The sequence below is a fragment of the Acinonyx jubatus genome, chromosome A1, assembly GCF_027475565.1.
Source record: "Acinonyx jubatus isolate Ajub_Pintada_27869175 chromosome A1, VMU_Ajub_asm_v1.0, whole genome shotgun sequence".
NCBI classification, from domain to species: Eukaryota; Metazoa; Chordata; class Mammalia; order Carnivora; family Felidae; genus Acinonyx; species Acinonyx jubatus.
In genome coordinates, this window is record NC_069380.1 from 13,278,033 (window position 1) to 13,422,211 (window position 144,179).

Below are 144,179 nucleotides of genomic sequence, written 5' to 3' on the forward strand. Positions count from 1 at the left end.
TGTGGCTGGTACTCTGCCACATGGAAATGCCATCAAACTTTAAGTCAGAGAACCTGTTTCAAAGCCAGGATCTTCTGAAGCTTGTACTTGAGCCTATCAGAGACGTTTGTCAAAATGTCTGAGAATTTTACAAAAATATTTGTTTTTACATAGCTAATACATATTTTAGTCCTTGGTTAGGGAAGTGTCCTTGGGGCCCTTTCTGGGTACATGGTAAAGCAGAAGGTGAAAGTCAAACTCATTTAAACTCAATTAAAAATTAAGCAAAACTCAATTAAAAATCCTTATCTGCCTAAGCCTTTGGATTCTTCCTTTTCATTATCTGAGGAATTTCTGGTAACTCAAACTCATTTTGTATAAGCATCATTGAAACTAGCTGGAAACAAAAAAAGGTAGAGTTTTGGCCCAACACTGTCTCACAGTGAGCTGCAGTGTCCAATACCCCCAAGATTATTTCTCAAGTGTATTGAATTGTACTGCAAAACCCAATATGCAAAGAATTACATTCTCCATATTACTTTGAGGTTAAGGTTTGGAATACTAGTCAAATACATTTGTGCTGACTGGAAGCACTGAGGGGAGATTTGAAGGAAGAGAGAATAAAAGTAGATCATTAACTATATATAGTATAAAAGCCATTAAAGGCAAGTATCAAAATAAATTGAGCTGAGATCCAGACCTTTGAAACATTTTAACATAAAGTATAAAACTGAGATTTTTCTAAATTTTCAGATCACCCAGAGCAAAAAGTGAGAATTTTATGGAGTGTCAATAAAATGAAATAAATTTTGTTAAGTTTTTATTTTTCTGTATAGTTGATAATATACACACTACTGTAGTAGTGTAATTGACAAAATAAATGTGAAGAGAAAGGATATTTGCTTTAAAAAGTTTACCAACGAAATGCATTTCCAAAACATTTGAACGCTACTGATCTAGAAGACAGAGCACTATGCCAGAAATTACCATGTACAATACTTCAGTTTAAAAAGCAAACAAAATTCATATACATATTTATGAATGCATATTTGTATTCACATGCATATTTCTGTAAGTGCTGTTATTATTAGACAATTCAGTGCCAATGGCCTAACTTTAAAACCTTCATCCGATATGAACATATAACTGCTTACTTGTATACTTGGAAAGTGACTTATGTCCATTCACTGAATCTACGATTTTGACAACCAGTGCCATGATAATGATGTAAGTTAAGAAAAAAACTAATCAATGTTCTCCTTCAAAAGAGATTTGAATAATGTATGTAACAGATATGATAAACAGTGGGCCAGAAAAACCAGGTAAGCCCTATCAGACACACTTCAAATCCTGCATTGGGTTTTCAGCCAGATTTCTAGACATGCAAAACCCTTCTTATTAAACAAAAAGACTTAATCTCAAAGATGAGTCTTCCAACTCTCATTGCTCATCATACGGGCTTGTGATGGGCATAAGAACAGCAGTCCTGAAGATTATTTCTATAAAAATAATTCTGGAAAGAACACAAGGAAAGAATGCAGATCTTTTATATTAAATCAATTACACCAATGAATATTAGGCAAAACCAGATAGTCTTCCTAAGAAATCTAAATCACCTAATGGTAACGCATTAAGACAGTGAGCATAATACAAAAAAAATATAATGTCATGTACAGTACTTTTCAATAACCTTTCTTCTTTTCTCAAAAATGAAATTGGAATTGCTGAATAGCAAGAGCAGATCTATTTTTTCCTGAGCCATATTTTTTAAAGTCACCATTTAATAGAGACCCTTTATCTTAAATCCCCCTATTCCTCAAAAGTTATATATTTTTCCTTGAACTTTTCATCACCTTACCAGAGTAGAGATGATGAAACTTAGGACATAAAATCATTAGCCAAAATGACCTCATATAGAGATACTCAAATCATGATAGGATATGGATATTGAATGATTAGGGTTTATGAATATCTAAAATATTTTTAACAGACTCTCTCCAGGTTTTTCCCCATTATACTGATTCTTAAAAATGCAATAAAAAGCTAAAATAAAGTGAAGCACTGTATCTGCTAATCTAAAATAAATCAGATACACTGAAAATTTAGACTAGAGGAAGACCACCTCAAGGGTAAAGGTGTCTTCTTAGAAATAATTCACTCTATAGAAACCTACAGAAACAAGTTTCTTAACACAAGCCAAAAACCACCTCCATGCATCTGAATATTGCTCACTCTGACATGTGCTACTTTGAACTGATGTGGAAAATTTGAAAACTGTATGCTTCAGGCAGGTTGACTCCCCTCTAGACTTTTCATTGTTCCAATACTGTGTCTTATACTATGTAATATGAATTACATAAGTAGCATATATTTGAGTAGCAAGGGACTGTGATTCATAACAAATGGTGAAATGCCCTTCTCTGCCAGTGATCAAAGTTTTCTAGTCCTGGCATATTTTCCTATGGTTTCTCCTGTATTTTTCCATGGATGATAATGGTAACAAAGCAACAGCAACCCAACACTCTTACTCAGTTCTTATGATATGGTGCCAGAAGTTTTAGCATTTAGTGTATTATTCACTCTCAGAACAACTCTAGAAGGTAGGTATTATTACAGGGCACTAGTACAGGTGAGGAAATGAAGGCTAAAGGGAAGTTAAGCAGATCCCCCCAGAGTCAAACACCTGTAAGTGTCAGATGCACACCTTGAGCTATCTGATCCCAAAGTTCATGCTCTTAACCACTACATTGTATAGAGCCTCCTGGAAATGAAATGTCATAACTAATACCAAGGGGAGAATAGCTTTTATAGAGTCTGATGTTCACCTCTAATTTTTTTTCTATACAATTCTAATAAAGACACAAATGGTCCTGAGGTGAGTTCTTTCCAGACCTCTCATGTTGCTCTTGATGAGTGCTTGCAGAGATCATGGCTTCCTTTTTCTCTGCCATTCTGCAAATGGGTTGTGTGTGATAAGGAAATACCCAGAATCCAGACCCTCTCTCCAAGGCTCATGCAAGCCCAGAACTGAAGAAATTCTGGGGATAGTTAGGAGAGTAAGATTGAAGAAAATACAAATTTATACAGTACGTTTTCCTCAGGTCAAAGCGGACAGAATTATAGTCTTTAATACATTGTTTATAAAATGTACATTCGTTATGAAATTGTTCTATAAAAATAATGAATTATAAACATAAAGGGGTATTTATAAAGAAACTTCATTAAAATTTCCCTTTGAACATCGACAATGGTATTTACCTACGAATATTATCCAATGAACAGATATTTTTAGTATTTTTTAAGAGATAGCATATTATTTGACCAATGTCAGGAACACATTTATTTCATAAATATTTCATATTTACTAAATCAACTCAAGTAGATTTTTTTTATTACCAGCTTAAGATACTTGTATATTTAACCATTAAAACACGAGAGAATGTTTTAAATTGCATTTTTCTCAGTGATTTGCAGGGAATTCAGGTAGGGGCGGCTATGAAAAATGAGCCCATCTTCCTAGTTTGCAGTGCACTATATATAAATAAAATTAAACTTGTCAAGAGATAAGACTAGTCACTAAATAATGGTCATTGAATGAAAAAAAATTAAATCTGTTTGCATCAAAGTAATGCCATTTGGCAGACGATGTTAATGAAAAATAAATGTTTTGTTCTATACATTTTTTGAGTTTATCAAACACATGTACCATATCTAAAGATATCTTTTTACACAAGTCTTTTCTGCTACATTCTCTTCCTTATCAAACTTCACATAAGCAGCAAATTAATGTGTCTGATGTGACAGCCTAACAACTTGATCTTTTCTGAATCCAAAATAAGATGAAGATTTTGGACTTTTCCCTGAATGAAGTCCTCAGTGTGATATAGACAAAAACTCCCACCTATTTCATCATCTTCCTTTTTGGTACAATATAATCCTGGAATGGCAATCCTGGCCAAGATCTCATTACATAGGTATATGACTGGCAATGTGCTCTAACAGCAAAGGCTCAGTTAACACTTTCACAGTTCCAAATATATATATGTTCTTCAGGAACAGTGACAGTGGGCCTTAGCAAATTCAATCTCATTGAAAATTATTCTATAAGGCACATAATAAAAATGCATTGACATGAAAAATTATGCAGAATGGACACAAATACAAAATAATCCAGTGAGCGGACATATTCTGGGCTATAGTATGCAAGGTTGGTGAGATCCACAGAAAGTAAAATATTGCCAGATCCCCTCCCTCTGGTTCATCTATCATGCACATTCTCATTACATCAGTTCATGTGATATTGATGCTGTTTTTGTCATTTTCCTCATTACCGGTCTGAACATGACTAAAAACGATGATAATAGCAAGGTTTTAGGTGCGAATTTTAGCATAAGAAAATTATTTGGAACAGAACATCTAAAAAAATTGGAAGTATGAAAGTATTTTTAATCTATATAAAATTCAAATGGAAAGCCATTTTTTAACTGAATTTTCCTAGGATATAGCAAAGTATTTCAGAACCATGCCATAATCTTAAGAAGTCCAAACAGTTGGGCTCCAATGTGTAGCTGGTGTTTTCAATGGGATGGGAGTGTGGGCATTTATCTCAATGGAGAACATTTTTCAAAATAAGTGCTGGGGCACCTGGTTGGCTCAGTCAGTTAAGCATCCAACTGCAGCTCAGGTCATGATCTTATGGTTTGTGGGTTCAAGCCCTGCGTCGGACTGTGTGCTGACAGCTCAGAGCCTGGAACCTGCTTCAGATTCTGTGTCTCCCTCTCTCTCTGCCCCTCCCCCCACTTATGCTCTGTCTCTCTCTCTCTCAAAAATAAACACTAATAAAAAAATAAGGGCTGAACCCACATTTCTACCCACTGCTCTTTCTTATCTCTTGAATTTCTTTAAAGTTACATAAGCAGCTCATCTAAATTATCAAGAATGTCACTAAAGTAAGACATCTTTTAAATCTCTCTCATCCATCACTGCCAAAGAGATTGTCCCACCAAAGAAATTTGAACATATTACTTTCCATCTTCTGCAAAACATTCCCTGCCTCATGACCCACTCCGAGTTTCCTCAGCCCACTGACAGTGTAGTCTCCTCTCTCCATAATACAAAACAAAAAGGATAGGCTTTGAGCCTGAAAGACAAAATATTCTCTGCATTAACCAGGGCATGTGGCACATACCTGAAATGTGGCAAAAGGCTGAAGACGACATTCTCAGTATCTCACAGTTCTTAAAATGTTGTTGAAAGACTCTACTGGAGAGGGCCTCGAAGCTGGGTTCTGTGACTGGTTAAATATCTAAATCTTGCCGAGTCTTGGTTTCCACACATAGATAGGGGTAAGTAATAATAGCATATGATAAATAGCCCATGATTATTTCAGAGAGCAAGTGATATGTGTGAAAAATCGTGGCAAATCATGAAATCACTCAAGTTATTATGAAGTGCTATTACAGCTGATGGTTGTGCAACTATCTCCATAGTGCAGCAAAAAGAAACATGGATCCAATCTGGTTTGTGGATGGTGAAGGGGCTATGCGGTAAGCCTTATGAAGAACACAAATCCTTATTGCAGAATGAAGTTTGAAAGTGGAAAACCATTCTCAGGTCCTTACAAAAGACACTCATCTAGTTTTACACTCTCATGAATATAAAGACTCCCTACTGACTTCATTTAAAAAAATTTTTTTCAAATGTTTATTTTTGTGAGAGAGAGTGTAGGGGAGAGGGGCAGGGAGAGGGGGTAACAGAATCTGAAGCAGGCTCCAGGCTCTGAGCTCTCAGCATAGAGCTGATGTGGGGCTCGAACTCAACAAACGGTGAAATCATGACCTGAGCCCGAGTCGGATGCTTAACCTCCTGAGCCACCCAGGCGTCCTCCTACTGACTTTAAATTCAATTCAAACAATGGCTTTTTACCACCTGTACAGGAGAGCTGGATGCTAAGGGTATCCACAGGAATCCACACTCAGGGAGGTTCCTCCCACTGCCCGTGTTTTGCCCAAAAAACTCACTAGTTTCTTTCTACTTCTTCCTTTAGATACAGTGTCAGCAAAGTTATGAAAGTCAGAGGACACTTAAAAACAAAACCAAAATAAGCACTAATCTGGGAGAAATTTGGGGTGTAAGGGAATTTTAATGTAAACCAAAGTCTGTATTTTGGTCAGATTTAAGCAGGTTGTCAAGTTCCTCTCCATAGAGAAATGAACAGTCTGGGGGAGTAATGTTATCTGAAACGCTGCTGAGATTCACGAACTGTGTTTGGCTTGGAAGGGCTTCAAACTATTAAAAATATCTTCCAGAGCAGCCTGGCTGGCCCAGTCTGTCAGGCATGCAACACTTAATCTTGGGGTTGTGAGTTCGAGCCCCACGTTGGGTGTAGAGATGACTTAAAAATAAAATCTTGGAAACACCTTCCATAGTGTAATCAGTTCTCTAAGGCTGCCATAACAAATTACAACAAAATGGGTGGCTTAAAACAACAAACATTTGTTCTCTCAAGCTCTGGAGCTAGAAGTAGGATTGGTAGGCGTTGGTAGGATTGTATTCCCACGGAAGGGTTTAGGGAAGAATCTTGCCTCCTTCCTAGTTTCTGGTGGTTTATGGCAATCCCTGGCTTGTAGGTGTCTCATTCCATGTCTGCCTCCATGTCCCCATGGCCTCATTCCTTTGCATCTCTGCATCCAAATCTCCCTTCCTCTTCTCTTATGAAGATATCAGTCCTCAGTTTTAGGCACTATGCTAATCCGGGATGAGCTTAACTTGATCACATATTGTTGGTTCAAAACCTCCTCAGAAGCTTTTCAGGTATAATCTGAAATCAGGCCCCATATCCTGAGGTCAGAGAGAGACCAAAGAAAGAGGCAGGCCACTCCAGACTGCTAGGGCTGGGTTTAATAAGCAAGAGAATTTGTATATGAAGCTTGCCTTGGGCAGCTGCGAGATGAGATCTCTATACCCACCCAACCAAATCTTAAAAGTTTATACAGAGGCCTTAACATAAACTGTCCAGATGATCTCAACACCACATTGCTGTGTCAAGGCTGTGTCCTTGAAACGGCTTCTGGCAGCAGGGAAGCCCAGCAAAATGCACATTTCACAGCCTCTGATCTCCAGGTTCCAGCTCACAGGTCAACTGGAGGTCATGTTCTCTGGATGGCCTCCCCTAACACATCGGAAAAGACCTTATTTCCAAATAAGGCCTCAATCCCAGGTACGAGGGACTAACACTTGAATGTATCTTTTGGGGGGACATAATTCAAACCCCTGCACCTAGTAAAAGAAGGATTTCATTCAAGCCTGAAATACTGGAGGAGTAATAGATAAAGTGAATTAAGAATTAGGGATTAAAGTACTAAATCAGACCTCTGCGTGTTTCTTGAAAACTGGCTTTAATCTAAGCATATAATCTTTTAGAAAAGTAGTATATGCTGTTCACCTTTAATTCTTTTTAGTGTTTATTTATTTTGGAGAGACAGAGAGACACAGAGCACGAGTGGGGAAGGAGCAGAGAGAGAGGGAGACACAGAATCCCAAGCAGGCTCCAGGCTCTGAGCTGTCAGCACAGAGCCCGGCACGGGGCTAGAACTCACAAACGGGGAGATAATGACTTGAGCCGAAGTCGGCGTTTAGCCGCTGGAGCCACCCAGGCGCCCCTCTACTATTCACCTTTATATGCACAGCAAATATTTAAAAGTTGAGAGAAAACATTAGACATGAACAAAATAACAGTTGAAATAAGTGATACAATAAATGAGTTTGATAGTCACATAAATTCCATGAAAAAAAAAAAAGAACATTGAATCAGAACGTATAGCACTATCCCCAAAATCACAAGGAAATGATAAAGAGCTAAAACAAAAGGGGAAGCTAGGAGATATAGAATATAGAAACAAAAGTGTCAATATCCACAAGATAGATTCCTTAAAGGAAAGAAAAATAAAAAGATTGCAGGAAATATCTGACAAATAATGAAAGTAAATTTCCTAGAATCAAAGGAAGATGAAAAACATCAGGTTGAAAGGGTTTATCGAGTGCCAAACAGGAGAAAAACAACTTGTGGAAACATTATGGCGAAGGTTAAGCGTATCAAAGACAAAGACGGGCGCCTGGGTGGTGCAGTGGGTTAAGCCCCACTCCCACCCCCAATTTTTGATCTCGACTCAGGTCATGATCTCACAGTTCGTGACCTTAAGCCCCACATCTGGCTCTGCCCACTTGGGATTCTGTCTCTCTTTCTCCCTGTCCCTCCCCGGCTCTGTGGGCTCTCTCTCTCTCTGTTTCAAAATAAATAAATAAACCTAAAAAAAAAAAAAAAGAATATCAAAGACAAAGAGGAAATTCAAAAATATTTCAGAGAGAAATAGAGGACCAACAAGGAAATGAGAATAACCGATGGACATCAAACTTCCACTCCTAATTTAGATTTCTTCTATTTTAAATGTTAGAATTTAACGGAGAAAATAAGAGACCCACAAATGTTGAGGTATCTGGAAAGCTCAGAGCAAATTCTGCTGATAAAAGACACTCTCAATTCTATTTTTTTATCTTGAAACATGTAAATATTTTAGCCAAAGTACTTTCACACATTCTGTCTTTTTGTTCCATCCAAAAGGCCTTTCTCTGATATTTTTATAAAACAGAATTTTATTCTTTTCAATGTTTTGCCAGGCATACGGCTACAAAACCATAGTCATCTTCAATTCTATTGCATTGTGGCCTAGAATATAAATTTATCCAATTAAAGACAGGAATGCTAACAAAAAAATCTTCGTGTAAGTCAAGAAATTCAAAATAACCGTGTTTAACTTGAAATTGTTTACTTTGAAAATTGAAACATTTTTCATCTTCCATTGTTTGATACATGCAGTTCTTCCTCTGCTTCTGTGGTAATAATTTTAACCATCCTCTTGTTTCTGATCCATGTTTTCAACAATTGCAATTAGCCAAAAGTCTCAAAAGATTAATTTTTTTCAGTATGTGGTAGGTTAAACGCTTTGATCAAAGGTTTCCGAGTTATTAGGAAAAAAAAAATTAATGTTGATTTTTGAGAGAGAGAGAGAGCACAAATGGGGGAGGGGCAGAGAGCGAGGGAAACAGAAAATCCGAAGCAGGCTCCACACTGTCAGAGCAAAGCCCGGCATGGGGCACGAACCGGTGAACCAAGAATTGGATGCTCAACCGCCTGAGCCACCCAGGCACCCCCGAAGTAATTTTGAACAAAATAGAAGTTTTTTTTGTTTTGTTTTGTTTTTCTTTTTGTTTTCGATTCTGGGGGCACACTGAGGTTGTAATAAGTTTATAAAGTAGTTCTTCAAAGTCAACATTTCTGCAATTGAACTGATGATGGGCACTAGGGAGAGAAAGCATGCGCCATCACGTTAAAGTGCCTCTCCTAAATTCAACATTAGCTTCTTCACAAATATGTTGTAGTTCATTTATTCTACCCATGTAATATATACAAATTATTGTAAATTTTGACAAGTCTTGATTTCAACTTCGATCGGTAGGGTATCAAAGATTATACTGGTTTCTGTGAGTTATGTATGCATTACAATCAATCAATTCCAAATGCGATTCATCTCGATCAGTCTCTTAATTTAGTCAGTTTTTTTCTTTATATCATGATATAGCACTACACCAACATTTATATTCAAATAATTTTATCTTCAATGTTGAAAATTTTAACCAAACTTAGTATAAATTTTTAAAATTTATGATAAAATTTGCAATAATTGCAACTATTTCAACTTCTTTTTAATGAATATTTGAAGCTTTATTTTGATTACATAAATTGAAAATATTGACCTATGATTGGAATTAATTTGACTGATTTTTCCATTTGAGACATGTAATGACACTGATGTAAAAGTCGTATCCTTCGATTGTTTGCCAGATTCTTCTAATAACAGGCCCAACTTAACTAACAGCTATCTTTCACTTTTCATGCCTGCACAGGAAACCACTGGGTCTAAACTGTGTAAAATAAATTTAGAAGAGCAACCATTTGATCTAAATGAATAATCATGTAATAAAAATAAAGCACACGTCCTGCTACTACTCATGTTAAGTTGTCATCCTTGGGCATTTCTTTTTAATAACTACCAATTTTTGAAGTGTACATCGTTGTTCTGTAGCAGATTTGTGTCTTCCCGTTCTCTTGCAGTTAGTGATAATCATGACAACACTCATAATGGATGATAAATGTTTACAAATATTTTGTGCAAATCACACAGTTATTATCACTTTCTTGGGAAACAGAAAATCAGTACTTAATTTTAACTAAACATGGACTTTCATTTCTCATTTAGCTTGTTGCTGTCAAAAAGGTTTACTGGGGGAAAATATATTATGAAATAAGAAGAAACAGTTATAGAAGTATGCCTTAAAATTATTGACAAAACCAGTGAAGCAAGGGTGTTCAGACTGTTATTGATATACCCTACTGCACAACTTCAGCCTTTATTTCCCTGACATATTTCATGAACACTTAAATTATAATTTCCCATGTTTCCAATGGACTCCAACTGACTCTACCAACTGGCTGCTGACTTGTGTCTTCATGCATCTCACAGGCCACAGCATACCTTGCTTCTCCCACCACCATCCACGCCATTACCAATGTCCAGAACACTTCATTTTCTCAGTAAGAGCCCCACTTGCGGTTTGCAAAAGGGAGGGGTTAATTGAGTACATCTGGAAAGGATTGAGAAAGAACATGGATCATGTTCCCAATTTAACAGTGTGTTAAAGTGAGAATTCTGTTCACTGCATATACATCCCACACGCTACAAGAAGACACCAGCTGGAAAGACACAGTGAAGGTTTATCAAACCCATCCAGCTTTATTCTAATACAACTATAACTAGTAATACCATATTTGAAAATGATAAATTCATAGTGAATGCTAGACAGAAGGCAGGGCACCAGATTCCAACGTGTGATTATAGGATGTCTAGTCACCCTGTTTAAGGTTTATATAATGATTTAGTACTAAAGACGCCAAAAAGGCGTCCAGATTTTACATATAATTGAACAATAAAGCTATTAATACCATGGCCTATTCCTGATGGAAAATGAGAGGAGTTCCAGTTGCCCCCTGATTGCATCTTATTTTATTGCAGGAAAAGTTTGAAAAAAGAAGTCGCAGTTACTTAAAAACTACAAACTCAGAAATGGCAAATCTCAGAATGCCAAGAACTAATTTTAAAATAATCTTTTGAAATAAAAGAACCCTTATTTTAGGATAGCAGGTTGAGAACAGAAGTATTAACCATCTAGTAGTTTTAGTTATCCAAAATTAGACATGTTTCAGATTGGCTATAGGTTTTGTTAAAAATGGGGCTGGAGATTTTCTGCATAACTCAAGGTTCATACGGGGAGATAGATCTGGCGTACAAAGATCCTTTTTGCCAGTTCCTCTCCAAGATGTTACAATTGCAGTTACCCAGCAGCTTTTATGATCCAAAACATCATAATTCTTCACTTAAAATTTTTTAAGTCAGTATCGTGAGCATGCAGGACACAACACGTACCATTATTACAACACTAGATCTATTCACTAGCTTAAGGTAAAAGAGAACAAAAGTGAGTTTACTGAAATTAAGAATTGATGTGTTTTTAAACGGAGCCCATTTTGAGGTCATCAGATTTGTTGCTATGTCTCTTGTTACATGGGTTTCAGGGAACAGCACATATCCATGAATGCCCGAGGTCATGTAAAGCTCAGACAACAGTAGTTTCTCCTGGATCCTTAAAATTTTTATTTCTTTTTAAGCAATCCTTTATTTCTTGCTTGATTTCATTATTCAAAGGGCCCTCTTTAGGTTAAAGTGATCTATTTCCCAAGAGCTGTGTAGTAGCAACTAAAAAACATAAATAAACTTGAGTCAAGGAATAATGGGTTTTCTACTGTTGAGGTTCAGCATGACTCCAATGATCCTGTTTTCTTACTCAGAAGCCATTCTTCACCAAATTATCACATGTCTTTGCTACATGTTTTAGATGCAATAAATTTTACAAAGTGCTATGTGGTACTATAGGGATTCCATCCTGTGACCCAAAGCATCAGTCTGTGAGCTCATCGTCAAAACTATGGAGAGAAGCAGTGGGGTTGAATGTATGACCTCATCCTCCCAGTTTCCAAACTTGACGCCAGCCAGATACATGCAAAATGATGTCAGAAATAAAGTTTGCACTTGGGGCCTAAGTGGCCTATTTCCTTTTCTTTCCTTTCCCCACTCAGCCATTTTAATGTTTTTCCAGAAATGTTTGTGAAGTCTTCTGCAGTGAGAGCTTGCTTCTGCCCTGAGTGGAAATATATCAAACTCTGCTGATACCTCTGGAAGTGACATATTTGAAAGACACTCCTTTACTCTTTATTCATGCTCCTTACTAATACCCTTTAATGGCTTAGAAGAGGAAGAATAGGCACTCACTGGCTTCTCCTCTGTTATGTGTAATGAATCTCTCTATGGCTGTGGTGAGCCATTAGAAGGACCTCACACAAAGTTTTAGGCCTTTTCCAGAGCAGCCAGATCTCCTGTGCAAACAACCAGAGAAACAATAGCCCTCAATGCGTGACCAGCAAAAGATGCTGAAAAATAGAGGGAGTGTTCTGACTAAGGCATGCCAAGTTCTGTAATACCACTCACTTGACTGGTAGACTTTACCCTTTCTCTAAGTACCTAGACAAGTGGTGGGCAGATGAATGCGGCCCCCCTTCCCCTCCGTCCAGACATAAACATATCACAGGAGGTGCCTTGGAAGAATGGAGGGGGTCTCTAGGAGCATGTGCAGCCCCCATCCTGCTGAGCCAGAGAAAGGAAAATTACACTCCTCAGAAATAGGAAGCACGCTCGCCCACCTCACATTGGCTTTCTTTTGTTGTACTGACACGGGAAGTGCCTCTGAAAGCAAAATGATTTACAAACGAAGTACAGTACTTCTCCCCAATATAATCTTTGACACCTAACTCATGAGTGGACCCTACTTGACTTTTTGGAAACTGTACTGTCAAACATGATAGAACATCAAAGGCAGTTATAAATATCCCACAGGCCTTGAACAAAATCACGTGGAACTCCAAATGCCATTAATCTTTAAAGAGCAACCTGCCCAGCAATTTGCTTTAGAAGCCTGATGTTAGCACTCCAACGGTTCAGCCTGGACAGAAAGTTGTGAATTGCCGGAGTCACGGATATCAGTTTTGAACAAGATGGTCCTGGGCCATGGGGAAAAAAGACGACCCAAAACTATGAGAGACACTGATGTGCTTACAGCAATGGAGGAGGAGGCAGAAAGGAATTGAAATTTTAAAAAAGTTGTTTTTTTTTTTAATGTTTTATTTTTGAGACAGCGAGAGAGAGCATGGCCGGGAGGGCCAGAGAGAGGGAGACACAGAATCTGAAGCAGGCTCCAGGCTCTGAGCTGTCAGCACAGAGCCCAACGTGGGGCTCAAACTCACAAACCATGAGATCATGACCTGAGCCAAAGTCGGATGCTTAACTGACTGAGCCTCTCAGGCGCCCAGGCACTGAAATTTCAAACCACGGTCTTGAGTATCTAATTACTGAGTTGACTTCCCAGCATAGGTATTGTCATTCTGCAAGGCACTGTGCTCTGGGGGCCTCTGAAGGAAAGGAAGGAAATCAACTTCTACGGAGCATAAGCCATTGGACAAGCCTTCCACATCAACTTGCTCTTTCATCCCCGCAATAATTTTATGAGGTTCATTAGATGCACTCACAACATCTTCACTCACCGGACATTGAAATGACTGATTTTCTTCAGCCTCTCCATGTGCCAAGGGATGTCTGCAGCCAGCGGGGAGGCTGTTCTGTGCACTCACTGGCTTCTGCTCTCACCATTTGAGTTGTTTGCCTGCCAAACACCAGTTGCATCACCTTTCAAACCACTTGCAATTATAATTAGGTAATCTAATGCGATAGTTACCATATCAATGAAAAAGTGCAAATGAAAGAAAGCTGTGGTTTCTATGAAAACTGAGTTGAGTGACCTAAAAGGACTTGTTTTAAAGGCAAGTCAGCTAAAACAAACAAACGAAAAGCTGTAATCAAATTTGTCACGGGCCACACGCTTGTAAAAAAGTAAAAAAATAAACAAAGGGTGGAGATAATGTGAGTGGGAATAAAGATCTGGAATGATTGTTTACTTAAACTGAAGTGTAAGTCTTCAATCCCTTTAATAACAAAAATACAAGAGAGGTGACAATTCATCACGGGCGTCGCTTTTGCAAGAAAGGAAGGACTCCAGCTTTATTCAGAAAAATGCTTCAACCCTGCACCAAAATGTTGGGTAATAAATGCATTCTCCTGTATTTTAAAAAAATATTGCCAGTATAATGCCTATCATTGCTCAAAACTGCATACCTGAGCTGTTTTGTATGTTTGCTTGATTTTTATTAACTGACCAAGTACTGGCCCTGATTGTGTCACGTATGAGGACTGTCACTAAATTCTGACCCCATATTATAGACGACGAAACTAAGGATCAGAAAGAATAAGTTGATTTCTCAAAAAGCCACAGCTGATGAACGGCTAGAGCACTAGACTTGTCTTTCTGCTATATCTAACATGGAATTAGTTGATTCTGTGGCTACACCTTTCAAATCCCTATTTATTCTTTCCTCATCATTTCACCCTGTGTTTCTGTCCTTCTGTGAACCAGCTCAAAGTCTTGCAGGCTTCCTACAGCCTACGAGGTCAGATGGCCTCCCATCAAGCACTGAGGAAGCGTCAGCACAGAGTGCCTCAGCTGAGGCTCCCCCTGGGATTCCTCCTGAGCCCTGGGTCCTGGAATCTGCCCTCCTTCCCAGCCTCTCGGGCTGACCTCTTGGGGCAGACTTACTGAGCTCTAGTTGGATCTCTCTGACCTCATGCTCTGTAGCTGGTAATACTCCTCCCAGACCTCGAATGTGACCTGGCATCCTGGAACCTCTGCCTGGGTCTGGTGCCTCCAACTTCCACTTGTCTCAGAGGGCATATTAGGCACCCATCATTTCTTCTCGTCCAGATGACTCCTTGTGACCATTTGCTCTAATTTCAAGGAGGTCATGTTTTCCTACATCCTGGTAAGAAACCAAAGTAGAAAAATTTCAGTTTAATTCCAGAGTCACACTGGTAATCTGAATCTTCAGAATCTTAGCCCCATCTCTAAATATTTTCATAGCCTCCTTCTTAATCTTGTCTGTCGCTAGGCCCCGGAGAAAGCTTTCCATCCCCTGTGAAGATGCAAAGTGATCAGCCACAAGTCTTTTCTTCACCCTCGTCTTGACTCCCTGTTCTTACTGCCTCTGGAATTAAGGCATTCTCAGTCAAGACCTAAAGAGAGGACTTGTACTTCAGGCAATTTGATTAATGTGAATTCACAGCAAAGATGAGTGTTCTCTAGAGCTCTACACATCCCTCATTGAACTCTTTTCCACCAATCCACCACTCTGAGGGAAGAAATAATTGTAGTTAAGCAGAACTGAGCAGCTTTTTTACTTTCTTCAAAGAAGAATTTTGAGTATGATGTCAAACAATGGAATGTCAGGGGTTTATTCATTTCTTTGGGGGGGGGAGCATCAATAAGCAGCTAAAACAGGGATTCATAATGGATGGCCCAGCTTACCCCTAATATTTCACTGCTCCACATTGTCGTGACACAGCTGTACTGAACAGTGTGAAATCATCAGAAATAATGAGTTGTCTGTGAAAATGTTGCAGGCTGAAATCCTAATGAGCTATTTAGGCTGAGAAGCTTAAATATTTTCATTACTGTAGTAGGAGCTTATACAATGAATTTATGGACATAAATACGATTCAAAAACTAGAAAATGGTAAAACAAATATTAAGTGAAGCTTCCTCTTCCATTTATTGGCCCAATTTGAGTTGTCATACCAAAACCCAGACCTCTGCCCCATATCCCTCGACGAAAAAATAACTTCAGCCATTGCCAAGGGAATTTGCTTCTACTGACTTCATATCAATGATAAGTGATCTCTAGGTTCTCAAGAAAATATTCTGGAAGACAGAGCATGTTTTCATTTGGGATGAACCTGGGCTCATAAGAGGGGGGGGGGGGAAGACTCTTGTGTTGAGCTGTTATACTTTGAGTCTCTTTCTCACAGCAATTTAGCCTACTCTACCTAATACATATGTTAATAGCATGGACGGGAGGGAAAGATCTGGGATGGTAGGCTGGATGAGGTGCAACAGTCTAGGCAACCCTTCTACCGTTGACTACTGTCACCCGCCATGACACTGGTCCTCCCAGCCCCAGCCAAGCTTGGGGAATGGAACTGGAGAGGACAAAGGAACAAGTTCCTCCAGCTCTGGGTGAGCTGCTAGAAGGTTTGGATCCCAAAGCCTTTTGGGGGGCCTTTCCCAAATCTTTGACTCTAGCCAAATAATCACTTGAATTAGTTTGGACCAAACTGGGATTTTCTAGTGCCGCAAATGTATCATAAAAACCAGAAGTTTCATAACTAATCCACTTACCTATGGGGTTTCTAGTGATTCCTGTAGCAACAGAGGCACCAGGTGCTTAGGGAAGGTTATTTAAATAAAGGGGTTTCATCAGAAGCTGCCAGGGTTAACCCGTGGAGCAAGCACTTTGTTTTACACGAACATGTTTCTCCTTTCTTACTGGTGACTGTAGAAAGAACAGATGTGTGATATTTAGGTGTGGTGATAAACACCTATGGTGCAGATGAGAACATTTGCATCCTAAATGCAAACTTAGAGTTAGCAAAGGGAAGGCAAAATAAATAAACAATGATCCACCAAAGATTTTAGATACCTACTGTATGTCAGAGAGAGCACTAAAACTATCATGTTAAATCAAGACCATTAAACACACTTAAAATATCACAAACATTTAGGAATGATGTCCTGAAAATAACACATAACTTCACTCGGCCTTTTCAAAAACTTTTAAGTGCATCTGTTAGATCATGTCAGAGTTCAGATTTTCTGATATAACATAATAGGCTCCTGAACACTGTCTGAGACACCTAGGGAGATAATTGGAGAACTCAGTAACGTTTGTTACACCTTTGCATATCTTTGTGATTCTCAGATATCATAATGAGGATAGAAGTGTGGAAAATGCTTTCTTTTTTCTATGCCTTAGAAAAGAAAATGGTGGATGCCCACTTAACCACAAACAGAGATGTCAGTCATAATTTAATACCAACTTTCTAGGCTCCTCGGGTTATGCTGACAAAGGATAGTGGCTCAAAGATCTAAATCCAAGAGCACAGACCATACAACTCTTAAGAAGAAAATGGGGGTGGGGCGCCTGGGTGGCTCAGTCGTTAAGCATCCAACTTCAGCTCAGGTCACGATCTTGCCCTCTGTGAGTTCGGGTCCCATGTCAGGCTCTGTGCTGACAGCTCAGAGCCTGAAGCCTGTTTCGGATTCTGTGTCTCCCTCTCTCTCTGCCCCTCCCCCGCTCACGCTCTGTATCTCTGTCTCTGAAAAATGAATAAACCTTAAAAAAAATTTTAAATAAAAAAAAGAAAAAAATAGGGGAAAAGCTGCTTAATGGCATTGGATTTGATAATGATTTCTTCTCCATGACACCAAAAACATAAGCAGCAAAAGAAAAAAATAGATAAACTGGATTATATAAAAATTTAAAATGGAGACCATCAACACAGTGAAAAAGGCAACCCCACAGAATATTTGCAGGTCATACATCTAATAAAGGGTTAGTATCTAGAATATATAAAGAACTCTTACAACTCAACAACAACAACAACAAACCCAGACAGATTAAAATGGACAAAGGAGTTGAATAGACATTTCTCCACAAATGGCCAATAAATACATGAAAAGATGCTCTACATAATTCATCGCTAGAGAAATGAATATCAAAACCACAATGAGATACCACTTTTCACCCATTAGGATGGCTATTACCAAGCAAAAACAAAAACCAGAAAAAAAGTATTGGTAAGGCTATAGAGAAATCAGAATCTTTGTGATTTCCTGGTGGGAATGTAAAATGGTGCAGCTTCTATGGGAACCAGTATGGCAGCTCCTCAAAAAGTTAAAAATAGAATTACTCTGATTCAGTAATTCCACTTCTAAGCATATATCCAAAGGAATTGAAAGCAGGGACTTGGACAGATATTCGTATACCAGTGTTCATAGTAGGATAATTCCCAATAGCCGAAAGGTAGAGCAACCCATGTGTCCATTAGTAGATGAATGGATAATAAAGACAGTGTGGTATACAGATACCATGGAAGATTATTAAGCCATAAAGAGGAAGAAAATTCTGACACATGCTACCAAATGTGTCAATGTTGAAGACATTATGACAAGTAAAATAAGCCAGTCATGAAAGGACAAATACTGTATGATTCCACTCCTATGAATTTCCTAGAGTAGTCAAATTGATAGAGACTGAAAGTAGAATGGTGATTTCCAGATGCAAGGGCCAAGGAAAACCCAGTTAGCATGTGTAATGGGTATAAAGTTTCACTTTTAGAAGATGAAAGAAGTTTTGGAGATGCATGGTGGTAATGGTTGTACAACATTGTGAATGGACCCAACACCACTGAACTGTATGACTCAGAATGGTTAAAATGGTAAATTGCATGTTACGTATATTTTACCACAATTTCCTAAACAAAAAACAAATTAAAAAGGATAATGGCACATATTGTGAATTATTTAAAAAGCACTTTATTCTTAGTTACATATATAATTTAGGAGTAAGGGCTTCAAGAATCTGAATTATTCAGCAAATCTGTATGCAGAGACCTAGTCTTTTGGGAAATGAATAATCTGTTAGGCAATTTTATTCCCATTAAGAAAAAAAACGTTAAGTAAGTTGATTGTGGTTATAGTTTGGAGTATTTTACTCAGGTCCAAACTCTTTAACTGCTGTCCTTGTCCGTGATGGTTCCCCCTGTGTCTTTTACTACTATGACCAGCAGCATGCATGCCATATATACTATGAGTCTACACCCCCTCTATGGCTGATTGGAACAACAATAGTCACCTGACCCAGCTTGGGGGGGTGCTTTGCCAGGGAATGTGGAATTAGGAGACAGAGAGCATGTAATAGGTACCCTCTTAAAAGACCCCCAGTGATCTCTATATACTGGAATGTATGCTCTCTTGAGTGTGGACTGAACCTAGTGTCTCACTTCTAACAAGTAGAATAAGAAAAGGTGATGGTATGTCAACTCTGAGATTGGGTTATAAAAAGACAGCAACTTCCATCTTGCTCTCCCTTTCATGCTCAGTCTGCTAGAAACCAGCTGCCATATTGTGAGTTGCCCTATGGAAAGGCCCATGTTGCAAGGAATTATGAGAAGTCAATAGCCAGTGTGCTCAACAACCTCCAAGGAACTGAATCTTGCCAACAGCCATATGAGTGAATTTAGGAGCAAATCCTCCTTCAGTGAAACCTTTCAATAAAACTGCAGCTCTAGTCAGCATTTCAATTGCAGCCTTGTGTGAGATTTTGAGGAAGAGGCACCCAGCTAAGCCACACCTTATTTCCTGCCGGCACAAAAACTGTAAGATAATAAATGTTTGTTGCTTTAAGTTACTAAGCCTTAGGCTAATGTGTTATACAGCAATAGATAACTAATACAAAGGGACAGATGTCATGACCTTTGGGGAAGCAAAACTTAAAACATATAAATATGGCATTTGAGGGTGGCAACATGATGCCATGTAAATAAAGGAGCAGAGAAATGTCTCTTAAGAGAAAAACAATTAAGGATAGACGCAAAGAGAAGCAGAGACCAGAATCTGAGTGAGTATACGTCTAGGTTCCCAGGGGCTTCCTAGTTCCCCATACTTCCTGAGGCCTGGCTGCATTCCTGTCTTTGTGTTCCATGAGGTCCCTGGCTCTGCACAATAAATCGTCCAGTTTTACTTTATCTCAGTTGATTTTTATAACTTGCAATCGATGTATCAAATTGTATGGTTGGATAGGACCTATCAAGTCTCACCCAAGGCTGATTATTTAAGGTCTTCAGATACTTGACACTGAGTTTGACCGTTTAGAGCTCTTGGCCTGAGAGGCACCTGGATATGCTAAGCCACTTGACTTTGGGTCAAAAGAAATTGAGCCAACTTCAAGAGTAACTAGCTGTCAACCTACTGCTCTAATCAATGATCAACCATGGCAACATCCATCCGGTGTTAGTTGGTTTGGATAATATTTGTATGGAACTTAGAGATCCCAGCTGAAAGCTGTTTGAGACAATGTTGCTGTTGATACAGAGCAAATTATTGTCCTTTCTTGCAAAGAACACAGTGATATTTTTGGAGCTCTCTTATTATGTTATATGATGCAAATACATATCCAGAGGAAGCATATTTTAATTCTTAGAAACAGAGTAACTACATAAAATGTACTATCCTCTCTTAATCCAGTTAAATCTCTTTGTTGTTTTCTGTTTTAAAGTCATATCACTGTCTAATCACTCACTATCTTAACAAAATTCAAAGCAGTTTGTGTATTACAAGCTTGGCAATAAAATAGGGACTTAAAAGCAATAAACATCTTAGAAACAATTCATCAAGCCCTAAAAAGGTGCCAGAATGAGTTTTGGAATGATAAGTTTGAATTTAAAAATCAAAATTTGTTCTCAGGCTGGGACTTAAAATGTCACCAATACATTTTTATAGCCAAGATTTAAACCTTGAAAAATAGCCTAGACCTCCAAGCAAATACAGATGAACTGCAGTCGTTCTGACACACCAACAGTACCCCGTTTTGGATCCATGAACGTGTGTACCCCACATGTGTGAATTATCTGAATTTCTGCCTTGTGTCTTATGTCCTCATGTTTACCATTCATTCTTACATTGAGAGATGTGTGTCTGGCATGATATAAACACCATGCTGGTGTGCCAGGAGTCTGTAGCCCCACTCCAGCTGACTACAAAAACAAGAGACACATGACCTAAAGGCATTCGAACTCATTTTTTAAAAAACATTCAACAGTATATTAACTGTTATTATCCTTAGGCCAAACAAAGCATCCTCAAAACAAGGCCTCAGGCATACAGCTGTCAACCATAGACAGAACTTTTCTTTCCTCCCAACTCATCCTTAAACTATACTGGTCTGGTATCCTGTCCCTCCAGGACCCATCTGCCATGTACACCTAGGTGTGTGTCACATCCATCCATAGACAAGTTCTTCCTACCTTCCCAGATGATCCTATTTGCATAGTCAGGGTTACTGGGCCCTGGATGCCAGGATCTTGACTGCAATTGTCAATGGGGTTTCCCAATTTCAGGTAACTCTTTTGAATAATAGCATAAAGGGTTTTTTTCAGTTCTAACATTTATGGTGCCAATAAAATTGAGAATATCTGGTGAGAATATTAAATAAACTCTATGCAGTTTACCAATTTGTTCACTGTGGAAAGATATGTGCCTGTGCATGTATTCATCACATGAATATCTGTCTCCTCAACGACACCTGTGGCCTCTCCTTGGGCTTCTGCCTCCTCTCCTCCAGATACCCAGCTCACTCCTTTCTCTTCTTTAGGGCTCTGCTCAAGTGTTGCCCTATCACAGAGGTTTTCCTTGACTGCCTGTATAAATAGCATTCCTGTCCTTCTTTCACACGCACTCTCTCTCCCTTGTCCTGCTGTATTGTCCTTCATGACACTTAACCACCCTCTGACACGCTCTTGTCTGTCTTCCTACAATGGAATCCAAGTGCCCAGAGCATAGAAACAGCTGTGCGACCGAAGCCTAGAACAGAACCTCGTCTTCGGTCAGTTCTCAATAAATATGTACTGCATGAATAAATATGTATGTTACATATAGATACCAAAAAATAAATGCAACATTTCAATTAAATGTGGTTATAAGGACTGATGAAGCTTGGTCAGCACTAGAACCATTTTATTTTGCTCTTCGGGATCTTTCTTTTTGTATCACTAGAACGTCTTTCCTGCATTCTTTTCCCTGTTACACTGATCTGTATCAGTTGCTCCCTTGTATATCTGAAATAGTGCTTTGCAGAAAAATCTTACTCTCTCTGTGGCAGCTTCTCAAAGTGGTCATTATAGGTCAAGTTTTGATCAACTCTATACCTCTAATTATCTCCATCACTAATGGCCTCTATACAACTCTCTGCAGTCTGAGAACAAGAAATTTCCTCCCTTCTCAAAAGTGCAGTCAGCAAAAGTAGCAGCAGAAATGATCTAAAGTGGCTGGCTTTCTTCTATGCTCTCTTTTCTTGTGTATGGTTTGGGCATCACCCCAGACCCACACACTTGCCTTGGTGTTGCTTAGAGTCATGGAGCTTGGTTGCTGCTGCTCCTTCTTCTGTAGACCCAGGGCTCTGAGTCACATCCCTGGTGTTGTGTGGGTGCCTCACCTTACAAATTCTCTAATGCTCCCCTGTTGCTGCAAAGTGCAAACAGATGTGCATCCAAAAAGTAAAGGATATAAGGGCATCAACATACTACAGATGCAAGTTAAGATCAATAGGAGTTGGAAGCCAGTGGAATAATCCTTCTCCCTTTCTCCCCTTGGAATGATTGTTGACAGATCTAGTGGTATTGTGTGTACTCTCCAGAGCTTCCTATGGCACCGAGAAATCAATTCATCATAGAGTGCAGGCATCTCTTTTTTTTTTTAATTAAAAATTTTTTTTTCAATATATGAAATTTATTGTCAAATTGGTTTCCATACAACACCCAGGCTCATCCCAAAAGGTGCCCTCCTCAGTACACATCACCCACCCTCTCCTCCCTCCCACCCCCCATCAACCCTCAGTTCGTTCTCAGTTTTTAACAGTCTCTTATGCTTTGGCTCTCTCCCACTCTAACCTCTTTTTTTTTTTTTTTCCTTCCCGTCCCCCATGGGTTTCTGTTAAGTTTCTCCGGATCCACATAAGAGTGAAAACATATGGTATCTGTCTTTCTCTGTATGGCTTATTTCACTTAGCATCACACTCTCCAGTTCCATCCACGTTGCAACAAAGGGCCATATTTCATTCTTTCTCATTGCCACGTAGTACTCCATTGTGTATATAAACCACAATTTCTTTATCCATTCGTCAGTTGATGGACATTTAGGCTCTTTCCATAATTTGGCTATTGTTGAGAGTGCTGCTTTAAACATTGGGGTACAAGTGCCCCTATGCATCAGTACTCCTGTATCCCTTGGGTAAATTCCTAGCAGTGCTATTGCTGGGTCATAGGGTAGGTCTATTTTTAATTTTTTGAGGAACCTCCACACAGTTTTCCAGAGTGGCTGCACCAATTTGCATTCCCACCAACAGTGCAAGAGGGTTTCCGTTTCTCCACATCCTCTCCAGCATCTGTAGTCTCCTGATTTGTTCATTTTGGCCACTCTGACTGGTGTGAGGTGATATCTGAGTGTGGTTTTGATTTATATTTCCCTGATGAGGAGCGACGCTGAACATCTTTTCATGTGCCTGTTGGCCATCCGGATGTCTTCTTTAGAGAAGTGTCTATTCATGTTTTCTGCCCATTTCTTCACTGGGTTATTTGTTTTTCGGGTGTGGAGTTTGGTGAGCTCTTTATGGATTTTGGATACTAGCCCTTTGTCTGATATGTCATTTGCAAATATCTTTTCCCATTCCGTTGGTTGCCTTTTAGTTTTGTTGGTTGTTTCCTTTGCTGTGCAGAAGCTTTTTATCTTCATAAGGTCCCAGTAGTTCATTTTTGCTTTTAACTCCCTTGCCTTTGTGTCAAGTAAGAGATTGCTACGGCTGAAGTCAGAGAGGTCTTTTCCTGCTTTTTCCTCTAGGGTTTTGATGGTTTCCTGTCTCACATTCAGGTCCTTTATCCATTTTGAGTTTATTTTTGTGAATGGTGTGAGAAAGTGGTCTAGTTTCAATCTTCTGCATGTTGCTGTCCAGTTCTCCCAGCACCATTTGTTACAGAGACTGACTTTTTTCCATTGGATATTCTTTCCTGCTTTGGCAAAGATTAGTTGGCCATATGTTTGTGGGTCTAGTTCTGGGGTTTCTATTCTATTCCATTGGTCTATGTGTCTGTTTTTGTGCCAAAACCATGCTGTCTTGATGATTACAGCTTTGTAGTAGAGGCTAAAGTCTGGGATTGTGATGCCTCCTGCTTTGGTCTTCTTCTTCAAAATTACTTTGGCTATTCGGGGCCTTTTGTGGTTCCATATGAATTTTAGGATTGCTTGTTCTAGTTTCGAGAAGAATGCTGGTGCAATTTTGATTGGGATTGCATTGAATGTGTAGATAGCTTTGGGTAGTATTGACATTTTGACAATATTTATTCTTCCAATCCATGAGCAGGGAATGTCTTTCCATTTCTTTGTATCTTCTTCAATTTCCTTCATAAGCTTTCTATAGTTTTCAGCATACAGATCTTTTACATCTTTGGTTAGATTTATCCCTAGGTATTTTATGCTTCTTGGTGCAATTGTGAATGGGATCACTTTCTTTGTCTTTCTGTTGCTTTATTGTTAGTGTATAAGAATGCAACTGATTTCTGTACATTGATTTTGTATCCTGCAACTTTGCTGAATTCATGTATCAGTTCTAGCAGACCTCTGGTGGAGTCTATCGGATTTTCCATGTATAATATCATGTCATCTGCAAAAAGTGAAAGCTTGACTTCATCTTTGCCAATTTTGATGCCTTTCTTTTTTTTTTTGTCTGATTGCTGATGCTAGAACTTCCAACACTATGTTAAACAACAGCAGTGAGAGTGGGCATCCCTGTCGTGTTCCTGATCTCAGGGAAAAAGCTCTCAGTTTTTCCCCATTGAGGATGATGTTAGCTGTGGGCTTTTCATAAATGGCTTTTATGATCTTTAAGTATGTTCCTTCTATCCCGACTTTCTCGAGGGTTTTTATTAAGAAAGGGTGCTGAATTCTGTCAAATGCCTTTTCTGCATCGATTGACAGGATCATATGGTTCTTATCTTTTGTTTTATTAATGTGATGTATCACGTTGATTGATTTGTGAATGTTGAACCAGCCCTGCATCCCAGGAATGAATCCCACTTGATCATGGTGAATAATTCTTTTTATATGCCGTTGAATTCGATTTGCTAGTATCTTATTGAGAATTTTTGCATCCATATTCATCAGGGATATTGGCCTGTAGTTCTCTTTTTATACTGGGTCTCTGTCTGGTTTAGGAATCAAAGTAATACTGGCTTCATAGAATGAGTCTGGAAGTTGTCCTTCCCTTTATATTTTTTGGAATAGCTTGAGAAGGATAGGTATTATCTCTGCTTTAAATGTCTGGTAGAACTCCCCTGGGAAGCCATCTGGTCCTGGACTCTTATTTGTTGGGAGATTTTTGATCACTTATTCAATTTCTTCACGGGTTATGGGTCTGTTCAAGCTTTCTATTTCCTCCTGATTGAGTTTTGGAAGTGTGTGGATGTTTAGGAATTTGTCCATTTCTTCCAGGTTGTCCAGTTTGTTGGCATAAAATTTTTCATAGTATTCCCTGATAATTGCTTGTATCTCTGAGGGATTGGTTGTAATAATTCCATTTTCATTCATGATTTTATCTATTTGGGTCATCTCCCTTTTCTTTTTGAGAAGCCTGGCTAGAGGTTTATCAATTTTGTTTATTTTTTCAAAAAACCAACTCTTGGTTTCATTGATCTGCTCTACAGTTTTTTTAGATTCTATATTGTTTATTTCTGTGCTGATCTTTATTATTTCTCTTCTTCTGCTGGGTTTAGGCTGTCTTTGCTGTTCTGCTTCTATTTCCTTTAGGTGTGCTGTTAGATTTTGTATTTGGGATTTTTCTTGTTTCTTGAGATAGGCCTGGATTGCAATGTATTTTCCTCTCAGGACTGCCTTCGCTGCATACCAAAGCATTTGGATTGTTGTATTTTCATTTTCGTTTGTTTCCATATTTTTTTTTAATTTCTTCTCTAATTGCCTGGTTGACCCACTCATTCTTTAGTAGGGTGTTCTTTAACCTCCATGCTTTTGGAGGTTTTCCAGACTTTTCCCTGTGGTTGATTTCAAGCTTCATAGCATTGTGGTCTGAAAGTATGCATGGTATGATTTCAATTCTTGTATACTTATGAAGGGCTGTTTTGTGACCCAGTATGTGATCTATCTTGGAGAATGTTCCATGTGCACTCGAGAAGAAAGTATATTCTGTTGCTTTGGGATGCAGAGTTCTAAATATATCTGTCAAGTCCATCTGATCCAATGTATCATTCAGGGCCCTTGTTTCTTTATTGACCGTGTGTCTAGATGATCTATCCATTTCTGTAAGTGGAGTGTTAAAGTCCCCTGCAATTACCACATTCTTATCAATAAGGTTGCTTATGTTTATGAGTAATTGTTTTATATATTTGGGGGCTCCCATATTCGGTGCATAGATATTTATAATTGTTAGCTCTTCCTGATGGATAGACCCTGTAATTATTACATAATGCCCTTCTTCATCTCTTGTTACAGGAGTGCAGGCATCTCTGAAACACACTCCCTTGTATTTGCTCACCCTCCTTCCTAGCCTCACTCCATTTCTTTCTCACTCCTGTTTTCCTGGGATTCACTCCTCAATAAAGTATCATCATATAAGTTTTGTTTTAAGCTCTGTTTTCTAGAAGGGATCAAAAGTTTACTTAATGGGGTCAAGAGTCTAGAAATGATCTCAATCATAAACTTCTGCCGTCTGAGTGCTTATATTTGGTTATGTGTTCCAATATAGCTTTTAAAGGACATAAGATAACTTTTAGGCTGAGAGCTACAAAAAAAGTAAAACAAACAAAAGCAAAGACAAAACAATAGTCAAAACTGTTCTATTGTCTGGAAGTTACTATCACTCTTCTCTCCCATGTCATAGAATAAGAAATCTTCCCTATGTAGAGTTGCTTGATTTTGCTGTTTAATTATTTGCTCTCCAAAGATGTGTGGGTTTTAAAAATACTTTAAAATATACAATGCTTATTCATACACATCATCTAATTTCCTCCTGGGTTAGGAGGACATGTGCTGTTGAACATGTTACATTAAAGAGTAAATTCAGCTCCTCCCATACCACACAAGAATCCTTTGGCAATAAAGCACCCCTAAGCTAAGAATGAAAGGGTAGCAATGATGGTTTCTGCAATGTGGGTAGAGAAGGCAGGTGAGATCTGTGGGCTCTTGAAGTATGATGGGTACCTCAGATCAGACCACATTGGTAATTAAGATTTTGGCTTAATTGTATTTCTGCCTCTAGTGAAAAGTTAATCCACATTATTTGTTGGTTCTTTATAATTAAGGCATTCAGATTTGTTTTTCAAATTATAGATGCTTTATGATTTGGGAAAAATAAAGAGATTTCTTAAAAATCAACTTAGAAATGTTAACATAAACAATATATAGAGAGCTTAGCACCACAAAATGAGAAGGGATAAAAAATGTACTTAAGGAGGTCAAGAGTCTAGAAATAATCTCAGTCATGAACTTCCACAATCTGAGTGCTTATATTTAGTTATGAGTTCCATTAAAGGTAGTTCAGGGCAGGGCACCTGGGTGGCTCAGTCAGTTAAGCAACCGACTTCAGCTCAGGTCGTGATCTCAGGGCTCGTGAGTTTGAGCCCCACGTCGGGCTCTGTGCTGATAGCTCAGAGCCTGGAGCCTGCTTCAGATTCTGTGTCTCCTCTCTCTATCTGCCCCTCCTCCACTCATGCTCTCTCTCTGTCTCAAAAATCAATAAAGATCACAAAAAAAGTTTTAAAAATAAAAATGTTAGTTCAGGGACAACTAACCCACTCCTTTGAAGACTGGCATCTCTAAGTCAGTCATTTGGAAGTTGGAACATATTTCCCATGGGAACAATATTCTACATGGTGATTAAATCTCAATGCTTATTTAACCCGTAATGCAGATGAATACTATTTCTAGTCCCATTTGGGTGAAAGGAGGAAGAACAAAGTGAGAAAATGAACTTCCCCTGGTTTCCCCAGCTTAGGGCCATCCTGCAGCAACTTTTGAAAAAGAACATATTTGACTTTGGCTTCATCTCACTTCTTTTTCTTCAGCTCTTTCTTCCCTTTCAGCATCCCCCCCAAGACCTCATCAGCATGGAGCCCACATATCACTCCAGGCCACACCCCTCACCTTTCCATCAAGGCCAGTGCCCCCCAGGGTCTGTCTGTGATCCACAGGATGGACACCTGCTCCATGCTGCTATTCTCAGATGATTGGGATGAACACCATCCACCCGACTAATTGACATGAATGTGGGACTGGCCAGTCACTGGCCAATCATCAATACCTTTCCTTAAGTGTAGACCTGCTTAAATAGCTTAGTTTCATATAAATGGTCATTAATATAAGAGAATTTGTGCACATATCAGGTCACCTAAGGGAATCGTGTGGGGCCTGATGCACCTGTGGTTATCGGTTCCTCTAGACCAAGCCCTCTCATGGATACCCATCATTCCGACGATGTAAGGATTTCAGAACACCAAAGGCTTTCTCCAGCTCCTTATTCTGTATCAAATGGTGGCTGTTTCATATAGACTAATTTTCCAGGACTCTGTCCCTCTGTGTCAACTCCCCAGAGATGATCCTACTTTCATGTTTTTTAAAATAACATTTTCTATTTTTTAAGAGCAATTTTAGTTTTACAATAAAATTGAGAGGAAGGTACAGAGATTGCTCAAATATTCTCTGACCCCACACATGTATAGCTTCTCCCATTACCAACATCACTCTCCAGAATTATACATTTTTACCAAGGATGAACCTACATTGGCACATCATAATCACACAAAGTCCATAGTTTACATTAGAGCTCACTTTTGGTGTACATTCTATGGGTTTGGACAAATGTATAATGACATGTATCTACCATTATGGTATAAAACAGAATATTTTCACTGCCCTAAAAATCCCGTGTTCGGCCTATTTATCCCCCTCTCCCTCACCCCTGGCAACTATTGATCTTTTTATTATCTCTGTAGTTTTGCCTATTCCAGAATTTCATATAATTGGAGGCACAGTATGTAGTCCTTTCAGATTGACTTATTTTACTTAGCAATATGCAGGTAAGTTTTCTTCATGTCTTTTCATACCTTAATAGCTTTCACCACTGAATAACATTTTATTTGCAGAATGGCCTATAGTTTACAAATCCATTCACTTACTGAAGGACATCTTGGTTGCTTCCAAGTTTTGGCAATTATGAATAAAGCTGCTACAAACATCTGTGTGCAGGTTTTTGTGTGAATGTAAGTTTTCAACTCCTTTTGGTAAATATCAAAGAGCAAGATTGCTGGATGGTATGGTAATAGTATGTTTAGTTTTGTAAGAAACTGCCAAGCTGTCTTCCAAGGTGGTGGTACAAGTGTTACTATTTTACATTCCTATCAGCAATGAATGAGGGTTCCTATTGGTCCACATCCTCACCAACATTTGGTGTTGTCAGTGTTCTAAATTTTGGTCATTCTAACAGGTGGGTAGCGGTACCTCATTGTTGTTTAAATTTCCCTGATGACACATGATGACTAGCATCTTCTCATATGTTTATTTGCTATGTGTTGCTTCTTTATTTCAGAAATTATAGATGTCTTTAAAAAAAAAACAAGTTTTGATGTGTTTGCCTGCTTCCTATTTGCCAGGGACTCCACCGGAAAAAAGAGGAGACAAACAGCAGATCTAGATGATGGTTGTCATCTGAGCATGGGAGTGACTGGCAAATTGGGGATTAATTATTAAGTATACAAAAGAAAAATCTGGGCATCTGAGAGTAATTTCTGTTTTAGACAAAAACATGAAAATTTTTATTTACAAAAATATTTAAATCATAAAAAATGCTTGACCTTTTGCATTGGATTCAAGGACTAGTGGTCAGTCTTTCTCTAAATCAGCACAGTGACCTCAGGAACCAGTGAGGATAGGAACCTCCCAATTCCTGCCAGCCTCCACCCACCTCTATGACCTAGAACACTGCTTTGAAGATAAAATAAGTGAATTTTATTGAACTCCACTTTGCTAAAACTTCTACTTGTTCCTCTAAAAGCCATTAAACATATCCAAGGGTGGGAAGAAGCAGATGAAGATATCTAATGACACAGCCTTTTTTCTTTCAGCCTAGTAATGAGAATGAAAAGAAACAGAACCAAGAACCATGCCTCCAGTTCATCAGCTGTCTAACCTGGCAGTCTTTGGACCAAAAACAAATAAATCAAAACCCAGGAAGTTCCTGGCTCCCAACACAATGAGGTAGAGAATGGTAGCTGGCTGGAAGGGCAAGAGGGTGACAAAAGCAGGGACTCTCCTGGCAACTTGGTTAGAATGCTATAAATCAGCATCTTAGAGCACTGCAGGAAAGGTGAGGAATAAAAGAGAATAAAAGGACCCAGATGAAGCCAGGAGCTTGCCCCAGGACCAGCAGCTTGGGATGGGTACAGGAGCACTCTGGGTGCCAGAGGAACCAGCTATGAACAGTCTGGGAAGAGGGACTGAGCTGCTAAGGACAGTAAAGCCCCAGGAGATAGCAGGTAAGGCCCCAGAGAGAAGGTCATCATGCACTAGGAGCCCTCAGTTTTCAATCAGCAACTAAGTTTTCTTGGAATGCTCCAAGTCTGCCCTTCCATTATGTAGAATGGAAGGTACCGCCTACCCATATCCACACCCTCCCCAAACCTCCAGGCTCTCACTCTGGATGTGTGGAGGATATATTTAGTATTAAAATAAAAGCACTGTTATTAAATGTGTACTGAGCACTCTTGTCTTCTGTTTCTCCTCTGTCCTGCTCTCAGTATTTGTTCAAGCCTTGAGGAAAGGGGTCTCAGTGAGAAAAGAGGGGTGAGGTACAGGTTGGGAGACCTCAACCAGAGCCTGGTCAATAACAGCCAGATCAACAGTGAGATGCTCAAGAGGAAAGCACACCCAGGGCTCCAGCCCAGATCAGCAGTGCCTCCCCACCCGCACGTTCTTGGTAGAACCAAGCCTGGGAGCAGCTGGATTTGTCTGATAAACAAAGCACCCAACCTCACAGCCCCCTGCATGGTCTATCATTCTGCTGTGGATTTTTTGCCTTCTTGTGTCTTTGATATGCAATCAAAAGATTAGTAGTAGTGTTTATATCTTCTTTTTATTGATGAAGAAACTCACACAGAAAGAAAACAAACCTTATAAAGTTAAAGCAGGAGAAGCACTGAATTTGGCATTGGCTCCTAAAAATGGCCGAATGAAATCACTTTAGGCAAAACTTAGCTTTGTTTTAGAAACCACCTTCTCCAAAGAATACCTGTTATAGAGAATTTCAATGTGATTAAGTCAACATCACTGTTAGGTGCAGGGCTTTGGACTATGCAGAGAGGCCCAGTGAGCAAATCCAGAGACAGTCTTTGCCTCCAGGTTTGAAGGGAGATGCCTCCTAATTGTTACAAACTTGGGAACCGCATTTTTCTCCTCTCCTGTATGGGAATATTATACTTCTAAGTAGAGGCTTTGTCCTTCCTTTGAGACAAGGCATGAGTTGCTTGGGAAAGGAGAGCCGCTTTTACACTAGAAGAGAAACAATGGGTCCCCAATGAGTTTGGGTTAACCACGAAGTGAATAATGCCAGTTGATCTGTGGGCAGATCAATTCCCATAAAAAGTCACCAAACAGAAATTCTGGAGCCAACTGACATCCGCCCTCAATCCTGCTCCTCAGGAGCATCATTGTTCAAGGTGCTGTTATGTGAAAGTGCTGCTGTGCTGTTTATGCTCTGTTTCCTCATTCAGTGGTTTTACTGCAGGTACACGAACCTAAGGACCCACCTGGAGACACAAAGGAAGCTGCCCTTCTGATCTAGTCATTTCGATGGCCTCTCTGAGCACTGCAGATTGATGCAGGCAAAGCTGTCGGGATCAATTGCAATGATTGGCTCGTCTGTTGCCTGGTTTATTCACTCACTCTGTCTAGACTCCAATTACTGGAGTCTTTAGTGACTCATTTTTCAACAAAAACCAAATAATTTCACTTTGCTTTGCCCTAAGCACTATATAACCTATTATTTAATGTGCACTGAGTAATACTATGTGTACCCCAGCAAAAAGCAGCCTGCAGATATCCCAGAATATTGTATCATTTTGACTTTGATCATAATTACACATTAGCCCTCGTACTGAAATCTTGGTCTTATGAAAACTTTCATCCTAGAATCCTACTCAAAGGTACAGCACTGACCCACCCGAATACCTTCAATAATGCCTTTTACATCTCATATTTGGTTTACAATATCTTAAAATGCCATGACTTCAGGTTTGTTTTGAGGTAAATACTATCATTCCGCTAAAACCTAACACATTGTCTTAAAAGACTAGAATCGTCCAATCACAATGCATTATTGTGCAGGGGACCTTAAGTGAGTCAGAATGTAGACTCAGTAGCAAAATGCTGGGGATTATTCCGAAAGCAGCCAACTATGAGTGTACAAATACATCATCATGGGACCTGGTTATGTCATGTTTTCAAGCAAACATATGTAGGTACAGGGTCAAACACCTTGTTTCAGACTCCATATCTCTAGGGTTCTTGGGAGAAGCACTTAACCCCTTTTTTTTTGCCTATAGATTATCAGAGAACTAGAGGCAGAGGCAGAAAACCATCTGGTGGAGTCATTTTGTCAAGCAAAGTGCAGTGGCGGGGTTACGTATCCCTACAACATTAACCGTGCTCTAATGAGAACAGCCCCTTACCTTCACTGAAGAACATCGTTCTCCAGACTAATAAAGTGTAATGTTAAAATGATTTCCCAAAATAACACTTTCCTTCAAGACTATTATTTCCGCTAATTCTATACGATTATTTGGAACATGTCTTCCTTGTCCTGGAGTTTACCTTTTCACATACATGTTTCTTGTTACCTAACCAGAATTTTCTTAATTTTTTTTCTCATAAACCAGTCTTTTCAATATACTGTTTTCTTTTAAGTTTCTCATTTCTATTCACTTATTACCCTTCTTGTACTCATTATTTCAATGCATGTTTGTTGAAAGTCTATTATAAGCCAGATATCTTTTTATTCATATATATATATATATTTACGTTTATTTATTTATTTATTTTGAGAAAGAGAGAGTGCGCACACATGAGAGGGGGAGGGGCAGAGAGACGGCAAGAGAAAATCCCAAGCAGGCTCTGCACAGTCAGCGCAGAGCCCCACATGGGGCTCAAACTCACAAACTGTGAGATCATGACCTGAGCCAAACCAAGAGTCAGATGCTTAAACCAACTGACCCACCCAGGCATCCTCACTTATATAAATATAATATATATATATATATATATATATATATATATATATATATATATATATATATTATATCTTTTGGGCCAAAACATAGCGGTGAATTGGACAAAGTCCCTGTTCTCATGGAGTTTATAGACAAGTGAGTAATGATAGCTAAAACCATCAAATGCTAAAGCCTTTATACCCACCTCCTCCTTGAATTCTCTTCTCAGTCTTATAGGGAAGACATTATTATTCTTATTTTACAGGTGACAAAAGTGAAGCTCTGAACAGTATGCTCAGGGCCCCCCCCAAAAAAAATTGAACCCTGAACCACTTCTGCATCCAGCCCATGGTTGCTGATTATTAACATCCAACCAAAGAACCCTCCACTACCTTTCCTCTGTCACCCAAATTCCAGCATGCACATGGGCCTTCTCCTTCCTCTGCTATCACAGTCACACGTCCCAGTTGCTTTTCTTTATTATCTCCGAGTCTCCTCAGCAGTACCCGTTCATACCAAACAACTACTGTATCTATATTCATGCTTACTTTCACCACGTGATTACCAAATAGGAAAACATCTGTAACATTACGGGTTTCCTTCCTCTCTTAATTATGGGCTTAGCAATCAGAGGAACTTTAATATTTAATAGCTAAGCAAAACACTTAATGATTACAAAGTGATGCTCCACTTTTGATGTAAAATCAAAGTTAAAGTGAACTCTAAGCAAACCGGCTCTGTGTGCCTGACACACAGGCAGGCCAGCGGCTGGAAGAAAAGAATGCGTTTAAACTCATTACCGATGACTTGTATAACCAACTCATGCCCCAGCCTTGGTCTCTGCTTTGCTTTTCGCTCGTGAATTTTACAGGCGATTTAAATCATGAAGAAAAGCAAGGCCTTTCATTGTCAATACGCTTCACACACTAATGATGCAGATATGTTGATAAACAGGCTGCTGATTATATTAACATTCTGCAATGTATGATTCAGGGTTGTTCGCTATAAAAACCAACCTCCTTTTCCTAGAATATTTACTTTCTTTACCGATAGCGCTTTGCCTCGGGTAAGTTTTGGAGGACCGCCAATATTATTCTCCTATGATAGGTGACAGATTTCAGGAATTATCAGAGTATATCACTAAGTGATCTTTTTTACATTAAAATGAAATACCAGGACTGCCTAACAGATGACAACTTGAAACTAAGGAGGAACAATTTCTATTCATAATAAATTATCAGAAAGATCCCTGCCTATGAATATTTATAAAGGGTCACTAAGAGTAGCTTGACTTTGCCAAACCTCGTCTAAAATGAGCCACGTAAGGGCTGACGGGGTTCAGTCTTTGCTGGTGCCATAACCAGGATGGGAAGGAGATTCCAGGATTTCTGGATAGGCTCTGGAGGGTTACTCAGGGCAACAGAAGATGGTAGAGCGAAAACAAAACAAAACAAAACAACAAAACTAAAAAACACACTTCTTAAAAGACAGTGTCAGATAACAATGTTGACAACCCCAAGTTTCATGCAAAGGAAGGTAAGAGATCAGAAGCTATAAGGTTGGAGACTGCCAAGGCAGCTTCGGATGAAGAGTTGGAACCAAAGCTATGAATAATGCAGGGCTTTGGAGGCACATTTTACACATTGCTGGGATAATTGTGCAAAGCCCCACAGCTTTACCTTGGCATTAGAATGGGATTTATTTCCTTCTCATTGGGTGCCAGAAGACTTGGTTTGGAGTATTGGTTCTCTAACTAACTAGGTGGCCTTAGGCTAATAAACTAAGCTTTCTAAGTATGTCTTCTACCATTAGGTGTTAGCACTGTTAAAGAATAAAGTATGATGTGACTTAGTGTTTCATCCATGGAGGTTCCCACTTGTAGCTTTTATTATTCACTTAGAATTTATTATTGCTGGTGTCATTGTCACTAATACTTATTTTCTGGGGTGAGCTAGTTTATATGATTTCTTTTTTTAAAATTTTTTTAATGTTTATTTATTTTCGAAAGAGACAGAGACAGAGTGCAAGTGGGGTAAGGGTGGAGAGAGAGAGGGAGACACAGACTCTGAAGCATGCCTCAAGCTCTAAGCTGTCAGCACAGAGCCAGATGCAGGGCTCAAACTGAGGAACCACGAGATCATGACCTGAGCCCAAGTTGGACATTTAACTGACTGAGCCACCTAGGCACCCCTATGTAATTTTTCTAAATTATTCTCTTCCCTCCTTTTGGGAAGATTGTGTTTCTTTTGACATTAGGCTTGGTCATGTGAATTCTTTTAGCCAATGAAATGTAATAGTGTTTTGTGCCCCTTTTGGGTGGAAACTTACAAAATCACCACAGAACATTTTCATGACTCTTTTTCTATTACCACAAGGCCAAACTTTCCCAGACAGGCTGACTTTCAGCCCAGATCCCACAAGGAAGACACATAGAGCAGAGATATGGCTGACCTGCACCTGGCATGCAAAGTGAGTTAAAACTAAATGTGTGTTGTAAGTCACAAGGAGTTATTTGTAACTCTGGCACAACCAAGCAGAACTGACCAACTCACGGAGTTTCCAGCATTGGAGTAAGTGGGAAAGTGGCTAACTTTTCAGTTATGATCCCATCCACCTCTAAGGATTCTACTCCAAGCTTCCCATGATACCAGTGGTGGTTCCAAATGTTGAGGATGCCATTGTGGTAAAAGAATAGAGTTTCTTCACAAGCCGTTTTTATTTCTCAGTCACTTCCCATTACCTGCAGTGCACCCCATGCTGAAACTCCCATCCATCCTTTGTATAGAACATCTAACCTAGATGCCTCCGAGTGTAGCAATGAATTCATGCTAAAAATTATTAAAACAAATTGTTGAGAAAGCAGAAAGAATCCTAAGAAACATCTGTGGTAAACATATAGGAACAGAATATATGGCATTTTTCTCCAGTGAGAACCCTGCAAATCCTTGTCAGGCTCCCACTGTTCTAGGAGTTGTAGAAAATCCAAACTTTATTAAGACATACACCCTCTCCTCCATGAGGCAACGGGTGAAGGAAGATGAGATACTGCACACGTAACCACAATTGAAAGGAATGTGATAAATCCCACAAAGAGATGCAAATTTCTACAACAAGCTGTGAGATCACAGAGAAGCAAGAGAGGACAACTGGCTGAGGTCAGAGAAAACTCATCGAAGTAGTTGGTCTTTGACTTGCACTTCTGCAAGCTACATAGTGTTGAAAGGGGCAGATATTGAGGTGAGGAAGCACTCTGGGAGGTGGGGGGAGGACAACAACAGCACAAAAACATAAAAGCAGGAAATTAAAGTTATTTTCAGGAAATTGTGAACAATTCAGTGTGATGGGAGCAAAGGGTCCCGTGAGAAAGTAGTGGGAAGCAAGGCTATAGTTCAGCTGTTTGGCACTGAGTCAGAGAGGGCTGAAGGACAAGGAAGGGGTGAAGACAGGGGAAGACATTCCATGTATTTGAAGAGGGAGTGACTGTATTCATTCCAATCTCTACATAAGCAGAAGAAAGTCAAAAGCTTTGACTAAAGAGGAAAGATTGGAATGCAAAAATCAAGACTTTCTATTCAAGATGGCGGGCGGCCCTTGCATATGTACTTCACCCCCTCCCCCAAAGAAGCACAAAAGCAACAGATCCATAATAACATTGAGAATGAGTGAGTATATCGCCCAGCCAGAGATTTTGACAAATTTTCAGAGGATGGAAATTTACCGAGATCATCCTTGTAGATAAAAAAGAATGCAGGAAGTCCCTAATTAGCATCAGAAGTGGTAAACACTCTTTGTGGTAAGCTCAGGAGAAGCTTGAAGTTAGACTTAGTGAGGAGAATGAGAAAGCAAAAATCTGGTGGCAATTGAAGGTCTGTCTATGAGTCCCCTGCCAGGAGGTCTGCCCCACCACTACTTCTCAAACCCCAACCACAGTGGTATTTCACAGCTAAAACTGCAAAACTCTTCTCTAAAAAAGTTATAATCCACCAAGGGAGGATTGGGAAAACTGGCCTGTGGGTTGTTAAGGCTGTCTTCATTAGAGTGCAATGGAATATAACTGGATGAAGCCATATTTTCTCTCCTAATAGGTGTCTGGAGAGACTGTCTAAAGTTGACAGATGACAAGAGCTGAGTACATTATAGAGAGGTATAGAGGTAACCAAAACAAAATCCAAAATTTATAACATAATTAACAAAAAGGAGTAAGTGGGAGAAGTGGAGAGAAACTGAAGTAGGCTGAATGTGTCATCTTTCACAATGGGATGTTACTGGGTACTTTTAATTTGTTTTGTTTAACCCCCCCCCCACCGCCCCCAAAAGTATTGCTGTAATCCCGTGATTTAGAGGTACAGAGGTAGCCACTGGGAGAATCAAAACGGTCAAGGTAAAAAAATTGTGCCTTTGGAGGAATGAAGCTTGGGTCAGGTAGAAGACTTTCAGGATTGGGAGAGAAGTTTTTATTTTATTTTACATCCTTCTATTCTTTTTGAATGTTTTTTTAACCGTGGATAAATATTTTCTGTTAAAATTTTAAAATGGAAAAGGAGATCATTTGAATTTTACTTAATGCCCTAGATGACAAGCATTACCAATAATTTTTTTTGTTCCTCAGAACTCGTTTTTAAAAATTTTTTTGTGTTTACCTATTTTTGAGAGTGTGAGCCGGGGAGGAGAAGAGAGAGAGAGGACAGAATCGAGCAGGATCCAGGCTCTGAGCTGTCAGCATAGAGCCCATTGTGAGGCTTGAACTCACGAGCCACAAGATCATGACCTGAGCCAAAGTTGGACGCTTACCTGACTGAACCACCCAGGCACCCCTGACCCTAAGAATTCTTGGTTAAACCGCAAGTATCACCAATCTACTATGAATTTCTCTTCCTTCTCGTGTTTATGAGCTGGGATTAGCATTTTTTGTGTGTTGTTGCTTCCCTGTCTTACATGATTTTCTTCTCTTAGAAATAAAAAAGTGTCGTGCTGCTGTGTGAGTTCTACACTTGGACTTACACCTGTCACTTTATTAGCAGTGTCTAGTTTTAAAGTCCCTAGGAACAACAAGCCCCCCAACAGTATTGCATGAGCTCTAGGTGTTACTGGACCAATCTTAAGGAATCTAAAGAAAAACAAAAACGATGGATATTCAGTGTTAAACGTGTAGTTGGGTGTAAAAATTACTATAGAATAAACATAAAAATAACAAAATAGTTTAATTTAGACATACTTAATTACTTCAATTTTCCCTGGCCTGCCTGACTATACACTGAAATTTGCATGAGAGGGGCTATGAGGAAAGATTTAAATGAAGTTATTTTCCTAATAAGATTTCAAGTAGGCAGATGTTTGCCCCAAGGAGCTGTTCAGACAACAGAACTTACAGAAGAACATCATGAGAGCCAGAAAAAAAGTGCATTACAGCTCTCAAATGTTTGCATCATTTTTAAGACAGATCATGGTCCATTTGAATTTCCAATGTATAATTTTTGAACTGGTGAAATTAACCTTTGTCCAATGACACGTTTTCCACTGAAAAGACCTGGAAAACTCTAAATGTTTACCCTGAAAATTCTCCTGAGAATATCATAGCTTTAAAAAATGTTAATTTATACAGATATGAACTACTCAATTAGGCTCATGCTCAGAACAGACTTCTCTGACAAGAGCCGCCTACCATCTGTTAAGTCAACTATTTCCATTTCCAGTGATCCCTAGTTCATCATTTTAGCTGCTGGGATTGAAATTCTCAGTCAGTCATAAATATCATCTGTTCTATCCCTCCATCCTTCTCCTGTGTTCACTTAGGTCATTATTTTTTTTCCCCTTCTTTTTTAATCAAGAAATTTGAAGGCAACACCGCAGAAAGAATGTATAAACAATTTCATTTTCTTGGCCGATGGCTTTGAAACAGCCACTAGCTCAGTCTGATAGTCCAAGAGGCTGCTTGTTTTCCTAATCTCTAGAAAGAAACAGGTGGCAGGTGGAATAGAAAATCTCAAGTCCAGGGAGGATTGTAGGAGGACCTCATTTTCCATACCCATCTCCAGATCAAGTGTCACTTCAGACCAGCACATAGTTACCTCCTCAAATCTAGAAGCTCTGACAAAGTCAGAGATCCCACAACAATTTAGCAGTTATTTACTGCAGCGGTCAACAATTTAATTAGCATTGTTTAGTTTAGAATTTTTAAATCCAGCAAGCCTCCAAAAAACCCTTGAAGAGATGGTCACCCTAGCCATCTCTCTCTCGTGGTCCTTCAAAACCCTTTTGTTCTCTTCTCTTTAGTAGGAAAGCCTAGAAGTTGAGGTGAAGTCCTTTCCATAGGCTCCATCCTCTGTGCTCAGTGTCGCAGAACTCTGTGTAAGGAAGGGCTAAAGTACTCATTTAGTCTAGTCCCCTAACTTGAAGTAGTTGAGGTAAAGATTCTCCTTGAGAAAGACTTCTCTTAAGAAGCCTTTCCTGAACTGCACAAAATTTGATCAGATGCCTTTCTTTCACACCCCAAGGACCCAGAACCTGCCTTTGTCATAGCCCCTACATCACAATCACAATATCTGCTTCCTTGTCTGACTTTCCAACCAAACTTTAAGTTCTTTGAAGTTGGAAGTTCCAGAGTCTTCTTTGTACCCATGTTGTATGCTCAACACATGTGGCTCTCAATACATATGTTCATCTGTAATAATGGAAGTCACTGGGCTGCCATCTTTATAGGTATATGTGGACCCACACCACTGGCCCAGAGCACACAGACCCTGGCATGCCTGTTATTAAATAGACACAAGGATCCTTCTCTTCTCTTACTGACCCTTGGCTCTATAAGTTGCCCTTTGCCCAATAAAACCAATTTCTTAATCTATGCTACGTGCTGCTATTAGAATTCATCCAACCCTTGGTGCAGGACAAATGGTGGCTCAGATGTGACTCAACTCCTACATGAAGTTACATATTCGATGTCTCTAACACTGCAAGTTCTTACTAGAAAGTACTTTTTTAGGCCAACTCGGCCTCTTATTAATTGTTTAATACCTCTTGCCTGATAGATATAAGATCCAAAAAAGTGCATATACTTATTATATTTCTAGGAGGCCAATTATCATAGCAATTAAGCACAAGAGCTTGGATTAGACAGGCCTGTGCTTGGGTCTTTGCTCCACCGTTTTCTAGTCATGTGAACCTGTCAGAACCAACTGTCCCTTCTATAAAATGGGTGTAGTAAAAGTGTCCACTTCATTGGTTGACTATAACTCAGCTAGGCCACAGTAATCAACACAGCGCCTGGCATGTGATATCCCTTCATTAATTTTGATACTGTATCATAATTAGTGTTTCTGGTCAGTGTCTATCTTGACCCTTGGGTGCTTGCCCCTCTTGAGGTCACTGACCTAAGAGTTGCCTCTCAAAGTGTTTGTTTGCTATTGATTATGCCAATTCTCTGCTGTAATGTTATCCTTTAGTTCATCATCCATTCTTTTTTTTAAGCATAGCTTGCATTTTATCATTTCCTCAATGAACACCCCAACCTTTAATTTTCTTAACATTTTTCTTGTCTCTGTCTGCCTTCTAGGAGAAGTGCTGCACGTTACCCAGCTCTATGCCAATGAGCAACAAAATCAAACATGTTTTGTCAGTATAACCATCTCCGCTGTAAAACCAACACTACATTCAATGACAGGTCTGTCTCTTTTTTTCTGTTAAAATGTGTATTCCTTTTTTAAATTATGAAAGTATGAATATATTAGACAGGAGATAAGTGCTGACAAAGATGTGGAGAGAAAAGAATCCTTATGCACTCTTAGTGGGAATGTAAATTGGTGCAACTACCATGGGAAAAAGTTTGGAGGTTTCTCAAAAAGATTAAAAATAGAACAATCATATGATCCAGCATTTCCTGTTCAGGGCATATATCCAAAGGAAGTGAAAATAGGATCTCAAAGAGCTATCTGTAACCCCATGTTTATTGCAGCACTATTCACAATAACCAAGATGTGGAAACAACCCAGCCACAAGGAAGAAGGAAATCCTGCCATTTGCAACAACATGGATGGAACTTGAAGCCATTATCCTAACTGAAGTATGGTAGAGAAAGACAAATACTGTATGGTCTCATATGTAGAATCTAATAAATACTGAATCCATAGAAACAGAATAGAATAGTGGTTACCAGAGGCTGAGGAAGGGGGGAAATTAGGAAGTAGTGGTAAAAGGGTACAAACTTCCAGTTGTAAGATTAACAAGTTCTGGGAATCTAATATATAGCATGGTAAGTATAGCTAATAATACTGTATTATGTACTTAAAAGTTTTTATGAGAGTAGATCTTAAAAATGTTCTCAACACACACACACACACACACACACACACACACACACACGGTGGTAATTATGGAATGGAATGGAGGTGTTAGCTAATGCTATGGTGGTAATCATTTTGCAATACATAAGTGGCTTAACTTAAATGTTTTACACCTTAAGCTTACACATGTTATATGTCAATTATATCTCAATAAAGCTATGGAAGAAATGTGAAAGTATGAATGTATTTTTTTGAAACTAGTTAAATTATTCAATAATGTATAAATAAAAATTTGTTATTTATTTCCCCATCCCTTACCACCCCCACTCCTGACCTGAAGTACCCAGTGATAATAATGTGTATCTTTCTATACCTTTGTATTGTTCATACACACACACACACACACACACACACACACACACACATCTATGTAAATATATACACAGATGGACAGATGTGGTGTTACTTTTGTTTTCTCTCTTACTTCTCTCTTGATTTTATCAGCATTGGATTATACTAAACACATTATTTTACAGTTTTTTTGCATAAATATACCATAGATATTGTTTTTAATAGCTTAATGGAAATAAATAGAATAGATGTACTATATTTATTTGAACTTCTCATTATTGACAGATATTAAGATTGTCACCAATTTCTATTCCACTAAAAATAATGTAGTAGATAGCTTTATACATACATCTTTTATGTACCGAAACTCTCAATCCTTATTGCTCTTATTTTGATTCCTTCCCAGAAATGGGGCTATAGTCAGAGGGTACGTATAATGGAGGAGGATTTGCCAGGAAGCCAATGAAGTTTCAGCTTCAGAGCCCTGGTTGTACAGGCCCCTTAAATGGTCTAGACTTAGTCTTGTACTTGTAACTTTCCATTACTTTTCTTAAAGAATAGTGAACGAAAAGCAAAAATGAATGAAGGTAATGAAATGTTAAGTTTTGGGTTCCATGAATTCCAGACCTTCCTTAAGGATGTACACATTTCATTTTAACAAATACTGACAGATCATTTTCCCCACATGTAGCAACAGTTCATGCATCTACCAGCAAGCAAGGGGAGAGCCCAATGGTTCATGTTTCTGACAGCACTGGATGCCACTGGATTTCAACCTTCTTGCCAGTCTGATGGGTAAATATATGGTATCTTATTCCTTTACTGTCTATTTTCTTTACTTATGCAAATTTAAGCATTCGCCATATATTTATTGACCACTTAGATTTCTTCTGTGAATTTTATAGCCATTTTTCCAATGGAATTTAATCTTTTTCTCATTCAGGGCACTTTTGCAGGGATAGAGCAGTAAACAAAATCCCTGACTTCATGAAATGCTCTGCCTAGTGGAAGGAGATAGCCTAAAATCAAATAAACAAAAGTAGGAGGAATGTGTCAAAGTACCAAAGAGAAAACAAACAATGAAAAGGAAAAGCCCAGGTGAGAGAGGCTGCTCTTTTTTGTAAGTTGTTCAGGGAACTGATAACAGCACACTTGAGCAAAGATCTTCAGGTGGAGCCAAGGGAATATCTAGAGAAGAGCATCCCAAAGGGAAGCATCAGCAAGAGTGGAAGGCTCTAAAATGACAGCAGATGTGTTATATCCATGGAACAGCAAAAAGCCAATGTGGGTGGGGCCGAGTGGACAAGGGCAGGGGTGGGTGGGCGGGGGGGGGTGGGGAGGGGGGCACTGGAAGCAGGTAAGGAAGGCAGGAAGTAGCTGTCCATCAGATTACCCTGGACCTCCTCAGTCATAGTAATTGTGCTGGCTGTTACTCAGCAAAATGAGCCGGTCAGAGTTTCATCAAAAGACTGACATAGTTTAATTTATAAAGATCTCTCTGCTGCTGAATAGTAAATATTCTGGATATACTGTTATCTATCACATCTATATCTAATGCAAATATTTCCCCCAGTCTATTTTTTGTCCTTTGAATTAATGCTGGTTTCTACTGAGTATTAAAAATAAAAATGTTGTATAGTTAAATTTTTTTTGTTTCTTTTTGAATTTCTTATAAAAGACCCTCTAAAATGAAAGCTGTAGGCAATTCTGAATTTTCTTTAACATTTTGAAAATTTTGCATCATTTAAGTTATAAATACAAGTGTTAGAGATTCAGAATCTAAACTAATACCACAAAACATTGTCCCTTTTCTCTATGTCAGATGGTTTGGAATCACACTTAAGCACATATTTAACTCTTCAATTTGCTGAACTGTTTAGAGCTCCAGGGATACACAACTATTTTATTTTTCAGGAAAGGAAGATGGAAAATAAAAATCTCTGACCTAACACTGTTTACCCTCTTTCTCACAAAGATCAAATGACAAGAGTTCATCACAGCGAAATCTCGCTGTATAAAGACTCTTTTCTTGTTTCAGGACTGTGCATGAATATAGAAAGATAAATATATCAATACTCATGCTCTTTAAGAGATTAAACTATGTGTACTATAATCAATGAGTTAAAGGTAACACTAATATCTAGAGAAAAGAGAAGGAAAAAGCTTGTTTATCACATAAAAACAACCATAGTAAAAAGTTTCTTTGGGTGCCTGAGTGGCTCAATCGGTTAAGTGTCTGACTTTAGCTCAGGTCATGATCTCACAGTTTGTGGGTTCAAGTCTATATCAGGTTCTGTGCTGACAGCTCAAAGCCCGGAGCCTGCATTGAATTCTGTGTCTCCCTCTCTCTGCCCTTCCCCTGCTCATGTTCATGCTCATGCTCATGCTCATGCTCTGTCTCTCTCTCAAAAATAAATAAACATTAAAAAATGTTTTTTAAGTTTCTTAACACTGGAGTCTGTAGTTATTTACTCTTTCAATTATGTACATAAGTTTGAGGTGTTGAAGTATTAAAATTAATGCTTCAATATGGATCTGAAAGTTTCATATAAATAAATACTGAATATATAGAACCATATTCCTAACAATCGGATTTGTCATTCTGATTTATTTACTCAAATAATGTATGACTACCAGAAGTTTAGACAGTTTCTATTATCCTATTATCTTGGATTTCACTGACCTATTTTCTGACCTTTAACATATACACAGTTTGCTAAAATTTTGGTTGCAGGACTTAGTAAATTTTAGTCTGACCCAATTCTTCAGTATTCATGTAGGCAGAGTCTAAATCATAATAGATATAGCATGAGATGTAACTCTGGTCAATGTCCTTACTAATAGAGGGGAACAATGGCCTGGATAATGCAATAAAGCATGTAATTCCTGGCTCTCTCAATTGTCTCGGGTTGAATGGAGATGACAGCTGTCAGAGTGAAACAGGTGAGTGGGTAGGATGTGTGCCAGCCCTGCGGTCACTGCCCTGGACCAAATATCATCCTTCTGAATAGCCCTGGACACATCCAAATTTAAACTTTTATGCCATTGTTCTCTTCTATATCATTTTCTTTTCTTTTCAATCCCATCTTCCACACATCCTGCAGAGGACAGAGATGCCCCTGCTCCTCACCATGATCTCCAGCTGCCTGCTCAAGGAACATCAGAACCACACTGCCACTCAAGGGTGTCTTATTAGGGGAATGGCGGAGTCAGCCATGGCCTTTGCCAGCATAAAGAGAGTGAGTGTAAAATTATGGGGAAAGGAGATCACATTTCCTTCCAATCACAGCTTACGGGACAAGCTATGAAAGGCATTTACCACCAGAAATGTCATAAACATTCACAAGAGAGTTCTCGCCCTCTCGTAGAGCTCAAGGCTGCTCTTGAGCCAACTGCCATTAGTGCTTACTTGGAAACCACATAAGTATGTCTTTCCAGAGTTAAGCCCTGGGGCCACCTGTATGTGCTTTCTTTCACCTTGTCATGGCTATAGGACTCGGTCTGCTTTACTCTTCTCTTTGTGACCACACACATACACACACACACAACAAGCAGTGCAAAGGGCTGACATTCCCACAGCTTCCTTCCTCCTTATGGCCCCAAAGTCAAGCACACAGGCTCTTTCTGTTGTCAGACTTTTAGTCCTAATCACTTCAGAAAAACAATCATTGTGCTACAAAACCTTACAGAATGTTTATCTTCTTGGTCTCCAGGCTGTTGATCCTGCTTCCATTCTATTATAAAAGCAGAAAGGCCTGGTCAAACATTTGAGCTTTCTCAGTGCCCCCTCTATGTGCTCTCAGGTAAAGCTATTTCTTCTTTCAGGATCCAGGATCTTCCCTTATTTCCTTTAGGCTAAAATAAACACCTCTGACCCACATATAAAACATACTTTTGGATATCTCCTCAGATTTTCCCTGAGCTCTAACTGGGCAAGGAGAAAAGGCCACCAGCAGAAATCATAGTGTAATTTTAGAAGTGTTCTTTGACATATACCTCTTTGATACACATTTTAGACAGTTGCATAGTTTGGAGAAATGAGAAAAATAAACTTGGAAAATTCAGGAAGGATCTGGCAATAAATACAGTCTGAGCGCATTCCTTGTTCTTAATTGGACTCAAGAAACTACCCTGATGGAGTAGAGGAAACCCAAATGGAAACGCCACCTGCTTTGTGGGACCTGTGGTATTGGGCTATGAGAGTGAGGTTGGGCAGGAGATCAGGCTGTCAAGCACACTAGCGATCTTCAAGTGGGAAGTGGCCTCCAGGGTCCTCCTCCTAAGGAAAGTCCCCTGTGCACCCAAAGGAGGTGCCACCTCTGAAGGAGGTTGAGTATCAAGAAGGCTGACAGGCTTGGGGGTGGTGTAAGCCACAACCATATCAGGAAAGGCTGGTTTGGAATAGGAGCCCTCCATACCACCACCCATCTGCTCAGACCAAGCAGGCATGCCTCTCACCAATTCTGAAGGCAAACCACAGCAGAGCCTGGAATCCAGGGGGACTGGTGTCTGTCTCTGGCATATCCTTGCTAAATTCTACCCCATCTTTCCCTTTGACAATCCTTACTCTAAAGGAAATATGAGAATCTTTTTTGTTTTGAGAGAGAGAGAGAGAGAGGGCACAAGTGAGGGGCAGAGGGAGAAAGAGAAAGAGAGAGAGAGACAGAAGGGGGGCTCACCCAAAGTGGGGCTTGTATTTTACCTGAAGTAGGGCTGGAGATTACCTGATGTGGGACTTGAACTCACAAACCGTAAGGCTGTGACCTGAGCCGAAGTCAGATGCTTAACGACTGAGCCACCCAAGCACCAGGAATACGAGAATCTTATTTTAAAAGTTTCGTAGGTCATGCAATAATAAAAGTGAAAAATCGCTAACATTTATTGAGTACTTATGGGTCAGGTGTTCTTCTAAATATTTTACTAATGTTACCAACGTCACATCATTCTCCAAAAATCCTGAGAGGTGAGTGCTGTTATTATTCCTTTTTACAGACAGAATCCTTGGCTCAAGCCAAGGATTGAATTTCCCTTTCTTCCCCAATCAGCTGTATTCTTTCATTCAGATAGCAAACGTATATTAAGCATCTACAGGGCATAAAGCCACGTTCTAAGCAGTGGAGCCACAGAGATGAAAGACAGTCCCCACCTTCAAGTTGCTAACAGCCTGATGGGGGCTAACTGATAAGAACAAATTTAAAAATTTTGAATTCAGTATGATAGATGAAAGAGTACACAGACTGCTATGATAGATAAGAGGAGGCTCACCCGCGCAAGATGAGGGTAGGGCCTGCTACTGGGGGATGTGCGAGGTGGGTCAGGGAAGATTTCCCAGAGAAGGTGATAAAAGCTGAGTTGACTCTTACAGGACAAAGAAGTGCCAAGCATTAGACACGCTGGAAAAATGAGCTGGGGATCGTATCTTGAAAGATAGATATATCACGCTAATACACTGGGTTTTTATCCCAAAATTAATGGGAGACCACAAAGTGATTTTTTATTTTAAAATACACGCAACATCACATTTACCATTTTAATCACTTTCAGGTTCAATGACAGAGTTCAGTTCAGTGGCATTACGTACATTTCCATTGTTGTACAACCATCACAACCATCCGTCTCCAGATCCTTTTACATCCTCCCAAACTGAAGCTTTCTAGTCATTAAACAGTCATCCCCCTCCCCCACTCCCATCCTCTGGCAACTACCATTTGACTTCCTGTTTCTATGAGTTTACCTATCTAGGTACCTCATATTAGTCCTTTCGGGACTGGCTTATTTCACTTAGCATAATGTCTTCAAGGTTCAACATATGTCATAGCATGTGCCAGAATTTCATTCCTTTTTAAGTGTGAATAATATTCCATTGTATGTGTATACCATGTTTTGTTTATTCATTCACCCACCAAAAGACAGGCTGTTTCCATCTTTCGACTATTGTGAATGAATGCTGCCATGAACACGGGGCTCTCAACGTCTTTGAGCTCCTGCTTGCACTCCTTTGGGGTGTACACCCAGAAGTGGAATTGCTGGATCAAATGGGAACTACTTGTTTAATTTTTTTGAGGACCCTCCCTATTGTTCTCCACGGTGGCTGAGGCACTTTACATTCCCACCACCAATGCACCAGGGTTTCATTTTCTCCACATCCTCACCAATACTTGGTATTTTCTGTTTTGTTTTTTTTTAATATATATAATAGCCTAATGAATGTGAAGTGCTCTCTCATTGTCGTTTTGATTGGCATTTCCCTAATTATCGTAACAGTAAGCATCTTTCCATGTGCTTACTATACAATTTCTTTGGAGACATTTCACTCGTCTTTCACCCATTCAAAATGATTTCAAATCAGAGGACATAGGATCTGATCTGTGTTTCAGAAAGAGACCTCTGGTGCAGAAGGAATCACAGCTCAGAGGGCGAGAGGCTGGAGGTCATCCGGGAATGACATGACTAGGCCAGAACCACACTGGTGTTTGGCAATATGGTAAGTCGCGGGGAGAGAAGGAGAGAAGCTCCTTGCTGGAGCTAGGCTTAAGGCAGTGGGCCTGGGACCTATCTCTGCTCAGGCTTTACTCCATTCTATGGAGCACCTCGCCAGAGCCTCTCCAATCTTCCCTTTCTGAATTCTCTAAGGTTTCCTCCCTCTTCCTAACAGATTCCCCATCCATTTCCCTCCCTCCTTCTCCTTACCTGGTCATGAAGCGGTGTCCCCACCAGCCCACAGTTCTGCAGCTTCGAGGCACGTTTCCCTGCATCACTACCACGTATCCCTTCAAATCTTTTACTGCTTCTTTTCTTGCTCTGGGGAAATCAACCGCTGATGTACTTCTGCCTGGAGAAGTGGATGAGGCAGAAGAAAACCAACAGCTCTGAGGCCACAACAGGAGAAACCCTGGAAATAAGCATTTTTGTTTTTTTTTTTTTTTGACTTCATAAATCTCAATCCCCTCTTCTTGAATGAATCAATATCATTTGTCACCCTGTATTGTAATTGTTGGCTCGCTTACCTATTTCTTCTCAGGAAATTTTAAACTGAAACATGGTTATAATAATATTTATATTATCTTATACTTACAAATTACAAAGAATGGTATCAAATCCAATCTTGGCTGATCAGAACCAAAACATATGCTAAAACCATGAGAAAGAAAAGATTTTTTACTTCTTCCTAACATATGCCTTTTAACTTGCCAGAAAGGAATTTTAGCAGATATTATAATAAATATAATCAAGATATCAAAGCTGGATAATAAATGGTGAGGAAAATGTAATGGGAAGTGCTCAGGTTTTGTGGTAATTCACACTGAAGAGCAATGTTATAACCCCATTAATGTATCTAAATATGGGGAACAGCACTAAATATTGCACTAAAATGACTCTGTGTCACTTTTTAAACACTTTTAGATGATTAATTATTAGGTGGGGGTCAAGAAAATAATAAAAGAGATGTATTTTATTACAAAATTATACATTACCTATGATATGGGTTCTCATAGTGAAATTAGCAAGTCTTTGTCAGCAATTAGGATTTCATCAGAAGAAGCAAAGCAGAACTGAGACTTTTTTGGCTTTTCATAAAAGTTTTAACTGAGTAGACTTTTTCACTCCCCTTTTCCTCCCCCCTACCTGGCTCCTCCTCCTTCTTTAGATTGAGATTTCTGTACTATACAGTAATAAAATCCACTGCCAAGTTGACTCAGTCAATAAAAGCAGGTTTTGAAAGCAGAGATTTTGTAGACTCGTATTCAGAAGTTGTTTCCTTATCTCTCATCTCTGGGAAATGATCTAACATCAAAATATGAGGAAACAACCTTTTGAGTAAGAACTGACAAGGTGTTGCGCTGCTCTTCTGGAAGAAAAATCAACACTACCCTCAGAAAACAGAATGTGTTCTTTCTAGTAAATAAAGTTGCAAGCAGGTAGATGACAGTTTATGGGAAGAAAGAGTTGTTTCAAACCCTCCAGCAGGATTTTACACCGAACAAATGCCTTAAATAAAAATCACATCTGCGAGCTACAATGCTGCATAATGAACAGGACACTAATTTTCTTTGTGCAGTTAAATCAATAACAATGGGCAATGCTGAAGTTGCATGTTTTAGCTTTTGGTGCCAAACTCACTGCCTGACCCTCCATTTTAGAGAAAGCCAAATTGGTTGCTACTTTTAGATAAGAAACATCTATTCGAGGGTTAGTTTGGAATTAGGGCAGTCGACAGTCCCAAGGACTCTATTTGTGATGTACCAGTAAGGACCAAAATAGCTAATGGTACGACATTACTTACTGCAATCACTGACTTTGAAAACAAGAGGCTAAAATCATTAAGAAAAAAATAAAAACAACTCAAATGCAACAACTAAGAAAAGGGGCAAAGGGCACCTGGGTGGCTCAGTCAGTTAAGCGTCCAATTCTTGATTTCGATTCAGGTCATAATCTTCATGGGTTTGTGGCACTGAGCTCCGAGTCTGGCTCCTCCATGACAGCATGGAGGCTGCTTGGGATTCTTTGTCTCTGCCCCTCCCTGAACACACACACTCTTTTTCTCTCTCAAAATAAATAAATACACTTAAAAAAAATAGGGAAGGGACAGCAATATCGATTCACTACAGAAATGGAAAGATCAATAGCACATGAAAAAATAATATTCAACCTCCCAAAAGTAAAATAGAGAAATTCTAACATAACAGTATGAGAGCCTATTAAATTAGTTAATATGATAAGAAATAATGATGCCCTAGTTTGGCAAAATTCTTGGGAATATAAATTAGTATAAACTTTCTGAAAACCAATTTGATGTATATATCAAGAGTCCTTAAAAATACATCCACTTAAGGTCCATAATGTCCCTGCAAGGAAACCAACGCAAAGAATAGAAAATTGGACAAATATTTACTTACCAATAACATAAACAACATGGTTTTTAAAAAATGAAAATAACATAAATGTCCAAAAATAATGGAAAAGTTAAATTAGTTTGTGTATATTATGGAATATCATTCCACCATTAAAATTGTGTTAATGAAATGGGGAAATGCTCATGACACAATGTTAGATGAGAACAAGGATATAAAAGTATTAATATATCATAACTCTAATTTTGTGATATATATCTCTGTATGTTAAAAACATATATCCATATACATAAAAATAACTTGAATTGATAAAAATTAAAATTTTTATGTTTATGCAGGGATAAAAAATGGAAAAACACATGAAAACTATAACCAAAGTTGCCTCTGTTTATGTAGCAATAAGAGAAAGAAAAGAAAATATATTAAAATTGAATCAAAGGTGATTATAATTTTTTTGCACCTTTCTGGTTTTCCAATTTTCCCGTGGGGAGCAATGTATGTATTAGGATTTATTTGCCACAGCTCAGCCCAACTAACTTATGAAATAAAGAAAATTTATTGGCTTTCATAATGCAGTGGTTCTGGGATAAGCATTGCCTCAAGGGTGGCTAAATACAGGGGCTCAAAGTAGTTTATCAGGATTCTATTTCTCTTTTAAATTATACTTCCTGTGTTGGCTCCTTCTGAGAAAGGCTGTCCCTTGAGGTCCCGGTTCTAGGGGCTGAATATTTTAGGTTCAAGTTCACATGCACAGCCAAACTCCTAAGATCCATTCTGATCAGTCTGCCTTAAGTCATGTGCTCAAAATAAACTAATTACATGTGGGAGAATGCTAAGCACTGACTGACGCTGGTCACGTGCTCTGCCCTAGTCTCTCTGGGAGCCCTACTCATACCAAGTGGAAAGAAAATTAGGAAGACACAGATTCCCAGAGAAAAATCCAAGCTGCTGTCGGGAAGGGGAGGCAAACAACAAATACTGAATACAAAGCTGTATTCCTTCTATAAGGGGAAAAATGTGACTTTAGTTTTTTTCAAACCCTAGTGCTCCTCCTCTTTTCCATGAACTCTGAATCCGTTCTCCTTTCTCACTAGTAACAATTGTCAGTCTGTTAACATTTTCACAGGATAGAAATGTTCAGTTTGCCAATGGCAAATGTATTGCCTATACACTTCATAACTGCAAATGATATTTCTCATGAATATTTAGAAAGAGTGATAAGGTAAAAATCATGGTTTCTGTTACAATTCAAAGTAAAATTTTTAGTGACGAATTAAAAACTGGTGTTGTCAATAATCCCATTCTACGCTTTTTCCTCTGTTACATCAGACCAATTTATATAAAATTACTCTATTATGTTGCGTATTGTTTTGCAGCATTATTAGAGAGACAGAGAAAGATAAGAGAGAAGGAGAAAGACACCCAGGTATTAGCTTCATCTCATCTAATACTTCTCTGCCTTATTTGGTGATGGTAATATTTGTCAATTTGGGAACACAACTTTCACTAGGATGAGTCTTAAAAATCATTTCAAATATATTCTTCTAACTTATTCATTGTTCATTTTTCAGTATCAATACTTTTTGAAATGTAATGCAGACTTTCCTTTAAGCCTTTCTTCATTTATCTAAGTGAATTTGGTGAGCACAATCTTCCTCTGCCTCGTGAAGATAATTTACCCTTGAAAATCATTTGTTAAGTGCATTCTCATAAGCTTAAAACATAATTACCATTAACTCTTAGGAATATGCATTTATACTAAGACAACACCAAAGCCCATAAATATCAGCCCAATTACTTCAACAGTCACATTAGTTGAATGACCTAACAAGAACTTTTGCTTCATTAATTACACTAAATTATGGTTGTTCTGTTATTCTCATTAAGTTCTTGCAGAGCAATCATGTGATATATAAAGATTATTCTTACAAATAAAACATTGGGTATTCAATGTTTATATAATTCAGTCTTCACTACAAAATCATAATCATAATCATAACCAAAAAAAATCACTGAAAATTAGGGCAAATTATTTCATACCCATCAAATAATTTGACATCCTTAAGGCCTGAGATTACCATGGCCATAAACTACAAAACACTAAGTCTCTGAGAGAACTTCAATGTATCACATTCCATCAAATGATTTTGAACACAGCCATATGGTGCTTCTGGTCTGGGAAGGTTCAGCTACCCATGTGATATTCAAACTCCAAATCTGTCCTCGTAAATGCAAAGAAATGCCCTATTAGCCAAAGCGAGGGTACCCAATGAAACTTTAGGGGAAAAAAACCAAATTCATGTCACTGAACGCTGTGTCACCTAGCCACTTCTCAGTGCAGCTGACAGTCTGAGTTTCAGACTGCTTACAAAATAATCCCACCAAGCAATGAGCATTATCAATATCTTTTTAAATAGCAGGTTCTAAAAAAAAATGTTTCATTTACCTAAACTAGTTGAAGATATTTGTTTTCAATTACTCAACTAAGTATCTTCGTGTCCCATCCCATGGTTAATCAGTGCAAAACACATAGACAACATATGATCACAATCATTATTCTGTCTCGGGGAATTTGCTGAACTTGATTGTCTAAGAAGGTGACTGTTTAGCAGCGTCCATAATCATTGCTGCCCCAGGCAGCCACCTTGGACTACAAAGGTGGCAGAAACCAGCCAAGCCTTGGGGAACTTTTACCTCATCTGTACCCTCCAGTCCTTTTCTTTGCAACTGCATATTAGTTGTCAGCTTTTTGCCCAGCTTTATGACTAAGGATACTATCCTGAGAAAACACAGCCCAATGACAAAGAACAGCTCTAAAATCGCAGTAGGACCAACAACACTTGAATCTTTACTGTCTTTGGAAGGAAGCATGTAAAACAGGAAATGAGCTTTAGCCTTGACATTTGCCTGTCTTGGTAGAAGTTCAACAAAGAGCTGAAAATGAAGTATGCTTCAGACTTTAAAGGTAATGATGAAATGAGAGGGAGGGTGTCCGTCAACACTATAGAAGTAGCTTCAGCCATGTTAAAATATTTCAAAGAAATGAGCCGTTAGAGCAGCAAGCACTCCATGTGTTTGTTGTTCAGCCCATCCAAAGTGCATCAACAGGCTTTTTCTAAAAGTGTGTGGATATAATACTTTGAGCTGAGATCTGTAGCCTTAGCCTTTTAAGATGATATCTACAGGTTGTCATGGTAACTCACAGGGCACCATCTTTAAAAACATTAAATTCTGAGGAAAATACACACAGAGAAATTTCAGCCCTAAAAGCCATTCCCTCAGACAAATTGTCCATTAGCCTACATATCTCTGTCCTTTTAAAGCTTTGCTTTGATTTTTATTTTCATTCCGTGTTCAATGAATACAGAACCCTGAAACAAGTGAAAAAAGTTTGAAATGTTTTACTATAGATTTTCATGATACACTCTATATTAGTTTTAAACTGAATGAGTACCACCTCTACCACTGATATTTTTCTTCCTTTTAATTGACTTTTTTAATATGAGCTTTTCCCTTCTATCAGTAGAAACAACTTTTGTTCTTTTCCTCTTAATATTGTCCTGTAGCCATTATTAACTTGAGGGACATCTTCCTTACTTTGAAATTGTGAGGTCTGGATGTCAATCCATTTGTCAATACTTTGGAGACACAGTGACTTTCTGTCCACACCCATAAGACTTATTTTTGTGTGTGAGTCATGGAGGAGTTAGCAAGTTTGACATTGAAACTTTCTTTATCTTCACATTAGCATTTGCTAACCCTCCAGCTGGATTATGAAGTTTTGGTAGATTAGGGAGGGTACTTTATGACTCTTTGTGTCTTTAGGGTTAGAAGCACTACACACAGGGGTACAGTAAATATTTTATGACTTAGAACCCAACTTTAAGATAAAGGCACTAAAAGGGCCTTCTAGGTCATCAAATCTACCCCCTTATTTTCATAAATTAGGAAAACAAAACAAGGAGAGGTAAAGTATCTTAGTCCAAAGTTGTATCTAGCTAAAAACATAATTTTGAGGTTAACAAAGGGGATTCCAATCTCCATTCTGCCAGTGTGGGGAAAGCAAAAGGAGGCAAAACTAAGATTCTTTATTCATACAAAAAACTGCTAATAGCTGTTCCTGAATTTCATACCTCATTAAATTATTGTTTTGAGGTTCCAGTTCCATAATACCCTATTCCAAAGAGAATGTGCTAAGCATTAGCCACATATGAGGTGCTAGGAAGAGAAGGGGTATAAAGAGATAAAGCACATGAGGAAAGATGAATGTAAACAATAGAAGAAATTAAATAATTGTTGATAATATTGAGCATCATCTTGTTCTTAATTCACAGGCAATATCATACCAAAAAAGTGACTGCATTTGGAAGACTAATAGTAGGGAAAAATCTAACAGGTTAGATTTAAGGCCTCCAGAAACGGGGGTAAAAATAACTGACATAAGGCAATGCGCTAATCAAAAATCTAGAATAGACACAAAGAGTATTATAGAGCAGGTTCACCTTCTTCTCTGAATTTCTTTGTAGTTAAGCTTTGTTGGGAAGCTCTAGTGGGGAGAATCCCATGTGTGTATGCGTTCTATTAGTTCATTTGTATCTGTACCAGAAGGCAACACAGGTATTTAGTAAAGGAACTAATAAAAAACATGTAGAGATCACAATGGTGTGTGCGTGTGTGTGTGTGTGTGTAAATTTAAATTCCCGATGTACTGATTAAAAAGAAAGTTGGCTAATAACAACTTACAGTTGTATAAGGCCCTTGCAGTTTATAAAACTTACATTTAGCGAAGAAGAGCTTCCATAAATCTCAGATGATTGGACGAAGAAGTGTTCTCATACTTGTTTATTGATGAAGCCTAGAGTGGTCAAGTGATTTATACAAGGTTATATGCTGAAGAGTTCTGACACCAAATATAAGGCCTAACTATTTTGGAGAAAGACTCCTCTCTATTACTTTTGTGGGTCCCATTCAAGACTATGTCACTACCCACAGATGGCTTCATGGAGTTTGGGCACATGTGAGGGAAGGAAATAAAACAGCTGTTTCATAAGCAGTTAATCAGTTTGAAAGAGAGGTTTAGGGGCTTAAAATGAAATTTTAAATCAATGAAACACTATCCTATGTGTCTTCTCCTACAAAGGTCACATTTGATTCGTTAGAGCTTCTACCAGGAAGACTACATTGAAGAAGAAATGACTGGTACATCTAGATCAAACTGTTTCAAGGGCCATTTTACTATTAATTTTATAAATGCAATGGTAAACAATTATTGATCATAAATCAGAGCAAAGTTAAGAATAACAATTACCTCTATAAACACATTACCAATTATCAGTAATGATTAGGGAATCGTAATTTAACAACTGTACTTATACTAACAGTCAATCATGGAAGTTTGGGGAAAGAATTAATAGTTTTTCAGAGACCACCTGGAAACATGATTTAGCATATCAATTCTTGACATTGAAATCTGACTAGAAAAGAATGAATGACAAACTTGGGACCAGCTTGAACAAGGCTCAGGAAATTCCCAGAGTTCAGTCATATCCCAGCACTGGCCAAGCGTTGGTTAATAGATTCAAGCAAGATTGAACAGACTCTGACACTGTTGAATGTCAGATGGTAAAATCATCATCTACAGGGGCACCTGGGTGGTTCAGTCAGTTGAGCGTCCGACTTAAGTTCAGGTCATGATCTCATGGTCTGTGGGTTCAATCCTCACGTCGGGCTCTGTGCTGACAGCTCAGAGCCTGGAGCCTGCTTCGGATTCTGTGTCTCCCTCTCTCTCTCCCCTCCCCCACTCATGCTCTCTCTCTCTCTCTCTCTGTCAAAAATAAATAAACATTTAAAAAATTTTAAAAAGTTATCATCTATAGAATGATAAATAAGCTACATGGAAAGAGCTAAGAAAACTTCTTGTATTTCCTAAAAGAGATATCAAGAGGATCTAGGGTTAGAGATCTTACAATGAAATTCTCTGCAGAGACCTATGTCAAAGCCCCTTTGGATGGATAGTGTAACCATGACATTCTTGTGCAGGAAGCATACATGTGCAGAAGTAGGTTTAGATGCATGTGAACCTGTGGGTAATATTATGAGATTAATAAATCTGCTGCAAATAAATATTTAGGCTTCCATGGGATTCCTTTTTTTTTCTCTTCCATAAAATTTTACAGTTTGAGAGCATATTGATTTTTTGTTTTACATTATCTCTCAATTCTATAATGGTGGTGATTCTCAGACTGACTAAAAATGGTGAGAAATCAGAGTGCGTGTCAAGAATAAATAAAGCCATAGTTTTCATGTATTGAATACATGCCATGTTCCAGTACTGTACTAAAACACTTTACCTTGAAGGGATTCAGAATATACTACGCCCAAATTTACCACTTTGTTATGTGGATTATTTTGAGTTGAGGGCAACCAACACCCAGTTGACTAAGGAAAAGCTCTTATCTCCCCCTTAATGGCCTAAAAGAAAGTATAAATGTCCCCATATTTGAGGGAAATCTACATTTATAAAGGGAATTTCTTTTAGAAATGGTACCTGTTCCAGGGAGAGCAACTCCCAGAGATGACATCTTTTTTTCACCTGAGTGACTTCATCTACATAGCAAGGCAACCTCTGTTTACCATTTTTCTACCCCCCACATTCCTTCAATTGCCTTCTCCCTCACCTAGAAGTCCCAAACCGGAACACATCCCTTAGCTCAGGATGGTATAGAAGTCTCAATTATCTGGCTGTCTTTGGAAGTCTCCTATCTTTGTGAAATTCCCATGTTTATGTACTAATCAAATGTATGTTTTTTCTTCTTTGTATCTATCTATGTCAATTTAATTATTGGACCAGCCACAGAACCTGGAAGGGTAGAAAGGAAAACATTTCTTCCCTACAGTCTATATCATCTTCTGTAATCCTCATAATAAACCTAACAGGTGGGTATGATCACTTTCATCTTACTCATGAAGAAATCCAAGCTTCACATAGTCAAATTAATTGTAGACCTGGGATTTAAACCAGGTCTTGTCTACCTATAAAGCCTGTATTTTAATGTCCAACTTATACAACCCCCAATAGGAAGCAGAGAGACAAACAGAGTTCCTTGATAGTTCAAGAGGCTAGAAATGTTCAAAGGGCACATCGTTAGTCTTTCCTCCTTTCTTTTATCTCAAAATGGCCTGCAGGGGAGAGAAAAGAGGGTTTGCTCCAGGGCCCATAGACTTTGTCTCGGCCTGCCTCCATAGAGAGAAGGCTTTTATTTTTTTTTTTTTAATTTTTTTTTCTCAACGTTTATTTATTTTCGGGACAGAGAGAGACAGAGCATGAACGGGGGACGGGCACAGAGAGAGGGAGACACAGAATCGGAAACAGGCTCCAGGCTCTGAGCCATCAGCCCAGAGCCCGACGCGGGGCTTGAACTCCCAGACCGCGAGATCGTGACCTGGCTGAAGTCAGACACTTAACCGACTGCGCCACCCAGGCGCCCCGAGAGAAGGCTTTTAAATAAGGTCTCATCTATGAGCAATGGGATGTTTCAGGTAATAGGCAGAAAGTTTAGGATTCAGCGGGGGGTTTCCTGGGTGAGGGTAGAGGCTCAGAGTTTGAATCTGAAAAAGGAGCTCTAAGCAGGTCTAATCAGTTTAATCAGAGGGCAGATATTCTTCATGTATCCATGCTTTCTCCTGGGCTGACCTCAAAGTTTGCAGCCTGAAGAACACTGGATGCCTACTTTTGTTTTTGTCTGTTTGTTTTTTTTGTTTTGTTTTGCAGTTTCATTCTCCTCTACTCAGGTAAAGAAGTGTTCGGTCCTCCAGGCTTCAGATGGTCTTTCTTCTGACTCTATGGTTCTCCCTCCTGGAAATGTGACCCAACCCTATGTATAAACTAATTCCTATATACTAATTACATGTATAAACTAATTCCTCCCAAATGTGTATCACTAGGCTGCATCCCTCCTCAGATCAGAGCCCTAAAACCAACTGCCTACTTGAGTGTTCCTCAAACATATCTCAGAGGAATCTCAATCACATAGTGTCTGACATCAATTCCTTGATCTTCATCATAAGACCTGATCCTCTTCCAGTGCCCCCTGTCTTGATGAATGGCACCACCACAAGCACTAGAGACCAGAAGGCACCCTTGATGCCTCATTTTTCATCACTGCTCTATCCAATCCATCACCAAACCATTCTTTCTCTCTTGTCTGCCCCACAACTCTCTGTTCCAGGCTATCATCATCTCTCACCTGGACTTCCAACTTCTCGCTGTCCTACCTACATCCATTTTCAAAGCCAAATCAGGTCATATGTTAGATATCCCAGCTTAAAGTCCTTCCTTCACTGGCCATTGTTCTCTGGAAATTATAGAACTTTCTTTTTTTTTTTTAATGTTTATTTATTTATTTTGAGAGAGAGAGAGAGAGCACAAGCAGGGGAGAGGCAGAGAGAGAGAGAGAGAGATGGAGAGAGAGAATCCCAAGCAGGCTCCATGGCCATCAGTCCAGAGCCCAACATGGGGCTCAGTCCCACAAACCGTGAGATGATGACCTGAGCCAAAATCAAGAGTTGGAGGCTTAACCAACTGAACCACCAAGGAACCCTGAAAATGTATTACTGTTAATGTGGCCTGAAGGGCCTGCATGATTCCCAGCCTCCCCCTACACACCCCTACAGCCTCATCTGCCCCGTGGTCTACCTTGCTCTTTCCATTCACCACTTCTCAAACATCTTCCATCTCAGGGATTTTGCATATGATATTTTCTATACCTGGATAGTCTTCTTTTTCTTCTTTGCCTAGTCAATACCTCACTATAATTCCGATCTCAGTAAAGGCTTCCCTAACTTCCCTAACTAGATCAAACACATTTATTACAGGCTCCCTTAAATAGTGTAGCTCTTTTCCACTTGTAATTAAACATTTATTTGTGAGTTCATGACATCAATATTTGTTTCCTCAACTAGATGTTAAGTTTTTAGACGGCAGTCTATGTCTTTTTTAGCTCGCCATTGTATCTGTTTAGTAATGCTTAATTTGTTTAATATCTGAGAGCCAACTGAATGAATAAGTAAATGACTTATGTTATGGGTGTGTTAAATTTCAGTAACTGCTATAATCCTAAAATATTAACATCTCTATTTAGAAGCAAGTTTTGGCTCAGGTCTTTTTTTGAATCTCACCTTCTCAATGAGACCCAACCAAATTATTTAACACTGCAATCTATTCATATGCCTCCCACCAGGACTCCCTAAGTCCCAAGGCAAACTCAATTTTTTTCTTTTTTTTTTCTGTAGCATTTATCACCTTACAATACATTGGATGATTCTACTTGTTTATCATTGTTCTATGTTTTCTTAGACTCTGTATTTGTCTACTCATCATCCATTCTTCACAGGGTGAATCATAGTACATATATTTTCCTATTTTCTGTATTCTTGATCTGGCATTTGTGGACTCACTGACTGGAAAGAAACTTGCTCTTCTCATGTTTAGACAATTCCTAGACTAGCAGAGTCCTTGTCCAGGGGTCTTTCACATGCAAACTAATCAATCCAAAGCCCACACCTCAGCCATCTCCTTGAATCCTTACATGGCCAAACAATATTCTTTGGCCCTAAATAAACTCAGGACAAGGTACCAGAGAGCCATTAGGAAAATCTGTAAGCCCCAAAGCTTGCTGGAATTATTCCAACTAGCCAAACCCTGCTCTGCCTTGACTTTCCTATGGAAAACACAATAAAGGACGCACCTGGGCTTTTCCCATGCTCCTTTTCTGCCTCTGGCTGGCACTGGTGCTTCCCCCTGAGCCCTGAATGGCATAGTGTATCCCCTCCTGTCAGGAAATGTAAGTAACAAAAATATTCTTTCTGGGCACCTGGGTGGCTCAGTCAAGTGAGAGTTCAACTCTTGATTTCTGTTCAGGTCAGCATCTCACAATTTGTGAGATCGAACCCTGAGTTGGGCTCTGCACTGGTAGTGCAGACCCTGCTTGGGATTCTCTCTCTCCCTCTCTGTCTGCCCCTCCCCTGCTCATGGGTGCTCTTGTGTGAGTTCTCCTTCTCTCTCTCTGTCTCTCTCTCTCAAAATAAATAAATAAATAAATAAATAAACTTAAATATATGTACATGTATATATATGTGTGTGTGTGTGTGTGTGTGTGTGTGTGTGCGTATATATATATATATCTTACAATGGCATTAGCCTCTCCATATCAGCACTCATTCACCTCGATACATTAAAATCCCACATTTACGATAGAGGCAATCATGTTACTATTTACCACCCGGCTCCCTCCTTCACCAATGGAAAGCAAATGTAATAAAGTCATGGACCTATATCTGTTTTGTTCCTGCTTTTGATGTCCAGACCAGTGCCTGCTACATAGAACTTCCATAAATATATGTTGAATAAATGAATGTTTCTGATCCTACTTCTGATATAATGCTATTTCAGATTTTGAGCTTCTCCAGGACAGAAATTTTATCTTACTGCCCTTCAAATGACCAGGCTCTTTCTTAGCATCTGGCAATTGGTGAAAAGCTCAATAATGGTTTAGTCTAATTCGTGTAAATACTGCATTCTGGGTAACTTTTGCTGGTCCCAGAGCTCTGAGAGTGACCCTTCAAGTTCTGCGGTCAGCAATGGCTTCTGTTCTCATTACCAAGGAATCTTCTTTCCTGCATTTTTTTAAAAGTGGTTTCCAATCACAGAGTGTATGAGCTGTGACCAACAGAAATGTCAGAACCTGGGTCAAGAACCCTGCTCCACCTCTAACCCTGGGTGTCCTTGAACAACTGAACTGATCATTATGGACTGTGTCCAGTACTATCTTCCTGAATATGTAAGGATGGGAAAGACAAATACACAGCATTCAATGCCTCCAATATGGATTAAATTAATACCCAATTAACTGACTTTTCAAGATTTCTTTGAGTTTTATGAGCTCATGGTCCATTTGTGGTTGCTAAACATGACTGATTTTTCATGCATTTTCCAATTCTCCTTCCAAACAAATGATAAGGCAACGTTCAGTGCTTAATCTTTACATATTCAAGGCTACACAACACTTATTTTTTATATTGCATTAGCTCACCTTCTATTGATAGATACTGTACTCTTTAAACATGTTCTAAGTCCAACTCTTGTAAGCTCATTTGCACAAATATAACTTTGGAAATCCAGAATTCTCTTTATAAGTCTAGGAAGGTTTTGCTCTGATAATAACTGAAAATATTGAGCACAATGTCTTATCTTTTACCAATGAGGAAAAGAGCGTCCAGAGCAGTTAAGTCATTTGCCTTAAGTCACGCAGCCAGTAAGCACTAAGAAGAGGATTCACACTTAGGTAGTTGTCTCCACACACTATGCACTTAGTCGCTTATGCACGTTGCCTCTATGGGGTAACTGAACTTCACAACCGAATTCTTACTGACTTGAATCTATTCTCTTTTATTATGATCTATTATACAAACACATTGTTTATGATACATGCTAGACTTTCTTAAGTCACATACTGTTGGTGGGTGAGTATAATCATCCTTGTTATCGATCAGAAAGCATATGTAGACAGATCTACAGTGACATTGAGGGAGACAATAGCCAGAGTGGGGTTAAAATTCATAGCTTTGGTATCCTGGTATTTTTATCAGTCCTTTGAGAATGTATACATTCTATGTGATTTTTTAATTTCATGGAGGTGTTCAGAGGCTGCAGGCAGAATCAGACTTCACTTTGGGATAACGGTAGCAGCTTAGATTGCAAATTACTTTACAGACATTTTTGTACAGGTAGCGGCAGGTATGTTTGGGGATTCTAAGTTCTTTCCATCAGAATGCAGAAACACCACCAGCTGCCTAAATTACTTTCTAATACACTGGGTCTTCATTATGTCCCAATTGCCCACAGTGTGTGTGCCTTGTCAGACTCAGATTTTTGAAAGCAGTTCAGTCTTGAACCACTTTAGCTAACATGGATTTCTCCCTCCCTATTCACTTGCAGTCCTACTTTCTGGTGCCCGATCTCTCTTTTTCAATATATTTGAAAATGCTTTTATTCCTTTTAATCCTTTCAGCTTTTTTTAGCACAGTCAGCAATTTTCAGACCTTATCTCTTTCCTCTTGGCTCCAACAGTCTGTTGTTTGCATTTCCACAGTTTATTGGCAGCACGTTTTTTGACAAAGCCATCTTGAAATCTAATTGAATGTTTCTTGTTTTAACATTTCTTTTGCTGAAGAACACTGGACGGCTGGATTCTAACACTGGCCTTTCATTAACCTTCTACCTGCACTCCTGCCCTATAAGATAGTTAAACATTCAAAATGCGCAAATCAATACGGGTTGAATTAAAAGAAAATATTTTGAGAATACAGTTGACCCTTGAGCAACACATCGTTGCACTGCACTTATACATGGATTGTTTTTATAGTACAGTACTGTAAGTGGCAAATGTATTTTCTCTTCTGATGTCCTTACCAACATTTTCTCTAGCTTACTTTATTATAAGACCACAGTGTATAATACATACAAAATACAAAATATGTGTGAAACAACTGTGTGCGTTATTGGTTGAAGATTCAGTCAACAGCAGGCTATCAGTAGTTAAGTCTTGGGGGGATCAAAAGTTATATGTGGCGTTTTGAGTACATGAAGAGTCTGCATCCCTACCCCCTCGTTGTTCAGAGGTCAACCGTATTGTAACATGTGGAGAAAAAAGTGCCACTAAAAGGCAATTTAGACTGGAGCCAAAGAAAGCATTATCACAATTTCTAACAACCTTGCTGGGACACACATATTTTACTTTCAGTTCCAATAAATTTCCTAAGTGTCCAGGAATAAAAAAATACCAAAAAGTCAAAAAGAAAAGAGAGAGAAGATTTTGGTATGCTGGTATATCATCCTGATTCAATGAAAGCAGAAAAAAAATAATTTTCTACTCAAATTCTATCTTTGACATAAATAAGAAACAATCAATAAAATAAACAATAAAAAATAAACAAGCAATATTTCCAAAACTGATGGTCACTGATAGTGAAGATTACATTATTTTTCAGACATGCATTGAAGTTCTACCTTTTATTCTTTGGCTTAATTACAATGTACCTCAGACTTTAAAATAACTGAACACAAGCTCCTGTAATCCGATGTCATACTTTTATTCAGCTCAAATGCATCTTATTATCTCCCAGAACAATCTGACTACATTATAAATAAGGAATGAAGGACAAAAAAAAATAGAAGAATCAGACTCCATTATTTTCATTTTGGTGTTTACTATTTATTTCATGTCAATAGTAACTATTTGGAGCCACTTTAAATATCCGTGTATTTGTTGCTGTAAATCTAGAATAAGAGTGCCTAGAAATGATCCTGGAAAATCAAAATTTCTCTTTAATTTAATGTATTTATTTAATAAGCCTACTATATGGAAAACATTATGCTTCATTCAGTGGAGGATATAAACACAGCTATTGCCAGAGGGATCTTTTAGAGCTAAATCAGGTTTTGTCACTCCTCCATTCGAATATTCCATGGCTTTGCACCTTATTAGTGAGGGAAATCAAAGATGAAAAAACAGCCTTGCAGAAACTGATTTCAGACTCAACATTCAAGCTAGAAATGCAATGCTGAAACGGCCCCCTTATACCCAGATGTTCTTCCCATGCTTGGCTCCCTACTAGCTCTCTGCTTCCACACTCTCATCTCTCTTTCTCTTACAGCCACACTGGCTTCCCTACCTTTGCTTGAAAATGCCAGATGGCTCCTGCCTCAGGACCTTGGTGATTTTTATCTTTGCTTAGAATGCTCTTTCCCCAAATTCCACACATTCCACATAACCTAACTCTGCTCACTCTTTCCCTAGCTCTCTCTTTCTGCCAAATATTAGGAAGACCTTCCCTGAATACTCAATGTAAAATAACACCCCCCACCCGAATTCTCCCTAATCTGCCTTGCCTTACTTTATTTTCCTACTTAGCATTTATCAGCACCTCATAGTATGCATTTGCATGTAACTTACAGGCAAGCTCAGTGCAAACTTGACTGCTAGGTTGGCCATGGGACCCCCAGAATCTAGAAGAGGGCCAGGCATATGGTTATTGAATTAGTGAATGACATTATCCTCTCTGACCTCCCAAGTCAGATAAATTATGAAGGCAAATATGGTAAAACATTGGATTGCCCAGTAACTTCTTCTGCAAGTGTTCACAAGATGAGTAAACATTTCTAATAAATTTTAACTTGATATACAAGTGATGTCTTGCAATATGAGTAGTACATGATTCCAAATGTCACATGATCACAACTGAGCCAACGGTTCTTCTCTCTTCCTTTCTTTGTCTCTCTCTCTCTCTTACTGCGGGATTGTGAGATGTCATCCCCTATACTTGGATTTTTGGTCTCAGGCTTCAGTGTTTGGCAGAAATCTGTGATTATTCAGAACGTTGGAAGGTGCCCACAACTGGCACTAGTGTAGTTTTTGTCACTTCAAAGCACCGATGGACAGTCCTTTGCTTTTCCATACAAGAGTGAGCTTGGGAATGCTTTACTTCGTTCTAGATCAGGGTGCCTGCAGATATAGACCCTTTCCTCTGCTGCCTTATTGCCAGTGACATTAATACAGTATTTGAGGAGCCTGTTAATACTGTACTGTCGTTAACATCCATGCGAGCATATACAATGGCCCCCATGAACAAAAAGATTCCATTGAGCCAACAGATAGCAATGATTCTGTTAGAGACAGTGAAAGTCGTCCTACACAATAAGCCTCCTCTCTCTTGTCTCCCTCACACCAGCCACAAAGGTTTTCAAAGGTAAGTGCAGGTTAATTTGTTTATTTTTCTTTATATTTTGTACTTTATTTATTATTTGGTATTATATTACAGTATTGTAGTCATTTTTATATGAATATGTTTGGGTTGTGGAACGAATCATCTGAGTTTCCATTATTTCCTTTGGGGAAATTCACTTTGAGATACAAGTGCTTTGGATTAAAAGCATCTTTCTGGAACAAATTATGCTCACAAACCAGGGTTTTGCTGTACATATAAGTAAAACAAGCATTGGACTGTATGTGGTGGAACAAGAGAGACAAGTGCTGAACTTGGGCTCAGTGGGAAACCACATAACCTTCAAGTTAGAAGTTGAAATGCTAAAAGGGCTTTCAAGTGTCAATGGTGTGGCTCATACTGGATTCCGGCCTGGAAAATGGGGTCAGGAGAAGAGGCCAGATGCATGAGGCATTTAAACATCCCTCGCCCGTGGAATGATGGGTGGTAAGGATGCTTTCAGTGACACTCACTGCTGTCTGAGACAGCCATCATTTCAAGCATACTGGACACTTGCACTGGGAAGACTGGAATGGCCTGAATGGGTTTATGCCAATCAGAAGACATTCGTTTCTAAGATATTATAACTGAGGCAGACTTTTCTAGGCATGCTGCAGAGACAAGTCTTCAAAACAGACTTTATAGACACCTAAAGAAGTGTATGTGTGGGAAAAACTAGGATTCAGATATATCTCTGGTACTTGGGCTCGCAGGGTTAAAAGGGACAGCTGGAAATGCCCCTGGCCCATTCAGTCTCTGTGTGAGATCAAAAAAGGAATCCCTTCCTCCTGGGGATTATGAAGCCTTATGCCCAGGAAATAGATCCCTTGTCCAACTGCCCTCACACAGGGAACAATTCTTGGTGGTGGCCCTAGGGGTGGTTAAGATGTCTCAGAACAAAATGACTTTACTGCCGGCGCTCAAGATTTCCATCCTAGGAGCCATCCATGGCCTCTGGGACTCCAGTGTTCTGAGTCCCCCATCCAAAATGAGGAACTCTAAAAGTGCAAGGTCCTTGTCTCTCGGGTCTTCTCACATTGTTGGGATGACTCACTGGTGGACATCTAGTCACAGCATCCAGTGCATGGGATCTTCACTTCCACTTCGTGCTATCCTCATCTGTCTCCAAGGCTCTTCACCTATCTATCAAGATGTTTCCATGCCAACCAAGGTCACAGAGCATCCAGGATAAAAGCAAGATGTCTCAGGCTTAGATTTGACTCCAGGGTGGCTCATGTCACTGAGAAAAAGCTCTTAATTTCCCTAAACCTCAGTTTTTTTTTAAAAAGGGAGTTTAGTGAGAGTAAATATTTCAGATGATTGTTTAAACTTGAAATTATAAAATACACTTATAAAGTGGCTGGCAGATAATGCTATCATTGTTATTTTCTGCTAGCTGTTGTTATTAATATTAGTATATTTGATCATAATTCATGCCCAGATGGAATCATGAATCTAAGATCTTTGCTCTGAAAAATGGTAATTCCTCATCATTGGAATAAAAACTTATATTCCAAATGTAACTTAGATAAGCCCTATAATTGATCTTGTAATATATTACATACATTTAAGACAATGCTTAATGTATGTGTTTTTTTCTGATATTAATATAGATATATCAACTTCCTTTTGATTTGCTATTTGCCTCGTATTATCTTTTTCTACATTTATTCCAGAATTTCTGAGCCCTTTTGTTATGTCTCTTTAAATAGGATATCCTACATTTTTGAAATCCAATCTCAAAATCTCTATTTTCTCATTGTAAATTTATTTTATTTAAAAGCTGTAATTGGGATTAGTTCTACTACCTTATTTGGTGCTTTCAATTTACCATGTTTCTTGTTTCCTTACCTTCTTTTCTGACTTTTATCAAATATATTTTCTTCCTTTTTTATTCCCTCCTGGCTTAGAATTTATAAAATCTATTTATTGACGATTACATTTAAATTTTTAGTTTGTATGCTTGGCCTAAAAAAGTCTAAATTTGACCATTCTCTCTCTCTTCCTCCAGCACACATCTTTTCCTCCATCTTACATACTATTTGTATTGATATCTTAAGTCACCTTGCTTCTTTTCTCCCCCAGATTAAACATTATAGATAATAATTTATACAACCAATACTTATTTATAACAACTTCTTGGCTCATGTTTGGTTCCTAACTAGCAGTCATTCCTCTGGATTCAATTTTCCTCTTTTTTTAAAATGTTTATTCATATTTGAGAGACAAAGAGAGACAGAGCATGAGTGGGGGAGGGGCAGAGAGAGAGAGAGAGAGAGAGAGAGAGAGAGAGGATTGGAAGCAGGCTCCAGGCTTTTAGCTGTCAGCACAGAGCCTGGCATGGGGCTTGAACTCACATACTGTGAAATCATGACCTGAGCTGAAGTCGGACACTTAACCAACTGAGCCACCAAGTCACCCCTCAATTTTCTTCTTTATGAAGTCCATTCTTTGGTAGTTCACCCCTGCTCTTCTTGGCATTAAAGCCCAAGTCCTTCATTGCTGAGACCGGCACTGTCACCCACAGTAGCTACAGCATCAATGCCTGAGCTTATGGCTCTAGTTTCCCAATCCATCTCTGATCTTGGCAGCTGGAGGATTTCATTTCTGCCTTGTAAGCTCAGCTTTGCATGTAAAAGAATGTTTGTTGTATTATATTCTGCATTTCAAGGTATTTATAACTGGAGTCTATTTTGATGCGATCAGAAGTCACCATTCATATATGTGTATTAGGTGGTAGGTTCTAGTTGTCAACGATGTAAAGATGGAAATAAAAAAGGTGGAAATAAAAAGATGAAAATAGGTTGGCTGTCAAGGAGCTTACAATCTAACAGAGATAATAATGAATCTGATATGTGCAATAAAGTTTTTTAAGGCTTACACATGCTACTATGAGAGCCTAGACTAGATTGAGCTTCTTAAGAATAAATATATTCTTAATTGTCTTCCTGTCCCAGTATCTAGGGAAATATTAGGAGATAGAAGGTGACAATAAGTATTCATTGCCTAAATATATGAATGAATTATAGAAATCAACAAATCTTCTCACCGCTGCTTATTCCCATTTTTTAATTAATGAAAAGTAAGATGTTTATCATTTTCTCGTGACAAGTGAAATTTTTATGAAGGTTTTATTTAAAAGATGTTTAATTTTTATTGTACTACGACTAGTAATTGAGTCCTCACTCTGTAGCAGGCATTTGTCTCAGCACTTTCCAAGAATTCACTTATTTGAACCTGAAAATAACCCTGTAATGTAGGACTTTTGTGAGTGGCCAAGCCTTGGTTGCACATTTGAAACTATGTTGGGAACTAATTTAAATTAGTCTGACTATAACTTCTGTTTGCTGGTACTAAGTACGTATGCATTTGTCAGATTACGGTTTCAGTGGTAATTTCCAACTAGTGATTATCCTTGTTTTCACAGCCACGGTCCATGTTTGCAGAATCTAGGCCATTTACAACTTGATTACTGTCTTACTGATTGATTAATTGCCACTGGACTAGAAGACCTACCTCATTTCCAATGACTGTACACAAGGCTGATTTTACTGCTGCTACGTTGCTCTGAAAGTGCACAGCTAAAACTCACTTAGATCTGTGACCCGTCCTTCATCCATAGCTTCTTCTCCAACCACCTTCCAGCTAAGAATGTCACAGGTTAACTACTGCAATAAACAACCCCAAACACATACAAAAAAAAAAAAAAAAACCCAAAAAACAAAACAAAAAAAAAAACCACCAAAACTGCTGAATAATAATAATCTAGAGTTCTAGAATTTAGCCAGGAACCAAAATTTTGTATGTTCCTTGGTAGAATTTGCTTTTAAGAATTAGGCCAATATAAGCCAATACATTTTCCTGTCACCTTTATTGTTCTCCATGAGTTCTCAAAAATTATTGATAATAATTGTGAAATTATATCTGAAATTAATTTCAGTACCCAAATACATCATTTTTAAACAGTGAAAAATATTGAAATTGTTTCAAGGGGTTAGATGTTATTTTACTGTCTTGACCTTAAATGTCCTTTATTCATAATTATTCTACCTCTCTTAGGTTGAATTTTTTCTCTTTGACAGAGAAAATAAGAGTTGAACAGTTCACAAAGGCACGATTTATGATTGCCATCCATAGAGCAATAGTATTTTATGTTCACTCAGCAAATACTTATCCAGCACCCACTATTTCCAGGCATTATTCCAGGGGCCCCAGGTAGAATTGTAGATAAAATGGACACACATTCCAGATTTCATGGTGCCTACATGTGGTGGTACGTGACATGAATGATCTTTTTCTACTCTGAACTCTCTGGGGCCCGAGCAAAACTTTCCAGTTCATTCTCACCTGCTCTTGCCACCTCTATCACTACCACCAGCAGACACACATGACCCTAAGACACACCAGACAGTCAATGGTTCTGGATCCAATCATGTGTTTTTCCTGCCTATATGCCCCTATTGTGGGCGGGGCCTTCAACGTCAATCCTACCAGGAATGCCAAAGTGTTCATGATCTTTACCTGAAGGCCATCTTTATTTATCCTAGTACAAACACATATCTTCCTTTATGCTACCTCATTATACTTTGGATTACAGTGAGAGCATCATTTGTAATCTGCCTTGAATTGTGTTTACTTGCAAAAGTAGACGTACCCCTATTTGACTGTGAGAAATAGTCAACACCTGGGGTTAACGGACTCTTCCATTTTACATCTTCAAATTCCATACGGTGTCTAAATAGCACTAAACACAGAATATGTTCTCAATCATACTTGGTAACTTGTACAATCACGTCGTCTTCTCTACTGTGTAGCTTAATTTTTATTTACTTTTTCAGTTATCCATTTATTTATTCAAAAGATATTTAGTCAGTGCCTACCAGATGCCAATCATTCTCTTAAGAAACTGGGGATACACAAGAGAGAAAAACAGACAATAATATTTTTAGCCTAGTTTTAGAATTATTCAAGTTAGATTCCATGACAAATCACCTGTCTGTAAGGATTGGTATGACACCGGGATGTATTATTACAGGAAGTGTCAGAGTTTCTCATGGAGATTGTGAAGTACAGTCGACTTTCTATCTTGAGATATTTGAATGAACTCTTCCCTGGAGGCTGGGGGAATGGAGGTTTTGATTTCATAATGTTCGCCCCTTCAGGTCTTTGGTTTTATGAATTCATATGCATGAGGGCAAACAACCCAATGAGTCTATTCTCCCCTCACCCTCAGTTATTCATTTGAACAACGATGCCAGTGAAAGGCTTCTATAACAATCATTACTTGTGGGAATTGTAGTAAGTCTAAGACTTCCATCAGCCCTTTAGACCTCATCTAAAGTAATCTATTTTTCCAGGAGCTGAAAGAGTTTAACAACCTGGAAAGGTCAGTGCTCTATAAAGGATCTCAACAATATCTGGATTGCCAGAATTTTGTGAGGAGGGAAGATACAAGATGATTTTATAAGGAAAAAAAAAAAAAACGTTGAATAGCAGAAAACTCAAATTAGCTTTTTATCCCCCACAGAATAGTACCCTGAGAATGTCAGAAGGCTTGGCCAAACTGTAAATGTACAAAACAGACCATAGGAAAGCCTGAAATCATGAAATGGTTATTCCTGGGGTGGGGGGGGGGGGACGTGCTAAGAGAGAGATGGTTGGGTCTTCTGTAGCCCCTGCTAAATAGAATCTTTAATGTGCATAGTACCTTTCCTTTAAAACCTTTGGTACTAACATATCATAAAGATGAATAGAGGCTGAATCACCAGATAAATATTCAACATTGAAGATTTTATTCATGCATCAGCAACCAGGTTTTTATGCCTTCTGCTGTCTTGTCCTCCCCTCCCCCTACTTGCCTCCTCCAAGCCCGTGCAGGGGTGCCTAGGACAGGGATCCCAGACAGACCCTTTCTTAGGCTGACCTGACCACTTGCAGTAATTACAGTCCTAGAGTTCCACCATTTCTACTTCTTCTGTACTCTCTTCTAGAGCCTTAGTGTTATTTTTCCAACTGGATGACTTCAAATAGCCTTTATTTCAGCATTGCCAAAGTCAGAGGAATTAGCTGCTTCTGACTACCGCTTTATGCCAGGGAGATGCCTAAGTGAAACGTTGAGCAGAATGATCTTTCTGTCATTATCACTCAGAACATCCTCAAAGTCAGTCCTGACTCGAAAAGAAATACAAGCATGAGTAATAAAATTGTGCCTCTCTGACCAGCTGAAGAGAGAGTGCACAATTGGAGAAGCTCTATCATTCTCGGGATTCCAAGAAGACCGATTCCTTCCCAGGCTGTTTAAGTGTCTCCCCTGCTCCCTCTCAGAGATGCTATTAAGATGTGGAAACACCTCTCCACCTCCACATCCAGCACAGACTGTTGTTCTCCCAGAAGTTCGAGCAGCTACAAGGTCAAAGTCAACCCAGAACAAAATATTCCACTCAAGTTTCTGCCTTTATCTGGGCCATTGGCAGTCAGCCCAGCCATGAAAGAAATGTAGCTGGGATGAGGCAAGGGATTCCGCCAAAAAGGATTATAGAAGAAATGAGCTATGGGGGAGAAATTGTGTTTAGAGCTTTAAGCTGAAGGAGGATAGGCCTATCCTCAAATGAGAGCAGCTACCACCCACAGAAGCCCTCAGGCGTTCATTCACTTTCATAGGACTTCAGTGGAGGCTGGTGCTGGTCTTCGGTTGGTTTATCATGTGTGATAGCCCATTCCTCACCATAAATTCAAACATCTCCCTTAGATTCATTGACATTCAGGAACGTGATTTTATACTCCTTTCATTTAACAACATTTATTCCAGGCTTACAGTGTTAACACAGGCAGTACCTACTCTAGGCTCTGAGCTTCTTCCTTGAAAACAGAAAGACAAGGACCTGTGTCACATGGAATTTTGCATTTTCGTGGGGGGGGTCATTGAGAATAAACAAAGAAACAAAGATATTAATAAGGTCATCTCATATTTTTCATGGATAAGGAAAATAACATAGGGCTATGTGATACAATGACTGCAATAAAAATGATGACTTTTTGTTTGCCGCTTTGTTTTTATTTGCTCTGGTTTTTCCTTAGGGATGAATGATGGAGACTGTTTCTGCTGAGATGACCTTTGAACTTTGATGTCAATAATAGGAACAGCCACCAAAGATATCTGCGGGCAGGAGACTGTAATGGAGGGTACAAGAAGTAGAATATCTAAAATGGAACTAAAACTTACAATTTAAATATTGAAAAATAGACGAAAATGGACAGAAAAGAAAAGGCTTGACATTTATAAAAACGGCCAAAGAAGGTAAGATATATGAAAAATAAGATATTACAAGCCTAAAATTTTATAGATATGAAGTCCATGATTTTCATATATGTTATATATACCACATGTATATCTCATAAGCATGTATATCTCAAAGTAAAACCCATTTAACAAAAATTATACGTATACTTTTAAAAAAATAAATTTAATTCTATTTCATAGCTAACTTCTGTTTTCAGATTAAAGATATAACAATGAAGAGATACTAGTCACCAGATTTAAAACCCCGTGATGATCTTGCATATGCCAGGATACTGATTACACGAGTAAATTCCCAGAAATCAGCAGATCTGTACAGAGGCAATTGCAAACTTTGTCCTTAAGGAATTCAAATTTTGACAAGATGTTTGCTATCTTATAAAGAGATATTAAAGACAAGACATAATGGCTATAAGTGAGCCATAAACGAAGTTGCCTGAAAGCATCAGGATGTAGTGATTCATTCCAAAAGAATTTGAGAGGCATAAAAAAGATATTTAATGGGGTACTATTCAAAGCCCATGGAGAGTGATCTCGTTGAGCATTGGAAATCTATTGTTATGGTAAAACATTAGGAGAGCTGACCACAATATTTCTAAATTATTTACTTTTCATCTTAACCAACTGGTTGGCTTACCATTCAATCCAGAATCTAGGGTCTAGATTGCATAGCACCCAAAGTTCCTTTTGATGCTCTGATTCCACAAATATTTCTATTTTTTTCTATTTTAACATTTAAAGATGGATTTTAAAATATTATTTGTAAAATAAATTAAGTACAGATAATAAAGTTGATTTTTGTTATACATGTTATTTTATTTATTCAATGTATATTTACGAGAATCTACTAGGTATTCAGTGGAAATACAAAAGAAGGATGTAACTTTTCTTTCACTTGCTTCTGGTGTATCTGGGAAGACAAGCAAATGCTGTAAATGCAAAACTTGGAAGACAAAACACTGCAAGTCACTGACAAATTGAATGATACACGTCAATGTTCACTCCAAGTTTTTAAATTGTGAACCATGAGACTTTAAGTGTGAAGTTTATTCAATGGCAGCTTACACAGTTAATTTGACACCAATTTGATGAGATGCATAACATTTTGCTACACGGCAAAAAGGCATAAATGCTAACTAACTGTATAAATGACTGTTCTTGGTATTTTTTAATATAAGCAAATAAAACTTTTATCAGTTTTCTCTTCTAACTTTTGAACACCTTCAACATCTATAATCAGTATTAACAAGCTCCCTGATAAAGTGTAATTTCGGCCATGCAGACACCCTGAAAACCTCACGTGTTCTATTACAAGTTAAATTTATTCACCGTGACCTTAGGGCACAGTTTACTTGTGAGTTCTCTCCACCTATAGCCCCAGCACCAGATCCAGCACCATTATCTCTAACTCTTGCCCTTGAAATGGTGGGAATGGTGGCCACCTCCTTGTGCAGGCAATATGGATCAGAGTAGACTTGAGCTTCAATAATGTGGGCTCCATCTTACAGCTGAACTTGGATGAGGCCAGGGTTACCAAAGCACAAATAATCCAGTCCTGAGTAGCTGAAGGATGTCACCTCTGACAATGCCACAGGACCGAATTTCCAAGCCTTGGGGAGAGGCTAAAATAGGTTTGACCTCTGTATTAGTCTGCTTGGGCTAGCATCACAAAATGCCACAGACTGGGGGCTTAGACAAAAGAAATTTATTTCTCATAGTTCTGGAAGCTGGAGGTCCAACACGAAGGTCCAGCAGGGTTTGGATTCTGGTGGGAGTTCTTACCTGGCTTGCAGATAGCTGCCTTTTCATTGCAGCCCTCACATGGTCTTTCCTCTAAGCACAAGCTAAGAGAAAGAGGAAAAGAAGGAGGAGAGAGAGAGGCCATCAACTTATAAGGCCATCAACTCGATTGGGTTAGACCTACTTCCCCTAATGGCCTTATTTAACCTTAATTACCTCCTAAAGTCCCATCTCCCAATATAGTCACTTTGAGGGCTAGGGCTTCAACATATGACTTTTGGGAAGACACAATTCAGTCCTTGGGTGGCTTACATTTCAAGGAAAATAACTGCTCCCTTTTGTTTTACTTTCCTGCACTACTGTCCATTCTCCTCTCCACACCATCCATATTCTGGAAGCCTGAGGCTCTGCTTGAAAACTGCACCTGGTCAAAGTTATAAATCAGTATGAATGAGTTGAAGTCCAATTCCTCCAGGTTTTAGTAGGGAAGAATTCTAAGAATAAATCAGAAATTGGGATATCTGAACTGAAATAGATACAACTAAGTCATGAAAAACATAAAAAGAATAGGCTAGGGTTTTGAAGAAAATTTTCTGTACTTCACTCTGAAGTACAGTGCCCACCTACTTCACACCTGTCATGTATAAGCAGAAACCATAACTTTGGGCATTATGCTGTGCTCGTTTAACCTAAGATATACCTAAACAGAGAGGAATATCTTTAGGGGAAAGTTTTGCCCACCCAAAGTTCCCTGAATCCTGGATACAGTGCAGGGAACACCTGGTTCTTACAGAGAAAGAAGAGCATCTCCCAAGTATGCTCTACAGCGCTGTGGTCCCTGCATGAGTACATGTAAGTATAGGAAAGAAGGATGGCCCGCAATATCTCTATTTTGATCATTCACAATAATGTCAGTGGAACAAAAGCACAGAGAATTCATAGCATGAGGAGACCTATAGAATTTTGGTCAACACGGTGTTTTCTAAACTTATTTGACCAGTCTTCTTCTTGTGATAGCTGTGGTAAGCATTATTTGTGATCACCAACACTCAGCTCTTCCCTCTCTTCTCCCTGAACACACTTTTCCAGTCAGACAGGGTCATATGACTGGTTCTGGCCAATGGGGCTGTGAGCAGAAGTGGCAGGAAAGGAGGTCAGAGTTCCCTTTTGACTATACCTCCCCCTCCTTGGAGAGATCAGAGGCTGTGAATGCTGAACACCAAGACAGGGCAGCAAAAGTAGATCAAAAAGGCCTGGATTGCTGAGTATCCCCACGGAGGATGAGAACGTTGGAGAAACATCCTATCCGCAGTAAGCTTTGCACTAGATTTACAAATTAAACCATTGAAATTAGAAGTAAATTTTGTTGTGAGGCAAAAAAAAAAAATTGCTATTACAAGTTAACTTATCCTATCTTTTGCTAGTTTGCTATTACAAGTTAACTTATCCTATCCTGATTAACAGTCTGTAAAAGACTAGAAGACTCAGCGGGATGATATGTTTCTGAAAATAATGTATTAAGGAAAAACATCTAATTTGGGAAACCATTTTGTATCTTCAGTGCAAAAATAGCATATTCCATGAAAAAGGAACAGAAATCCATAAAGGAAAATAATGTAATATAAAAAGATAAGGGTGAGAAACACTGGGAACATGTTGAGATAAGAAAAGATTCTAATAAAATTGAAATTAGATACTAGAATTAAAATTCAACATGCTCTCCCACAAAGCAGGGGAAGAGGCAAATAAATGAACAAAAAGAGAATGTGGTAAATATGAAAATCAAGGAAGAAAGAATAAATCAACAGAACTAATAACCAGTGACATAACTGAAGAAAATGTTTCTCAGTTGAAATTTAAAAAAAGTAAGTTGGCAGACTGAAAGAATCTGCCAATTAATGATGTATTTAGATATATTATGCTATATTTTAAATAAGAGGATAAAAAATATCATAAGATATTGACCTATCTCCAAACGGTGCTTTGGCTAGAAATGAGGACCCACAAAGTTTACTATTTAAAAGGCCTCCAAATCTACCAGAGAGGGCACTTTTAAGGTAACCCATATGTGGTTCTCCCTCTTCTCTAGTAACTAATCAACACAATTGAACAGCTTCCACTCAAGAGCTCTTGCTTCTGGACTGATCTGGCAGAGACTTGATGACAAGGTAGAGCATCTGACAGATGTACCGACAGAAATACTTTTTTTTTTTTTTGCTCCCGCCACTTTTTCACCTCCAACTCCATTCCTAGAACTTCCCCCTTTCTACCTAAATGTCCTTCTTGTTTTGGCATAGGATATCTGGCCTCAGTTTTGTAATTGCTTTATTGTGTATCATTATTTCTCATTGGATATCATTATTTTTTCATTGTAATCAATAAAATGATCCAGAGGACTTATCTCTGGATGTTCAGAGAACTATTCCAGGTGCTCAGCTTTCCTCTTGGGACATTTGGCTAGTTTATCATTGTGCAGCATAATGTTGGGTCTTCTTGTACCTGATTCTTATGGGTGACCTACATTCTCCATCAGTTCTTCCTTCATATGGTATGGTTTCTCTACTTTTCTGGAACTCTGGTTTATTCCCAGTGCCTTACACCCATCCTTCATTATTTATACTATAGGAAAAATATCTGTCCTGTATAGGAATGTTTGTGCTTAAGAGATGAAACAGAAGCTTGATACATGTCAACAAAAGTACACAAATGGTAAAAAATTAGGTGGGCCTCAAAGCTCTCATTGGCCATATGAAATGCTAGATGATAACAGAGCAATACGTGTGAAACCATTGAGAGGAAAATGTCATGAGCCAACAATCTTATGTTCAGTCAAATTGTTCATGTGCAAAAACAAATAGTCCCTGTCATATAACTTCCTAAGAAAAACTTTCTGATATAATTCATTTGACCAAAAAAAATTAATAATCTCCAAATGGGGAAGTATCCTATAAGCTATAAATGAGTTAAACAGAGTTTAGTCTCGATGACTTTTGTAAATATGGTCAGTAGTTATAAGGCAAAATGTAAACATTAAAAATCTTTTCTGAGTAAAATACGGGGTGCAAAATGGAATCTTAGGTTCAATGCCCAGATTAGGTTAGCAAAGACTGGGTCATTGCTAGGGTGGAGACAGAATAACTGACCATAAATTCTTCATCTTACACGTGGGCACCCAAAAGATACCATTACTTCTTGACTTTTCATACTGAGAAAAATACAGGGGTGCATTGTGGGATTGTTTATTTCTTTTGCTCATTTAGCAATAAGATTTGAGACACTAACTTGTTGCATATTGAAATTGACAAAGAACAAAAATGATATATGAAGGAATTTTGATTCAAAATAAATTCTTCTGACTTCTGGGTATTTCCCATCTTATCCTAATCTTCTTGATGACCCCATCCCTATCTCAGAACTAATTCTTCCTCCTGAATCTTCCAGCTTCTAGTATATACCTACAGAATCAGCCTCACTCTTGCTTTTCTCTTCATTCAGTTGGGAAAATAACTTTTTTGCCTGCACAGCCCTACCTCTGCCCTAAGCTTCTTAGTTGACAATCTTCCTTGTATTGTTTGCATTAACAGGTTGTCTATCTGTCCTCCTAGAATACAAGGCACACAGCACCCAGAAAAATTGCCCATTTCTCACAGGCACTTAATCCAGAGCAGTAATAAGCAGTATTCCACTCACCTGTTTCTGCACCTGTTTCCTATTTCTCCCAAGATGCTCTGATATCTATCTAGATCCTGATATAATATGTCCTTAAAATGGATCCTTCCAATAGTTAATGCTCCCCATCTCATCTCCTCACACTAATAAAAGCAAAAAAGAGAATAATGTTAACGGTGAACAACAACAGCCAGAGGAAACCCCAAAGCAGCATGCTGGCCATATTTTCTATTTGGATTATACTGTCTATTTGCCTAGATCATTATTTCTCCCAGGCTTAATGCCTAGAGGTATGTGCTAATTTGCCAAGCTGCTTTAATATTTAGTGAGGAGCCACAGCCGGCCAATAATTTTTAATAGCTTGTCCTCTATTGATTTCAACCCACACATTAAAGCACCTAATAAAAATTTTAAAAGGATAGGTGAAGGGACATAAGGACAACAGAAAGTTAATAGCCTTGTCCACCTCCATTTGAAGAGAACAAGAGGATTAGTTCAACTTCTGTGTGGTTTGTATAAGACAATTGCTTTCTGCAAGCATTTTTCAGCAGAGTTTTTTAAGATGGGCTTACACAATATGTAAGTACTTTAATTAATATGGTTGTATTCCTCAGCAGACTCTAAAATAAGTAATTTCTGATGAGTGTATAGACGGCTTTGTTTTATTAAAAAAAAAAAAATTCCTAGGGTGCCTAGTTGGCTCAGTAAGTTAAGTGTTCAACTCTTGATTTCAGTTCAGATCATGAGCTCAAGGTTGGTGAGACGGAGCCCCGTACTAGCTCCACGATGATAGTGTGGAGCCTGCTTGAGGTTCTCTCCCTCTCTCTCTGTCTCTCTCAAAACAAACAAATAAACTTAAAACAAAATCCCAATAATTGAATGGCACTTCAAGTGTTGACTCCACCACCTCTACCACCATGTGATTCAACTGGGGGTTGCCATAGGTGAAGCAAAGGATGCAGCCCTCAAATTGGAGGAACGTATTTGCAGTTCCAGCCAAATTCCCGGAAGCCCCGGCCTGAGGCTTCATGAAACACAAGGCCTGTGCTTGTCCCCAGATCTGACTTGGGAAGAAGTAAGTGAGCTACCCAATATACATCATTTTAGAAAGAAAGGGTTGGGGTGCCTGGGTGGCTCAGTGGGTTAAGCATCCGACTCTTGGTTTTGGCTCAGGTCATGATCTCACGGTTCGTGGGTTTAAACCCCACATTGGGCTCTGTGCTGATAATGCGGAGCCTGCTTGGGATTTTCTCTCTGCTCCTCCCACGTGCTCTCTCTCTCTCTCTCTCACTTTCAGAATAAATAAATAAGCAAAAAAAAAAAAAAAGTTGTAGGAAGAAAAGGTTCACTCTGAAGCAGCCTTCACACTTAGTATAGGAAATGAGTGCCCTCAAAGGATTTCTTTTGGATTATAAATACGGAGGTTTACCCAAAACCAAACATAGATTAAGTCCTCCTTCAAGCAAGAAACTCTCCATAAATTCTACACAATAAAGGATAGGCCCTGTCCTTTGTGAAACCTCTGGCCTGGACTTCAGGAACCAGGCACAAGCCCTGAAGACAAATGGCTCAAAGTGTAAATCAAAGTTCTTCTACAACTGTCTCTACAACTGCCTCTGGTAAGTTATTTAAAACCACTCTTTGTAGTCTTTTTTCTTATCTAAAAGATAGATTTAATAGATTACAGATTAAAGTAAAGATAACATATTAAGGCACCTTGTATACAGTAGGCACATTTTATTGTGGGCAATACTATGTGCTTTAGACAGAAAAGTCTCAATGGATTCTAGAGGGAAATAGCCACTGTAGTTTGGGATATAAAAGGAAAGATTCATAAGTAGAGGGACCGTATCATTTCTCTTCCAAAACGGGACACTTTTGAAGGACAAAGAGGGAACTTATTCTAAGTGTAATGCGGTCACAGGCATAATTGTGCATGTTCCGGACCAACCAGGAGGTATGGTCAGCAAATGCTTGATTTAAGGGTTGAGGAAAGAATGGAAATGAAGTGGCAGGAATGTCTGAGATGCAAGGGCTGGGTGCCATGTAGGTTTTTTATGAACTGTGATTAGAAAAGCCTGATCAGTCCTTGCTAAAGAATTCTTTCAAAGGTATAGGATATGATAAGGATAGAAGTAGACAGAAGAAGGATCTAGGTTGAAAAATATTTTATTTATATATTTTTTATTTATTTGAGAGAGAGAGAGAGCACATGAGTGGAGGAGACAGGCAGAGAGAGAGAGAGAGAGAGAGAGAGAGAATCTCAAGCAGCCTCCATGCTCAGCAAAGCCCAATACAGGGCTTGATCCCATGACTGTGAGATCATGACCTTAGCCAAAATCAATAGTTGGACACTTAACCGACTGAGCCACCCAGGTGCTCTGCAAAATATTTGAAATTCCAAAATAACAACTTTGGTTTTATCTCTTAGACCATAAAGAGACATTGGAAGTATTTCAGGAGAACAGCACAATGCAAAAATAGTATATTTAGATCAGTTTGGCAGACTGGAAAAGGGAAAGAGTATAGAATCTAAAGGGATAGATACTGAAAGCACTATTCAGATATGACGTGAGATAGGGATGGTCTGGGACAGTAAAGAAATGGCTAAAGTAAGAAATGTTTGAGATGACTTCATCATAACTAATTATGAAAGAAGTAAGAGGGAGCTAACATTACTCCATGAGTTGAAAGTTATTTGATAGAAAGAGAAAGCCAATACGGTTGATAAGACTGATGACATTATATGTCACATAGTTTTCAAAAGTATCTCAGCATGAAGAATAAAATACAGAAGAGATTTCTTTCTTGTTAATTTGTATTCACCGAGAAGTTCTCAGCAGGTGATAATATCATCATAGATGAAGATGCCTTGACAAGATGCATCCCTGAGACCTTGACTTTGTAATACACATTGAATGACCATTGGAGAAAAGAGCTGGCGCTGGAGTTAGGCCTAGGAGTCCAGTTGGTCAGGAATGATCTGATCATACATCAAGGTCAGCAAAGCCAGATAAGAAAGAGAAAGTTAAGTTTACTTAGGGATACAAGGAGGGTAAGAAAGGAAAGATTCTATCTAGCAAATCAGGTAATAGAAATGAGGGACATATACAAAGACCTTGTGAAAAAGTTCTCTGGGCCAAGAGTGAAAAGATGTGGGGAGGGGGTATGAATAGAACAGGGAAGATGAAAGGTAAATCCAAAGGAATTTGACAATTATTGACGAGTCACCTATAATTATCCTCATGAAAGGGATCAGAATATGCCAATCCACATGTGCCACTTTGGCATAAAGCAATTGAGAATTAATAGATATAGGAAGAGTTCTCTGCCCTCCCTTTGTCTAAAATCAAGGCATAAATTTCCCTTTGAGGGAGGGGCCTTTCTCTCCCCCTCACTTCATTCCCTTCACCCCCATTCCAGGTAGAGAGGAGCAACTCTTGTCATTGAAGATGGAGAGTTGACACCAAGATGAACTTGCATAAATGGACCTCACAAAAATAATTCTTAACTGCCATTAGCTCTCCCATATATTTCCTGGTATCTTCCCCACAATTTATTGTCCCTTGAAGCCCAAACATTCTTCTTTTTGTTAAAGGGGTATATAAGCACCTAAGTCTAACCATTGCTTTGACTTTCATTTCTTTTCTGTAACTCCTGTGCATGAAAAAATTATAAAAAGTGTGTTCCTTTTCCCCTATTGATCTGTATTTTCTTATTTAATTTTCAGTCCTCAGGTACAAAACTAAGAAGATAGAAAAACATTTTTCCTCCTCAACTCATTTTAACCATCTGTAAATCAAGGAAATTCCAACTTACCTAACTGAAAATCTCTTGCCCTTTCCAATAAATTGTACTGGAGCTCCCTCCTTATTTTATCTCCTGGCATGGGCAGGAAATGGTTTCAGAGGACAGATGACCTTGAAGTCACAGGAGACAAGGGGCTAATCAGGCTGGGTGGGAGAGAAGACCTTGAAGAACAAAGAGCTTCTGACTCCAGCAGGATTGTCCGAAAGCAATTTGCCACATAATTTCTCACAGGTAAAATCCCTAAGGGCCAACCAATTAGCTGAGAAGGGATGACTGGATCTACTAATTCTTTTATTTTTATTTTTTTTAATTATCTTAATTGTGCCCTTTCTCTGAGCCAGTCCATTGGATCAGCTGGATAGAAAGTCATATTGAATGAAGGAGTCATAATGAAACATATTAAGATGCTGTCTTGTCCTACCCATCCCCCCTTTCAATAAGTAATTAATTAATTAATTAAACTCTGAAGGAATTGATGACCAGTGACAGTCTCTACAGAACAGTATGGAAATCAATTAAACAGAAGCTGAAAAATGCCTCAGGGTGTAATTGATAACATGATGAGGCAGGAAAAAAAATTACAAGTATGAAGTCAAATCCAAAAATTCTTACTTAGAGAAAACGCAGAGGCTTCTCATATCCCACAGGACCAATCTGGAAAGCTATTAGTGTTTGGAGAAGCGAGAACCAGAGAATAATTGTTGTTGTTTGTTTATTCTTGACAGTTTTAAAGGACAATTTCTCTTGGGGGAAAATTTCTGTTTCCCACTTAGAAGTTCCTTCTAAATGCAAACCATTCTGGAAAAGTTTTTTTAGCTCTTTCTTGAACTTTGGAAATGGATTTTGCATAAACTTGTGGATCCGTGTACTTAATTGCTTCAGTAGATTATCATTCTTCAGATTCAGAGGTTTATAAACATCACTGGATATGAAACACGATCAGAAAAGAAAAAAAAAATCAATGTTACAAAGATTAGATGCCAGACCAGTGAATGAAAGGCCAGGATTTTGTCCATGGTGGTCTCTGAATTGAACAGCTGCCATTTTCAGTATGGAAACATATTCATTGTTGCTGTGATTTTTCATAAAATGTTAAAATGGTCCAAGTGCTTTCTTGAATTATAGCCCAGTCAGTTTAGGCCCTTAGATCTGGCTCCCAGATTTTCTTAGTGTGTTATCCACTAAGCCACACATACTGCTACAAAAATCTAAATTCCTACTAAAATTTTTAAAGTTGGTCAAAAGATTTTGGTTTTTGTAGAAGAACACAATTGTCTATTGTTTCCCTTGCATTATTAAAGATTTAATGATTTCTAACATGAGAATTAAATTATTAATGCATTTGGTACTAACACTATATAGTATTTCAATTCTTAAAGAACTTTTCTGAATCATGAGATTATTTCAGGGAAAATAACTCAGGAACATCAGATACCTGGAATGCATTGCTCTAAAATTAAGGTAAAATTATTGCACCCCATTAAAATTTGTAATCTCTTGTTAATGAAGTTTAAAAAGACAGCACATTTATCGCAGGGGAGCCTGGGGAAAGGAAGTAGTAATTATCAGAATATATGCACAAAATCATTATTCTACCTCATTCCTTATGCATTTAAACTGTCTCTCTCCACTACACAAGTCTTTTGTAATAAAAGCAGAAGATTTTGATAGCCTACTTAATGTAAATTTAGATGCAATTCACAGCTAGTTTTAAAAGAAGAAAAATCTTAAATTTTATTACCATAGTTCCCAGATTAATTAATGGCAGAAGGGTTAAAAATTCCAAATACATGTTGGTCTTGTTAACACATAATTGATTCCAACTCCTCAAAGACAGTTCTGCCTTTTTACGCCAGACATGTAGGTTGTAAAGTAAAGTAATGGTCGTGAGTAATACAGCATAGCAAGACAGGTCTATGCAGGCTTTGTTCATTGATACCTATCTAAAGTTCTTTTTAAAAAAATTTTTAATGTTTATTCATTTTTGAGAGAGAGACAGAGAGACAGAGAGAGAGAGACAGAGGGCAAGCAGGGGAGGGGCAAAGAGAGAGGGAGACACAGAATCTGAGTCAGGCTCCAGGCTCTGAGCTATCAGCACAGACCCCGACGTAGGGCGCAAACCCATGAACTGTGAGATCATGACCTGAGCCAAAGTTGGCTGCTTACCCAACTGAGCCACCCAGGCGCCCCTTTTCTAAAGTTATTTTTAATCATAATAAAAACAACAAATACTTGAGTGCCTACTGTGTGCCAAGCACGTTATAAGCACTATCTTGTGTAAACCCGACAGCAATTTTATGTGATATGAATGAACATTTTCTTCATTACACAAATAAAAATCGTGTGATTCAAAGAAGTAACTTGTTCAAAGTAATTCAGCTGGTAAAATAGTATACCTGGGATTTGAATGAGCATAGCTGACACTTGAGTCTATGGCTTATCACTGTGCAAAACTGCAGTCATCAAATCATCTGATAAATTTCTTCTGCAAAGTCAGAAAACTTTTCAAATTGGACAAGCGATTTCACTAACATTTTTCTTTCATTACTACCTATAAATGAGGAACCCGCCAGCAAAACCAGGCAAGAGCTTATCAGCTGCTTCACTTTCAGCAGAATAAGACTGTCAAGATATCTCTATATATTTAAAGTCCTGTATCACTTCTTCATCATGCCTATAGCAATTTTATGATCTATATGAGAAAAAAGTTCCCATCTCTCCCCTCTGACTGGCTGGCCAATCCACAGTACACTCCCCCGGTCATATCCCTAGCTGGAAAAGCACAAGAACACAAAGACATTTCAAACACCATTACTGTGAAGCTTGCCTTAGCTTTCCCAAACAAAATGAGGCAGTTCCATGCCTCTGTATCTTACCACTCAGTTCTTACCTCCATCAGAGCAAAAACCACGGAACATTCTAAATTATCTGCAGGTGAATCATCTTCTTCGCTAGACCACACTCCAGGACTGTCTCTTAGTTTTCAGTGAATGTGTTGGTGAACACAGTAAATCTATTTTTCAATCTCTCATTTTTCTAAAACGTGTTGCAATCACTGATTATTATTGCAATTTTCTCCTCAAGAGCCGGCCTAAATTATTATTCTAAAAAACAAACAAACAAAAACAGTGTTCGTAGCTTTGTAAGTGGGAAAACCAAAAAATAGCCACAAGCAATTGATCACAAAGTCCCAAATTGCCTGAAGTCTCTGCTTGAGGAAAGACTCTTGAATAATGGAGAATTCACAGTACTGCCTGGTGTACCATTTCATACTACTCTGTACCATGAACGTTTCAAAGAACTCTCATGATTGAGAAAATGCAAAATTAATATTTAGCCTTTTGCAAAGTAATTTTGAGAATAATTTCATTTTAATAGCCTAAAACAATGGTTATGAATGAGGAACCACTTTAGAAATTAATACATTCGTCGCTGAACCAAAAAAGTGATTAACTCTATATCATCAATTAAAATGTATGATAACACTGTATCACTTTCATGTAGAATAAACAACGAACATCTTGAAAACTGTAAATTATATACATCCCCTAGAACCTAAAATAAAAAGGAAATTAAAAGCTGCTTAGCAAAAGCAAACCCAGTTTTCCCTTAAGGAAAGACATAAAGAACTTTTTAAAAGACTAAAGATTCAGGGTGCCTGGGTGGCTCAGTCGGTTAAGCCTCTGACTCTTGATTTTGGCTCCGGTCATGATCTCACAGTTCATGGCATCAAGCCCCACATCAGGCTCTGTGCTGACAGTGTGGAGCCTATTTGGGATTCTCTCTCTCTCTATCTCTCTCTCTTTCTCTCTCTCTACCCCTCCTCTGCTCAGGTGCATGTGCTGTCTCTCTCTCAAAATAAAGAAACATTTATAAATAAATAAATAAGCAAGCAAGATTCATATTTGAGCTCTTTCCTGATAATTCCTCTGAATCATTTAGTCTTATTGAAATGTACAATTATTACTTATGTTAGTAGAACATTCTCACATATATGTATGTGTGTGTGTTGATTTTTGGTTTTTGTAGCATCAGTGTAACCAGAGTTTTAAACTTTGTTATATCAAAAACGAATTATTTCAGATTTTAGCCAGTTCCTATTGTGCCTGGAGCCATGACGTAAAGGGTGGACGCAGACAAGATGTCGATATTCCAGACATGGAAGGCTCTCTGTAGTACAATGTAGTCAGAAAATTACATCTAATGATGTTCTCAGAGAGATCCTGAGGATTCAGGAAAGCTATTTCCTACCTCAACAATTTCTGAGATGAGAAATCCCAAGCTGGATGAGCACTTCACTGCTACAGATGCTACCAGGAAAGGGCTCAGAAGGGAGTTCACTTTTGCCACTGTGATGAGGTCTTTGTCGAGTTTGTATGTTCATGTGTAGACACATGCATAGCACAGGTGTAAGTGCCTAAGTGTTGTCCATAGATAAGGGAAGAAGGAAAAATATGCAAGCAAGTGCATGAATATAATGTTAATGTACGTTCAGTAGCAGATGGACAACACAAGAGGGCCAAAGAGAGGGAAGCAGGGTGAAATGACTGCGTGGTGTACTACTAACCTCCATTCTGTCTTTCAGCATGCACGGGGTCATATTTCTTATCTACTCAAATAAATCTTTTATTCAACACCAGAAGCAATAGTATGTGTGATAGGCAGAAATAATGAGCCGCTGCAGATATCCCTGCCCTAATCCACAGAACCTGTATATGTTACCTTACGTGGCAAAATGGGCTTTGTAGATGTAGTTAAGACCTTGAGATGGGGAGATTACCTTGGATTATCTGGGTGAGCCCAATGTAATCACAAGGGAAGCAGGAGGGGTAGAGATAGGGAAGAAGGTGTGAGGATGGCAGCACAGGTTGAAGGGATGTGGCCATGAGCAAAGGAACATGGGCTGCCTCTGAAAGTTAGGGAAGGCGAGGAATGGATTCTCTCACAGAGCCTCCAGAAGGAGCAAGGCTCTGCCGATACCTTGATTTAGCCCTGCCGATACCTTGAATTCTGACCTCCAGAACAGTCAGATAATAAATCTCTGTTGCTTTAAGTCACTAAGTTTGTGGTAATGTGTTACAGCAGCCTTTGGATACTGTCTTTGTTAATTTTTTTTATTGTGATTGCCACCATTCTCTTCAAGATAAACATGCATTTTCTTTCCAGATGGAGTGCTCTTTGTTAGTACCTTTTGTACCGTAATGTACAAAAGTTAGTGTCAGAATATGCTCTTCTACATCAGGGCATCTCCTTCAACTTAAAAGGCAAGAAATAGTTAAAAAGTCCTGAAATCTCATTCAGGAAATGCTATATGCTAACTCCTATGTCTTTGTAATACATGCTTTATCTCAGCTCAACTCTCATTCTCCTCCACACACCAAAAGAATAGGCAAAGAATTCAGATACTATGACAGACAACGATGCAGGGCAGTGTAAGTAGGGTGGCATCGAAACTCTGGACAGGACAGGGGTGGTGCATGGTTAAGTGGCAAACTGTGCCAGAAAAACTAGTAGATCGCCAGAGATTTCCATCAGCCTTGCAGAACCAGTCATGAAGCCATCACAACGTTCTGCTGCCTAAATATCGGGAACATGCAATGATAATGAAATAGAAAATTAATTTAAGTTCACAATGACCTTCAGGAGACTAACAGAAAAACCAGTGCCCCAATGTGATCTGCAGCCCAGCAAGCCTTATTCCGATGGGAAATCAAATTAGCTGCTCTCTCGTTATCTTGGAACGTGAACACAACTTGGTAGACCAATTGGCTACCTAGGCAGGTGGGTTCACTCAAGCTTTGAAAGATTTCTTTTAAGGTCTTCAGTGACCCTGATAAGAACACATAGATTTGGGAGTCCTTGAAGGTACCAATAGTTTGGCTAATGACTTGTCCCTCAGAATAAGTGCTTTTCTTCATTTTGTGTTTCTCTTCATCTTGCATCCAGCTCCATCATCCTATCAACTCATTAGCAAATCAGCAGCCCTAATAGTAAAGTCTGCACTGAGAATTAATGTTAATACTCCCTATTCATGTGCTCTCCTACAAATGCACCAGGGATTATTCTTACCATTATGGTGATTGGTAATAGACCTCATGAGGAAAGGGGACAAATGAAAGGGTAAATGAATGATTTGAAAGGCCATGTAGAATTCTGGTACCTACCAGATGAATAGTTACATTTTTTCCTTACCCCTCTCCCAAAAGAGGTCTGTCTCTCCACTGGGATTTCTAACTCTAGGGGAAAAGATTGGATCTTGTTACAGGTTGGAAGGATACTTCCTCAGAGTCAGTAATGGTGCCTGTGTCTCAGAAGTTAGAACAGGGGCAGAGAATATGCTGGATTGTCTGTGTGGGATACAACTTCGGTTGGACAAGAAAACCTATGTAGATTATAGTCAATTATATTCCTTGGGGCGCCTGGCTGGCTCAGTCAATTAAGCGTCCAACTTCAGCTCAGGTCCTGATCTCACGGTTCGTGAGTTCAAGTCCTGCATCGGGCTCACTGCTGTCAACACAGAGGCCGCTTCAGATCCTCGGACCCTCTCTCTCTATGCCCCTCTCCCATGTACACACACACACTCTCTCTCTCTCTCTCAAATGTAAATAAATTTAAAAAAAATTATAGCTATTATATTCTTTAAGATGGCTGAGTTTATTAAAGGGAACTTTCGATTACTTGGGCAGCTGAAAATTATCTGTTATAGGTCCTTTATGTGTCAGGCACTCTCTTCATATTGGAGATACAGACATGATTAGGACATAACTCTCTACAGACACAGGTAAGGAGAGATACAATGTCATGAGTTTGAGTCATGGCTCCATCTCTGAGTAGCTGTGAGACAGTGTTTCTTTCTCATTTATAAAGTGAAGCTATTAAAATCCCTATCATCTGATTCGGGTAGTTAGCTGTTGCTTCCACTGAGTAGCTCAGAAACCAGTGTGGGGATAAATGGACACATGGATCCCTAAATGCTACGAGGGAGGTATATGCACATAGAGGGAAGCACAGGAGACCTGGGTGAAAGGGGACTTGATAAAGAATTTGTGGATATGGTAGAAGGGCCTGCAATCAAGACAGCACCCTGATTTATCAAATTTAGGGACTAAAGTTCCCCTATGCTCACTTAGCCAGACAAGTTCTAATAGAGCATCCTATCTACACAGCCTAAAGGTGCAGGCTGACCATTCATGGTGCTCTTTCTTGTTTGAGAGTAAATTGGAACCAGTAAAATAACATACACTTATTTATTCATTTATTCATTCAGCTATTATCTGTTCAGCGAAGTAACAAGCATCAGTCAGGGTGAGTGTTTTACTGAAATGCTAATGCTAAGACGGGAGTTCAGCTGCCCCTTACTCCAGGCATTGGTTAAGCCCAACTGAACTGATTAGCATAGATTCCTTTCTCCTTTCTCCACATAAACCAGCTGGTGTAGATTCAATGTTAATCAAAATATACTTCAAACAATAAAATTGGACCAACTTAAGTAGAGAAACTGAGAAATAATTCCTGTAATTACAATAAAATTGCGATCTACTTAAGAAATTTAAATTACATTGGGATTCTCTAACCGGCTGCCCTTTGTTGACCATTTTATTAAGTGGCATAATTTGATCTGTATTAGTAGGCCTACATTTATCAAATGAGAAGCTTACTGTCAGATCAGTGTATATCGTATCCATGAAGCAACACTCCTTACTAAATTGCCTTAGTCTTTTGTATAATTTGAGTGATATTCAGGGCATATGACTTATTAGAATGTTTTATGGTCTTCTAGAATCCTAAATCCTTGTATCTATGCAACAGTTGCGTTGAGAGTTGGCTTCTCCCTTCTACCCAGTCCTACTTTTCTCACTTCTTTACAGGGTAGAGAAGTGCTCCCAAGAGCATTTCCCAGGACGCGTTCTGCAGGCAACATTATGTCTCAAAGTCTGTCTCCAGGTAACCCAACCTAGAGTGGGATTGTCAATCAAAATGACCCCTTTGGGAAGCTTTACACAAAGTTTAATCATTCTGTCCTTGCTCAGAACCTACGGAGAATTCCATTTGATGATCTGTTTTTAGATGTGTTTTAGAAGCACATTTTATGCGAGATCTACCCCAAAGTGCCAAATTTTTACCATCTGGGGGTACGTATGTATATTTTTTGGAAATAACCAGAAGTTATTCTAAGCTGAGCCTAAAATATAAGTTTTGTGATTAAGCTAGAGTCTACTATTTAGGATACAAAATTAAGTGCAGCTAAAATGTGTTGGGTATAATTTGCCTAAATGGTGATCAGATTGGTTTGAAAACAATATCTAAAAAGATGCTAAAAAATGTTTTTTAGCGAGAGCTACATCAGTGAAATAAATGTGTAGACTCCCAAGAGAATTACTTAGAATGATAAATCATGTCCATGTATAGCTTCCACCATTCATATTAAAAATGCCAGTTCCAACATTTTATAGTTATGATGAAGTTGCAACTATAAGACGCTAGTTAGAGCCTATTATTCCCCCTCTAATTATACTTTAAGGACTAAAGAGCCCAATGGAAAAATGAGACTTTTAAGACCTATGTTGTAGGTTCTGAAGAAATGAGGAGGTGTAAGGAGAATTTGGTACTTTTTCCAATACAACGGCTTGAGCATATTTGTAGGTTAATGGCAGGAATTCTGTCTTATCCATCTGCCAATCTCAGTGCTATCTCAGTGCCTTATGCATAGTAAACTGTTGTGCAAGTAACTAAGTTATTCAATTACAAGAAAAATGCTAGAGATAAGCAGCCTTTCTGGGTTGCAGCTGGTAAACAATATCAGAAATGATAAATAAAATAATATAAGCATAATATTATTTCTTATATTTGTGTAGCTTATTTTGTATATCTGTGTAGCATCCCTGTATTTTCCCTCAAATTCATATTCCCTTTAGTTATTAGCTGAGCCCTAAAATTTAAAAGAACTATATGCTTGTTTGCATAATACAAGGGGCTGACTCTTCAGCGAGTGTTAAGAGTAGAAGAACCCAAGAAATAAAGTAGGTAGAGGTTATTGCAAAGACAAAAGAAAGGCTGAGTTATCCCTAGGGCCTGAGAGTGGAAGAATGGAAACATAAGGAGGCTCCTCAGCCTGAAAACAGGCCCCAGGCTTCTGAACGTAGAAAATGCTCACAGCTCACCAAATATGAAGCACTGATGTGGCTATAACCAACGGCATACAGTTAAGTGTCAAAAAGGATAGAGATGACAATTTGTGCTGCGCAGAGTAGGAAGGGCGGAGATCAATATACACCAGAAAAATCTTTGGGAGAGAAAAAGAGAAAGAGCTGTGGTTGGCAAGAAAGATCGGCAGATCATCAAGGACTGTACAGGATGCGCTAGAGGGTGGGAGCATTCCCAGCAGCAAATGAAGGCTCAGGGGCAGAAAGGACCCTGACAGTCTGGGGCTGCCCCATTGCAGCCACATCCTATTCATAAGGCATTGATAGAAAGTATGGGTACCAGACCTGGACCAGTCACTGGAAAAGCCATAGATATGTATAGATGAGCATTCCCTCCAGAGTCTCCACAGCAGGGCTGCAGAGAAAAAACCGACACACAAAACCATTGACCTTAAATGTAATTATCAGGGAACAGGGACTCAGAAAAGTAAGACACAAATCTGAGAAAGCCTCATGGAGGAAAGAACACAAGCTAAGACTTGAGAGGTGCTCAGGATTTTGATAGGTTGTTCTGAGCAGAAGGAAGAGCACCAGGGGCACCAAAAATAAGCATGATTTGTGTTCTGCAGGACAGAAAGGTCACACCGGAGAGTAGGAAAAAGTGTGACTGAATACAATGAATATAGGGGCCAAACTGATGAGAGAGTCAGGGATCCGGGAAACAAGCTCCTATGCACCAGGGACACTCCCTGGTGACTGTTATCACTTTTCTTGCAGAACAACCTGCTGGCAGCTATTGCTTTTTCTTGCAGAGCAAAGCACCAGCCAAGAAGCAAGTCTAGATCCTTCAAACTAGTCCAAGACAAGATGGCTGCCAAGTGTGACTTTTCACAGACGTTTCCCCTCATTACAATGCTAAAAATCATCCCCAGAGGTGAAGACTTAACATGCAAATGCAATATATGATGTATGAATAAGCATGTTTTGTCAACTGTTCCTGTGTGCCCAACTCCCTGTATTTTCCCGCTGTTGTTCAGGGAGTCCATCTGGCACCTTTGTCGTGATCGTGTCTCCCTTCCGCTGCAGCTGTTGCCCCAGTAAAGACTTGCCAGTGCTTTTAAATTTGGGGTCCAACCTTGTTTGTATAATTGCTGGGTCTAAGGATCCAAACCTGGTAACAAAATGACAGGGCTTTAAGAGAACAAGAGGACTTGGATTTGACGTAGATGACGAGCAATCATGTCATGGAGGGTCTCCAGTTGGGAGACAGGAAAGCAGGCAGCTGCATTTGCCCAAATCAAAATTGATGAGGACCCACACTAGGCAGCAGACATGGGAGCAGAAAGGGAGATTCTAACAAACATTTCAGAAAGCTCAACAGGATGACAAATTAAGGAAAAGAGTGGAAATAGAGATGAATCCAAAGGGACGCTGCTCACAGAAACTAGAGGATTGGGAAGGGAATTCAGTCTAGGAAATATATAAAAAATTCGGTTTAAAATATATTAAATTTGGCAAGGACACAGGCTCTGGAGCCAGAAGATCTTGCCTGTTTATTTCAGCCAGAGGCTCAGTCGCCTCAACAGCCTCATGGAGATCTGTCTTCAGCACCTTTTTCACTGTAACTCTGTAGTCTGGTCTGTCATCCAACTGATCTCACAAAACCTCCAGGCTTAGACATGGAGCCAGGAACAAAGCTGGCAAGACAGACTCTTCCTTCGTGTGGATGAGGCAGAGTTTTGCCAAAGCTTGTGCACTATTATTATTTTTTTGTCCAGATCATATAAACAATCACGAAATACTATTATTAGGTTTATTATAGCATATCTACTATGTTCTAAGTATTGACCTAGACTCCTTTTCTATCATATCTCACTTAAACACTAACCCAGTGTCAAAGATATTAACCCAATTGTTTGTTAAGCCGATTTGTTACAGAAAATAAAACAAACTTAACTTTAGGGAGACTGAATTTCAAATTCACGAACTATAAAAGTGGAGCTTCTAACCCAGCTTTTTGTAAATCCAAAGACTATGGTCCTTCACTCAAAGGCCCACACAGAGCGTGCTGGTCAAAACATAATTAAGAATACTTGCATATGGTATGATTTAAAATATATTCTGGGGAGCACCTGGGTGGCTCAGTCAGTTGAGTGGCTGACTTTGGCTCATGTCATGATCTCCCAGTCCATGAGTTCCCGCCTCACGTTGGGCTCTGTGCTAACAGCTTAGAGCCTGGACCCTGCTTTGGATTCTGTGTCCCCCCTCTCTCTCTGCCCCTCCTCTGATCATGCTCTGTCTTCTCTCTGTCTCTCAAAGATGAATCAACATTTAAAAACATGTTTAATTAAAAAAATAAAATAAAAATATAATATAATAAAATAAAGTATATTCTGGGAACACAGATGAGAGGGAAGCAATTAATTGGCCAAAAATTCTACAATTTCATTCTTGAGAACTACCAAGACTAAATGGCTGCCATCTAGTTTTAAGGATTTACTGACATCTAAATTTTTAGTTTTAGAACATCTGTAATATTTATCATTAACTATTTTAATAACACTAATCTGTTTCAAAAGGTAATTTAGTAATTAATCCACATTACATATTCATCCATAAAATCAAAATATATAACACAAGAGAGATGGACAAAGGACATTTTATAAAGGAAAAATACAAGTGGTCAAAAACTTAACGAATAAAGTTCTAATATCATTAATAACAACAACAACAAAAAACTGAAATTAAGGGAGATACCATTTTTTATCTCCCAAATAGGAGAGAATTCTTTTTGGAATCCAATTGATGAGAATGAGTGAAAATTATCACTCTCATATACTGTTGATTAAAGTACAAATTGATATCATCTTTCTAAAAGACAAATTGCAATCAGAATCATCAGAATGTACAAACCCTTTGACCCAGAAATTTCTTAAGTACAAGTACCTTCATCGTGATGTTATTTAAAGTAGTAAAAAGTTTTAAACAGCCTAATATCCAATAATAATTAATGATCAAACAAAGTTGGAGGAAGCATACAATGGAATGCACTGCGGTTATTAAAAATCACATTGTGTAAGAATATAAAATGACCTGGAAAAATTATTATAGCCCATCATTAAATAAAGAAAAGCATGTCTCAAAATAATGTTAGTATAATTCAATTTTGCTGATCCGAGCGGCAACTTCATCCTGGATCTTAAGAACGATTTTTTTTTTTTAGTAATGATAATATTTTCTTCACTGTGCTTCCCTGCGACTTCCACATTTTCCACAACAAATGTAAATGTTTTTTAATGATCAGACAAAAGTCATTTAAAAATCTGATTTTGTTAAATTATCTATTATAGATTAGCAGGGAAGCAAGGCCCCAATCCAGTTCCTCCAGCAGGACATTTGTTCCCTCTCTCCCTAAGCTCTCTCTACTCTCCCTCCTTACATTCCAGCCCTCTCCTTCTAAGAAGCGCACAGCTGGTTTCAGCCATTGTCCTGATCACAAACTTTTCCACAAGAATGCCATATCTTGGGTCACATTTGCCTCTTCTCCAACCCAACCCATTTATTCATTTTAAATCCAGCAAACAGTTATTGAACATCTACTCTGTGCCAGGCAATATATATTGATGCCTATGGCACAAAGTGAAATAGGACATAGTCTGACTGTTACAGAGTCAGATGTGAATACATCGTATACACTTTGATTGGAGTTTAATGGGCACACAGGGGAAAAACTTCAAAATCAGATCCAAGAGGTGAAGACAAGCAGGGAGGAATGCTCAGAGGCGGTGATACTAATCCTACAAAAAAAATAGGAACCATCAGGAAAAGATACAGTAGGCAGAGGGGTACGCCTGTGTGAGGCAGAGGTGAAAAAAAGCATATTTTCACGGGAGAGAGCCAAACGATAAGAGAATAAACTGAGGGTTGATGGGGGGTGAGAGGGAGGGGAGGGTGGGTGATGGGCGTTGAGGAGGGCACCTGTTGGGATGAGCACTGGGTGTTGTATGGACACCAATTTGACAATAAATTTCATATTTAAAAAAAGTATATTTCCTGGGAACCTCAAGAATCTCCATTTGGCTAGACTATAGTGTGCAAGGGCAAGTGTCCTTGGAAAAAAAGATGCCTCCGCCAAACAATTTGAGGAAACACCATGTGGTTATAAACTGTATCACCTCTGGTAGACTAATAGTGCACATTAACATATGAAAGGCCTTCAGTGGGAAGAAAGAACCCCTCTCCCTCTTTCCCCCTGTATTCCTAGAAACAAACTTTGGAAACATCGTACAGAGAAGAGAGGAGTCTAAAACACAAAGACCTTGCACATTAAACTAAGGGATTGGCTCTTTATCCTGAAAACTGTATGAAGGATGTGGGACATTTACAGTTTTCAAACAAAGGAGTCGCATAAGCAGTTTTGTGATTCAGAAAACACTGCTATGGCAGCAGTAAAGAGCATTGCAGTAGAGGGAGTAGAGGCGGGGCGGAAACCAGTTCTCAGGAAGCTGTTACAGTGGTCAAGAGGAGAAGGAATGTGGTCCTGAAACTAAGACTAGAGAAATGGCTATGGTCAAGAAAGAGATGGTGGTTTACAGAGAATCTGGCTTAAGGCAGAATATAGGAATTAGTAACAGATGGGAAGCATGGCGGAATCAGGGTCAATGCAGAAAATATCTAAGATGTTTTAAGCTGTGTCTTTGTTTCCTCCTAGGGTCACTGGAGGATGCAAAGTTAGGATTGGAGCAACAGTGTAACAAATTAAGTCTTGGATATGTCTCACACATTACAGAAAATATGAGCTGGAGGCTGACAGAAAGATCTATGAACAATATGGATTAGGGGATCACCAGAGTATCGGTCATAAATGAAACCATGGGCTTTGGTGGGAAACATAAAGGGGAGAGGGCAGTGTTAAGGACATAATCCTGGGGAATACCAAAAGTTTGGCCAAAAATAATAAATCTATACGTGGTAAAGAGAGGTCAGAGGGGAAGCATGGAAACCTTAAGAGAGAAATGCCAGAGGAGCCAATGAAGGAGAGACTTTTAAAAATTTTTTAATGTTTATCTATTTTTGAGAGGGAGAGAAACAGAACACAAGTGAGCAGGGGAGGGTCAGAGAGAGAGGGGGAGACACAGAATCTGAAGCAGGCTCCAGGCTCTGAGCTGTCAGCTCAGAGCCCAATGTGGGGCACAAACCCACAAACCACAAGATTTTGACCTGAGCCTAAGTGGGATGCTTAACCAACTGAGCCACCCAGGCTCCCCAAGGAGAGTTTTTAATTTGAGGTTGTGACCATTAGGATCAAGTATAAGGCAGATCTAGTGAGATATGAACTGGGATGAGTCTGTTGGCTTCCATGATTATGGATAATCGGGGGCCTGTGTCAGAGCCTTGTTGCAGCGGGTGGGATTGGAAGTCAGACCACAGGGTCAGAGTGAGTAAGAGACAGAGCAGGGCTGGGTTTGTCCCTCAAAGAGCTGACACAGAGAATGTTTAGGGCTTAATAAAATGTTGGCGCTTTGGCTCTCACATGAGGGATAACTGACTATATGTTTGTTTCTATGTTAAGAGTGAGGGAGGCATAAGAAGGGGGTGTCAGTAGTAAAGGGAGGCTAAAGAAAAAAGAGAGGTGGTTGGTGGAGGAGTCTCTGGGGGAGCAGAGGGCATGAATTCACAGTGCCGATGCTGGAGAGTAGGAGAGTCCCTGCTCCTTTGAATTTGGGAGGAGGGCAGCTTATACGTAGCAGGGAAGGAATGAAAGAACATGGTCATCCAAAGATTTCAACTTACCCAGAGCAAAGTTTTGTAAAAGTGCTTGGAAGGCATGAAGGGGCTCGAGAGAAGAAGGTTGAGTTTCAGAGAAGAATCAGTTCATCACCCAGAAGAAGCACAATGAAGATTACAGCAATGCCAAATTTGCCTTTAAAGCTTCAGAAATTGCAATCAACTCAGAATTTTTAAAAGTTGATATTAGTTTTAAAATATAGGAGCACAGTTATCAAAACAAGGTTCTTCAGCTATAAGTATACGCTTACTTATATATACGGATTTTTGCACACATTTTTAAACAGGAAATTTTTCTTAGGCACAGAGACTGGGAGAAATGTAACTATCAGAGCTTAGTGAACTTCCCTTTCGCTTTTTCCTCCCCCAAATCTGGGATCATTTAAGGCTTAAGAAAACCACAAATAAAACAGAGAGTATACTTTTCATTTACTACTCTTGTTAATAGTACTTTCAAATTTCCATGTAGTAAAGTGAAGTGCTATCCATTATTAGAGTCATGTTTCTTCATTTTCACCATTGATTGATTTCCTCTTAGGATCTCTCTCTAAGATAGTTTAAAAATTAAGATATCGACTAGGTGGGTGCAGATGAATTCATACCATCTGACATTGCCACAGAAATCTAAACAACAGGTGGATTCTTACACCATGGCCTGAAGACAGAAAAGAACAACAGAAACTCCACACCTGGGGTAAAGATGCTAAGCCCATTTCAGAACTATTTTTGGTTCCTTGATTACAGTGAAATATGATAAGTACATGTTTTTCGAAGAGGAACAAAGTGCTCGCAGTATGAAGGCAAATCAAGAAAGGCGGTGCTTCTAAAATGAACTATAAACTCCACAACCACCACTTCTACCCTGTCCTTAGGTAAATACCGCAATGCTTTGTTCAAAGGATGGGTTGTGTTGTCAGCTGAATTGAAGAGGTTCAGATCCAGGAATCCAAGTGTAAGAGGAAAGGCCTAAAGAGCAGTTGTTCTGAGAAGACCAGGGGCTGGAGAAGAGCTTCAAGTCTCCACAATTCAGATCTGCTCGTCCTCCCTACAAATTCAGATTTTGACATCTGATGCAAGATTGCCATTTGGCCATTGCAACCCTACATATTTTTTTAACTAAATGTGTCCTCTTGTGGGCTATTTTGATAGCTATATTTATTTTAATGCATTATCTATATATCCCTTACATTATTCGGAATCCACAGGGGAGTTAACAATTTATAGAAAACCTTTAGGATGAAAGAAATACTCACCTTTAATTCATTGGGTTTGTGAATCTTCGTTTTTACATATGTTATTAAGGTTGCTGAAAGACAGGCTTATCTGTAACTATAAATGCCTAGGAGCTAGGTACCATATTTTCTCATTTAATTTTGATAAATGTCGTTTGATTTGCACTGAAACTTTTGGAAGACCATCTTCTTCCAGTATCAGTGAGAAGGCTTTAAAGCCAGATTTGAAGAAGTCAGGAGCCATGAAAAGTCCAGGCAGCCAGAAACACAACCTCAATTGTGCCTTCTAAGGAAAGTGGCCAGGAGGCTGCGGTCACCATTGTGGTTTACTGTGCATCATCACCATGGGCATGGATACCATGAGCACCTACTGAATACAGGATGCTGCTACCATAGAGGCCTGCAACTTACCAGAGCACCATCACTGCAAGTCAGCCAGACTTCCAAGCCGTTCTGTGGTATTTACATTATAGGCTCTGGATTCTATGCCCTGGTGAGGGCACTGGATGGACCAGGTATGTTCATATGTTTACCTTCTAGCAGCCAAGAAGCTACTAAACCTAGTATCTGTCTCCCTTCAACTTCCATGGGATTCTTTCCAAGTAGAAAAGTTAGGTGGTTGCTGGGCAGCTAATCCCAACAAATATCCACTACCAAGTACTACTTGGCACCTGGTAAGCATTTCTAAAAACTGTTTTGGGGGATGGTATAGAAATGTATTATTTTTTTACCTTTTAAAAAAGGGTAGGAATTTTGTTGCAGAAAATGAGAGAGAAATAATGCTAGTTCTCTTTGCTTTTTAATGCCTCAAATATATTTCTAAATGATACTGCAAAGGCATGTTGACTGTATGGAAACATTTTGTAAAAAAAAAAAAAAGGTCAGTTTTCACACAAGCAATCTTCATAATTTTCACTTTAAGGAGAAAATAAAGGCATAGGAACTACATTAGAATAAAGGCTTTAATGAGCTAATGCATCATAAGTTAGCCCTTGTGGACCTTGAAGAGAGAGGATGGAGCAACTGTGATACTCCCTGTTCCACCCCTCCCTTTAGGGGCCTCAAGGCCTAAGCAGACTTCTACAGAGAAGACACTCAGAAGTTGTGCTCAACCTGACCTACAGTAGAGGATAGACAAGGAGGAACCGTGTTCTCATATTCAAAGGAAGAGAAGTCGTGTCTCCTCCACGGTCCCTGGACTTGTCAGTTCATTCACTTGTTCATTTATCAATGACACACTTTATTTTTTTTAAGTTTATTTATTTATTTTGAGAGAGAGAGAGAGAGCGAGCACAAGGGAGGTGCAGAGAGAGAGAGGGAGAGAGAATCCCAAGCAGGCTTTGCACTGCCAGTGTAGAGCCTGACATGGGGTTCAATCTCACAAACTGAGATCAGGACTTGAGCCAAAATCAAGAGTTAGATAGTTAACCAACTGAGCCACCCAGGCACCCCTCTATGACACACTTTCAATGTGTTCATCATGTTGTGCCTCATGCCATGCATTGGTGAGCAAGGTAGACAGAATCCATCCTTTTCCTTCTGGCTGGCTTCTTTTCAGAGATGCCTGGCCCTCTCCTACAGATATAGATGTGTATTTCTTTGTAAGTGCATATGGCACACTCTTAGGGAGTGAATACAAATGAAGCAGAAGGTCTACACATTGATAGATTTGGATCAGGAGAATGCTCAGTTCAATCTGAAGAACAGTGTCATCTGACATAACCTTAAACAGGTCTTTTTCTCACTTGATCGGGTGATAAACTTACATATCAGATTAGGAAGACAGAAACCACTTTTGAAATTCAAGTTGCTTATATGATCCATCCTTTTATCCCTGACAGTAGGCATTGGTTAAGAGAATAAGTCCAATCAAGTCAGAACACGCAGTCCCAACTCTCATGATAAATTGTCACTTCTGCTGTCTCTGTGTGCTGATGGCTCTGGATTATGGTAACGATTAGACCACGTGATGAAGGTGGTGTGAGGCATCGATAGTTTCTTTTCTTCTTTAGAATCTTTCTTTTTAAAGAATTATCATATTTGAGCGATTCTTCATAAATGTCCTTAAAGGCTTTGTCCTGTGCTAGACACTAATCAAAACATTAGTCATTGAACTGCAGAACACATTTTCTTTTTTCTTTTTTTTTTTAATTTTTTATTTATTTTTGAAGGAGAGAGAGACCGAGCATGAGCAGGGGAGGAGCAGAGAGAGAGGGAGACATAGAATCCGAAGCAGGCTCCAGGCTCTGAGCTGTCAGCAGAGCCCGATGTGGGGCTCAAACTCACAAACTGTGAGATCATGACCTGAGCCGAAGTCGGACGCTTAGCCGACTGAGCCACCCAGGCGCCCCTGCAGAACACATTTTCAAAAGTAGTCTGTACTAATACAGACTTGCTACAAAAATGGACAAGAGAGGCAAACTAGAAAGAACTGATCTACATATATTAACTGATCAATAATGTGAGAAAGGACTGATCTTTAGTGTAAAACTAAGGGAACTAACCAGTAATCATGATGATAATGACAACTGCTAATGTTTACTGAGTGCGTCCTACATCCCCACATTATTCTAAGCTCCCGTGCCATATAATTCCAGCCTTACCACCACCCAATGAGGTATAAAGTAAAAGTACTCAGTGCCCTTGCGGCTGGAAGACTGCACCACACTGACTCTCCATTTAATTACAGAGCTAGTGGAGAAGGTGGTATTTTAGCCAATGTTGATGGGATTAGGGGCTGCCGTGTCACTTTCCAGAGATGTGGAAGGCAGGCAGGCCAGAAAATGCGACCACTGAAAAGAAAGAGAAGTACTATGTACGATGACATAAGGAAAACTAGGCAAGATAGTTTTTCCAGCTCCCAAATAGGGAGCTCAACTGTGCCTTGAGATAAAGGTAAGAGGGAAGGGTCCCTGGAGAAAATGATAGGGATTGATCATTTGCACTGAAACAGAAAAGAGACCAGCAAGACAAATGAAGAGAGAAATGCAGCTGGTGTGATCGCCAGAGAGGCTTGAGTGGCGAACATGAGGAGTTCAGGTTTTCATGGACCAGGTCAGGGAATCAGAGCCTCGTAGATGTAAATGATCAGATGGGAAAAGAATAGACACAGGGATGTAAAGAGACAGAACCAGCAGGCTAGTGTGACAGATTGGACGTGGGCAGGGAAAAACAACAAAAGAAGATGGCTCCAGGGCAAAACTGGAAAGAGAGACTTTGATGTCTGCAGAAATTTATCTGCAAAGCTGCCCTTTCTCTGTCCCTTGTTCTTATCGATCTGGCCCTGTACCAACAGCAAGCACCCGAATTTTCAACATGTCCTAGCACCTTCTTCCATGTGTTCTGATCCTTTCATTGCTGGCATTGCTTAGCTATCAGACCTACATCAGCAGCTGCCATTCCCTGCCCCATGTTATTTACATCAAATCCTGTCATTCAAGGATCATTCAGCCAGATTCTCCCCTCCACAGAAGAGACGCAGACCTCAAGGCCGAGATTGGTTCAGATGGCTGCAGAGTTCACTGAAAGAGAAATGTGCAGCCCAAGGAGCCAAACACATCTCAGCAGTGTCTGGAGACACAAACAGTCCATCTGGGAAGGACCAAAGAACTGAGAGGCCAAGATGTTTGTGGTAGGCTGAGTAACGGTATCCAAAGACAACCACGTCTGGATTCCTGGAGTTTGTAATTATTATATGGCAAAAAGAACCTTGCAGGGTGATTATATTAAGGATCTGGATATAGAGCGCTTGTCAGGATCTTCCGCAAATGTAATCACAAGTGTCCTTGTATGAGAGAGAAAGAGGGAGATTTGAGTAGAGACGAGAAGGCAATGTGACAGAGCAGAGATTGGAGTGATGTGGTCACAAGCCAGGGAACGTGCGCAGCCGTCAGAAGCTGGAAGAGACAAGGACCTGATTCTTTTCCGGAGCCTACAGAAGGAACCAGCCCTGCTGGCACCTTGGTTTTAGACCTCTAACATCATTTTGGACCTCTGTCCTCCACCACTGTAAGAAAATAAATGTCTGTTCTTTTAGCAATTTGTTACTGAAGTCATGGAAACTAATATTTAAAGAAACTAACTATAAAAGAAACTAACTCCTCTCTCACCTGGTGAGAGAGACAGTGAAGCCCAATTATTAAACAAAAAAAATTCCTCTAGCTGTGCCAACTTTTCAATATTGATCCAAAGAAGACAGTTTCCATGTTTTCCTTGAGAACCAGAAGAATACATGAATATATCTATTTCCAGCAGGGCCCCAGACATTTGTAATCCCACTTGTTTTCCTTTGGTCCATACCTATTGTCCAACCCCAAGTAGTCAACTAGCTAATTACTTTGTTTTTCTGCAAGCACTGCCTGTTCTGCAACTCCCTACCTTTGCTCAAGCAGGAACTCCCATAGAACTGTCCTAGCCTTTGTTCTCCATTTTTTTAAACTTTTCTTTCTTTCTTTCTTTCTTTCTTTCTTTCTTTCTTTCTTTCTTTCTTTCTTTCTTTCCTTCCTTCTTTCCTTCCTTCCTTCCTTCCTTCCTTCCTTCCTTCCTTCCTTTCTTCTTTCTCTATTTTTAGAGTGAGAGAGAGCTTGCACGTGTGTACACAAACTGGGGAGGAGCAGAGGGAGAGGGAGAAAGAGAACGCTAAGCAGGCTCCACACTCAGCATGGAGCCCAATGCAGGGCTCAATCTCATGATGATGAGATCATGACCTGAGCCGAAATCAAGAGGCAGATGCTTAACTGACTGAGCCGCCCAGGTGCCTCTTGTTCTCCATTTTTAAAATGCCTTTCCATCCTATGACACAGCAGAAAACTTCCTTTTCAATCCATCCATATATCTATAGAATGAGTTGCTCTCTCCTTTGCAGTCCCATGGCTTGAGAACATTGAGCACCAATCACATTTATTCATTATTGACTTATCAGAAGATGAGCTCCTGGAACATGGAGACTTCGCATCCACCTTCTCAGTAACACATTTGCTATGTGTTGGGTATGGAAGGGGTGGTCGTAACTGACACAGAATTGAATGAAGACATGAGCCTTTCTGGTCTCCCGCCATGCCCACATTCCAAACTCTGCTTTTATCTTTTACCTTCCCCCACTTTAAAAATCAAGTTCACATACCCCGTGGATATCTTTAAGTTAAATGGAAAACTATTTCCTTAAGTTTAGTTATAAAATTCACATTTCAAGAAAAATGAGTAACTGCAGTGATAGCATGTGAGGATAAACCAAAATAATTGATAATTCTGTCCTTTTGAAAACCTCCTATACAACTGAATTTTGTTTCAGATGAAATTTGATCCCTTTGGTCACAACAATATTAACCCACTGCCTCTTTCTATTCTTAGTTCTATTTGGTCTGACACACATATAGTTCTAGGTATAAATAAGTAGGTATATAAATATGTACTATACATGTTGTGCATGTGTCCTGTATCTGGTACATGTAGTCACATGAGACATGTGTTCTGTGTATGGGTAGGTGCATTTGTGAATCCAGATTAATGGTGAAGAAAGCATGAGTTTAATTTACTGTTCTGTCATTTATTCATTGCATGACCTTAGATAAATTCTTCAGAACGAGGTTCAGTATCAATAACTGTAAAATGGGGATAGATAAATAGCTACATTTTAGGTCTATTATAAGAACTGTCAAAGTATGTAATAGAGTCTAGCATATAGAGAATTTTCAGTAAATGGTATCTATTATTAATATTCCTCCCTAAATGTTCCCTATATTCGGGATTATGTTTCTATAACAACTACCTTACGCAGTCCTCAAAGCAAATGGGTTACTGTGAAAAGATCATTAAGAAGTTGAGTAGATATGCCAGTGTCTTCAATCCTTCCTACTGCCCCTGACTCAACTGGACACCTACCCAACGAGATTCAGCCCTGCGTTTCCACTTTTCTGTAAGTCATTTCAGATCTAATCTTCCCCACTGTCATTCTGATTACAAGTAGCTTATTTGCATCACACGGTAAGTGATTTGAAAGTGCCTAATATTTTAGACCTTATCCTCTAGGAATTCAAATCTGGAAAGGTCAAAGTGATGGGACAGACTATTTTACTGGGGCCAGAAAAGCAGGGCTCATCAAAAACAAGAGGATCGATGCAGGGGAACATAAAAGACAAAAAGCTGAGCGGGAGCCAAGACTCACTAATGAGCACAGCCTGCTGCCTTCTTCCCCAACTTCCTGCCTGCTAACAAGGCTGGGCTAGTCCAGGTCCTTGATCTGTCTGATGTAGAATCTGGACAATGGGTTGAGAGGACCAAACAGAAGACTGAGAAGAAACCTGTAAGAATAGTCGAGAGGTTTCACTGTGTACATAATGAAGGACTCCTGCCAGGGGAACAGAGTGAAGAAAATCTCAGGCTGAGCAGTGAAGGAAGTTTGGAGTTTGTGATGAGAAAGGCTGCAGGGTCTTGGACAATTAAAAAGGAGCAGTCAATGTAGAATCGGATCTCCTTGAAAGTTCTTTAATAGAGGCAGGTAAAAAAAAATAGATTTCCTTTTTATTTCTATGTTAACACTAACTGACCTCCTCCAACTTGACCTCCTTAAGACACCAGAAGCCCCTGGGTTTTTTGTAGGGTTACGTAAGAAAACAGAAAATGCATTACTTAGTACTTGGTGTGAGCCAAGCAGTTCAAGAAACTTGTAGGGCTCCGACACTCTCTCTCCACCACTGATGCCAGCTACCAGCCAGTGTGGACTCTGGGGGGTTCATCTCTTTCATGGTCAATACTCTGACACTTTCCTCTTAAACAGCATGAAATCTAGGTTCCTGATTTAATTCTGCAGTTCCAAATTCTTAGTCCCAGCCTCGAGTCCTAACTACAGCCTTTAAATTGCATTCAAGTATGACTCAGCTGCTTTTCAAAAACTGACCTTTGGCTTTCTTGCTTCTTTGGCTCTCATTCTAGTGCTTTCAATTGCCCTGCTCCAGCTTAGTCTAAAAGCGGCCCCAGGATTCTTCCTCAGATGGAGGAAGTTTAGACAGTGTGGACGTTTTAATTAATCAAGGAAGGCCTCCTGGAGGGGAAAGAATTTGAATGAGGGCTTCGGAATGTTGGAGGGATCTGGACACAACTTTAAAGTAGTTGTGTTGATCTGAGTTTGAATTTACAGGGGTGCAAAAAGTTAAAATGGGTTGATAATAGGGCTTGCAAAGTCGCCTCAGTGAGGAAAATGAAAGCCACTGAGGAAACATTAAGAAAAATTCACATTCTGGTCTCTTTGGAAGTGTTTTTTGTTTTTTTTTTTTCCTTGACTGACATGTAGTCCACCCCTCTCTGGGAACTTTGCTCCTTGGCCAAGAGGCAGTAGGTGAACCCCATTTTTCTCTACCATCAAACCTGCAAGTGATTAATTAAAACTAAGAACTGGATGGTCTTCGGGTCTGGTAAAAGAGATAGCAGGCTGGAGAAACAGCAGCAGCTGTCTCCATTTTTCTACAGAACTCTTGCTGGAAAAAATTTTCCCCTTTCTTTTTATTAAAATTTTTGCCAAAAGGCTGCTGCTCTGTCTGCCCATCTTTTAGCCAGGCATTTTGAGTGGGAGTGATTGAAGTGGGCAATTAGATTCTCCTCTGAGTTCCTCTTCATTTTCCTTTGGAGATATTTATCTCTTCCTGGTACAAAAAAAAAAAAAAAAAAAGGATTTTTGAACAAGGAGAAATAAACTCATTTCATTTGATCCTATTTGGATTCAGGAGATATCACGGAGATATGTGTTTCCTGATATAGTGATGGTTTTTGAAAAGAAAACACAGGAACATTTTGATTAGGGAGCATGAGAGAAATTTATGAATATTTTCTTAGTCTCCTGTCCACTATACGGGGCTTCTAGTTGTGTCCCACGTACTTTCCCAGTGAAAGAGAAAAATGTTCAAAACTACATGTTTCCAAATATCCTAATTATCGGCTTTCTACATTGAATTCTCAGCGAATGTAAATACCACATCAATGTATTCATCCATTCATCCCTAACTTTGTCAATAATTATGCCAAAATGTAAATTACATCTCTACCCCCACCACAGGTGCAGAAGTGCCTACTCAATGTTCTTCCCTCCAACTCCAAATCTGATACACCAAGAACTCACTACTCTGAATTGCTAGAACATTTAATGAGAATGGTATACTCTTGAATGGATACTGCCAAATGCTGCCTAGGTTTACTAAAGGAAGAATTGGAACTTGGTCATAGCAACACCCAAAGCACCCTGACATCTCAAAACAGACTTCACAGACTTCAGAAGCTTCCCTGTCGAGACCAAAACATATTTCGTGAGTTGACTCTGGCTTTGTTGCCCTTCATTTCCCAAATGATCTTGGTGCATGATTTTAATTTACTAAATTAAAATCCAGTAAACAGGTATTTCCATCTTAAATTACCAGGGCCATTTTAAAGAAATCGTAGAAGAGATGCATTGCTGTTTTATCAATTGGTGTTCCCTTTGTACAGTTTGCTGGTCATCCCATCCTCCAGTGTTGAATCGTGTGAAGAAGTGGGTGATCCTGCTAAGTCTTTAAATCATCCTTTCAGTACCTGATGCTCCCTGTAGGCTCACACTGGAAATATCTGTATCCTGTGCCCAGTACCCTCTCCATGGCCCATTGGAGGCACATGATCGAAGGTCATCACTGCAGCCTCTATAGAGAGGGAGGGTAGCGCTCAGTCATGTAGAAATGTCCTTAAGGCTCTCTCAGGCTGAAAGTCCTGCTCATGAAGTGCTAAACTTTCTTTCTTTCTGGGAAGTCATCATTTTACAGGTGAAATTACACACAGACTATTGCTGGAGTGAATTTCTAATCTCAGCCTCACCTTTCTCTTACCACTCCACCTTGAGCTGCCCCATCTTCTAACATCAGCCACCCTGTGCTTAAGGAATGTAAACCTATTTAAAAATAAGTACAAGCCAATCAATTGCTAGGGTAAATCTGTTGTCACAATTATTTTGAAACAAATGGCACCCAACATAAGGCTTTGCCTGGAAGACTTTTGATAAACGTGGATTGAATCAGCAAACATTCTAAAATAAATGAATATTAATGATTTTTGCATCTATCCAGGGTTTGGGTTATCTGTCATAGTAGATTATTTTCACCATTTCTCCCTTCTATTGGTTAGGTAATTGAAAATGTACTATAATCTGAGTTGCCCTAAGAACACACAAAATGGTAATCAGAATGTCAGGAAGGAGAATGGATTATCTGCTTTGCAAAATCTGTGTTTTATCTTACAGGGCTCTCTGGGTTGTTGTTGTTGTTGTTGTTGTTAAATTTTTTAGTGTTTATTTATTTTTGAGAGAGAGACGGAGCACAAGCAGGGGAGGGGCAGAGAGAGAGGGAGACACGGAATCCAAAGCAGGCCCCAGGCTCTGAGCTGTCGGCACAGACCCCATGGGGTTTCAGAACCCCATGGGTTCAGGGTGCGAACCCATGAACTGTGAGATCGTGACCTGAGCCAAAGTGGGATGCTTAACTTACTGTAGGACTCTCTGTTCACATGCAAGGTTGGGTAACCCTAGAGGGCAATCAACTGTGATATTAAGGATTTCTTATAACTTTTAGTGGTACCACTAAAAAAAAAAAGGTAGGAAGGAAATAACATTTATTTAGTAACTGCAACGTACCTTTGCTTTCACATATGTTAGTTCACTTAATACTCAACCCAATTTTGGAAAGTATGTAATGTTATTTCCACTTTAAAAACAAATGAACTGAGACTCAGAGAAGCCGTTGAGCATCAATTTGCTCATTCAAGCCTCAAAACAACTCTGTGAACTAAGTAGTACACCTGACCCCATTTTACAGATTCAGAAAACTGATTTTACAGTATTAGTGGCTTACCCAAAACCACACGGCATGTAAATGAGATGCTATGAATAGAAATTAACGGTTGGAAAAATAGGTCAAAGAAAAATATAAGAAACGAAGATCCTTTGGCCATGAAATCTCCGGGGCCATGTGTGGTTTTGCTCACTATTTTATCCCAGGGCCTGACTCTTAGTAGTAGATGCTCAGTAAAAATTTGTTGAGTGGAAGAGTAAATGCACACATAGTTATGGCTTCAGTCTGTGATACAGAGGATTGTAGCCAATTGTCCTTCAACGTCGCTAAGAACAGCCTGGGAGGTTTAGATAAGATGAAAAACTTCCTGATACTGAAATGTATTTCTGGAGGATATTAAAATTTATATTCTGAAAGTATGTAAAACTAAGATTTCTCCTGATCAAAATTCAATGAATTTGATATGCTCCCACCTACAGAATAAGGGATTGATTAAGTTCATCCCTCATCCTTTTGAGATAATCATTTATTCTTCACTGTGAAAGACCCTATCCTAGCACATAAAGGAAGGGCAAGCATTCCTGAACAAAAGCAGTTTCTGAGAAGAAATTCTTGCCAAACATATTTCATTCAGAGTGAGCCACAAAGAGGGCGCATGTGTTCCCTAATTGCAGGTCTGTTGATTAAGAAGGTTACAGCAAATCATTTTGGGGTTATTCAAAACTATAAATTTCACAATTCCTTTAGTTGTATTTATAAAGCTGCATGAGCTAAAAACATCCATGGCCTCCATCTAATTTTAATGAGAGATTTCCACAGACTTTGTGATCCTCAAACAATAACATGGTCATTTACTAACACAGGTGACCCTTGAACAACATGGTTTGAACTGCACGGGTCCACTTACACATGGCTTTTTATTGATTGATTGATTGATTGATTGATAAATTCTGGTACAGCACTATAAATGTATTTTCTTTTCCTTATGATTTTCTTAATAACATTTTCTTTCCTCTAGCTTCCTTTATTATAAGAATACAGTATTTAACACATGCAACATACAAAATATATGTTAATTGATCATTTCTGTTATTGTTAAGGCAGTCAACAGTAGGCTCTTAGTAGTTAAGTTTTGGGGAACTCAAAAGTTATACGTGGGTTTTCAACTATGCAGGAGGTCAGCATATTAACCCCTGCATTGTTCAAGGATCAAGCATGCTGATCTGGAAAAGGTAATGCTTTAAAGGAAATATGAATATTAAGGTGCTGTTATCAAAGCTAGCATCTTCCAAAAGTGAATGTGGTTCAAGCATCTTTCATTCCCTTTGTCTGTGGTGCAACCTGGATCACATCTTTCCTGATAGTGATACATTCCTAGGTCTGGCATGGCATCTCCAGGGGGTAGAGCTTCAGCAAAATTTGCCAAATGCATGCATGCATGAATGAATGAATGAGTGAATTCCAAGATGACCAAATACATTATATTTTTTCTGATTTTTTTTTAGGTAAGAAATATGAGTCCAGGACTAATTAAAGCTTTGCCTATAGCCACAAGCAAGACAGTAGCAGAATACTAAGTATGAAAAGGAATGAAATCTGTAGAATCAGCCCTATCGTACTAGCTTTTAAATCTGCCTTTCTGTGGGAAGTTTCTCAATCAGCCAAGGCTGAGTTGGGAAAGAGCAGTTGAGGTGTTTCATTGACTTTTACTATTGAATATGGATTTCACAGGCAATAGAAAAGCCAAGAAGCCTATCTGGGGACAGTCAAGAGACTAGAAAAGGCAAGAGGTGTTCAGGAAGAAGATGGTGTTTGCAGACCCAAGGAGCTGTGCTGCTTGGAGAATGTTGGAATGACAGTGACCTGCCCAGTGGAACCTGGAGTCATGCAGGAAACTCAGCAGCTACTGGAGTGAATGCCCGTCCAAACAAAGAAATGGAAAGAGAGACAGTGATTTATTCCCTCAACTTGCCCTTCAGTTCTCCACCGTGCCTCTGCAGTGGCCTCCTTGGGAGCCAGGAGACAAGACAGCTTTGGAAATATCGCTCCCTGACACACAGTAGAGGGCAGAGAAGGGCAGAGGATGCATCGGAGGGAAAACAGGTGAACAACTCCTACACCTCTGATGCCTTCTGACGGAGTTAGTGTCTTCCTCCTATGCACCTTTACAGCGCATTAGGCAGAGAATTATTAGGACACTCACGCTATCACATAATCACGCTTTGTTTACATACCTGCCTCAACTTCTTTCTTTTCGTTCCTCCGGCACTATTCTGGGATATTGCAATTTTTGAATAAAATATTTTTGAGTGAATGAATAAATAAATGATTGATTTCATTCAATTTCAGCAAATGTTAATTGAGCCCTTCCATTAGGCCACGAAGTTCCAATTGATTCCACCTAGGTCACCTCATTCATAGAATGTTCTGAAGGCATTCTGGCCTCCCACCCTCTCCTATCCCAAACAGTCAATTCTCACCAATCACACTATTGGTTGGCAGTGTGTGTGATGATGCATCAGCACAGACACCTTATTTCCATGGTTATGAATATTAAAATCCAACCTATATTAAGCCTGACATTACACATTACACTTGGGACTGTGTGGTTACGAGGATGAAAACTCATGGCCTCTCCACAAAGAGAGTTTACTCTGGTAGTGGCACAGAGGGACCATCGAGAGATCATTTTCATGCCTTTGCTAAGTTAGAGTTATGCAAGGATTCTATGGAGTCAGAGTTGGCATTTCACCCAGGCTGGAAATTCAGGGAAGCTTCTGAAATCTTGAAAGGTGAGTAAGATTGAATCAGGTGAAAATAGAAAGGGAACAGTGAGAGCACAAGCAGAGTTGTAAAATTGACTTCAGCATGTTGTCCTGTATGGCTAGAGATGAAGTGTGGGTGTGGAGGCTGGGACAAGTCACAAAAATATTGTAAACATTTAGTTTGCAGGCAATGGGGAGACACTCGAGATGCTCGTGTCGCATGGCTCATTCTGGCTGCACTGTGGGAGAGAGATTTAAAGCAGATTGGATGCAGTAGAGGGTCATACAAATCCTACAGAAACGGGCAGACAAGTACCCAGAGCCCATCTGCAAGAATGCATTCATAACAGCATTGCTTCTCATAATGCAAACCTGAAGATTAACTAAATGTCCACTCTTTAAAGTTTTTGTTAAAAACTTATTTCAAACTTTTATAATATTACGTCAAAAAGTGATTTTGTATCTGTGTTTGTGTGTGTGTGTTCTCTATACTATTTTTGTAACAGATTTCACAATTCAGCAAGGATGGATTCAAGGTCTACAAGCCCTAGGTGCTGGATATGAAAGTCAAATCTTAGGGCTGTGAGGGAGACAGACAACCCTGTGTGGAGCACCTCACCCAGTTTGGGCCAACTCATTATATGAGACTGCTAGCATCCTATGGTTCTCTCTGGTTACAGAACTGCAACTCTTTTTTCCCCTGAGATTTATAGCATGTGCTTTCTTAAAGTGTGGGGATGTGTCTGGTTATACCTGCCATTCTTTCTCTCATTGTAATCATGTTGTGATGATGTGGTCACTCTCTCTCAAGTTCTCACAAATTCCCCACAGAATCAGAAGTAAATTCTTATTTCCAGATATTAGGAGTTTAATCCACACTCATGGTCACACTATGTTTTCTATGGACCAAGAGAGAGACATTTTTCAGCGAAAATAAAATTAAGTGTTTATTATATGCTCTGGAAATGGTGACTATCTTAGCAATTTTGTATCTGTGGTGGCATGCATGGCATCTGGCCCATAGTACATGGTCAGTTAATGGTTAGCGAATTTGAAAATCAAGTTCTATTTCACAAATTCAATTTCTTAACTGAATAGGCAGACCTCCCCATTTCCAACCGTCTTATTTCTCACCTTTGTGCTAAATTTTGTATTTTTAAACAATTTTTAAATCTATTCTTACTATCTCACACCAGGATAGACATGCTGTGCCATATGCCAAAATGATTCCAATGTTCTATGAGCTATTATGAGTTGACGTGTGCCTCTTAGAAAGAATATTGAAGTCCTAACCCCCAGGATCTGTGATTGTGGCCTTATTAGGAACAAGGTCTTTGTAGATTATCAAGTTAGGATGAAGTTATTAGAGTGGGTCTTAAGCCAATAGACTGATAATATTACAAAAGGGAGAAATTTGGATACAGACGTGCTCACAGGAAGACCGCCATGTGAAGAAGAGATCAGTGATGCTTCTATAAGCCAAGAGACACCAAAGATCGTCTGCAAACTGCCGGAAGCAAGGAGAGAGGCAAGGAACAGATCCCCCCTCACCGACCTCAGTAAGAATCAACTCCATCCATCCCTTGATCTTGAACTTCCAGCCTCCAGAGACAATGGTGAGATAATAAATGTCTGTTGTTTAAGTCACGTAGCGTGTGGTACACTTTTATGGTAGCTCCAGGAAAGCACTACGTGGCCCTTTGGGACTACCAATTATAGTTCTTATCTACACTTCTCACTTTAGTTAAATACTTATGTATCCATATCCATTTGTGATTGTGAAGTTTTTGATATCAAATATTATGTCTTAGTCATCCTCGTATCTTGATAGCCCCAGCACATGCTCATTACTGATTTGAATTAATCGTGTTCTTAATTTACCCCCCTAGACTCCCATCCATCTCAACTGTTTTTCCTTGGAACAGTGTGTGGTCTTCTACTATTTTGGTTCACTGAATCATAGTGATAGCTATGAGATAATTTCTGCTTCCTTGTGTTAACATTTCAAGCTCATTTTGCTTGAATTCCTTATTGTTCTGCACTTACATTTAGCAAGTTCAGCCACAAGTTATTGCTCTTGCCCAGTTTCCCTGCTGTTTTCTCATGAGCATAACTGGACACCTCTTGCAGTTTCGTTTGTTGTTTTCGTTATGTTTTAGTTTTTGCTCTTACCTATTCTCATTTATAGAATTGTGATTTATAGTTTCATTTGCTTAACAATTTCTTCTTTCTACTTCTTAAGTTAAAGCATCTTAATTTTAAGTCCCTGATATATGCAAAGCACTGTACTAGATGCTGAAGATGCAGGGATGAATGAGATATGGTCCTTGCTCTCAGGAGATCAGTCAGCTACTTTCCTCAACAATATTTTCTTCCTAGTTCTCATGGAATGTGATCTGCTACTTACCATTTTCTTATCATAAACCACACACCAGAGGATCAAATTCTTTTATTTTCTTACTTATATCCTGCTGTCCAATTATGTCCTGTATCTTTTTATCTCTTTTTCAAAGTCATGACTTTGGAAGAAGAAGAAATAATATATTATGCCAATAAGCCCATTAACTTCCTATTCAAATCTTCCAAATCACTAGGAATACATCTTAAGTTCATTTTTGCAGAAACATCCATTTCCAGCTAAGTATACAAAAAGCAAATGCATTGGGTAGTTGAAAATAGGGGACACATTGGGTTTTGTCAGACAGCTTTTCACTCTCATCTTACATATTTCTTGGTGAGGAGTCATCAAACATTATCATCACTCTGTGTGTGTGTGTGTGTGTGTGTGTGTGTGAGAGAGAGAGAGTGTGTGTGTTTGGGTGGCAGAGGGCGTGAATGTGGGTCACTTCCTCCTGAGCTTCTAGCAGGATTCTACTCACTGGCTAATACTTAGAAATTCTTCTTAATATTCCCAGAAAAAGAGAACATTGTTTCCTCTTCAAGCAGAGTTTTAAGTCATGCTATAAAGGTGATCATTTTTTTTCTTGTCTTTTTCCCCCAACGTCACATTCATTCACTCCTATACCTCTCAACACTGGTATTGATTTTCCTGGTACTCCCTTGTACTTCTTTAGAATATATTTTTATTTTTAGCATGCTTCCTGAATTATTTTCTTTTCATCTTCTCTAGGGATATTTCATTCTCCTTAATATGCTGGAGCACAGAGGTACATTCCTGGCATCCTTTAACCTTCTTCTAAAAGAAAGATTAGTATGCATTTAGAGCACACGTAACTGATGACTATCTCAGCAGAGAAGACAAACATAGCACATATTCTACAGGTTACTAGAACAGGACTCTTAGTTCCCTCAGTAACCATAACCAGAGGAGGCCAACTTTCAAGGCTGCCACATAAAGAGATCTCAGAATGCCCATGTTGAAACAGAAATACATCTGCTCAGCACAATACACATGGAAGGGAACTTCCAAGTAGATGTTGTCATAGTCTATCATGTAGGAAGACCCTAACTGAGAAAGATATTTTAAAACAATGGCATTTCAAAGTCAAAATTTAATTGGTAGATGGAGTTATAATCCCCAAAATTTACCTGCAGAGATATAACTTTTTTTACCCTTACAATATTCTTTTCTTGGAGAAAGGAGACATTCACTAACTATTTATAATGCCTTTCGCATGAAAGATAAGGCCCAGATTTCTTTCCTTGTGTTTCAAAAACTTTTCCCTCAGTGCCCTAGATTACTTAACTTCTTTTGGGCACAAATGCATTCTAGCCCTCCTTCAACACTCCGCTGGCCACCCATTTCCCACCTCCCCACCTTTCCAAACTCATCCATTGCCTGAGTGTGTCTCCCCAAACCACCTCCTTGAACTGAAAGCTTCTGAGGCTAGTACACGATGCTTTTTCCCACTGGTCCGCGTGCACAAAGCAAGGCACTTTCTGCTCTAATTAGTCAGGCTTGGACTCAAACTCTGAGTTTCTTCTATTCTTCACTCTTCATTGCCTTTAACATTGCAAAGCCCATTATAGTAGACCTATTCCCAATGGTTTTGTTTATTTGTGTCCTCTTAGGGGAAAGTACACATTATATTGTAAGTTCTTAGAAAACGAGGATAATAACACCTCGAAAATCTTCTCCACATGACCCACACAAAATAAATTGTTGGAAGTAATGATGCCTCCTGTGTGTAGGAATGAGAGGGTCCTTCTCAAATAGACAACTATATTTTGAAGACCTTTTTAAAAAACTGCATTGTACTATCTCAACTAAATAGTTTTCAGTTATTCTACACAATTGTGCATAGGAGCCTTTTAAGCTAAATCTGATCAATCTACAACTTGTCTATTATTTATTTGATTTTCACAGGGTCCCTAACCTATCTATGGAAAATAAGGTAAATAAATAAATGCATATATCATATGATTAGTCAAGAAGATTATGTTAAGAGACTTGATCTTCAGCTCCAAACCCACTGGGAATCTCCCCCGCATGGCCCCCAAATATCTGAAATTAAATATGGTCATAAAGTCTTCATGTCTTGTCAGTGTGGTTTCCCTGGCCTGCCATATATTCCCCTCTCTTTGTTCAGGTCCATTAGGGAGATCTTATTTACTCTTCAGGATACTGTTGAGACAGGATCTCCTTAATGAATTGTTTCCTGACATTTCCTAGCCCTCCTAAACACTTGGGAACTGGTCTATCATTGGTACTCTGTAGTTCTTTTTATGAATGCCTCTGTTGGTTCGCTTCTCTGTCCCAATTTGTCTATGTTCTTTTTGAACACAGAGACTATTTCTATTCAGCCCATCTACTCACTTATTCAGTTAACAATTTCTTTAGTACATTACCATGTTCAGACACTGTCCCATGGGAGGGATTAAGCAGGGAGCAAGAAAGCCATGGGCTCTCCGTAAAAGACCCTGTGGTCTAGAGGGCAGGGCAAGTAATAGGCAAGAAATAATATCAAAGTGTATGATATCCTCGAAACCTGGCAATATAAGCTCTCAAAAAATGCTGATAAAATAAGTTATTTTTTTCCGGAATCAATAAGCACTCAGAAACATGGGACAGAAGGTACTGCATAAAGTCGATAGTCACATAAAGAAAATATTTTATCACAGGACCTGGTTGGTATGAAGTTATAAGAAAGTGGTGATGGATTCTTGGCACATATCCTACTTGGCATCAGGCAGAGAAAGGTAGATAATCAATTGTCAAATGCTTCATTCATATTTTTGTTGTTGTTGTTGCCCAACCAACGGTATTTTCCACCAAAATTTAGGAATGCGAACATGCCACACTGGCTGCAGCTAGAGACAGAACTCCAGCCAGAGAAAAAGAAAGACTCCAAGCCAATACAAAAACACTTTAATTAGTCGTTTCATTTCAAGATGTTGAATCAGCTCCAACCTGAGGAAACCAAGGCCTTCAGAGTCAGAACAGCTTAAAGAAGAAAAAGATGTTTCATTTATTTAGAACCTTGATCTGAATCCAATTTGGAAAGAAAAACCTAAAACCTTTTATAATAATAAACCTGGAGATAATAGAATGCTGTTTTCGTTTATGTAAGAAGACATAGGCTTTGCATGAAATCTATTTTAAGATCTTTAAAATTTTATAATCAGAGTAGGTGATGAAATAGTTATATTAAATGGTTTAGCTAATATTCAGCATTACTTCCCTTGAAATATTCTGTTTAAAGTAAGCTATTTGCATGCTCTTTATTAAAAGCATGATTTTAAAAATCTTGGGGCTGATTAATTTTCTACTGGCAGATAATTCTGAAATAGAGAATATATCTGAAAGAATTTGGAATTGGTTTTTAATTTTTTTTAAATAGCAAAAAAATATTATCAAGGGAAACTTTTAATTCTTAGATTGCAAGAATGAACTGATACTAATCTAAATAGAGACTTAGAAGGAAGGTGTTTAAACATGATCTCCTTCTGTCTGCAAAACCTCGGTCTCACCTTGAAAACTAAAAGATGGTAAATATTGATCTTTATTATGCTTGAACAGGGAGAAGAAAAGAAGAATAAAGGAAGAAAGGAGAAGAGCCTGCTCACAGAGGATGTTTCAGGTTAATAAAAAAAAAAAAAACTGAAAGCAATTTATAAGACATTTAGACCCAGGGAGCCAGGGTAGCTCAGTCAGTTAAGTGTCCAGCTCTTGATTTTGGCTCAGGTCATGATTTCATGGTTTGTGAGTTTGAGCCCCACGTCAGGTGCATGGGGCTCTGTGCTGTCAGTGCAGAGCTTATTAGGGATTCTCTCTACCTCTCACTCTGCCCCTTCCCCACTCATGCTCTCTTCTCGAAATAAATAAGCTTAAAAAAATAAATTTAGACCATTCTAATTATTTTATCAGCATCCCAGCAGGTGTAAGATTTCAAAATTAATTATAAAAACCCAAAAGGATTATTTTCTTGTCTACACTATCCATTATCTAATTATTTTAAATTCAATGAAATTATATCAAATACTTCATTCACAACGTCTCTCCTTACATAGCCAACATCATCCCCCACACCAAAAGGCAGACTCTGGGGAATGAGAAGGCCTTCCATTATGAGATATTCACCTTTCTTCATTCATTAATAACCATCTTCCAAATATTTACAGTTCTCCAAATATGTCATGTTTTTAATGCTTGCTTACTTTAGTATATGTTGTCCCACCTGTCTGGTCAATCCTAACTCTCCCTTCAAGCTTTCAATGTCCCTTCCTCTAGAAAACCTTCCTGATATTTCTTCTTCCTCTGTGCTCTCACAGCAGCTTATAAAACCTTCCCCATTAGTTTATCAGGTTTGGTTCATTTACATGACCGTTTCTTTTAGTAGACCCCAAAGGACATAAACTAGGCTCCTTTCATGTCTGTATTTGCAGAGCCTTGGGGGCTCCTGTAACTGAATTAATAAGTTGACAAGAGAAATAGAGGTGGAACTGGAGACCTCAGACCTCGAGCAATATGTTCACCTTGTAAGCTTATCTTCCAACCTGTTGGCCACAAACACTTTCTAAACAGAAAATCTCTCTAGATGTTTTGCAACACAAAAAGCAAAGGCATATTTGGGCAGAATCAAATTCACTTCTTGCATACCCATTCAATGAACAGAATAGATGGTAAAAAAATAGTATCAAAAGAATACTAGTTTATACTTTTCTGAAGTAGAAATTACCTCGTTAAGCATAGACCCATTAATCCTTAGATTTTAAAGAATGAATCGTTTTCATCTTTTCATCAATTAAAAAAGCACTATTTAGAACATTATATGCCCTTAAAAATTTTCGTTGGCATGACGAAACATATCCAAGAAATAAAATGACATAATGCATACCTTACATATACATCAGAGAATAATATAAAATGATGCCATGACAAGTAATGTATAAAATCAGTATTATCATTTTCAATCCCATAATAATTCCTAATGGCCAGTAAAACTTCTGCAAAGCTGCGTTTTGCTATCTTTATTTGCTTGTTTTGTAAAATATGGGTCGAGGGGGGAGTCATATTAACAAAGCCCTGTATGCCTTTTTAAAACATGTTCTCAAAAGCAGAAAAAAACATTTTACTCAAAGAAAGCAAATCTGGAAGAGAATTACATGCAAACGTGGAAGCTGAACTTTGAAGCCCCACATCTCACTTTTATGATGGAGTCTCACAAGCGTCCCCACACTCAGGGAGGGGAGCATCACATTTCGTCATGCTCTTATGCCAGCACTCATATGGCTAGCATCTGTGGGGCCATCATCAGCCTCCTGCACCTGCTGCCATTCGGTATCCGTCAGTCTGCTTGTCGCACCAGCAATGTTGCCTTCTCCACGGCTCACAGCGCACCTTCTCCTCTGTCTTCGCCTACCAATCCACTCACTGCCGCCATCACCTGGTGCACAAACTTCTACAAGAACCAGCCCCCTGGGCTCCTCAACTGCTCCAATCTATTCTTTCTTCTGAAGCAAGCATGATCGCTTAAAACTACAAACCTGACCATATCCAGGCTTAAGGCCCTTTAATGACTTACCTAGGACGTTTAGATAAAAACCTGAGTCTTCAAAGATGTTGCAAGCTTCCTTTTGACTCTTCGTGTCTATCTCTGGTGCCATATCCTACTCCTCATCTCCAGGAGCTCTGGTGGTCTCAGTTCCCTGGAGGAGCCAGGCCTGTTGCTGCCACAGAGCCTGTGCAGGTACTGCCTCCTCTGCCTGGAAATCTCACCCACACCTCTACACCGCGTCTAACTAACTGTTTTTCTTACCTCAGATCTCTGCTTGAACTTCTAGCCCTAACACCATGAGATGATGACCAGTCCCTCCAATACATGCTCTGCTCCCCTAATGCCTTATGCTTTGTCTTGTCAGCATTATCATATCTTTGTAATTTTCCATTGACCTGTGTGCTTATCTCCTGTCTTTCCCTCTAGCCTGTGAGACGGGGACTGTGGGTATCTTTACTCTCCATTTTTCACCAATATCCAACTGGGCTTGCCATGTAGGTAGTACCTAGAAAAAATGTGTTGAATGAAAAAACTGGGCTTATCCGTGTAAATATATCAAATCCAGTGGACAAAGGGCATGAGATACCCAAGTCAACATGTAGTCAAAAGCAGATTCAGTTGATTTTTGTTATTTGCAGTAGTCATATTCTATAAAGTTAGCCTAAACACTGAATTAGTGAATACTGAACTGTTGTTCCTAAGGGGAATACAAATTAGGTTCCCAGGAGCCTCCGGCCATTTTCATCAACCAATCAATAAATAACCTTGCTTTACATGCATTTAAGACACTTTAATATACATAGTTGATTCCTTAATGTTGAACTCACAGAAAACGACAGTGAAACTCGTGCCTGAACAAAGCTTATTTAACACACGTCTTTTCTCCACAAGGCTCATCCCAACCTTCCCGTACTTGAAAACATTAGACAGTACTTCACATTTGGGGCCTATGAAACATCAAAATCAGCAGTGGTGAAAAACAGGGCACTGACTAGATGTGAAATGGATACTTGTCTACAGTACGGGAGCTAAAACAAGAGGGCAGGGTGTCACCTTGTTTGACCCCAGCAGGGAATGCACCTTTTCAGTGACTCAAATGTTTGCAAATGAGTGCAAACACACTGCAAATATTGATTTGGGGGTGACAAACAAATTTTAGTGAGCAGGCAAATTTGCGAGCAAATACAGGATCTGCAAAGAATGAGGACCACTGTATTTGTTAAAAGGCTTTTTGCCCATGTGGAGCACGGTTATATGGGTGAGCACACATACGTTCTGGAGCATGGAGAACTGGCAACAATGTATCAGTGTATCCTATGCAGTTTATAGCCCTCTATAGGAGTACAACAAATATGAAATTGCTATATCCAATTAGAGAGGATTAAGCCAAGACTCTTATTCAACCCATTTAACCACTTAATAAAGGTTCTAATGCATCCAGTTAGGGAAAAACACTATATTGAATTCTTACAAATATCTAAGATGTGGATGTATGCCAATAGACATTAGTTATACCCATCTTCTTTGTAAGAACCTCAATGTTTTCTGATCACAAAATATCTTAAAAATAAATGAACATATGATTCCTGAACAGTTTCAAAATAACAGAACCAACTCCAAATTCATTTGGTAACCAAATAATCATGTCAATAGATCATATGCAAATAAGTCTTAAGCCTAAAGGACATTTTTAACACCCTGGTTACTCTAAGTAAATCCACGTGAGAATTTTCGTATCTAGAGTGAAAATGGCGAGTTCTGGGCTTTTCGCCAATTTCATCTTAAGTGTGAAATTTCTGACTTGCAATCTGAAATTCTTGGAATCATATAAGCATTTTTTTTTTTTGCAGTTGAGAATGGTTTTCCCATCCACAAAATTACCTATTTCCCTTTACTTAACATTTATGGAGGAACAAAATGTACATGCATGAAGAGAACCTTCTGAGAGTCAGGACCTCAGCCTATCTCCAGTCCCATGCCCCTCTCCTAATTGCTGGTTTCCCCTTTAGTGCATAAGCACACCGTGGTCTATGAAATGTCACAGCACATAACAAGGCAGGAAGCCAGTGCCACCAAATCTACATCCCAGGATATTTGAGGTAAAGAGAGACATGGCTACCAGAGAGAGGAACAGAACCCTCTCCTTTGCTCTTCTTCCAGCTTGTCTCAAGATCCCTTCCTTTGGGAGTAATCATAGGGATCAGTCTTCCAGAATCTTCATGACCTCTCTCAAACTTTTTGCCTAAGCAACCTCCTAAGTTACTTTTATTTCCCCCTTCAGGGTATTTTTTACTTATGTATCTGAGGAACAGAGAAGAAACATGTAAGGGAAGGAGGGTTATTTGCCATCATTTCTTTACCAGGGAATCATTCACCCCGTCAGTAGGAAGAAAGGAAGGAGCACACATCTTCTCCCTCACCTTGATAAGTGTGGCCTCCAGCCCCTGAAGCTTCAAAGGGTAGGAACTGGTACCCCATTCTCCTTTGGGGATCTGCCAGCATATTCATCCAGCATCTGAGAAAGAAAACCTTCACTGAATAAAGTTTGAAGGGATTGTGAGACGCAAAATAAAGTTATGCTTGTCTTAAATGCAATTGTTGTTTGTTCAGCTTACCTGTTCCACTCACACACACAGAGAGACAACAGGAAGGATAAGGTAAAGTAGGAAACCAACTCATGGTTTGCCAGTCAGAAATTTAGGAAATGTTTTTAGAAGAGACTGTTCAGAAGTTCTCAAACTGGTTTCTCTATGCAGACATTTCTGAACTTAAGCCTTATATCTTTCATCCTAAGTGGCCCACAGGCATCTCTGAAGGAGCGTGTTCAAAGGGAATACCCCCCCCCCCCACCTCAAACCAATCTCCCTCCAGGGCCCCATACTCAGGTTCTTGCACTAACTTTCGTATTCAAACTTTTAGTAATAAATACATGGGAAATGGATAGAGTACTTAGTATTTTTCTGGGCACAAAATGTAATTATCCTTATTATGAGTTACTTAAGGGAAGGAAGGAAGGAAGGAAGGAAGGAAGGAAGGAAGGAAGGGGAAAGAAAGAAAGAAAGAAAGAAAGAAAGAAAGAAAGAAAGAAAGAAAGAAAGAAAGAAAGAAAGAGAAAGAAAGAAAGAACAAAAGGAGGGAGGGAGGAATTGAAGAAGAGGCAAGGTGTACACTTCACTCCTTCATACATACAGGTATGTGCCAGCCTATGCCCATGCTCACGGGCAAAGATCTTCAGGTTGACCACACATGAAGTCATGCAACTTAATCACAACAGTCACTCTAAGAGCAGGTACTTCAGCACTGCAAATGGAATCTGGTCTTCAACTTAGTAAGTAAACACCTGTGGCAGGCAGGTGGCAGGTGCATTATGGGATTGAGGAAAGGGTGTTGGCAGAATATGTTTGAGATCCAGATGCATAACCTCCAACTTTGGGAATTTGAGTAAACTGTTCACTGTTTTTAAGCTTTAGTTTTCTTATCTGTCCAATGGAAATAACAGTCATAACTCTGGTTACCTCACTGGAAGGTACAAATGTAGATGTAGTGGATACTGGTCTAGATGCCCATGAGAGGACCAACAACTCATTTCTCCAGCTCCCAGAACTGTTAACTGTCGATGTCCCTTCAGGGAAATGTTCTTAGCCTTTCCCAAGATCTGCCTCCTCAGGGCCTGCCTACTCCAACAGCTTATTGATCCAGCTTCAAAATATCTCCAGATTCCAACTCTCCACCTTCACCACTCTAGCACAAGCCATGCCCTCATCATGTCTCATCTAGATTCTTGCAATAATTTTGTAATGTATATCCCTCATTCAACCCTATAGCCTGAACGATTTCTTTAAAACATGTCTTGTCATGTCCTCCATTATTTCCCTCTACCTTACATAAAAACCAAAGTTCTTGTGCATGGCTACCAAACCCTACCTGATGTTTCAGCACTGGCTTGCCCTTCTCAGGAAACCTAATCTCATCTCGAGACCAACAACTCCTTCTTGTGCCCATAATTGCAGCCATGCCAACCTTCTTGCTTTTGCTCAAACCATACCAAGCATCCTCCAGGTTTAAGATCTTTGTGCTTGTGATTCCCTCTGCCTAGAATATTCTTACCCAACATGGCTCACTCCTTTCCTGCCCTCAAGTCTTTGTGCAAATGACTCCTAATCACAGAGGTCTTCTCTGACTACTCTTTTTTTTTTCTTTTATTTTAGAGAGAGAGAGAGAGAGTGTGTGAGTGGGGAAGAGGAGCAGAAGAAGAGAGCTCCATCCCACCACCCTGGGATCATGGCCTGAGCCAAAAATCAAGAGTCAGGCTCTCAATGGACTGAGTCACCCAGGCACCCCTGACACCTCATCCCCTTTTCCTGCTCTAGTTTCCTCTTTATTACCATCAAAATACTATATATTTGCTTACAAGTGTATTTGTCATCTGTCTCCTCTCACTAGAATATAAACTCCATGATTGTAAGAATTTTTTTTTTGTTCACTGCTATATCCTGAGCACCCAATATGATGCCGAACACATAGTGAGTTCTCAAGCATATTTACTGACGAAATAAATTAATGAATAAAAGGTGAGGGATTTCCCTAACAAACAGTAATTGACAATATTTTCTGAATAAATCTTCAACAGAATTTTGACCTATATGTTTGTGAATATATACCAACAAATTTGAACACAGTAGAAGAAGTTGAAAACAGTAAAGTGGTATCACACATTTAAAGACACATGAAAAAAATCTGTAGAGTTAGTTAATCAAGTGGCACCAATGAATTCTGTGAACTGACATTATCATCATCTCACTCCTAATTCATCTCATTTCTGTGAGACAGGGCCAAGGAACAACACATTTAAATTATTGTGACATCTCTTCTTCTTTGTCAAAGAAACTGATGAGGAAAGACTGAAATTCTACAGGGAGATGCTACCATATGTTTTTGTTCTCTACAATTTCTGAAATCACTGCAGTTTCTGAGCATCCAGGCTATCATTGTTTTTCATAATTTATCCTAAGCCTGGGTTTCCTTTCTAAAAGACGATGAATGATGGAAACAAATCCTCTGTTTTCTGCAGTTTCCCTGGACTCACTGTCCCTCCTCCAGGTCCAGCTTCTCAGGATTTAGATTAGACTTTTCACCTAGTTGACAAAAGGCTTGGCTGGATTCATTAACAGAGGCATCTCCAGCTTTTGCTATTAGCCAACAATTTGTTGTGCTGTATTTGCCAATGATTGCTTTGCCCTACCAAATTGTTGGAGTTCACATAGTTGGCAGCGGTTTGAAGGCGATGAATCTCCCAGCAACACCTGACAGGAAAACAAATACACACCAGAAACTCTGGTCTCAGTGCCACTCAGTCTCTCCTGCTTTGCCAAGTCTCTCTGTTTGCTAGCCAGTCCTTCTTTGAAAAGGGAGACACAGTATGAGACAAGAAAGAGTCGTACTCACAACCTTCTAGGCATTGTAAGAAATGTGACTGGACCATCACAAGCCCTACTGGGGCTTTTGCAGAGACTCCTGGGATTAATCTCTTCTTGGCATGAGAGACAGGTCTGATTCAGAAACTGTGAATGGATTGTCCTCACAGGTCATCTCTCAGGCCCCGTGAGGCCTTCATTGTTATATGTCACTAAAGAAAGAGATTCAGTGATTTGAATAACAATAAACTTCAGGCCTGAGCCTTTGAGGGTGTAGGGCACTAAGAGAAAAGCAAAAAATTCCACTGCTAATACGGAAGAAGGCAAGGCAATGGAAAAGTATATTCAGTTGCCTAAAGGAGGTACAACACTGCAGTGTAGTAATTTTGTAGTCTTAGGAAGCCTTTTAGAAACTTCTTATTGGAAGAGTAAAAGATGTCTCTAAAAGACTGACAGCAGAAGCAAAAGTTTTCATGTTGGGGTCCCTCTCTACAATTTCAGAGGCCCACAAAGAATCTGATCTTTCTAAAGTTGGCAGATCTTCAATGGGAAAGCAGCCCTGTCTCTCCTCCAGCCCCTGGACACGCAGGTAGCTTCAGGGCTATTTATGTGTTGATTGACAAGTACACACACTGTCTAGATAAGTAGGGAAGCATCTCTTGCAATGATGCTTCAAAAGGAGCAGCTGTCTGAAAAGATGAATCAATGCCAGGGTAGTTCAAGAGCCAATCCAAATACCAGTAACCGAAGTAAACAGATGAAGTGAATACTTGAAGGAGAAGACTTACTCTAGGAGTCCACAGTGCACTAAAGATAGACACTTTGATACATACTTCTTCTTATTTATTTTTTATTAAGAAATCATCCAGCTAAGAATTAGCACCTTTAAGGAAGTATCTTGGTTTCTGTTATTTAGACATGTCATATTATGTTTTCAAAATTCGGAAGAAAAACAATCACTTAGCTTGCCCATTTTCTTAAATTCCTTAGCATGACATTCAGTGTTCCTAACGATTTTGTGTCACATGCTTCCACCATTCCATTTACCTCCATTCCCCTTATCCATACATGTTATCTAGTAAAATCTAAGTGTCTGCCATTGCATAAACTTTTGTCTATTCCCTTCCCTCTGCCTGGAATTTGCTTTCCTGCAACCACACTGGATAAAATCCTAATTATTATTCAATCCCCGACTCAATTGACATCTTCTTTGGGGAAACCCTCCCAAATGTCTTTCTAAGCATAATTTATTCCTGAAAGTATGATCCTCTAGTATATTGTAATAGCCCTACTATATAGCATTGGCCATACTATGTAAGTGCCTTTTGTTCATGGGCTTCTCTTTTCTACTCTGTAGACTATGATATTTTTTGGTGGAATTATCTGTTTCTCACTCTTCCGATATTCCTGTTGTTCCCTCATTAAATGTTTGATGAAAAAAATGTACGAAAGAAAAAAGCCAGAATTTTTCTCTTTGCTCTCTTTCTTTCTCACTCTTTTGTTTTACACAAGAGAAAACTCCAGTCCAGAGAGATTCAGAGTCCTGCCCTAGATAACATTATCAAAGCTAAAAATGGAGAATTAAATCAAAAGATACTCAGTGGATCCATTAGCATGTCTAATGTTAGGGAAACGATAGTGTGTTTTTTATCCCCGACAAGAATCAGGTATATACTGGGAAGGACCACAGATGGTATAAAGAATAACAAAACCAATACTGTCCACTAAAATTCTGAAACTTTTGTCTAAATATCCAGTGAAAGCCCCCACATACTTTGAAAAATATATCAATGCCTAGCAAAAAGGAGTATTCCTTCTGGATCTGACCTCTTCTTTCCCCCAAAGTGCCAACACACACTCGACTGACAGACACTACCAAATTCATGTGCTGATCAGGCTGTAATGGTAACGATACCATCAGAGAGGAGCGAAGGAGTCAACTTACAGGAGTGGGAACATCATCTGGGACTGGAAGGTGGAGACAGAGATTTTGACTCTACTTTCCTCTATTTCTGCATTATAATCCTTCAAGTCCCTGCAAGTGATCAATCTTTAGCACAATCTTTAACAAGTGGGCTGGGAAAAAAGGAATATTCTGAGATTAATAATTTACATAAATTCAATGGGTATAAAATCTTGGAGGATTCTTTTTATTTTAAAGTTTATTTATTTATTTTGAGAGAGATACAGAGAGAGTGAGCAGGGAAGGGGCAGAGAGAAAGGGAGAGAGAGAATCCTAAGCAGGCACATACTGCCATCATGGAGCCTGATGTGGGGCTCTATCTCATGAACTGCAAGATCATGACTGAACCCAGAATCAAGAGTCAGACACTTAACCAACTGAGTCACCCAGGCACCCTATTGGAAGACTCTAATAATACTATGTTTATGTCTCTCACTGAACTAGAAACAAAGACAAAGGCCAAGGTGATTTCTCATTGGGACAATCCCCCCAGCTTCCAAGGCCCTAGACATTGTGGGGACTGGTGAGCAAAGAGTTTTACTTTAGACCAGTAAGCATCCCCAGGTGAGTGGCTTTCTGGAAGCTACAGAAAGTGAGAAAGTGTAATTTCATCATTATCATTATCACATCAACATGCCCATTGATGTGTTTATAATGTACAGTAGCATTCCTAAAGCATTTGGCCATAATAGCTGGGTCAATTCACAGGGCAGTCAAGATTCTCCAAGAGTGCTATGGAACAGGATGCTAATGGCATGTAGCAGTGATAGAATGTCAAAATGATGATAGTTTAGGATACATGAGATATCAGCAAGTTTGATGGCAAAAGGGAATGTGGAACTTTGCATCTGTAGGAAGACAGAGTGGCTTAGTTTAGCTAAAATGGCATTTTATTCCATAATCATCATCATCATCCTGTCCCCAAGTAATCATTATCAGGAGTCACAGGGTCAGGAGTACTTCAAACACACACACACACACACACACACACACACACACACACACACTGACTTAAATAATCTCAGACTCTGCTCTGCTCAGCTCCTATTGGATTTTGAGTAGGTGGAATTAAAAGTACAATCAACCCTTGAACAACAGAAGTTTGGACTGCATGGGTCTACTTACATGTAGTTTTTTTCCCCCAATAAATACAGTACAGTACTGTAAATGTATTTGTCTTCCTTAAGGTTTTCTTAATAACTTTTTTCTCTAACTTATTTTAAGAATACAATATATAATACATACAACATACAAAATGTGTGTTGATTGACTATTTATGTTATTGATTAGTAAGGCTTCCAGTCAACAGTAGGCTATTAGTAGTTAAGTTTTAGGGGAATCAAAAAATATATTTGCTCAAAAATTATATACTGCTCAGGAGGTTTGGTGCCACTCACCCATGCTTTGTTCCAGGGTCAACTACCCCAGAAATATATATATTGAGTTTGGGCCATGGAATTAGGGATCACAGCAAGAGTGATAAGGCTAATTTGTGTACATCAGAGTAAAGGGAATCTCTTTTTCATCATATATAAAGTCTTAACAGCATCAGCTCACTTTCCTCTGAGCTTACACGTTCTGGCTTCTGTTGTCTTTCCATTTGCATCCTTTACCCTAGTGTCTCAGCCATTTCTACGACTTCTATCTATTGACAATATCCCAATATCTGAGGTCTAGACTCCTAATTCGAACTGCCTACTGGTATCGGATATTGGTGTTCTACAGACACCTCAAATCCAACACGTTCAAAAGCATAGGACTGCACAGAATCCAAGTTTGTTAGTTTTGTTCTTAGTTAGATTATGTGATTATGTCCAATGACAACAAATTCAGGTCAGTTTTCTCAAACTTCTAGCACACACGAGCTAACTACTTCATTGGCATACGCAGACTAATAATTTTTACATTTTTTAGGGATTCATCAAATTTTAGACAATTAAAACTAAAACATTTTAAATAGGTACTAACAATATTTTTTATTTCAGGAAGAAGGATGATATTGTCTCAAATTTGTAATAGTTTATTTAACATAATGTTAATGTTTATTTATTTCTGAGACAGAGAGAGAGAGAGACAGAGAGACAGAGTGAGAGCAGGGGTGAGGGGGAGAGAGGGAGATACAGAATCTGAAGCAGGCTCCAGGCTCTGAGCTGTCAGCACAGAACCCAATTTGAGGCTTGAACTTGTAAACTCCAAGATCATAACCTGAGCTGAAGTTGGACGCCCAACCGACTGAACCACCCAGGTGTCACTGTAACAGGTTATTAAAAAGAATTGTTTTTGTCTATTTTACCTGAGGCCACAAGACAATGATCAGTATTCTTTTATTCTGAAATGATGTGCTAAACTATTTCCAATGTGTTAATTAAGGCTAGGAAGGAGATCTGAGATCGAAAAGAAAATTTCATTGGAAAATATTATTGAAGTGCTGTGACATTTCCTTCTTTACCCACAGAAGGAAATGGAGAGATATTCTACCTACCTCACTTCAAATATCATCAGAAAAGAGATAACTCATGGAACTTGATATGCGACTTAGAGTTTGGGGGATAAAGTAAACTTGTATATGACTCACAACAGAAAAATATAAAGGAAAGAAGTCTAAGTGAAGTAGAATGAAGATTGTAATTACACATTTAAATTCCCATTTATGAGGGACACCTGTGTGGCTCAGTTGGTTAGGCATCTGACTTCAGCTCAGGTCATGATCTCAGGGCTCCTGAGTTCAAGCTCCATGCTGGGCTCTGTACTGACAGCTCAGAGCCTGGAGCCTGCTTCGGATCCTGTGTCTCCCTCTCTCTCTGCCCCTCCTCCACTCACACTCTGTCTCTCTCTCTCAAAAATAAAATAAAAACATTAAAATAACTTTTGAAAGTAAAAAATAAATTCACATTTATGATAGATCAAGTGTTTCCAGTAGATAATAATTTTATTTTAAAGAAAAAAATAGGTATGCAAGATAGTGAAATAACCAAAACAAAGGGGGAGGGGGCAGAAAAGGTTCAAATATGCAAGAAGAGCAAATGACTAAAAAGCAAGAGAAGTTAAAAAAAAAACAACTGAAACACTTAAGGGGAACTGAAATTGGAGTTATCAGACATGGGTTTTAGTTTATTGGTAATTCTTATTTAACAGGTGGCAACACAGTGAGTTTCACCAGATAACATAATCTATAAGAAGAATAAAATGAGAATTAAAGACATGAAAAATTAAAATAGCCTAAATGAAAACTTTGATAGATGAGTTAAATGATACATTAAACAGGGCACAAGGAAGATTTAGTGAACTGGAAAAGGATCAATGGAAAATATATGCACTGAAACCACACAGAGAAATAAGGAATGGCAAGTAAGAGAAAAAGCTGAGAGAAACCTGAGACACTGTGAACCAAATCTTACAAGTGATAGTGTCAGAAGGAGAGGAAAAATAATGGGTCAGAAACAATATGTGAAGAGAGACTGGCTGTGAATTTTGCAAAACTGACAAATGACATAAAACAATGGAGACAAAGATTTTAGAGGCTCTACCAATGTCAAGAAGTATAAATACAAAGAGAACCACACCTAGAAAACTGCTGAAGACTCAAGTCTATGAGGTAAGCCTCATTACCTTCAAAGAGCAATAATAAGATTGACGGCTGACTTTTCGACTGTATGCATTGTCCAGAAGACAGTGAAATGACATTTTTTAAGTGCTTAAAGAAAAAAAAAAACCCAACCTGGAATCCTATAGCTAGAGGAAATAGACTTCATTAATGAAATTAAAACAAACAAACAAACATAAAAATCAATTCCAAGTGGATTGCAAACCTAAATGGAAATTTAAAAAAAAAAGAAAGGAAGGAAGGAAGGAAGGAAGGAAGGAAGGAAGGAAGGAAGGAATAGCAGGCATGCAGGCAAGCAGGAAGGAAATTAACTTCCAAAAATGAATTTAGGAGAATATCTTCAAGACAGTGAGGGTGGGCATATTTTCTTACACAGGACACAAAAATTACTGTCAAGGAAAATACTGAAAAACTAGTTTCATAAAATTAGACTTCATAAAACTGGGAAATGTGTTCATCAAAATACCAGTAAGAGAGTGAAAAGATGAGCCCCAGACAAGAAGACACAGTAAAACCTTGGTCTGCAAGCATAATTCGTTCCAGAAACATGCTTGTAATCCAAAGCACTTGTATATCAAAGCGAATTTCCTCACAAGAAATAATGGAGACTCACATAATTCATTCCACAACCCAAAATATTCATATAAAAATAAATGCAAAACTGTAGTATAATGCAAAGCAATAAAGGAAATACAAAATATAAAGAAAAATAAACAAATTAACCTGCACTTACCTTTGGAAACCTTCATGACTGGTGTGTGGGAGACAAGAGAGAGGAGAGTTATTGTGTAGGATGACTTTCACTATCACTAACAGAATCACTGCTATCTATTGGTTCAGTGGAATCCTTTTTTCTGCATGGGGGCCATTGTATATGCTCGCACAGATTTTAACTCCAGCACAGTATTAATAAACTCTTGCCAGGTACTGTATGTAATGTAACTGGCAATAAGGCAGCAGAGGAAAGGGCCTATACATGCAGGCAGCCTGACCTAGAATGAAGCAAAACATTCCTAAGCTTACTCTTGTATGGAAAAGCAAAGGACTGTCCACACGTGCTTTGAAGTGACAAAAAATACACTAGTGCCAGTTGTGGGCACCTTCCAATGTTCCGAAAAGTCACTGATTTCTGCCAACCACCTCATTCCTGAGACTGGGCATCTGAGCATGGGAGATGATCCCCCACAATCCCGCAGCAAGAAAGAGAAGAACCATTGGTTCAGTTGTGATCACATGACATTCGGCGTTATGTACTACTTGTATTGCAAGATGTCGCTCGTTTATCAAATTAAAATTTATGAGAAATGTTGGAACACTCACAGAACAAGTTACTCAAATCCAAGGTTTTACTGTATTTGCAATCAGTATGTGTGACACTACATTCGTATCTATAACCCCTAAAGAAATCCCTACACAGTGAGAAAAATCCAAGAGCCCAAAATTTAAGTAACAGTCAGAAGTCTTGCTTAAGTATTTCAGAAAAGATGATATCTAAACGTTATTAAGCATTTAAAAAGGTGCTCAATGTCACTAGTTATCAGAGACATTGAATTAAAACAATAATAACATAGAACCACTAGAATCGCAAAAAACAAAAAAGACAATAAATACAAAATGTTACAAGGATAAGGGAAAACTGGAATCATCAGTGCATTTAAATGGTTCCAATGAATTTAGAAAACTGGCAAGCTCTTCTGAAACTCAACACATACAATCTCCATTACCCAGAAATTCTACTTTTAGGTATAAACTCCACAGAAGTACACACCAGCAGACATACAAGGAATGATTATAGCAACATTATTTGTAATAGCCAAAAAATAGGAAAGTGCAAATGTCCTGCCCTTCATTTGCTCTGCTGGAGCAGACTCTCATTTCCACATCTGTTTGCATCCTGCTCCATCCCCAGCCCCATGAAACAATGATTACCAGCTAGTCAGAGATGCTATGCTGAACAAAGATATATAGGATGGATTCATCAGAAGAGATCTAAGTTGTCTAAATGAAAGGCCAAAATTAAAAGCCTCTTTCAACACACATATCCTCCTGACCAGCTATTGAGCCATCTAGCAATCTAGCTGAGGGAACCTGTGGATGAGACTGAGAGACAGGGGCTCTACATCTCTAAAGAACTGATGTGTATCTATGAACAGTTTACCTGGGAAATGTGGCTTTCCAGTCATAATTACACAGTAGATAGCAGATATATTTACCGAGCATTTCTACAATAAGCATACAAACTATAGGAGATACATTGTCAATTACTCAGTTTATTAATAATGGAAGTTAATGAATATAAGAAAAAAAGAAAATTCAAATTGTAATATGTAAAGAAGCAAATTTTTTTTCTTTTTATTCTATCTAGACCATAGCACACCCTATAGTTATTTGGAAAAAAGGTTTAATGCATAGACACATTATTACGCATTGATATGATGTTCCAAATGTCTTATTTTTAAAATCCAACTGAATAACATTTCTCAAATACAAGCTTCTCTCCCTACTTTACTTTTGCTCAGCACCTACTGGATTCATAGTCTACAAAGAGAGAGGCATGCATACCCCCTCCCTCTTTAGCTATACAAGTCCACTCAGAAGCATAGAAAGGGTCCCAAATCACCCACAGTGGCTGAACTTAGAATTCAGACAAAGTTTTCCTATATCCCCTGCAACTCTCAAAAGCATATTCCCAAATGCACACGGATGATGACCCAGAAAGTGATTCCTGATTCTCTTCAACCAGGAGATGGCTTAAATTGTCTTCCATCAGTCCGAAGGGGAAGGACCTTTGCGCAGGGAGATAAGGGGTAACGTTCCAAAAGAGGGCTAAAACATTGACTCACATGCATCAGGGACTTGGTGAAATCACAATGAATTATACCTCCTTCAAACCTTCATTCCACTCTTTCCAATTATGGAAACTTGGGTAAGGAAATTCCTAAATTTCAGGGATTCACATCTGTCAAAAGGGGACAAAAAAATCTTGCCTTGAGAGGTTTCTGTGGAAATTAAATACAACAACTCACAGAAAATATTTAGCCTGGCAGGGCCTGATACAGAGTAAGCATTGAATGACTATTAGGAATATTATCTTTATTGGTTCTGTTGTTGTTGTGATCACAGTAAGGATTAATATTATTGTATGATCTCAGACACCTAAAGGTAATTTCCATACTAACGCACAGCAGTATTGTTCGATATCCTTCTGGAAAGAAATAGGTCTCCTGTATTCGATAGCTTTTCGTACTTATTTATTAACTCACTGTGAATTTGTTTTGTTTCTCTTTTTACAATGTCCATCGGATCAGAAACACATTTTGAATGAAAAACACTAATGATAATCAACATGTACTAAGTGAGCCAAACATACGTCTAAGGGCTTTCCAAGCATTATCTCACAACCTCCTCATGATACAGGTACTTGTGTTATCCCCACATGATAAATTCACTAAAAGAGTTCCACTTTATTTCTTCTATCTTACCGCCGAGACCAAGGTTTGTTGTTTGGCCTCCAGGAGTGAAAATCCTTTTATATTGCTCTGCTGGTGGTATGCACGAGGTACATGGATGACCCCAAGAAGGGGGTGCCGGGCAGTGACTGTAGAGGTCAATGAACGAGTCCTACAGGACAGGAACCAGGTCTTAAAGCATGAGTGAAGGGCAAGCAGAGCCAAATCAGAATAGGCCAGAGAAGCACAGTTTCTGTGAAGACTGGAAATACTGCAGGGGCTGGAGGTGAGGACGTAAGGAAGAGGGGAAAGGCAGGCTCGGAGGTAAAGGGGCAGCTGGGGCCAACTGTGAAAGACCAGCACACCCAATGGCAGTGCTTGGACTTGACATCATAGCGATTGTGGCAATGGGGAACACTGGAAGGATTTGAGAGGGGTTTTACGTGACCCTCTCCCATACACTTCCTCTAAGATAAGCCATCAGAGGCACTGTGGACATTTGTAATACTGGACACCAACATATACCGAATACAGAATATATGAAATATAGATTACATGAAAGATGAAAAGCTCTTGCATGTCAGTGGTAGTGGAGTTGGAAAAATGAGACAGATCTAGAGAGAGGAGGTCAAATGGGCAAGGTTTAGTGGCTGATGGGATGTGGCTGGTGAACAGCAGGGGTGAAACCAACAAGATTCCCAGTCTCAGGGAGGAAACGAATGGTGATGAGGATAAACAAAATGAGAACACAGGACAGGAAATAGATTTTTTTCTTTTTGTTAATGAGGCAGATAATCGTTTCAGTCTTGGGCATGTTGGGAGGGAGAGAGAAATCATAAGAATTTGCACAATTCCTAATTACCAGGTTGGCAAATACTTAAAGATAAAAAACGATGCGGAGGGGCTTCCCAATAGGACTATAGAAGAGTCTCCTGGTGGTTGGAACCTTGCCTTGGATTAGACAGCCTTTGGTGTGTGGCCACTGCCACACAGAAGCCACACAAGGCTGTGTAGAATTGTGGGTAAAATGTTAAATGCCTACACTTGTCGACTACAAAATCCTACTTCTGGGAATTTCACAAAGGCAAATAATCAGGAGGGCTCAGGATATGTGAACAAGAAGCTCCCTGTAGCATTGTTTGTAGCAGCAAAAACTGGAATTAAGTGTTCAAAAATAAGACACAAGTCATGGCACAACTACAAGGTAGAATACTACACAGCCAGTAAAATGATATATAGTCATGTCTATTTACATGGAGAGACGCCCGCCATTTTGAGGAAAAGGCAGGCTTCTCATCCACATAAGATAAGTGCTATCTCACTCATTCACATGCTGCCTCCCTGACCAGTGTTCTCTGAGCCTACCTCCCACGTCACTGTAATTTCACTCCATTTATATCCTTATTATTCATCAGGCTTCTTAATCATCATGAGCATCTGTATACCTACTATCAAATAGCAACCTTGTGGGAATCATGGTGACATTTAAATGAGGTAATTTGTAGTAAATGAGATCGTACCTCAATATGTAATATGCCTGATGCAAAATAAGTACTGAATAATTGCCAACTGTAATTATTCTTATTCTCTCTTCCTAATAATTCTGTGCTAAGTATTTGTTTTTCTCTTCCTAATATCACTTTGAGAAACCCCAAAGTCCCTTGTAAATAGTAGGTAACACTTGTGGTTGAAAATAATGAAATATACACCAACATTTAGGGAAAACCAGATTGTTTGTTAAGGTAACCAAGAAATGGTCTATTAAATTCCTTTTTATTATGAACATATTATTTATCATATATAAAATATATATGTGATAAGCATATTAGTAGTTTATTAAAAATAAGAGGAGTAATGGAGTTTTCCCTTATTTAAATACTGTAAGTTTGCCCATCCTTAAAAGAGGATTTGGATAATACTTACTTGTGCTTTGAAATTAATCTTTAAAATATTTTCTGTTGAGGGGCGCCTAGGTGGCTCAGTCCATTGAGCGTCTGACTTTAGTTCAGGTCATGATGTTACGATCCATGGGTTTAAGCCCCGTGTCAGGCTCTGGGCTGACAGCCCATAGCCTGGAGCCTGCTTTGGATTCTGTGTCCGCTCCCACCCCCACCCCCGTCCCTACCCACTCATGCTCTATCTCTCTCTGTCTCTCTTGATAAAGAAAAAAACTCAATCAGACATTCTGGAAGGTTTGAAAAATACATGCCTATCTTCAAAGTTGATACCATTCTGATGGGTCACAGGATGCTTTACTAGTGAATGTAACGTGGTTTCTGAAGCAAATTAACACGGAACCACACACAGCCCATAATCTGCTACTTAATGGAAGTCTAAATATATTATGATTTTTTTAATTTCTAAAAAACTAAAGAGGAATACACGTACACACACACACACATACACACACAAGCCCTCCTACACACATACAATTCATGCAATAAAAAAAAATTAGACAAAATATACAGGGTTCACCCCATCCTTTTAACATGCAGTGAGGTAGCCCAAGAATCACCAGGCTGGCTCAGCATCATCGCGACAGCTAGCTTCTCGGAGGACAAGAAAATGAAAGCATTTGAAAGCAACATTTGGGAATCTGAAAATTTCAAACTAAGTAGAATCTTTAGAAGCAGAAGTAGAATCTTTTCACACATGCCTCCCTTCTCCCTTCTTCCTGGTAGCCTTAGAGCCAGTTATCTTCAGCTTCCATTTGAAATATTACATTGTTATGAAGTAATGGGAGTCAGAGCTGTGTAGCAATATGTGAGCCCATCAACTAACCATTTACCCGGGAAGGGGTGCGGCACCATGGGGCTCCTGCGCTAGCAAGAATACACGATAATCTTAATAAAAAACCTCTTACTCTTATATGTGGGGGAAAATTAGCTCTTCTACGTTAATTGTACTTTATTTACATGCCCTCAAATTGCTTATTTAACAGTATTTTTAACAATATCCACTTAAAAATTTTTTTCAAATCATGTATTTTCCATACAGAAACGGTCTTGTAATTTTCAATACAAAAAGATAAAATTAAGTAGGTTCCTGAAAGATGTTGGCCCAGAAAACAAAAAGTGCTAATAAGGCAAATAATGAGAAGTAAGCAATCATAAAGCAGGATCAACTGATATCAACACACACACACACACACACACACACACACACACCGATGTTAAAAAATGGGAAATGCTATCAGTTGACATTATGCAAAAAAAGAGAGAATTTACTCTGTGATACTTTTCACTCTTTCACAAATTTCCTTCACAGATTCATTTTGCACTGCTTTCTTCTTCCTTTTTTGAGGTCTTCGTTATAGAAAGACCAGCATTATTCAAATGTAGTGGTTTTGAATAACGCGCATTCCTTTTCCTGTATTTTTCCTTTCCCTTCTCCTTTGTGACTCTTGTATTTTTGTGTATCTCTTCTATTATAATGACACGGATACCTAATTATTCTCCCATAAGAGAAATGACATGTTAATGAGAATGTGCCAAATATAAACGTATGCGTGTAAAGTGTTCTTTCTGTGGAATTTGGGGAGTCAGAAGGGCAATCCCTGTTAGGTACAGGAGAGAAATTCTGCTTCTGGTTTCAGGAGACAGGAACCTGCATTTTTATTTCCTGGAAATCTATCAGAAGCCATTTTGCATGGCCATAGCAAGGACGCTTGATAAGGCTGCAATAGAAAATGCACTCCTTTGGCAGAATTTCTGATACACTATGACAATGGAGCCGTCTGCATGAAATTTGGGGAAGAATTGGCAGCCACATGTGTATCTAAGAAAGCCCATCCTAATTTGAGGACAGACTCTGTTAATAAACCAGGACATAAAGGTTTATCTTCCGCTTGCAAAATAAAAAATAACTACAATGTCAATAAAATGCCTTTGGTTAAGCTCTGCTTGCATTAAAGTATTGCCCACAGCACCATATCTTTTATGCTGGTGGATAGCTATGCTTCAACTCCTCAAGATCTTAAGCAACATACATTTAACAGCATGACACGTTAAAGGGAGAACAAATTTCTTTTCTTCACACCAGATGGGAATAAGGAACGTGAGTGTTGTGCACAATGAAACGCTATCTATAAATCTAGCGTTTTATCATCCCATTTCAGACTATAAAATTAGAAGATTCATCAGTTACACCTCCACTCATGAAATATACCTGCTGAGGTATGGGGTCCCCGTGGGAAGACTGATACGGAGAACACATTCAGAGGAGTGAAGTCGTACATCAGTGAGCGTGATGGGTTAGCAGGAGCTGTGACCCTTGTAGCCAGCTGCATTTGCGTTATGCGACAGGATGTCAGGAGCGTGCCAGGAAACAGAATTATTAGAAATGCGCTTATTACCAACTCTGTAATTCATGGGTCTTATGGAGATCTGATTTCCTAGTTTCTCTACATCAAAGATATCCCCAAACAACATTAAGATAATACTCAAAATTGACTAAACAATATTTTCCCATTATTAGGATGCCATTGTGTTAGGGGGAAAAATAAGCAGTTTTTCCCGTACTCCATCTCTCCCTCTCCTTCTCTTTCCCAGTGTCTAATTCTAACCCATATCCACACTCTTTGTCCTCATGAGTGTAACAGTGACATGTAAGGTGTTGAAAATTTTTAGGGCACTTCCACCTTCATTGGCTCATGCGATCCTTGAGCCACCTGGAGAGGTTAGGCACAAATGGCCTAATGACTTGCCCAAAAGCTGGGATAAAAATGCAAGTATTCTCAATACTTTTCCAGTGTTGATTTTTCTCTCTCTTGATGAGCATCCAATTATTCCGGTGACATTAGCAAACTCAGTAAAATACATGTCAGAGATTCTTTGTTTTCTGTGTTCTTTTTCTTTTTTCTTTTTGATAGAATATCTGTAGAACCCAAGAAAAATACTGTAGAGTTCTCTTGCCATTTCCTCTCTGAGTCCTAATAGATGGGCTTTTTGGCTACTTTGGACCTGGAAGGTTTACCCTCATTTACAAGGTTTGAGAACACACACAAATTAATTAACCATACATAATAAACTACTCCAGAATGTAGTAGCTTAAAAAACAATAAGCACGTGTCGTCTTTGATAGTTCTCTGGGTCAGGAATTTGGGAACAACTTAGCTGGGCAGTTTGACGTGGAGGAGCCATTCATGAAATTGCAGTCAGATATCCACCAGAACTGCAATTATCTGAAGACAAGCCAGCCAGCTTCCAAGATGGCCTGCTGGCATGACTGCCCCTTGGTTCTGGCTGTTGGTAGGATGCGTCCGGTTCTGTCCACATGAACTTCTCCCAGGGCTGCTTGAGTGTCCCCACAAGCAGAGCAAATAAGCCACAAGGGCAGGTGGAAGCCAAGATGTCATTTATGACCCAACCTCCAGAGCCCCACACCATCATCTCCACTGTGTTCTACTGATCACACAGACCAGCCTAGATTCAACATGCGGTAACACCTCATGTGGGAGGAAGCAGTGGGTGCATCTTGGAGGCTGGTATGACTACAGTGGATTTCTCTGTGTGAACCGCTGAGTATTCCAGTGCTCCCAAGAACCCAGAATGTCCTGGGGAGTGTATGTGCTGACAGGATTGATGTCATGTCCAACTGATACTTTCTTTCAAGATCACCCTCATTCTTATTTTTTCCTGGGAGCTGTCCTTCCAATACTTGGTTACCATGGAGACCATCCTGGACCATCTCTGACTCCCAATCATGATTTGTTGGTTTGGGAGTAGACAACTGACCCAAGAGGTAGAGGGGTTTGAAAATATCATCCCCCAGGGCTACTATTGAAGTGGGCATCTGACTTGAGCTAGGTCCATATAATCATTCCCTAGGATTTTGAACCGAGGTCAAAACAAACTTAAGGGAGGTCTCCTTTCTTCTCATGGTTGAAGTATAAAATATAAAACTTCCTTACACAAAGAACTAGTCACTAGTGAGAAAGAAGGTCAATAGTGAGCAAGCAGAGATTACTGAATAAGACAGAAAGCTGGGCATCTGACTCCAGGTGAGCCCGTACCCTCCTATCTTAGCTTGTCTCCTTTACCATCCTTTGGATTCTGCAAACTGATACATTTCCCCTGATGCATACACTAATCTAACAGACTTGCAAAATTGTTCACACTACAACTCAGATGCAGAGAAAATCTAAATTGTGTCTGGCCTTAGTTAGGAGAAAACACACTTTACTTCCCTTGATCTTGGACAATCGCTCACTGTCTCCTACATCTGCAAGGCTCTCTTCTAATGGGTTTTGGGCTGAATAAAGGAAAGAGAGCTCACATGGCCTTCTGGATCTGGAACACAGAGGTTCTATAATGCCTCTGGCCACTGTTCAAGTGTCCCTAGTCCATTGGATCACAGCTTATCCTGACAACATCCACAGCTACAGCCCCTGGAGGGTGGATCTCATGACTTAGCCTCTCTGCTTGCACTCCAGTAACAGTCCCACTTTGCCAGCTGAAGACGAGGCCTGCCCCCAGCCCTTGTTGGCTACAGAGAATATTGAGCCCCCTGCTGCATTATCTCTGAGACTGGACTGAGGGTCTTTCCATAGCTGTTACAGTCTCCTAGGGTATCAAATAGAAAACCATGTCCTCAGCATTTCCCTCACTCAGCTCACCAGCATATGCCCAGCCTGTCTCCTGTCTCCTTTCTGTTATGGACCCAAAGCAGGAAGGAGTGGTTTCTCCATCTCTCTTCCCCTCGAGCTTCCCTTACATAAAACTCTAAGATCTCCTCCTCAAGCCTGACTTTCAAGCCTGTTATGTTACTAAAATGGTGACAAGTCATTTTCCTCTGATCCTAGGACAACGAAAGAAGGCTTTAAGGGGAATAAGGGCTTGAGAGGAACATTTAAAATAAGCTTACTATTTTTTTTAATTTTTTTAATATTTATTCTTGAGAGAGAGACAGAATGTGAGCAGGGGAGGGGCAGAGAGAGAGGGAGACACAGAACCCAAAGCAGGCTCCAGGATCCAAGCTGTCAGCACAGAGCCCAACACAGGGCTCGAACTCACGGACCATGAGATCATGACCTGAGCTGAAGTCAGACGCTTAACTGACTGAGCCACCCAGGCGCCCCTAAAATAAGCTTACTATTTTAAAAAATACCTTCTTTAAGCAATATGAGTTTTATAACATAAACCCAGAGTCCTAATCAAATGCTATCATGTGGTAGTAAAACAGCCTAGTGACATTCACTCAGCCACTCAATTAGTCAACAATCTAGGAACTCCAAGTATGACTTATCTCCCACCATTAAGTTGCTCATGCTCTAGGAAAAGAAACAGGTACTTGTATATAAAAAAAAAAGGAAAAGGAAAACACAATGAATTCATTATTATCCTTAAGAGAAGGGCGTTCAAAAGGCTACCCATAGACAGTCAGGTTATTCCACGAAGAAGGAGTGACATCCCCTTCACAGTATTGGGATAAGTTGGCTCAGCTCTGTAGCTTATAAAGCTATTCCTTCCCCAGGTTGCTGATACAATTTATTAAATTTAAATATTTGCTTCATAAGCCTGAATCCTAAGTAGGACAGGAATCATAAATGATTTTATTATGCCTTGTGTTTGGACCGCACAGACGTGCATAGCACAGTTCTACCCATGATCCTGATTTTTGTTTGCCTTAATATAAAATGCAAGCAAAATGATAGAATGTACTGGCAAGGACTCAGGGACACAGGCGCACCCATACACTGCTCAGGGATGCTAGTGTGATTCTTCTCTTAGAAGTTCCAGTAGCTCTCGGGCTTCCCCTCGTATGACTGTCAACACTGCTGTTTACATATGTAATGGCCATCTCTGTGAGGACATGATTTGTGTCATCTTACTCACTGCTTACATATCCATTTCACAGCACCATCTTGGCCATAGACTAAATATCCAGTTAGTAAATGTGTGTTGAATACATGATGAATGAACACAAAATTTTAGGATGGCAATTTGGCTATGTGTATCAGAAGTTCTTAAAGTCCTTAGAGATTTATCCTGAGGAAATCATAGTGGATGTATGCAAACAATTGTTATAGAAGTGTTCAGGACGATGTGGTTTATTCTAGGAGAAAGTCAGAAACAATTGAAATTTCCAATAATACGGTCTTGTTTAAATGAATTATGGCACCATTTTAGAAACGGCTGCTATGCAACCATTAAAGATGGCAATATTTATAATAAAATTATCACAGTTTGGTAAATCTGTGTTTACTGCATGTGTGTGTGTGTGTGTGTGTGTGTGTACATGCAAAGAAAAGAGATCAGAAGAATGGACAATTGTATGTTAATTGGGGTTACCTTAGATGGAAAGATTTCAGTTAACTCTTACTATTTTTTTTGTTTATCTTTATTTTCTCAATGTTTTAATCAAATGACATATATATCTGTTGTGTAAGAGTAAAGGAACGATACAAAAAATAGATTAATAATCTCACGGCAGGTGCGCCATAAAGCTGGCTAAGCGAATCCATCAGTGTCAGCACCCTTAACCCATAGGAATTCCAGGAAGATCTGTATCCAGGCATTTGGTATATGGGCTAAGAGAACAGAGTGTCTTCCAAAGCCACAAACATCAATTACCAGATTGTTCCTCCTGACTATGTGGGGAGAGATATGGGAGGAAGGAAGGGAAGATAACAGCATTTCCTCAGCAGAAGGAGTAATCGCCTCAAGCACAGCCACTGATAAGGGAAGCACCGCGTCTGTTCCCATGGAATCAGTCTGAATGTCTCCCCACACCTCCACCATGGCCACAGCTACTGTCTCCCCAGCCTGATTTATCTGCGTATTTCTCATCACCCTGATCTCACTGAGTTCTAACTTGGGAACTCGTTTGTTGGATCTGTGCCTTCTTGTATGAAGCCACTTTTAACTCATCTTTTTCTAAAGGATTCATTTTTAGAAAATGAAATTAGGGATAAAATTCCTAATGAAATGATTGCTTCTGTAAGTGATAGAAAGGAAATGCCCTGGCAAACCCTACAAGATAATTGCTCTTTTGGTAATGTTTACCATCATTACCTATCCTGAATTTCAGATGCTACAGCTTTCACCCCCAAAAAAGAGCAGCACAATTAATCTGATTAAAAAGGAACCATTTATAGTTACAAATTGCCTTTCATCTTAGGTTGATCAAAGCACTCCACTGATGGTAACTTGTTCTGATTCATTATAATTTTTGTGTTGCTCATTACCATCAAACTAAGAGCTTTAATCCTTACAGTCCTGTTTTTTGTAAAAACTGAATTACAAATCGAGGTGTCGCACCAAAGCTACTTATGAATGTATTCTTTTTACACTCAGCTTCCAAGATGATAATCCTTTCTGCCAGGGTTCTAATTACAATTCCCTTAATGGGGCCGGATCTCATGAAAACTTGTGCAAGGAAATTATAACGTGGTTTAGGAAGTTGGGGGAGAAAGAAGGAAGAGGAGGTTATTAAATTAAACTCTGTGTAGAAGCCTTGGATATGGATTTTGAGTCTTTTTAATGCAAAATGACTGACTCCTCTACACAGATCCTAACATGATGCTTGTGCAGACTGAAAGACAAAAGTACAAAAATCTCCTCCCAACTTAACCTTCCACGCTTGTTTTCCTTGCAAACTCACTAGGTGCATGGTTGCCAGGCCGCTGTCTGCCTGTTTCACGCAAATTATGTTGTATCGACTGCAAAACAAAAAAAGAGGGCTCATGACTTTCGGTGTAGTCAGTCTACCCCATAATGCTCTCAGGGCAGTGACCAGTTCTCCAGGAGCTTGGTTAAACAAACACTGAGTTGAAAAGTATAGACGAGAAAAATTACTCCTATCCAACACAAATAGAAATAAGCATGTAAGGGGTCCTTGGGTGGCTCAGTCAGTTAAGCATCTGATTTCGGCTCAGGTCATGATCTTGCAGTCTGTGCGTTCAAGCCCTGTGTTGGCTCTGTACTGACAGCTCAGAGCCTGGAGCCTGCTTCTGTTTCTCTGTCTCCCTCTCTCTCTGCCCCATCCCCACTCATGCTCTGTGTCTCAAAAGTGAGTAAACATTTAAAAAAAAATTTTTTAACTAATAAGCATGTAGAATTCAGTGCATTTATTTTGCCCCTTATGAAACCCGAGGCGATTCCTTTTTTTCTAAATAACAACCCCACTTTAATCCCATGACTCAAATTCCTTCTTAGAAATTGACTGCCAATTCAGCTACATTTGGGGATTCTGAGTGGTAAGAAGGGAACTAGATTTTCCTTCTGGGCTGGAAGATAGCCATTGGTATGAGCAGGGAACAACAAAACTTCCTTTTTCATTCTCTCTGGGTTTCCTGCCACAGCCTAGAAAATGGCCAGGCCTAGAAAATGCGTCAGTTTTCATCACATCTTATTATTAAATGAGCCCAGGTTAAGAAATGCCCTTTTGACACACTGATTATTGGAGCCCTAGAGAAATCTCCATAGCTTTTTGGGTACTTTTTGGATCTGCCCAATTCCCCACATCTCAAATTCCCTCAGGCTCAAAGTGTTGAGGGACAGCATCTATAAATATTATTTTAGTAATAATTTTATATTTGTATAGTAATTTAAATTTAAAATCTTTCCAAAGGCATTGTATCATTTTGCTATGGCCACCATAATGACGTTTCATAGGCTGGGTGGCTTAAATTAATTTTCTCACAGTTCTGGATGCCAGGCTTCTAAGAACGAGGTGTTAGCATAGTTGGTTCTTTCTTAAGTTTCTCTTCTTGCTTGTAGATGTTATCTTCCTCAGGTTCTTCACAAGATCTTCCTTTTATGTGTGTCTCTGTCCTAATCTCCTCTCCCTATGAGGACAACAGTCATACTGGATTCCTGCCACCTATAGGACCTCGTTTCACTTTGATTACCTTTTTTAAAGACCTTGTCTTCACATACAGTCACATTCTGAAGTACTCAGGATTAAGACTTCAGTATATGAATTACGGGAGGAGGAGATACAATTCAGCCCATAACAGGCATGGTTTCATTTTATAGGCTAAGAACGTAAAAATTTAAAAAGAAAACCATGGTACCAAGCTCACCCAACCATTTAGGTAGTATAGCTAAAATTGGATCC

General features: G+C 39.1%; 1 long non-coding RNA gene across 3 annotated transcripts; it reads right to left on the minus strand.

Annotated features, from left to right (window-relative positions):
- Positions 1 to 13,470: 13,470 nt before the first annotated feature.
- On the minus strand, positions 13,471 to 85,094 carry LOC113600780 (uncharacterized). 3 transcript variants are annotated; one of them, XR_003421871.2, is made up of 7 exons: positions 84,894 to 85,094; positions 78,215 to 78,336; positions 48,506 to 48,707; positions 16,489 to 16,642; positions 14,854 to 15,073; positions 13,748 to 13,866; positions 13,471 to 13,615 (listed from the first exon to the last, which is right to left on the minus strand). It is a non-coding gene; the product is annotated as an uncharacterized LOC113600780 (long non-coding RNA). The 3 variants fall into 3 exon arrangements; XR_008294987.1 differs by having other exon boundaries at positions 13,471 to 13,866; XR_003421870.2 differs by lacking the exon at positions 78,215 to 78,336 and having other exon boundaries at positions 13,471 to 13,866.
- Positions 85,095 to 144,179: the final 59,085 nt, after the last annotated feature.